Source organism: Chelonia mydas, chromosome 10 (assembly GCF_015237465.2).
Source record: "Chelonia mydas isolate rCheMyd1 chromosome 10, rCheMyd1.pri.v2, whole genome shotgun sequence".
Classification (NCBI taxonomy): Eukaryota; Metazoa; Chordata; order Testudines; family Cheloniidae; genus Chelonia; species Chelonia mydas.
Genome location: NC_051250.2, coordinates 43,819,053 through 43,940,128, shown reverse-complemented (window position 1 = coordinate 43,940,128; position 121,076 = coordinate 43,819,053). Strand labels below are relative to the sequence as shown.

The 121,076-nt window shown below is 50.4% G+C and overlaps 8 protein-coding genes, 2 long non-coding RNA genes and 2 other non-coding genes across 33 annotated transcripts; 5 read left to right on the top strand and 7 right to left on the bottom strand.

The window, feature by feature from the left end:
• Positions 1-5,261: 5,261 nt before the first annotated feature.
• Positions 5,262-22,157, bottom strand: PATL2 (PAT1 homolog 2). Of its 6 annotated transcripts, none has more exons than XM_037911376.2 (19): positions 21,941-22,157; positions 19,629-19,731; positions 18,885-19,291; positions 18,406-18,474; positions 17,039-17,104; positions 15,862-16,029; positions 15,323-15,409; positions 13,532-13,686; positions 12,852-12,932; positions 11,398-11,539; positions 10,370-10,490; positions 10,190-10,287; positions 9,728-9,772; positions 8,744-8,892; positions 8,049-8,208; positions 7,162-7,302; positions 6,841-6,938; positions 6,556-6,705; positions 5,262-5,682 (listed from the first exon to the last, which is right to left on the bottom strand). In XM_037911376.2, the coding sequence occupies exons 1-19, from the start codon at positions 21,962-21,964 to the stop codon at positions 5,643-5,645; spliced, it is 2,304 nt and encodes a 767-aa protein (XP_037767304.1). In that variant the 5' UTR covers positions 21,965-22,157; the 3' UTR covers positions 5,262-5,642. The 6 variants fall into 6 exon arrangements, with proteins under 6 accessions (XP_037767304.1, XP_043380520.1, XP_043380518.1 ...); XM_043524585.1 differs by having other exon boundaries at positions 15,862-15,948; positions 21,941-22,155; XM_043524583.1 differs by having other exon boundaries at positions 15,323-15,406; positions 21,941-22,081.
• On the top strand, positions 21,835-33,112 carry LOC114018657. 2 transcript variants are annotated; one of them, XR_006284612.1, is made up of 4 exons: positions 22,017-25,466; positions 25,940-28,759; positions 29,301-30,153; positions 31,519-33,112. It is a non-coding gene; the product is annotated as an uncharacterized LOC114018657 (long non-coding RNA). The 2 variants fall into 2 exon arrangements; XR_005227159.2 differs by lacking the exons at positions 29,301-30,153; positions 31,519-33,112 and having other exon boundaries at positions 21,835-25,466; positions 25,940-28,255.
• A 38-nt stretch (positions 33,113-33,150) lies between these two features.
• On the top strand, positions 33,151-40,031 carry B2M (beta-2-microglobulin). 3 transcript variants are annotated; one of them, XM_037910970.2, is made up of 4 exons: positions 33,151-33,578; positions 35,080-35,358; positions 36,773-36,807; positions 38,885-40,031. In XM_037910970.2, exons 1-3 carry the CDS (start codon positions 33,512-33,514, stop codon positions 36,784-36,786), a joined length of 360 nt encoding a protein of 119 aa, XP_037766898.1. In that variant the 5' UTR covers positions 33,151-33,511; the 3' UTR covers positions 36,787-36,807; positions 38,885-40,031. The 3 variants fall into 3 exon arrangements, 2 of the variants coding, with proteins under 2 accessions (XP_037766898.1, XP_043380524.1); XR_006284611.1 differs by having other exon boundaries at positions 33,418-33,578; positions 35,080-36,807; XM_043524589.1 differs by lacking the exon at positions 38,885-40,031 and having other exon boundaries at positions 33,418-33,578; positions 36,773-36,812.
• Positions 40,032-45,250: 5,219 nt separating this feature from the next.
• On the top strand, positions 45,251-60,413 carry TRIM69 (tripartite motif containing 69). The gene is made up of 6 exons (XM_037911371.2): positions 45,251-45,994; positions 50,702-50,797; positions 53,054-53,287; positions 54,261-54,283; positions 56,035-56,159; positions 58,063-60,413. Exons 1-6 carry the CDS (start codon positions 45,488-45,490, stop codon positions 58,602-58,604), a joined length of 1,527 nt encoding a protein of 508 aa, XP_037767299.1. The 5' UTR covers positions 45,251-45,487; the 3' UTR covers positions 58,605-60,413.
• Positions 52,466-61,317, bottom strand: LOC122462198. The gene is made up of 4 exons (XR_006284613.1): positions 61,051-61,317; positions 57,834-57,999; positions 54,237-54,323; positions 52,466-53,113 (listed from the first exon to the last, which is right to left on the bottom strand). It is a non-coding gene; the product is annotated as an uncharacterized LOC122462198 (long non-coding RNA).
• Positions 60,641-75,846, top strand: TERB2 (telomere repeat binding bouquet formation protein 2). 3 transcript variants are annotated; one of them, XR_006284610.1, is made up of 7 exons: positions 60,641-61,617; positions 66,474-66,555; positions 69,371-69,516; positions 71,100-71,161; positions 72,201-72,286; positions 73,267-73,822; positions 74,914-75,015. XR_006284610.1 is itself a non-coding variant. In XM_037911307.2 (7 exons), the coding sequence occupies exons 1-7, from the start codon at positions 61,554-61,556 to the stop codon at positions 75,057-75,059; spliced, it is 678 nt and encodes a 225-aa protein (XP_037767235.1). In that variant the 5' UTR covers positions 60,641-61,553; the 3' UTR covers positions 75,060-75,846. The 3 variants fall into 3 exon arrangements, 2 of the variants coding, with proteins under 2 accessions (XP_037767235.1, XP_043380523.1); XM_037911307.2 differs by having other exon boundaries at positions 73,267-73,358; positions 74,914-75,846; XM_043524588.1 differs by lacking the exons at positions 60,641-61,617; positions 66,474-66,555 and adding an exon at positions 68,310-68,410 and having other exon boundaries at positions 73,267-73,358; positions 74,914-75,846.
• A 5,935-nt stretch (positions 75,847-81,781) lies between these two features.
• On the top strand, positions 81,782-90,883 carry LOC114019018 (putative uncharacterized protein DDB_G0271982). 4 transcript variants are annotated; one of them, XM_043523850.1, is made up of 5 exons: positions 81,782-82,164; positions 85,628-85,651; positions 88,681-88,739; positions 88,794-89,043; positions 90,508-90,883. In XM_043523850.1, the coding sequence occupies exons 2-5, from the start codon at positions 85,628-85,630 to the stop codon at positions 90,655-90,657; spliced, it is 483 nt and encodes a 160-aa protein (XP_043379785.1). In that variant the 5' UTR covers positions 81,782-82,164; the 3' UTR covers positions 90,658-90,883. The 4 variants fall into 4 exon arrangements, with proteins under 4 accessions (XP_043379785.1, XP_043379784.1, XP_043379786.1 ...); XM_043523849.1 differs by having other exon boundaries at positions 81,783-82,164; positions 88,681-88,717; positions 88,751-89,043; XM_043523851.1 differs by having other exon boundaries at positions 81,783-82,164; positions 88,821-89,043.
• Positions 90,884-92,502: 1,619 nt separating this feature from the next.
• Positions 92,503-101,133, bottom strand: LOC119567209. Of its 5 annotated transcripts, none has more exons than XM_043523840.1 (13): positions 100,999-101,132; positions 100,419-100,625; positions 99,990-100,119; positions 99,158-99,286; positions 98,332-98,454; positions 97,240-97,369; positions 97,054-97,111; positions 96,433-96,612; positions 95,482-95,667; positions 95,067-95,209; positions 94,673-94,757; positions 93,996-94,196; positions 92,503-93,397 (listed from the first exon to the last, which is right to left on the bottom strand). In XM_043523840.1, the coding sequence occupies exons 1-13, from the start codon at positions 101,017-101,019 to the stop codon at positions 92,690-92,692; spliced, it is 2,301 nt and encodes a 766-aa protein (XP_043379775.1). In that variant the 5' UTR covers positions 101,020-101,132; the 3' UTR covers positions 92,503-92,689. The 5 variants fall into 5 exon arrangements, with proteins under 5 accessions (XP_043379775.1, XP_043379776.1, XP_037767068.2 ...); XM_043523842.1 differs by having other exon boundaries at positions 93,111-93,397; positions 93,991-94,196; XM_043523841.1 differs by lacking the exon at positions 95,482-95,667 and having other exon boundaries at positions 100,999-101,133.
• Positions 101,134-101,206: 73 nt separating this feature from the next.
• Positions 101,207-111,924, bottom strand: LOC122461959 (chromosome partition protein Smc-like). Of its 5 annotated transcripts, none has more exons than XM_043523846.1 (11): positions 109,297-111,921; positions 108,210-108,363; positions 107,553-107,627; positions 106,021-106,149; positions 105,716-105,808; positions 105,023-105,132; positions 103,926-104,014; positions 103,412-103,512; positions 103,061-103,204; positions 102,230-102,377; positions 101,207-101,464 (listed from the first exon to the last, which is right to left on the bottom strand). In XM_043523846.1, exons 2-11 carry the CDS (start codon positions 108,351-108,353, stop codon positions 101,295-101,297), a joined length of 1,203 nt encoding a protein of 400 aa, XP_043379781.1. In that variant the 5' UTR covers positions 108,354-108,363; positions 109,297-111,921; the 3' UTR covers positions 101,207-101,294. The 5 variants fall into 5 exon arrangements, with proteins under 5 accessions (XP_043379781.1, XP_043379780.1, XP_043379779.1 ...); XM_043523845.1 differs by having other exon boundaries at positions 108,210-109,440; positions 110,510-111,920; XM_043523844.1 differs by having other exon boundaries at positions 108,210-111,920.
• A 39-nt stretch (positions 111,925-111,963) lies between these two features.
• Positions 111,964-120,446, bottom strand: RPS17 (ribosomal protein S17). The gene is made up of 5 exons (XM_007056449.4): positions 120,301-120,446; positions 119,201-119,352; positions 117,028-117,133; positions 113,393-113,458; positions 111,964-112,090 (listed from the first exon to the last, which is right to left on the bottom strand). The coding sequence occupies exons 1-5, from the start codon at positions 120,301-120,303 to the stop codon at positions 112,010-112,012; spliced, it is 408 nt and encodes a 135-aa protein (XP_007056511.1). The 5' UTR covers positions 120,304-120,446; the 3' UTR covers positions 111,964-112,009.
• On the bottom strand, positions 116,247-116,381 carry LOC114018659. The gene has a single exon (XR_003563933.1). It is a non-coding gene; the product is annotated as a small nucleolar RNA SNORA71 (small nucleolar RNA).
• Positions 117,423-117,556, bottom strand: LOC114018660. Its single transcript, XR_003563934.1, has one exon. It is a non-coding gene; the product is annotated as a small nucleolar RNA SNORA71 (small nucleolar RNA).
• Positions 120,447-121,076: the final 630 nt, after the last annotated feature.

Sequence of the window (121,076 nt, the reverse complement as noted above, 5' to 3'; positions counted from 1 at the left end):
AGCAGGATGAAGTTCTTGAGCCTAGGAAGGGGTGTGCACCTGCTGCTGCTCAATTCCCTCCCCAGAGGATCTCTGAGCCAGCCACAGAGGTACTAGGGGCCAAGACCTCCAAAGCATCTGGTCCTCCACTGAGAGCTCCTTCTCCTTTTATAAGTCAGCCCCATGAGGGGCTGGTCTGGCAGGAGTCAGTGTTAAAACTGAGATAAGGAAACTGGGGCACAGACTAATGCTTGGTAAACCCCTCACATCCAAGTCATGGCTGAGTGAGGAATGGAGCCCAGGAGTACAGGCCCCCAGGGCCCCCACTGGGCATTGAGGTACACTCCCCTCTCCAAGCCACATACGACTTGAGTCCCTGCCCATTCTAGTAGCCGCCTAGTGCACGAGCAGAACTCCCTCACAGGAGGATTTTGGAGCTGGGGAGCTTCCATACTAAGCTGCAACCCATCACTTCCCCGGGAGGAGCAAAGCAGTGAGAGTCTTACACATTCCTCCAGCAGCAGCAGGGGAGCCCCATGACATGTCTGCCATGGCCTGCCTTGTCTCCCCACCACATTGCTACATACGACGTGAGCAAGGAGGGACACTTCCCCACTAGAGACATGCCTGAGCACTCAGCAACAGCTTCAAGACCTGACTCAGCTACCCTTCTTTGTGCACTCGGCATTGGCCTTTCCCTGCTAGGAGCAGCACCAAGCAGTTCCTTCCCTCTGTGCTGTCACAAATAGTATTTCTCATGTTCCTTTCCCTGTCATTCTCCGCTGAGAATGTGTTTTGCTGTGGTATCACCCCCTTCACTGCTGACTCTGGCAGTCCGGGCGCCTGGCAGGGGCCTCCATTGCAGGTACTTGCAGCAGCCCAGGCACAAGGAGGCAGGGTATTGTTTTCAGGTTCAGGGGGTCACCTCTGATTAGCCAGCAAAATTCCACCACCCTCCCCACTTCTCACATTCCCTCTTACGCCAGGTCTCTCCTTCAACCTCGGCTAGTGCAAGCTTCCTTTTGGCAACACCTGGAACTGGTGCAGTAACCTCCTTTGGATTCTTGCACTCTTGGCAGCCTTACCTCAGATGCCAGCAGTAGCATCCCCGGCTCAGCTGCTGCCTTGCACTGCACGCCTGGCACCAGTGTCCAATTCAGCCTGACCAGTGGTTAAGAAAGTAATAGGGCAATCACCTTGGAGATGGAGACTGTACCAGCGCTGAGTTGGACAGGCTTGGGAGCCATTCCACTCCCTTGGTAGAGGCCATCTAATTGTCACTTGTATTCCAGTGGCACCTAGAAGGCCCAGTCATGCCCCTTTGTTCAGGGTGCTGCACAGACATGTAGTGAGAGACAGTCCCTACCCCACAGAGCTCATTGTCTAAAACAGTAGTTCTCAACCCTTGGCCCAATCAGCACACAGCTGCGGTCCATGTGGCTCTCAGGGCCATACAGATGGTAGGTATGGATGTGGCCCACATAACACAGAGCTGCATATGCAGCCCACAATGGTAAAAGGTTGAGAACCACTGATCTAAAGAGACATGACGACAAAGTTGGGGGGTGAGGGGGAGAGACGGGGACTGGAACTAGAAAGGTAATATGACTTACCAAGATCACCCAGCCAGTCAGTGCAGAGACAGGATTACAACCCAGGTCTGAGTCTTGATCCAGTGGTCTAGTCCCAGGCTCCAGAATTTCAACTTTCATTATAAAATTAAGTTCATGGTTGTGAAGGAAACTTTCAATCTGTGACCCACGTATAACTTGGGTAGTGCCATCTACATACAAATGCACAAAGCCTTGGAAACAAGCAGGGAGAACTGGAGGTCCTGGTGATGTCAAGGAACTATGACGTGATTGGAATAACAGAGACTTGGTGGGATAACTCACATGACTGGAGTACAGTCATGGATGGTTATAAACTGTTCAGGAAGGACAGGCAGGGCAGAAAAGGTGGGGGAGTAGCACTGTATGTAAGGGAGCCGTATGACTGCTCAGAGCTCCGGTACGAAACTGTGGAAAAACCTGAGTGTCTCTGGATTAAGTTTAGAAGTGTGTGCAACAAGAGTGATGTAGTGGTGGGAGTCTGCTATAGACCACCGGACCAGGGGGATGAGGTGGATGAGGCTTTCTTCCGGCAACTCACGGAAGCTACTAGATCGCATGCCCTGATTCTCATGGGTGACTTTAATTTTCCTGATATCTGCTGGGAGAGCAATACAGCGGTGCATAGACAATCCAGGAAGTTTTTGGAAAGCGTAGGGGACAATTTCCTGGCGCAAGTGCTAGGGGAGCCAACTAGGGGGGGCGCTTTTCTTGACCTGCTGCTCACAAACCGGGTAGAATTAGTGGGGGAAGCAAAAGTGGATGGGAATCTGGGAGGCAGTGACCATGAGTTGGTTGAGTTCAGGATCCTGACGCAGGGAAGAAAGGTAAGCAGCAGGATACGGACCCTGGACTTCAGGAAAGCAGACTTCGACTCCCTCAGGGAACAGATGGCCAGGATCCCCTGGGGGACTAACATGAAGGGGAAGGGAGTCCAGGAGAGCTGGCTGTATTTCAAGGAATCCCTGTTGAGGTTACAGGGACAAACCATCCCGATGAGTAGAAAGAATAGTAAATATGGCAGGCGACCAGCTTGGCTTAATGGTGAAATCCTAGCGGATCTTAAACATAAAAAAGAAGCTTACAAGAAGTGGAAGGTTGGACATATGACCAGGGATGAGTATAAAAATATTGCTCGGGCATGTAGGAAAGATATCAGGAGGGCCAAATCGCACCTGGAGCTGCAGCTAGCAAGAGATGTCAAGAGTAACAAGAAGGGTTTCTTCAGGTATGTTGGCAACAAGAAGAAAGCCAAGGAAAGTGTGGGCCCCTTACTGAATGAGGGAGGCAACCTAGTGACAGAGGATGTGGAAAAAGCTAATGTACTCAATGCTTTTTTTGCCTCTGTTTTCACTAACAAGGTCAGCTCCCAGACTGCTGCGCTGGGCATCACAAAATGGGGAAGAGATGGCCAGCCCTCTGTGGAGATAGAGGTGGTTAGGGACTATTTAGAAAAGCTGGACGTGCACAAGTCCATGGGGCCGGACGAGTTGCATCCGAGAGTGCTGAAGGAATTGGCGGCTGTGATTGCAGAGCCCTTGGCCATTATCTTTGAAAACTCGTGGCGAACGGGGGAAGTCCCGGATGACTGGAAAAAGGCTAATGTAGTGCCAATCTTTAAAAAAGGGAAGAAGGAGGATCCTGGGAACTACAGGCCAGTCAGCCTCACCTCAGTCCCTGGAAAAATCATGGAGCAGGTCCTCAAAGAATCAATCCTGAAGCACTTACATGAGAGGAAAGTGATCAGGAACAGTCAGCATGGATTCACCAAGGGAAGGTCATGCCTGACTAATCTAATCGCCTTTTATGATGAGATTACTGGTTCTGTGGATGAAGGGAAAGCAGTGGATGTATTGTTTCTTGACTTTAGCAAAGCTTTTGACACGGTCTCCCACAGTATTCTTGTCAGCAAGTTAAGGAAGTATGGGCTGGATGAATGCACTATAAGGTGGGTAGAAAGCTGGCTAGATTGTCGGGCTCAACGGGTAGTGATCAATGGCTCCATGTCTAGTTGGCAGCCGGTGTCAAGTGGAGTGCCCCAGGGGTCGGTCCTGGGGCCGGTTTTGTTCAATATCTTCATAAATGATCTGGAGGATGGTGTGGATTGCACTCTCAGCAAATTTGCGGATGATACTAAACTGGGAGGAGTGGTAGATACGCTGGAGGGGAGGGATAGGATACAGAAGGACCTAGACAAATTGGAGGATTGGGCCAAAAGAAATCTGATGAGGTTCAATAAGGATAAGTGCAGGGTCCTGCACTTAGGATGGAAGAATCCAATGCATCGCTACAGACTAGGGACCTAATGGCTAGGCAGCAGTTCTGCGGAAAAGGACCTAGGGGTGACAGTGGACGAGAAGCTGGATATGAGTCAGCAGTGTGCCCTTGTTGCCAAGAAGGCCAATGGCATTTTGGGATGTATAAGTAGGGGCATAGCGAGCAGATCGAGGGACGTGATCGTTCCCCTCTATTCGACACTGGTGAGGCCTCATCTGGAGTACTGTGTCCAGTTTTGGGCCCCACACTACAAGAAGGATGTGGATAAATTGGAGAGAGTCCAGCGAAGGGCAACAAAAATGATTAGGGGTCTAGAGCACATGACTTATGAGGAGAGGCTGAGGGAGCTGGGATTGTTTAGTCTGCAGAAGAGAAGAATGAGGGGGGATTTGATAGCTGCTTTCAACTACCTGAAAGGGGGTTCCAAAGAGGATGGCTCTAGACTGTTCTCAATGGTAGCAGATGACAGAACGAGGAGTAATGGTCTCAAGTTGCAATGGGGGAGGTTTAGATTGGATATTAGGAAAAACTTTTTCACTAAGAGGGTGGTGAAACACTGGAATGCGTTACCTAGGGAGGTGGTAGAATCTCCTTCCTTAGAGGTTTTTAAGGTCAGGCTTGACAAAGCCCTGGCTGGGATGATTTAACTGGGAATTGGTCCTGCTTCGAGCAGGGGGTTGGACTAGATGACCTTCTGGGGTCCCTTCCAACCCTGATATTCTATGATTCTATGATTCTGTGATCTGCCTGAGTCTGCAGACAGCCTGCGACAGGAAGTTTGGGACACATCTGAACTGCTTCTAAACTCAGCTCCCTGGATAGCTGTCTCTGAAGCCTAATGATCACCTTTAAACTGCCAGCATCATTAACTAATTCCCAGTTGATCAGAGCATGCAGGTAGTGAGGAGGGACTATCCCATTAGGATGACAGGAAACCTGAGAGTGGCAGCTCATTGTTGTGTCCAGAGTAGATGGGGCATGGGAGCTTTCCACCACTGATTGTTCTCCAGGCTGACCCCAAACAGACCACTCAACATAAGCTGGCATTCTGTGCGCCTGCCTCGGTGCTGCATCTGAGAGGGAGGAGTTAGATCGGTCATTTGTGGAGCCTGGAGCTCGGGCAGCCAGTCTATCCACATGCCCCACTCCATGCCGACACACAACTGTTGCAGTTTGGCCCAGGAAGGTTCTCTGTGGGGGCTGCACACACCAGAGCTGTGCCCAAACAGAGAGGTGTGTGACGGAGCAGCTGCTGAGGAACCATGTGCCAGGAGCTTGGTGGGAGCATGTGGTCTCTTGGCTGCACTTCCATGCCCTGTGACTCCAACTCGTTCACAGAACCCTGGGGGCTTGCCCAAGCTGGAGACTTCACATACCGAGGCCAAGGGGTCTTGTTAATCGCCTTTATTTTAGCGAGTGCTGTACACAGTCAACCTCAATCGCCCGCCACCAGGTGCTCCCCGTGCCCACTGTACAGATCTGCCTTGTGCCCGCTGTGCTCCAGTGCTTGCCTCTGCGGGGCGAGGCCCAAATAAGTTACCCGGTGTCCCTTGTGCTGTGCCCCCAGACACCAGCGCTGGAGAGGGCTGTGATCAGACCCTGAGTCTTGCTCCTCCCGGTGCTGGGGCAAAAAACACGAAGTCCCCTTGTGCCGGGGATAGTGTCTGATTTGGAAACAAAGTCACAAGGTGATGCCCCCTGCTTGTGCGTCTCAGAAAAGATGGGCACTGCTGCCCAGGAAGCTGGTCTCATCCACTTTCCCGGGGCTGGGAGGTCTCAGCATGGCATGGCAGCCTCCGAGGGCAGAGGGGAGCACCTGCAGGGCAAGACCAGCCTATTAGGAATGGGCTAATGCACCAGCTGGGATATGGCCCCTGCAGGCCCCATGCTCTAATGCCCACTGTTCTGGGTTGGCAGCATTCAGCGGCTGCTCTCGCTTCATCCCCAGCTAATGTTACTGTCACAGACCACCTGCCACCGGGGAGTCATTTCCCCTTTCCCCGGCCCAGACCACGTCTGGTACAGGACAGAGCTATGCTGCTACAAGGGCCTCTTGCTTGGTACCATCAGCATGTGTTACAGGAACATGCCTGGCCCCTCTGCATGTGACGACTCCCTCGCAGCAGATGCCAGGCAGCCCCCACCAGGGAAGACAGACAACAAACCAGTCACTTGAAATGACTGGACCAAGGAGCTGCCCTGGTGTAGGAGGAGCCAGGATGTCCCAGGGCACCGGGATGGCTGTGTAATGCTGACAGCCTGGCCAAGCCACAAGCCACTCACAGGGCTCCAAAAGGCTCCTGGGCTGGGCCAATGCTTGCCCACCCCTCACATTCCTGCTACCACGCTGGGAGGTTACTGGGCAGCCTGAACGGGCAAAGCTCAGACAGCCACAATACCAGGCACCTTCCAGAGGATCCAGGCCCAAAAGGCCTGAAGGCCTACCTAGCAGTGTTACCCTTCATCTCTTTCCCACTTCGAAAGGGCTCTGCCTGGCTTGTGTTCCTGACAGGAGAGCTACATCCCTTCCTGCCTCAACAGCCCAGGGGAAGCCAGTGACTGCCCCAGGCAGCTCTGGCACGCCTTCTGTGGGCAGCCATGGGCACTGGTCAGCACGACAGCTACTACAGCCTGGCCACAGCCAGTGCCCCAGGAGCCCCACAGCGCAGCACAGGAGACCAGCACTCACTCCATCTTGGCCTCCAGGTGGTGGATGGTCTGCTTGTCCAGGTAGCGGCAGAACAAAGAGAGGAGGTTGCTGGGGAGGAAGAGAGGCTCCACCAGGGCGGTCTTGGGCACTTGGGACAGCTCCCTGGCAACCAGGAACACTGTGTCCGTCCTGGGGAGACAAACCCACCAGTGAGCGCCTGGCTGCTCCCCCCCGGTGCTAGTCAACACAGCATGCTGTGTGCTACCCAGAGACCCTTCCCCACAGGGAGCTGCCTGGGCCAAATCCCTCCCTGTGGCCCCTCACCACTTCTCGAAGTCCCCGCTGTGTGGCTCCAGTGGCATGTCGGAGGAGAGCAGCCTCTCGCCGTGACTCAGCAGGGCGTACAGGAGCGAGATCCCGAACTGCGGGGAAGCACAGGAGTGGCCATGGGTTAGAAACGGCAGCCACAGCCAGGCCAGGCCCAGCCCGAGGAGGGAGTGTGCCCTCCGCTGGGCCCAGCACCCACCCCAGAGTGCCTGGAGAGGGGTGCAGAATCTCATCCTCCAGGGCAGCGCTGAGCTCACTGGCTTCCCCTCCCAGAGGCCCTTCTGGACCCCGCTTCCTGCCCTACCCAGCCCCACACACCTGATTCTTAAAGGTCATGGTGAGCGGCAGCTCGGTGGAGCCGGCCAGCGGCCTGGTCAGCTCCTGCAGGACCTCAATGAGCTCGCTGAAGGTCATCCGGCCCACCATCTCGCTGAGGGGGCCATACAGGACAGGCAGGGACTAAACACCAGCATGGGGAGAGGGGAGACAGCAAGGTTAAAGCCAGCCCCCAGACCCAACACCATACAGGTGGGCTCAACCCCTACTCCCTACAGGGGACACTGGGGAGCGCTATCGAGTGCTCCCCGGGGCCAGGAGACCTGCCCCTCCCAACTGAAACAGGAAAGTGCATGTGGGCGGCTGCAGGTGTAAACAAAGTGCCCCCCTCCCAGCCCAGAAGCAGGGCCCACACACCACAGATCCTCCAGCCATAGGCCTGGGGCCAGGGCAGGATTGCACCCTACAGTCTATTCCCCGGACCAGTCGAACAAGGGACCCGCCAGCACCACAATCTGCAGACTAGGCCACAGCCTGGCCATGCCCAGCCAGGACTTTCCCTGCAGCCCTGGCTACATCCCCGCTTTCCCAGCTTCTCCCCATTGCCCTAGTTATAACCCTGTATCCCTCACCCATGCCAGGCACTTGGATCCCAGCCTTAGACACACTGCCCAGGCAGACCCTTCTGCCTCATGCCAACCCTCTCTCATTCCCCAGTTTCCTACAATGGTCGAGGCCTTCTCCTGAGCTCCCTCCAGTTCATCAGTACCTGGTGCCTGCAGAATGGCCCCTCTAGGATCTAGGGCCCAGTTTGGATTGCATGCGGAGGGCAAATTCCCTGCTCTGCCCCAGGGGAGTGATATGGGGGAGGGGGAGAAATGGTGCCCCAACCTGGGGCCAGCCTCTCCCTATCCACAGCAGGCCATTACCTCATCCAGCACGTCCTTCCTCATGAGGAAAGGCAGGTGGCGGGTGACAGTGACCAGGATCTTCTCCGCCTGCTCCCGTGCCAGGTGCGGCAGCAGCCGCGCGGTCAGTTTCTTCCCTTTCCGCACACATAGGACCTGCAGGAACTCGTCTTCCGCCTCCCTGTGGGAGATCCCTGAGCTGCCCAGACCCCACAGGACCCAGCACCCTCCCATCTACCCTTACTCCACTGGCAGCGGGAAGTGCTGCCAGGGAAGTGGGGACCTGGGGTTACAAGCAGAGGCCTGTGCCTCCAGCAGGGGAGTTTTAACAGGATCCTGCATGGCTTGGATGTGGGAAGGAAGTAGCCGCCAGGAGAAGGCAGCACAGGGCCCCAGTGTCTAGCAGGGGATCTGGCTCCCATCAGGTGGGTAGCTGGCTTAGCCCCAGAGTGTTTGATGTGGCACAGCTGGATGTGAAGCACTGAGTTTGCAAACAGGAATGTATCTGATTCCCAAACTCACCAGTGCCAGGTGACAGGGAACAGGGCGTTCCCATCTTGCCCAAGAGATCTGCTGTTCTAACAGCATCTCCTTGGCTGAGGGGCGTACTTCGCCATGGGGCTGGTACCTGCCACCCTCCCCAGATGGCCCCTCTGCCCCCTTCTCCAGGGCCAGCCGTGCAGAGACAGTGCACAAATGTGCACCAGCAAACTCACTCCTCACTGTCGCATGCCCTGATCTTCAGGGCCTGGTAGATGCGACCCACTTCATGGCTCTTCTTCTCATGGAAACGAGGGTGCTGCTCTTCAGGGAGCAGGCTCATCTTTCGCTGAGTCTCCTCCACTTCCAGCAGCTGCAGGAACATCTGGGGAAGCAGGAGAGAAGCTAGTAGGTGGGCAGGGGGGAAGGAATAATGAGATCCCATATGAGCCCCAGTAGATATGAAGGGGGAGGAATAATGAGATCCCATATGAGCCTCTCTGGATAGACAGTAGCCCTACACTCTATATTCCTCCCCCAGCACTTGGCCTGTGACAAGGAGCCTCGCTGTGAGACACAAGCAGCTAGGACATCTCAAGAGATCCCAGCCACAGCTCCTACGTACAACAGAGACTGCCCATCGGAGTTGGGGAGGGACCTGCGACCCTCAGGTAAGTCTCACCCCACCCTCACTGCAGGGATCCAGGACCTCCATCAGCCAGGGGTGCTCACTCAGCCACTTGGGTCTCCTGGACTAGCTCTAATACATAGCTTCTTATGGACTTGTGAACTCTGCAGGGGACTCAGAGAAGCCAGAGATCCACGGTCCACAGCTTCTAACATACTGACTATCTGACCTTCTTCAGAATAGCCCCGTGCCCTAGGCTCAAGGAGGCAGATGAATATGGCAGAGCAGGCATGTCTGCACCAAAGCCACACGCAAGCTGGGATCTTCCACAGAACATCCCCCGGCTTTGCCCTGAGATGCTGTCGGACTCGTCTCTCAAAACCCTCCCCACAAGCATCTCTGCCCTGAGATGCTGGACATGCCAAGTTCCAGGCCACACAGGGCTTGCAGAAGTTGGAGGGAGTCGATATCCAGCTTCTAATGAACCCGCCTTCCATCACTGCCATTCCCCTGCCCTTGTTCCCCCCAGCACATCAGCTGAGGGGAAACGTCTTGCCCTGAAGCCATGGCGGTGCCCAAGGCGCCCTCTCACCTTCTCGATTCTGTGCAGCGCCCGAAGTCGCTGGTTCCCCGCAGCCTTCAGATCCAGAGGGGAGAAGGGAAGACAACCAGTTACAGCCACTGCAAGACACAGCGGTCTCCAGGCCACAGTTCTCTGCTCAAGCTACTACCAGGCTTGATCAGATGTCATGGCAGCAGGACACTGAGCAACCCACATGGGGAGCACTTCAAAGGGCCCCTGTCAAGCTGCGTGAAGCCCAGGTGCTGACCCCACCTGACCCAGCTACTTGCCCCATCCCCAGTGCCGGGCTAATCTCACCAGTGACAGAGCCAGAGCCATGGGTGTTGGAGACTCACTAGCTAGAGCAGCTACAGAAGGGGGCAGGGGTCCCAATCTCCTCCAGGAAGCTTTAAGGCAGCTGAGAAAGCTCCCACTGAGTGGCTGCAGAGAGGGCCAGGGCAGGCTCGGGGAGCATGGCCGCCCCATACATACCTCCTCCTGCAGGGCGTGGTGCACAGCGTCGATGGCCCTGCGGGGGCTGTAACATGTGGACACAGCAACCTGGCCCAGCGAGCCTGCAATCCGCACCACTGAAAGAGAGGCAGACATGCTGAGAACCCACCCAAGGCCCCTTCTGCCTGCCTCAGGCAGTGCCCTTCCCCTCATCCTTACCAGAATCATAGATCTCCATCTTCTGGATGTACGGTGTGACCAGCTTAGGGGGCTCCTGCTTGTTGCGCCCTCCAAGTAGCTCCTCCTCGGCCTGCTTCCGCTCCAGCCTGTGGTAATAGGCCTGTGAAGGACAGGACGGCAAAACAGTTGTGAGAGAAGGCAGCAGGCCAGGCACAGGCCTGCTATGGGGCTGAGCGCGCTGCAGTAGCCGTGGCCACTGGCACCAGGGGACTAAGGGTCTATGCCCCTCCCCCCACAACTTTTTAACAAAAGAAACATGAGACCTGAATTCATGTCCCCTGCAGAATAACAGATTCTGCTGGGGTGGTGATGCAATTACACCTTTTGCCCACTAGGGGCTTCTGTGGCACCAGAAGAGGGCAGCTGGCTCACCACTGCAGCAGCCAGCCCCGGAGAGGGAGGGGGCACTTCGGTTTTACCCCCCGCCCCCTTCTCAAAGGTTATGATGCCCTTGCAAAAAGAAAAGGAGGACTTGTGGCACCTCAGAGCCGAAAATTTATTTGAGCATAAGCTTTTGTGAACTACAGCTCACTTCATCCGATGCATTGCAGTGGCCCAAAGCGGGGGAAGGGCTCCACCCAGTCCAACATCAGCCCTGGGGCTCCTCTGCTGGGGTGGGGAGCAGTTTAATTGGTCCATCTGCCACAAGTGGGTTTCTGCACCAGGAGGGGCCAATCTGACCAGTCTAATTCTCCTGCCTCCACTCTCAGTCCAGGGCTCCTGGCTGCCCCTCTGCATCCTCCTCACCAGGCCCCATGCTCCGGGAATGGCCAGCATCAGGACAGGGCACAAGCACCCTCCTCCACTCCAACAGCTGGGGCAGAGCTGTGCAATGGTGGATCCTGTGGGGCAGAACTGACCTGGCTGGGGAGCAGCCTGGGGATAGTGGGGTCTGCCCAGCTGAAGCTGTGGGGGAAACCCAAGCCCCACCCAGCCAGGGAGGTCTCTGCCCACTCTAGGGAGAGGAGGCATTGGATGGGCCCTGCCACCCCCACTCCACCACTCACCTGGTAATAGTAGTCATCCAGGTGAGGATTCTCACTCTGCAACTGCATCATCTGCACCTTGATCACCCAATCCTTCTCCTTGCGTGTCATGAGCCCAGAATAGGGATCTGTCTTCAGGGACCATGCCTTCCTGGGGGAGATGCTGCAGGGCAGGAGTCACCCCCCAGCATTACTCCCTGGGGACTCCGCCTGGGGAACACCTGCGGCAACCAGCTACTCCCATTGGGCAACCCCCCATCAATTAATGGGCTCATATCTGGCTTCTGCCTGGAGATGTGGGTGGTAGCAGGGGGACTACGCAGGCCCTGGGAAGGCCTAGCAAGAGAGGAACCAATATGTGGGGAGCCTAAGGGCCTCTGGGATGGGTGGGAGGGCACTGAGCACAAGGAGGTGAAAGGTCCTCTGGTTGAGATGATTCTGCTGGCTGCTCCCCCTCCAGCCCCTGTGCTGCTCACCTGGCACAGGCCAACCCCCTCTTGACCTCCCCCCAGGTGGGTCAGCTCCTTCATCCCGGAGCAGTGCCGGGGGGGGTAGGGGTGAGAAATCATGGGCAGAGCCCCCGCTCATATAGAGCTGGCCCTCTCTCCAGCTGCTTCTCACACCTGAGTCCCCCTGCCCACGCAGCACCCTCAGCAGATCTGCCTGGGCCTCAGCCCAACCTGGGGAAGGCCAGGCCACACCCCTCCAGTGGAAGTATTTCCAGCAATGTACATGGAGGGAGGAGCACGGGGAGACTGGGGCTGAGGAACCGATATGTGGGGAGCACCAGGGCCCCAGGGACTGAGAGTTACCCCAGCACCAGGGCAGGTCCCCAGCTGGGTGGAGGTCTGGAAGGCAGGGGGATCCAGAGCAGGCACTGCCAGATACCCCCCGACTGGTGCCACATTAGGGGCAAGGTGCCCCTTTACAGGCAGCAGGTGCACAGAGCCTGGGACAGATCACAGGGCCCCAGCTGCTCAGGCCACTGCTATGCTCTATGCCAACTGCAGACCATGGAGCACAGTGAGCCAACCTGGGGCTCCGTAATCCCCTATACACAAACCCCGGCCCAGATCACAGTGAGCCAGCCTGGGGCTCCATAAACCCCTACACATGACCAGGATCACAGCAGGGCACAGGCACAAACATTCAGAGGGAGACATCTCAAGCTTCCTCGCCCTGGGCATGGCACTCACAGCCTAGTGCCATCTCCTGGGGGGCTCAGCTGCCCCCCAGGTCCCTAGCTGAAAAAGCTCCAGGGGAAGCCCTGGAAAGGCACCGCAACCTCAAGAGAGCAGGGAGTAGCCTGGAGTGAAACATCTGGACCCCGTCAGCAAGTTGCACCCACACAGCTAAGAGCACCAGGGTGCCAGGCTCAGGTCTGTGCCAATCTCACCACGTGCCAGCTGTGCCTCCCAAACTCCTTACAGGAGCCCCCAGTCTCTCTTTCCTCCTTGCCCGCCCCCCCAGCTCACCTCTGCGCCTGCCCTCGCTGCTGCCGCTGATTCAGGATCCGCTGATGCTGAGGGTGCAGCTGGGTCATGTGACTGGGCACACTGCAATGAAAGGCAGGTGGCGGGGATGAGACCAGCAGCAGGAAGGGCTGATAGAGGATATGGTAATGAAGATGCCTGGGGGCAAAGGGGCGGGGAGCTGACACCAGGCCAGACTCAGGGCTGGCCACTGCCTTCCAGAGTTGGGGGCTCTGCATATGGAGCTGCAAGGGACCCTGCAAGATGGTGCCTTGTCTCTTCCCCCGACTGCCCTGTGGGTGACCTGGGCCCATTCCTGGAGGATCCAGGGGAATGTCCCAGCCAGCCTGCTGGCTAATTAAGGAGCAGCAGCACCAGTTCTATTCCTACCCCGCAGAATCCTTAGCCATAAGGTGCAAGGGCTGCAACATGGAACCTCAAATCTCTTTGGGGTTCACAGGCCACCATGCCTCCTTAGCCACGCTCTGGTAGGGGCCCTGGCGCCCAGCTCCAATTTCAGAGCATGCACCAGCTATATAATCCAACCTCAGTCACCAGACTTGGGCCCAAGCCCGGTTTGTGGAGTTCGCAGGGAAAGCCGCCCTCCCTGCCCCCACAATCAGTGTGGAGATCAGAAAGGCTGGAGCCCTGGGTCACAGGGATCCTGCCCCCTTCCATGGTACCTGAACTTCAGCTGGCAGCCGGCTGGCGGACTGAAGAAGAGAGGGGGCTCCAGAGAGGGAGACATGGGGCCAAAGTGCATAGCCAGGGGCTGCATTGGGGTGCTGATGTTGCGTGACATGGGCCTAAAGGGGGTCGGAGACACATACCCCGAGCTCTGAAAGAGGAGAGAAGGGTTAGGTTTCCAGAACCAGAGCATCCCCTTCCCCTAACTAAGAGACCCAGGAGCCCTTGAAGGCCCAGGATGGATGTGGGGCTCTTTCATTCATCTGGCACTAGGGAGAAGTGGAATGCCCCATGGCCAGAGATGCTGGCTCCTCCCTGCCCCCCCGCATGCTGTAGTGGAGCTGCCTCGTCCTCTTCACCCTGCTGCATGCTGATGAGAGCGGCACGGGCTGCATGGCAGCACGGAGCTCCTTCACCCCTCTCCCCCACAACTGCCAGGCATGGCCAGGAAGTGCCCAGTGCTGCATGGGAGGAGTTTTGTTGCAGGTCCATCTCCAGTCAGGAAGGATGGCATGTGGACAGCACCCCCTACTGACTGACTGACAGAGACATTGCCCTAGTTGCCCATCAGGTCTGAAAATTCCTGCTCCCAGCTGTTCCTCGAGGCCCCGGTGGGATCCTGTCCTCAGTCCCATTACACAGACCATAGCTGGGACTTCAGCATCATGCTGCCAAGCCAGCAGAGATGGTCAGGGGAGGAGTCGGGTGACCTATTAGTGGGCTCCAGGGATCCAGTCTGATCCCCTTCCACCCATACTCCAGGGGTAATTGTGCCCAATGTGGGGCCCAGTTCCAGGCCCTGAATGGCTCCTAAAGACATACTCTTCTTGCCCTGTGTCCTGCTGCTGGTTCAGCCTGTCCCTGCTTGCCCTGTCCATGCTGTTCTCTAATCTCCCTGTTGGTCTGCAGGGCCCGTCATCTCTCTAGGCTGAACGTACCCAGGGCTCTCACTTCTCACGCCTTTGCTTACCCCTGCAGCTCAGCTGTCAACCTCACCCCAGTCTGGCTTTTCCAAAGCATGATGGCTGGAACTGAAGGTGGGGCTTTGGCTGAGGCCTAGAGCGACCTCTCCACACGATACACCCCAGGCCACCCTCTAGCTCCTCCACTATGTATTGTGCTTGGTGCTGCCCACCTCATCCAACAGGGAGCAGCAGGACTGAGTGAGGCACAGGGGACAAGGGCTATGGCTCCAGAGAAACACCCTCAAGAGTGAGAATGTGTCAGGGGGTGGGGGCAGGATCCCAGAGGAGGAGACACTGAGGATGGCTACGCTGTTTAGAAAGAAGAGACGAGACGTCTGTAAGAGAACAGCTCTGCAGAGGACTATTTCCTTTCCCCATGAGACAACAGAAAAGGGCACTTGGAATTAAAAGGCAGAGCATTTGAGATGGATGAAGGAAGTGATTCTTTATGTAACCACCTGTGGAACTGCCTGCTGGAGGAGAATAGCTTATGAAGTTACTAAGAAGGACCAGACAGCTGCACCTGCAGTGACACTGACCAGGATGAAGTCACAAGGGCTGATCCTGCCATTTCAGGGCAGAAAGATTCCTTGGGCTAGGGCTTGCTCAGAAGAAACACCCTCCCTCCCCCCAGCATAGAGCTGTGCTAGCAACCAGGTCAATAGGCCTTGACACCTTCCCCAAACTCTCTGGCGCTGCCGCAGTGGGAGATGGGCTGATCAGCTCCAGCAGCTCCTGACGCATGTACAGGTGCAGATTGGAATGGCCAAAGCTTCCTGAGAGGTCCTGGGCTGGGAGGGAGGAAGCAGCTTGGGGTGCTACCTGATTGGGGGTGAAGAGAGGCGAGGCTCTGCGTGGCGGCGTGTACGGTCGAGAGGAGGCCATGGAGCGGGGCATCATGGGAGACTGCTGCAGGACAGGAGACAGGAATGTTACTGGAAGCAGGAGTCCGGTGGCACCTTAAAGACTAACAGATTTATTTGGGTATACCCAAATAAATCTGTTAGTCTTTAAGGTGCCACCGGACTCCTCGTTGTTTTTGTGGATACAGACTAACATGGCTACCCCTCTGATACTGGAAGCAGGGCTGTGGCAGGCTAACAGACTGGGCCAGCATCAGGCCCTGCCCTGCAGCTTGCCCTGCTGCATTCAGCATCAATGGTGTAAATAGCACATGCGAGACAGACACTGTTGGAGCAGCACTGCTGTGAGGATGGACCAGAGCACTGGCTGGCTCAGCATGGGGCAGAGCGACCCAGAAGTGTCACAGGGCGGAGAGAACCAACAGAGGAATAGCAGGGACACAGGAGCAGGGGAATGAAGGGCAGAAGGCAGAGGCAGAAGGTGGGAGGTCACTTTACCTGCCGCATAAAGCGCTGAGGGAAGGATTTCGGGGACATCATTCTGAAGTCTGGGCGCTTGAGTCCAGGGGAGCCCAGGTATCCCCTCTGCGCTGGGGAAACAAGGAAGTCCAGGTTCATATGCGACATGGGGGGGCCCCTGTCCAATGCCTGGAGAATGGCTTTGTCCTACAGGAGAGACAAAGAGAGAGCCTTTCCGCTGTACCCCAGGGTATACCGGGCCACTGCTGGAGGGAGAGTGACAACCCTGGCAGCCCCAAGGACTGATTTCAGCTAGCACTGCCTGCACCCAAACCAGGTGAGATGGGCCCTTGAGCCCCCCACAATCCCAGGGATCTGGGAGCGCTCACTAAAGGGATCAGCAGTGAGACAGGGCCGACATTCCCAGGGTCACCCCTAGGCCAGGCCCATGTGAGCCTGGGTGGGCGCATGGCTGGACAATCCCTGCTTCAGAAAGCAGTTGCATATACCTGCCTGTAGGCCAGAAAGCCAGCCAGCCAGCCCTGGGGTTTGGAGTCACAATGGAGCGGGACTACGGGCGAGCTCTGTGTATGGGCACGGGCAGCTCCAGCTGTGTAGCTGCTAGAGGGATTGTGGAGCTGATACGCTCCCCAGAGGGCTGGCTGGATTTCCTGTGCCCACAAGGAGCTCTGCAGCTGGGGATATGCCCACCCCACAGAGCTTCCAAATTCCACCACAGCATCAGCTTGGCTCTAGCAGGGCACAGGAGCTCTGCAGGGCCAGTCCCTTCTCCCACAAGACTTTGCACCAACCCCACCTCAGGGGGATGGGCCAGAGGAGCCTCTTCCATGCCTCCAAACTCCTTCGGGGCCACCAAAGCCCATTCTCCATCTGCCGCCAGGACTGGAACACTTCCATGTTCCTACAGCACCTTCAGCCTCAAAGAGCCCTCTGCCCACAGGCCATGCCAGCTCCCACCCACCCTTGGGACAGTCCCCCACCATATCCATCAGTCCCATGTACCAGCCCCTGCCTGAAACTCAGCAAGCCCTTTGGTTTGGGCTCTGGACCCACAGATGTTCGGGAGGTTGGGGAGGAGGAGGAGACCTCCATCCTAGGCAGCCTGATGGCTCCAGAGCATTGGATGGTACCATGCTCACAGTGCCCAGTGATGCCCTCTTCTGGATACAGGGAGAAGGCAAAGGGCGGTGCTCACCTCCAGCATGTGGCGCGACAGGATGCTGCTTGGGGACGAGGTCCATGCACATGAATCTCCAGCCATCTGAAAGGGACTGGGAGTTAGACTTGAGGGAAAGATCCACTGAGCAAAGGTGGAGGGAGCAGGAAGAAAAGAACAGCTCTAGTCCCAGCATCTACCAGCAGGAGGCGCAGCAGAGAACAGCTTAGAACAGGGATGTCAAACTCAAATCACCAGGAGGGCCACATTACTGACACCTTTACATATAAAGATACAAAAGCCCCCCTCCACCCCCACTCCACCTCTTCCCACCCCTTCCCCGCCCCCATTCCAACCCCTTCCCCAAAGTCCCCACCCCAACTCTGCCCCCTCCCTGCCCCTATTCCAACCCCTTCCCCAAATCACGGCTCCTGCCCTGCATCTTCTCCGACTGGTCCCCTGAGCGCACATAGGGTGACCAGACATCCCAATAAAATTGGGACTGTCACGATATTGAGCAGTTCATCCAGCGTCCCGACCAAAGTATGGTCGGGACGCCATTTGTCCTGATATTTTGTCTTGGGTACATCTTTTTTTTCCCCCCCCTTAAGCAGCAGTGACAGGCGGGGGGAGCGCTTTTTCAATTGTTACACTCACCCAGCACGTCCGGGTCTTCGACAGCACTTCGGCGGTGGGTACTTCTTTCTTCACTGGCAAGATTTGTTTCTCACCATCGAACATGGCGGGTGAGCGTAACAATTGAAAAGGCGCACCCCCTGCGGCAGTCCCGATATTTTGTATTTAGCATCTGGTCACCCTAAGCACACAGCTCCCCGTTCCTCCCCCACTCCCTCCTGGAAAGCGCTAAGCGCCAAACAGCTGTTTGGCAGCGGGAAGCGCCTGGAGGTAGGCAGAGGAGCGGGGACACGGCACACTGGCGGGGGAGGGGGCGGCAGGTGAGGGGAGCTTGGCAGCAGCAGAAAATAACTCGGGGTGGGGAAGGGCGGTGAGCTTGGCAGGCTGCAGCAAATAACTCCACAGGCCACATGTGGCCCGTGGGCCGGGTGTTTGAGACCCCTGGCTTATAAGCACTGTGGGTGAACCTACAGCTACTCCAGGCCTCGCCTCTTCCAGCAGGAGGTGCTGTAGGAGCTACAACTATCAGAGGAGCTCCCAGCCACTCACCCCAGTCTCTTCCAGCAGTGGGTGCTGCAGGTACAGGGACATCAACTGAAGCTACCCATTGCTCCAGTCCCAGCCCCCTCCCTAGAGGAGATGCTGTGAGGTGCAGGAGCACTGGTTGTGGGGGAGCCCCCAGCTCCTCCCATCCCCCCCCGCCAGCAGCACTCCAGGGAAGGGGACAGGCATGAACCAGGTCAGGCAGGGGGAGGTGACCTCACTCTTACCAAGTCATCGCCCTCGAACTCTCCCCAGGTGGAGCCGATCCTGCTGTCGAGAACTGCTGAGTCCAGGCTCTGCAGGGGACAGAAAAATTGCACTCGTTCCCTGGGATCTGGAGAATTCAGCTTCCCTGCCTCCCTCTGGACCTGGGGGAGAGGAAAGGGGACTTGCCCCCAGGGAGAGTGGGGAATCACTCACTGCCAGCATGGGGGGATCTGTCCTCAGTCCCAGAATGGCTGACCCTGGGATTAGTGAGAGGAAGGGGCAATGCACATGGCCATATCCCAGCAGACCCCCTCACCACCTCAGTTGGTATCTTCCCAGTTCGCAGGGGCTGCTGAAGTTAATGGGGAGACTCCTGCTGCGTATGGGAGGGAGGGACCCCCTGCCCAGAGAGCTGGGAGGAAACAGCACCACTCCCCAGACACTCATGGAGAAAGGACAAAACCCACATGCCCTTCTGGAGCCCCCCTGCCTGTCTCACCTCCAGCGTGGGCTTGCTGTGCACAGCTCTCATCACTGCTGGGTCTCCCAAATCATTCTGCTCCTCATTGTCCTCATCATGCTGCTGCTGCTCCTCTTCTTCCTCCTCCTCCTCCTCTTCCTCCTCATGTTCATCTATCCCTATCTCCTCCTCCATGTCAGCAAAGTCATCATGCCGAGCCCCAGGCTCTGCCTCACCTTCTTCCCCTGCCTCTTCCATCTCCTCCAGCATGGGCTGCTCCTCTTCTGCCCCCAGGCCAGGCTGCTCAGTGGCCTTGTACTCATCCTCATCCTCCACCGCTACCGCTGCCACCACCGCAGCCTCATTTTTGCCCACAAGACTCAGCTCGGGGCCTTTATCTGGAGGAGCCGGGGCTTTTGCCACTTCCTCTTCCATGGAGTCTCGATCTTTGGAGGAAAGAAAGGAGGGTTCCAGTCAGGGGCAGGGAGCTGGGGGATTGCACAGCAGCTCCACTGCCTGTGATGCTGCCCAGTCTGAACTGGGGGAGATGCTGCCCGGACCAACAGGGGGGAGCTAGATGCTGGGAAATTGACCTTTGAGCCTCTTGCTCCAGAGAGCAACTCCCCAGGTGTGGGATCTCTCCCATAAGTGATACTCCCAAGCCCCAGCCGTCAACACCTCCCAACAAGCCCAAGTCACACTCCAGCTGCCCAACCTTCGTGTTCCCCACTGCCCACTCTTTCCAAATTCTGCTCATCCTCTCCTGCTGCCTCCAAGCCCTACCTAACCCAAATGTCATTTCATTGTACAGGTCAATCTCCTCATCTTCCTCCGCCATTTCTTCCAGCAAAGGAGCATCTTCTGCCAGAAGGTAGTCTTCTAGGATCTAGGAGACAGAGCGAGATGGGGAGTAGGGCATTCCTTCCCCTTCTGGGAGCCAGCTAGTAAGGAAAGACAAACATCCTGACCTGCCCCAAGCCAGAGAGGGGGATGAGCACCCACCTCCTCCCCCAGCCAAAGAAGGGGTACTGAACTAATGCCACGGTATAGACAAAGATCTCCCTCTAGCCAAGCCCCAGATGGGGCATGTCCTGCTGGCTAACAGCAGGTATTTAGAGATCTCTGACAGCCCCTACTGCTAACCCCAGACCCCGGCACCTCCAAGGCACTAGCTGGAAGGGTGATGGCAACTTAGTCTACCAGTTTTTAATCTACCAGTTTTTAATCTCTCAGCTGCTCCACTGAAATCAATGGGATGTTTAGCCTGCTTCAGCAGCACTTAACTGAGAAGCTCCGAGCCTACAACTTATTTCAGCGACTCAGAGAATCCATGTGGACTTTAAGAGATTTCTGTGTGGGCACAGGATCCACCCACATGGTACAAGTTGGAGGACCAGGGTCTCAGCCGGTAAAGCACCTGTTGCACACAGCATGTCACTGAGTGGAAAAGCAATGCCAGAGCTGTTAGAAACAAGGCTATGTCTGTCCTTTTGCTGAACTGGCCATTGGTACATGCAGTTCCTCAGTTTGTACACACAACTGCTGTACTTGCACAAATTAGGAGCCCAGTGCTGCATCTGCACTACGTGAAAAGCTAGCTCTCAAAGTATCACTGGTAGGTTTAAGAGTTATTGCCCCACTGATATTAATGGGGGGAGTTCATGCTCCTCAAAGCTAACACTGTCTACCGACTCGGGGACAATTGTGCATTGGTCTTGCTCAAGTCCCATTTAGAAGGCTTGCTTGGCAACCATGAGGGCAAGAAGTTTTTCTTAAAATGAAAGTGGAGATTCTGCAGAACTTATATTGGTCAAGGGGCCGAGATGAATCCAACAAGGGGGTCAGACGCAGCCCCACTGATATTGGGCACAGAGCAGGTGGTGTGCAAATCTGATGCAGTGAACCAGGGAGCCAATAGAGGGAGTGATGTAGTTTGAGCAACAGCAGAACAAAGGATCTTCAGCAGCAGCATTTTTGCTAGACTCCAGGAAGCGGAAGAGGGAAGGCCAGAGAGGATGTTACTGTGATAAAGGCAAGAAGTGACCACTACAAAAAGAAGGGGTTTAGCTGTGAGGACAGCAGGGAAAGGGGGACATTAGACAGGAGACAGGCTCTAGCAAGAGGCTGGATATAGGGGAGAAGAGCCAAGAGGCTGCCCAAATCACAGGCCTGGGGGATGGGGAGAGGTGTGAAGCTGCCTGATAGGGGAACAGTAAGAAGCTCTGTCCTGATGAGGAGGAAGTAGCGGTGGGACATCCTAGAGGAGTGCCCAAGAGGCAACTAGAAAGAGGAGTTTGGACGAAGGAGGAGAGGGTGTGGATTTGAGAACCAGCCTCACAGAAGCAGTAGCTGAATCTGTAGGACATGAAAAGGAGCTGAGAGGACTCTGGCTCAGCACCATGAAGAAGCCCTTTGGCTTCATACCATTAGGCTCTAAACAGGGACAAGCAGCCTTAGTCTGGGAAAGGCTGAGAAGCAAAACCAAGGACCAGGCTATGAGCTAGGAAAAGCAAACTCCAGACTAGACATCAGGACAGACATCCCACGAGGGGACCAAGATACTGACCTGACCAGTCAGAGCAGGGCTGGAGCCACTGAGGGCCAAGTCACACCTGTCATCTGGGGCTACACAGCCATAGCCCAAGAAGCCCCATCCAGTGGCTGGGCATGGATGAGCACTTGACTCAGCACCGCATCAGGGGACCTGCCTAGGGCCAAGGGGAGCAGCTCTGCCCCAGCTGGGAGTTCCCCACCCACGAGCCTCGCTGCTCTCCTGCCTGGGGCACTTGCCAGGGCCAGCAGTTGCCCCGAGCCTGGTGGCTGGTAACAGCCCCCTTCCCTGCACAGCCAGGCGCCTGCGGGCCGAGGGGCAGAGCCAAGGGGCAGAGCAGCTGCAGCAGGCCAAGGGGTGACTGCCAGGCGGGCCAGGGGGCTACAGGTGGGGCTGGGGCGGGGCAGGGCAGCTGTCCAGGAGGGGATGTCCTGTCCTCGCACTACACAGAGGGAGCCCTCCCCTGCCCCAGACGCCCCCAAAGCAGGAGACTCTGGGCTCCTAGGGTGGGGGAAGAACCGGGGCGGCAGTAGAGAACACTTACAGCCAGCTCATTACTCTCTGCCATTGCACCGTCCCCACCCACCGCGATTTCCCTCTATGGGGCCGGGCTCCGGCCGCCTGGCGGCTTTTGAAGGGCAGAGGCAAGGGGAGCGAGGCTGCGCCACTGCGCATGCGCGGAGCGCTCTCAGCCTCACAAGATGGCGGCGTGCAGTCGAGTAGGCAGGAAGGTACACCTGTGTAAGTGTGAGGTCTGCGCTGCCTCACCTGTAGCCCCTCTCGGCGGTGTCACCGGCCAGGGGCTCCCATTCCCCCCCCGCGCCGGCTCTGTGTAGTGGTGCAGTCCGGGTTCCCCGAGGGGGGCGGGCACTCCAGCCTGTGCATTAGGCTCTGCCCTGGCTCCTCGCAGGTGGGCGGTGCACGTGCAGCCCCAGAGCTCCCGCGGACCCCTTCCCCGGCTTGGCTGCATGGAGAGCCAGGGTGGGGTCTGATGCAGTGCTGGCCCCAGCGGTACTTCTTCCGGGGGCTCCAGAGTTGCACTGGCCACAGTGCGTGGCTGGGCCCTGGGCCCCTGTAGTGGGGCACTTTGTCTGTTGACCCCAGGCTTTGGAAACGCCAGGTTCTAGGGGGTCTCTATCAGTGGGACTCTGGGTGCCCGCAGCACTGGGGTATGAGCAGCAGTCAGGGTTGGATCAGTGCCTAATTTGTGCCAGGGCTGAGCCCCAGCACCTCTGGGCTTGGCAGTTCATAGCCACAGCACCTCTGGGCTTGCTGCATCAGTTATGAATGTAAACAAATTGCTTGAGCGCTGCCACTGCTTTCATTACAAATTAAGCACTGGATTGGGGGCTTCTGCTGTCATGAGAGTGGCAGCGGCTGCACCCATGATCGCCTCCAGTTCAGCTGCAGTGAGGAAACTCACCCTCAGGGTGGGGTGCTTTCCAGCAGTCACTCTCCTGCCTTGCACACACAGCAGCTGGCAGGCTCAGGGCTGGCCACGTGATCCCAGGAACATGTTTCTGTTGGTGCTGGCTCAGATCCTTAAGCAACTGACTTCCATTGTCACTCAGCTAGTTACAATTCAGAACCCAACATCTCAGCACACACACACTGAGTTGGGGGGTCTCTTCTGTTGGTTCTAATCTGCTCACATGTAAAACCAAGGTTTAACTGGTGAAGCAGGATTCAACCAACCATATTGGTCCCTTGTGCCTCCCCCATCTAACTGCCTGTATTCACCTCTTGTCTTATATGTAGACTGTAGCTCTTTGGGGGCAGGGACTGTCTATTTGTTCTGTGTTTGTACCACACCTAGCACAATGGGGTCCTGGCCTGTGACTCAGACTCCTAGGCATTACCACAAAACAAAAAATTAAAAGTTCTCACCCAGATAACCATAGCCAATTTTGTAGAAAGAGATGATATTCCTAGAAATACCATTGGTAGAATAAAATACGCACACTGTGGATCTAAATCACAACATGAAAATACATTTTGTCATTTAATACCCCTGAGGCTGAGTAGTATTTGGCATCTTTGTCTGCCCCAAGCTATACTGATTATTAAACTTCTGCAGGAGATGGGACCAGTGGAGAATGACTCATGTAGAACTGGAGGAGGAAAGATGCAGCAGAACTCCTCCAATAGTACTGCAGCTTTTGTTATCTAAGCTTGAATCTGGCTTGTATTCACTGCTTCAGGTTTCAGCTCTTTATCTGCAGAGGGCAGTGTTAAGGAAGGACTCACCAGCTGGGCAGAGTTTAAACCAGTGACCAGTGTTTAAAAATAAGTCACCAGTTACCAAGTGTAATCACCATAGCATCTGAGATATTTTAATATATCAGAGATAACAGACTTGTCGGTAATGGTATGTCTACACTGCAATGTAAGATCAGACTCAGATTCAAACTCTACCCCCGTACCCTTCTGTCTATACACAAATCTCTTGGGCTCAGACTTGGACCAAGGGTCCTAGGACCCCACAGGGGTGGAGGATCCCAGCCCAAGACCAGCTAGGACCAGGGTTCAAGCCCTATCGTTGTGCAGCATGGACACAGCAATGCCGGAATCAAGCCCTGGGAGTCTGCCAATCCTATCCCACAGTCCTAAGGGCCAGTGTTCTTTGTCCCTTCTATCCCACCAGTCACCAAATGACTCCTACACAACAGAGGCAACCCCCTTTGTTCACCAACAGATCAGTGCTTAACTCTCCCATTTTATTCTGACTTCTGAGCTGCAGACACAGTGAACCTTCTTCTGCATTTGCAATGGCCACTGACCAGAAGTCCTTTGCTAAGCGCGCTGCTTTCTGGCCACAGAAGCACAGCCAGATTTTGGTAAATCTCTTGTGTCAGGTGAGCAAAACATTCAATTTTAGTAAGAGTACCAGGAAACTCAAGTAGACTAAGGAGGGGACTGTTATCCAACATGTGGTCAGCTGTTTAATCAGCAACACTGGTGCTTTATGGATAATACAGACTCTTGGGGTGTGTTTAAATATGTTTAAACATGTTTAAAATGTCATGTCATGTTTGGTAAATACAAGAAATTCCTTTGAAGCGTATTGACTCATTTGCAGACAGAATCCTTTCAGGGATTCCATATCTGGCAAATGCAGCTATGGTTCAAGCAACCATCACTTGATGCTGACAATTATTGTCTGGAATCCAGTCTTCCATTTTTTATTATTATTTAAGAAAAGGTGGTGAGACAGCTGAGTCTCTGGTGCATCTGATCTCCCTGAACTTTGTCAGTCGGGGATCTGATCTAGGAATGCAATGGAGACTGCAGAGGTTGGACTTGTGGATGGTCTCCCACTAGTGATGGAGGAAGAGGATGTTTGAGGGGTGCAATTTTGGGGCTTTATTTTCTGATTGGTAGTTTTTGGTTTGGGGTGTGAGAAGAAGCTGCTGTTCTTACAGTTTAATATATGGCAGAGCCGTTTCTTGTTTTGTATAGCAATCAGAATAAATACAAACATTAACAAGTAAATCAGATTGGTACCCATCAGTTTAGGATGATAAAGATTTTGTTGCAGACAAATCAGGGTGCATGGTCTGCCTTAGTCTCAACATTTCATGTGGTATCACTGGTGATTATGTTTATGAGATAGGTTGGAATGCATTACCCCGATCCTGCAATGAACTTTGCACAGGTAGACCTCTGCAACTACACAGAACCCCATTGGTGCAGAGCAGGGGTGCCGGAACAGGGGGGGCCAGGGGGCTATTCCCTCCCACTTTTTACTAGCTGTAAGGGAGAGTGATGGGGGGAGAGGGTGGAATGGTGCAAGGGTAAGGCTTAAGGGGGAAGAGGCAGCGTGAGGGCAGGAACTGGGGGCAGCGTGGGTGGGGTGGGGCCATGGTTCAAGTGCCGGTGCCGCCCCCCCCCACTCTTAGGGAAAGAAAGTCCCTGCCTGCAGCTTTCTGTACAGGCCACTGTTCCTGAAGATGCGTGCATCATGCACCTTTCCAGACCAGCCTGCATTGATGTCCATGAAATGCCCCTGGTAATCCACAAGCACCTACAACCCCATGGAGAAGTATCTCTTCCTATTGATGTATTCTGAGGTAAGGTGGTCTGGCGCTAAAATTGGAATGTGTGTGCCATCAGTTGCCTTGCCACAGTTAGGGAAACCCATCTCTGCAAAGCCATCCACTATTTTATGCACATTTCCTAGAGTCACGGTCCTCCGCAGCAGGATGCGATTTATTGCCCTGCACACTTGGAGTAATACAGCCCCAAGAGTGAATCATAGAATCATAGAATATCAGGGTTGGAAGGGACCTCAGGAGGTCATCTAGTCCAACCCCCTGCTCAAAGCAGGACAAATCCCTCATAGTTGCCCCAGATCCCTAAATGGCCCCCTCAAGGATTGAACTCACAACCCTGGGTTTAGCAGGCCAATGCTCAAACCATTTCCCCTCTCCAAATTGATTTGCAATGTCCTGTAGCAGTCTCGATTCTCCAGCTTCCACACAATGATTGCAGCCCGCTTCTCTACCGAAAGGGCAGCTCTCATTCTGATGTCCTTGCGCCGCAGGTCGGGGGCCAGCTCAGCACATAGCTCCAGGAAGGTTGCTTTATTCATCCTAAAGTTCTGTACCCACTGGTCTTCATCCCAAACCTGCATGACAACGCGATTCCACCAATCAGTGCTTGTTTCCCTAGCCCAAAAGTGACGGTCTACTGTATGCAGCTGCTCTGTGACTGCCAAAACACTGATAAGTTGCTGCTGTCCATATCACACTCAGGTGCCTGCGATTCATCCTCTGTCAGTAACTTTGCGAGTAACTCTGTTGCCATGCGTGATGTCCTCATGAGAGTTAACAGCGCATAGGAGAGAAATGTGGGATCCATCCTCTCTCACTGCAGATGCTGGTGCGCACTACAAAGACTTACAGTTGGAAAAACGGCGCGACGGGAAAGCCAGAACGTCGTGAAAGGAAGCCAGAAACCATTGGAGGGCTGGGACACAAAGTGGTGCATGACGGGGTATTTTGCACGTCCCAGGACGTGCCGCATTCCATTTCCGCCTTCCCACAACACCTAGCGACAGATGGTGTTGCCAAGCACTGTGGGATACATACTATGCTGTCGACAATGGTGCCCCGAATGTGGACACGATCTGTTGAAAGAAGGAGCAAATGTAGACTCACTTTGGCGACTTTACTTTTGTCAGTTTTTTTCATGTCAACATTAATTTCATTGACAAAACTTGCCAGTGTAGACAAGCCCTCACTTTAAGTGTGATGCAATAGGCAGATTTAGTTTCTGAGAGCTTTACGATATGACAGAGAGCAGCACCTCTCCTCCCCCGCTGCTGAGAAGGGGGGGCAGTGGGTGATTCTCAATGGCAGATTATCCCTGGACCCATTAAGCACCTCTTTCCCCCTCCCTTATTCACATCACCCTTGGCTTATAGGTTCCCAACCCTGGTGCTGAGAGGAGAGAGAACATCACACTTCTTCCCACTCCCTTGCCCCAGCTTTGCTGCCTTCTCAGCCACTTGCACACACTTCCTCCCTCTTTTGGCTCCTGGAAAAGGGGCAAGAAAGAGGACAATTTCCCACTCTTTTCTCCTTTGTCCCCAGCTGCATGTATTTTTTATGGGTTTTCCCCATGACCCTTATACCTCTGCAACTCTTCTTGGGTTTTCAGCATTCCTCAGGGCTTGTCTACACTCCAAGCGCTAAAGCGGCACAATTGTGCCCCTGCCATGCTTCAGTGCAGACACTATGCCGACGGGAGGGGCTCTCTCATTGGTGTAGGTAATCCACCTCCCTGAGAGGCAGTAGCTGGGTCAACAGAAGAATTCTTCCATCAACCTAGTGCTATCTACATGGGGACTTAGGTCAGCTTAACTACGTTGCTCCGGGGTGTGCATTTTTAACTCTCCTAGCCACATAACTGGGTCAACCTAATTTTCTAGTGTAGACCAGCCCTTAGTGGCAGAGTAAAACTGACAACTATAGCATCAGTTTCACAGCTGGTACCTTTGAGATACTGAGCAGTAATTGTGAAACTCACTAGAGTCTTGTAAATTTCATGGAGCTGCTAGAAGGCTGTGTGCTGTAGCAGAGAGAGAGACCCAGTCTACTGCTGGGGTGGAGGAATAGGAGAGGCGAGAGAAGCAGGAGATGTTCCATGACTACACCCCAACATCAGCAAGATCGGGATCCTGATTTTCCACTTCCTTGCACCTTGCATAGTAATTCACACCTGTCCAAAGTAGATGTAAAATACTACCAATCAGCAGGAAACATTTACACCTGTTTCCATGATCTCACAAGCTAGGCAGCTGGAAAGAATCAGGCACAGGGGCGTGGCTCTGTTACTGATCACAGCCTTCTAGGGAGTGTTACAGCTGCTGCCTATATAAATCTGAGCAGAGAGTGAAACTAAGCAGAGTCCTGACAATTTCAGGCTGTTGGTGCTAGTCCTGTTGGGATCCAGAAAGCGGGTGGATAGGCGGTCAGGCAGAAACCCACCCACTACTAAAGGATCTCCCCCAGACTAAGGGGAGGATCTACAGGTCTGGGATTCCAAATAATTGCAGGGGACAATTAATGAGATAATAGGAATGGGAGTGAGGTCACAGGGCTAAATGAAGGGAACCGGATGGGGACACCGAGCAGAGAACCCCAAACAGCGCCCACTGCTCCTCGAAGGTGTCAAGGGAGCCAGCAGATGCTGTTGGTGTTAGTTCCAGGCAGAGTAATTTTCCTACTCATCCTAGCAAACAGGTGAATGCACTTTCAAGCCTTGTGAGTGTATAGACTGTAGAACTGGAAATGGTCCCAGTGAATTTATTTCTGCAGATTTTCAAGTCTGTGAAATTAAAAGTAAGGTGAATGTTTCTATTTCTGGATCTTTGCTCCCACTGATCAGCTGGCTGGCAGAGTGGGGTAGTTCTTGTGTCATCACTGCCATAGCAACACACAAGTGTCCGCATCCTCTCCACTTGCCTTCAGCTACATCTGACCCACTGTGTGAATCAGTGGTACAGCTAGGAGTGGAAATTTGGGTAGTTCTCAGTGTATGGGGGATGGATAGTGACTGACTCATGCTAGGAGTGTGAACATTGTGGCTTGGGCTAGCCCCCCAAGTCCAGCCCCCTGGGTCTTAGGTAGGGAAGAAGCAGAGGAAACTAAACTGGCTGAAGCAGGTGTTTGCGTACACTTACAGCCTTCGGGGAGGAAACACAGGGTGTGAGATGCAGCCTGGGCCCCTTGTGGCAGAGGAACTGTGCCAACATCCACATGGGGATGCAGGGTCTGTGCTGGGAGGTTTGCATTTGGTGTGAGGGTGGCTCTCTGTGGCAGTGACCCCGCTCCTATTTTTGTGGGGAAGGACTCTCTAGGTATGCAGGGCAGGCAGGTACCACTCTGGGGGGAGTGTTGTGGGGTTGCTAGCAGTGTCTATCCTGGCCTGGTGCAGAGAAGAGGGACAGGGAGGTATTGGAGAGTGTGCCTGCCCACTTCCTGGATCCCAACAGGACTGTCCCAGGAGGCTGGGCCCAGCTCCCTACTCCATCCCATTGGTTCTTGCCACTCACCGATTCAGAGGAGCCCACCACAGCAATGCTGCAGACTAATCTGGCAGCACTGCCTTGCTCAGATTTGGGTGGGCCTAAGTGCTAATTGGATGGGCCATGGCTACACCCCTGGTGTGAATATATATTCACATGATTATAATGTTTCTGTATAAAAGTGACTGCTATAGCTTAACAGACCATGTTTACAAGAACTAAAAGGTCCATTAGATACAGATGTAATTATCGTAGATGATCATAATTCAGAAGAAGAATGGGAGGCATTTCATTGAATTTCAAATAAACAAGATTCCTTTTGCTTTCTAAAAATCACCTTTGCAGGAGGTTACAGTTCAGTTTCTTTTTACAGGAAACCCTTTCAGTCAGGGTTGTTTACTATGAGATCATCACTGGGAATCCCCATCTGAACAGCATTAAGCCTGTGGAACAAACGGGCAGGGCAGGGCTGGGCCCTTATTGCAGCCAGAGAAGACTATGTATGTGAATAATTCTGTTGAAGTCATTAGGACTGTTTACGTGCATGAAGTTCAACATGTGAATAAAGCCTGCAAGATCAGGGCCAAAGGCAGCAAATCCCAGCTGAAGACTGGCTGGCTGAGGGGATTGGTAACAGATATGGAGATTGGCACTTAAATCCTAAATGGAATGAGCTTGTTCCTGCTACTGTTAAGATCCATGAGAAGGCTCCCATTGATACCAATGGGGCAGGAGCAGCCCTTATGACCTCATTACAGAACAACCGTATCTCCTAGTGAAATATCATTACCTCTGGGCTGGAATGCTGCAGCTCTGTAACAACGCACAACAATGCAACACAAAGTAAGGAACAATCTTGAACTGATGCAATGAAAGTGACAGTGCATAACACACAGAATCACCCCCTAATAGCAACCACTTAATTCATATCTTGTTTTTCCCTATTGATATAACTCTGGCTAAGGTTTTTTGGGGTTTTTCACAGGCATATCCCATCAGCCTGTACGATGTTCTGTGACAAGCTGGGGTGGGAGTCACAAAGATATTTAGGTGCCTGTGAATCCAGCAATTGCTTCTTATTGATGCTACCCACTGCAAAGTTTGCTTGCTTATAGGAACTTTTTCCTACTATGTCTGTCTGCATCTGGTCCTTTAAGCTTGGCAGAGCCAAGCAGCTGTAGCTACTGTGCAGCTGGTTTCTGCTTGCTGCATTTCTCTTCCAGTTCGTGAGTTCCTGCTATGTTTTTCTTTTTTTATTGCTGAGGAGAATGACATGTTCTCAATCCCACTGAAATTATATGGGGCAGAATGTAAATGGCCTTGAATTTAATTGAGATGCTCTGGCTGACCCACTAACCTTTGTGATAAGTAATAGGGGGATCCTTAATAGTCCAAGTGAGCAGGATGTTGGTTTTATGTCTTTACTTGAAGTGGTATCTCCCATAGAACAGTTCCCCTAACACCAGATTAGGGCATTGGTTCACTGCTGAACAGCCCTTTTAGGGAACCAAAATAGCTTCTTGCCAACATTGTTCTGGTGCTGCCCATCAAACTCAAACCGTTAAGAAAGGGGTCTAGGCAGGGTAAACAAGGCACAACTGTGTCCTGTGGAACTCCTTGCCAGAGGATGTTGTGAAGGCCAAGATTATAACAGGGTTTGAAAAAGAACTAGATAAATTCATGGAGGACAGGTCCATCAATGGCTATTAGTCAGGAATAGGGAGGACAGGGATGGTATCCCTAGCCTCTGTTCACCCGAAACTGGGAATGGGCGACAGGAGCAGGTGATGGATCATTTGATAATTACGTGTTCTGTTCATTTCCTCTGGGCACCTGGCAATGGCCGCTGTCAGACGACAGGATACTGGGCTAGATGGACCTTTGGTCTGACTCAGTATGGCCGTTTTTATGTACTCTAATTGTGGGTGAAAAGGAGGCAGCTATGTTTTCACCAGGACCCAATTGGGAGTATGTGGCGCTTGTTATAGTTTTGCCAACCCAAAATGGTCAAAAATCATGAGTCAGTCAGCTGAAAACTAGACTGGCCTAAAAATCATAAGACTTTTAAAAAATAATAACAGTAGGTTGTGTGTGTTTGGTTTTTTTTATTTGGCTTCTGGTTTCTGAGCCTTTACGTTGCCTTGTGCAACATTTTCAAACTTACCTCCACAACCATGAGGGCTAGAAACTTGCTTTAAAAAATTAAAAAGTTGAGATTTTTGTATATTCAATGACTGGCACTTGAAACATCACTCCAAATATGATAAGACTTTCAATCAGTTCATAAGAGTTGGTAAAAGGGGTCTCTTTAGTGAAAGGAGGAGAAGTATAGAGAAGTAAGATGAAGGGCTGGCTTACCCTGAGAAATGCTGCCTTGTATTGAGTTGGCTGTAATGTTGATTGTTGCCAGGAAAAGGGAGGCTCTGTAATCTGAGACTCTTGCTGTTTGGGAACAAGCTATGCTGCTCTGGTAAAGGCAGATGGACCATGACCTCAAAAGGAACAGAATTTTTCTGCTAGAAACTAAAAATGGATGAGTAGGGAATTTTTATTATTCTGCCATGAACCTTACATCCCCCTTCACCAATTAGGAAAAAGAAGTGACTAAGCAGGGAAACCAGGAAATAACGGTCACTCCCTGAAACGGTCGATCTTGGCTAGTCTTGGAGGGACCAAAAATGTATTAAGGTAAAAGCAAATCCCAATAAATTTAAATAAAAAACAAGAACAAAAACAGGGGCCCAATTCTGCCCTTATTTGTAACCATGTGACCTTATGCCCTTGACGAGGGGCTTGCTTGGGTATAACTGAGGGCTGACTCTGGTTCTTTGTTACTCTATTTTCTAAGAATGCCTCTTTCTCTCTTTTTGTTTTGTTTGTTTTTCAGTTCTGTGCACAGGTAACATTCTGTGCTGCAGGGAATGACAAACCTCACACCACACACACACTCAAGCGACCAGTAAACCACACAGGAAGAAGCTAGCAGCTATCTCAGTGTCATGTGACACTTATTTAATTTTCATAAAAACCCCCATGTTAATAGGAACAATAATGATGAATCTTATTTTATATTTCCAGATACAAAGTAAGTTAAACTCGAGTTAAGTCTGTGGGCCTATCAGTAATATAACAGTAAAAATACTGTAGGGATGTTGGATGTGACACACTGACAATATCCTGGACAAATCTTCTGGAATTAAGATAAACTTTACTGAATGAAGTTAAAGCTTACGAATTAGATTTAAAACCTTTGGGGTCTATTGTATTAAAAATGCCGTTCTGGTGTGTTGTTGTGGCATTGTATGTACCTTCTCTAGTAGGAGGGAATATTGTCATTCCTATTACCAGCCCTTTGAAGACACTCCTAGAAAGGTGCACAGACACTAGTTCACACTGGATTCTTCAGGGACTACCAGACAAAGAATCAGAGGGGTAACCGTGTTAATCTGTATCCACAAAAACAACAAGGAGTCGGTGGCATCTTAAAGGCTAACAGATTTATTGGGGCATAGGTTTTCGTGGGTGATAACTCCACTTCTTCAGATGAAAGCTTATGCCCCAATAAATCTGTTAGCCTTTAAGGTGCCCCTGGACTCCTCATTGTTTCAGACAAAGAAAGGATTTTTGGATAAAAAACCTGGTTTTAAATTGGCTCAGGGCCTTCTTCCTGATCCAGAAAATGGACAGGCCCTTGGCTCACGGATGCTCTGGGGAAGAGCTGTGTGCTAGCTCTGTTGAACTTGTGACCACCAAAGGCACCACCGCTCCTTTATGGGGTTTTAAAGGAGGGCTCCAGCCAGAGCTTCAATCTCCCCATGTGTAAAAGCAGCTAAGGAGACTGACCACCTGTGCACAGCGCTGTGAGCACTATGATTAAGCAGAGCTAGGTAAGGTGGTGGGGGTGCAGGCTGAGGACATGGGGAGGAAAAGTTGTTTTTGCAGAAATCCCAGTTGCAGGTGCTGGAGAAGGGGGTAGTGGCAGGTGAGGGGACAGAGGTGTTGAGACTCTTTATCTTGAGCAAAAAGAAAAGGAGTACTTGTGGCACCTTAGTATTTTCCTCAAGTATTTTCCTCTGCATGCAGCCAATGAAGTGAGCTGTAGCTCATGAAAGCTTATGCTCAAATAAATTGGTTAGTCTCTAAGGTGCCACAAGTACTCCTTCTCTTTTTGCGAATACAGACAAACATGGCTGCTACTCTGAAACTTGTCTTGAGCAGGGTCTCAGCTGGGACAGAGGAGCTGTAAGGAACGCCCAGAGCCGAGCTCAGGCTATTACACAAAGGGCCCTGGCGAGAGTGGCCCGCGAGGCCCGCGCTAGTTGCTCCAGGACTGAAGGCTGAAAAGCGAAACCGAAAGGGAGCTGGAGCCCGCGGGAGCGGCTGCTGCGAGGAGCGTGCACGCGCTGGAAAGCCCCTCTCGGCTCGGCTAACCTGTCAGCGGCATGTCTGCCTGGTGACGAGTGATGCGGGAGGCCTCACCCCGCTGTGATTGGCCCGAGGCAGGCAGGGTATAAAGGCGCTGGCGGGCGGCGGAGGTGCCAGTCCGCTGAGGGTGAGCGCGGAGGAGCGTGTGTAGCTGGAGCCATGGCTCGGGGTCTCAGCGTGTTGGTGCTTGTGCTGCTCGGACTCGCCGGCCTGGAGGCGATCGAAAGTAAGACCCGCTCCGTGCCGGGACCGCTGGAGGGGCGCATTGAGACCTGTCCCGGGCCGCGCAGTGTCCGAGCCAAACGGGGGGGTCCAGCCCGGGGGCCGCCGGCAGCCTTAGCCGGGGACAGCTCCCCGGGGAGCCGGGACCCGCTCCGAACCGGAGCGCGAGTCTCGCCCCAGCTGCGCGGAGCGCGCCGAGCCCCGTGATGCTCGCGGGGCCACCCCCGACAGCCCGGCCCGGGAGCGGCTCCCCTGACTGGCGCCCAGCGCCCCGCGGCCGCCCGGCTGGGTTGTTGCGGGACCCGCTGGGTCGGGCGGCTCCGGCTGGCTGTGCGCCAGGGGCTTTCTGGGAAGGCGCCTGATGGCGCTGCGCGCCTGGCTTTCGCTTTCGATGGGGAGGGGGGCGCCTCTGCCGCGGTGGTGGGAGGGCGCTGGATGAGCCCCAGCAGCGAGGTTAGTTCCGCCGCGGGAGCCCCCAGGGCTGCGTTCCTGCTGGGGGTGCCCTGGTGCGGCTACAGCCTGTGCCTAGAGGAGTGCTGCTGGGGTGGGGACCCCACCTCCTTCCGTGACTCAGCAGGAGCCAGGTTCCACTGACCCTGGTTGCAATAGGGTGACTGGATAGCGAGTGTGAAAAATCGGGAAGGGGGTGTGGGGTAATAGGCACCAATATAAGACACAGGTCCAAATAGCGTGGCTGTCCCTATAAAATCAGGCTGTCTGGTCAGCCTAGCTGTCAGGGAGGTGCTGGTCCTACACTGGCAGAAAAGCTGCTATGGGCGTAGACTGTCTGTACTGGGGCTGTGCCAGCGTAGAGGTTCTTGTTGTGTCTATGCCACGGGGGTGGCTCGCGTGTTGGTTGGGCTAAGTGGTTTTTCACACCCTAATGGACATGGGTAGACTGATCTCTTGTAAGTGTAAACCAAGCTGTTTTGGGCCAGTAGAACCTCAGAGCTCTAGACTCCAGAGTTACAAACTGACCAGTCAACCACACACCTCATTTGGAACTGGAAGTACACAATCAAGCAGCAGAGATATGGGGAGGGGGGGAGGAAGCAAATACTGTATAGTACAGTACTGTTAAATGTAAAATACTAAAAAAATTAAGGGAAAGCCTAATTTTTTTTTTTTGACAAAGGAAGGAAACTATTTCTGTACTGCTTTCATTTACATTAAGATGGTTAAAAGCAGCATTTTTCTTTTGCATAAACAGTTTCAAAGCCAGTGTTCAGTTGTAAACTTTTGAAGGAACAATCATAACATTTCAGATTTGTGAACAGGCTCCATTCCCACAGTGCTCATAACTCTGAGGTGCTACTGTACTTACGTGCCTTGCGGTTTCTTAACAAAGAGCTTTTAAAGGCTCAAAATCTAGGAAGCTGGCATTGTGTCTTGGCTTGGCTCAGCTCTTTGAGTCATAAGTGTGCAGCTGGTGGAGTCTGGCTGGGGGGAGACAATTACAGCAGCTAGGATGTCACTCAGCTCTGTTCTTTTCTCAATCCCTTTAGCTGCCCCCAAAGTACATGTGTACTCCCGCCACCCAGCGGAGAATGGCAAGCAGAACGTCCTGATGTGCTTTGTGGAGGGGTTCCAGCCTCCAAACATTCAGGTCACCTTGCTGAAGAATGGTGAGAAGATGGATAACGTGGAAATGTCCGACCTTTCCTTCCGCGAAGACTGGAGTTTCCAGCGCCTGGTGCATGTCCCATTCACTCCTAATGGGAAAGATGCATATGTATGCAGAGTGGAGCATATCGCCCTTGACAGTCCCAAGAACATCAAATGGGGTGAGTATTTCACTACTTCCATCTTGTTCACTTCATCCCTCAGCAATTGTAGACTGGATTTGGATTCTGTTGCTACTGAGATCCTGCACTCTGCCAGAGAATGCAGCTTGTCTGCTTAGTCACAAGTCCAGTGTCTTTTTTTCTTTTAAGCGTAATATAATAGGGTGAGTTCCTGATTTCTTGTTTCTAGACACCTTTTGACCTTTTCCTAGGCTCCAGTGAAATAAATTGTCTCTAACTGCCAAAGGGAACATAGAATCATGGAATGTCAGGGTTGGAAGGGACCTCAGGAGGTCATCTAGTCCAACCCCCTGCTCAAAGCAGGACCAATCCCCAACTAAACTAAATCCCCATGTAAATTAATACACTGCATTGGAACATCTGATAGTAATGGAAAGAGGGAGAGACTAATTTCTGGAATATTGGACATGCTGTAGATCAGGCCAGGCTATATCTACGCTGCAGACCTACGGCACAGCTGTACCGCTACAGCCGTGCTACTGTAAGGTCTCCCATGTAGCCACTCTTTGCTGGCAGGAGAGAGCTCTCCTGCTGGCATAATTAAGCTACCCCCAACGAGCGGTGTTAGCTGTGTTGGCAGGAGAGGCTCTCCTGCTGACAATAGCACTGTGTGCACCAGCAGTTTTGTTGGTAAAACTTAAGTTGGTCCAGGGGTGTTCTTTTCACACCGCTCATCGACAAAAGTGCTGGCGTAGACATAGCCTCAGTTAGCAGAGCTCTGGGGAAGGTATGCACAACCCCTGCCTGCCCGCTCGGTACCTGGCTTGAATGTTATCATAGTGTCTTAATGGTATCTTAATCCCTTATGGGCATCTCGAAATAAAAATTACCTGAACAGATATGTCAGATGTAACTTTTATATAACTTGCCTGTTGAAAAAGGGTAAGTGAGAAGATAAAAAGATGTATTTTATTAAAAGAGCAGTTTTTGTCAGAGAAACCATTTTCAAGCCCAGCCTGGTCTCTTACTTTGCTCCGCAGGCTTTTCTCTGTCTTTTTTTTTTTTTTTTTATTTGATACATAATCACCAACAATAAAAGATCCAGGACTTTGAATTTGTCTGGCATCACAAGCATGACAGGGTGGAACGGAATCCAGTTGACTTCTGCTTGCTGGGAGGAGGAAACCCAATTAGTTTTGGTAAACTAAGCAAAGATGCTTAGAACAACTGGCAAGAGGATGAGGGGTGTGGGGTCCGTTTCTTTTCTGGCCCAGTCCATAGTCCCTTAGCATGAGCAGTGGTGGCTTATCACAGGGCATCTGTCTGGCTGCTAGAGTGATAGAACTCTCCTAGCTCTGCATTAGAATTGTTGTGATTGATGGGAGGGTTATTTGTGCAGCACAGCCATGTCTTGGAAGTGAAGTCTAACATCCTGTTGTCCTCTTTTTTGCAGACCCAGATAATTAACCTGCATCTTAGACACATATGGTAAGTTATGGATATTTCACTTCTTGCTGTCAAAGTGAATTTGGTGCTAGACTGATCCTTAGGTTGAAGCCCAGGGGAAGGAAGCAAAATGTCTGCCATGCTGAGGCAGAAAGCCAGGGAGAAGATGAACAGGCAGCTCTGTCTCTAGCTTATTAGTTGGTATGTGTGTCGCCTGGAATTGTTCCACTGGTAACAATATTGTCTCCTTATGGAGACTCCACTTGCTTGTCCAAGGATTAGAGAGCAGCCTTTTAACCAAAATATATTTTTGTAAAGCTTATGACTTCACTTGGCACCTGGAAAGAAGGATTCTTTATATGTCACAGGGTCTGCTAGTCACCAGACCGCATGGTATTTTCTCTTGATGGGTGGGAAGAGGTAGATTTGGCAGTCCTTGCTTATGATCTAGCTATATCTCCGAGGAGGGCTGGCTAATATTGCATTAAAGTTAGAGGGACAGTAGTCACTATAAGGCATCATTTGTGGCCGGGGGAGCAGGCACGAGGCAGTCTCTTGCCAGGCAGTGCTGGAGCAGCTTTGGGTTGGTGAATTATAACAAAGGGCTTAATGTGCAGCACCAGCAAATGCAGCACACCAAGTGTGAACAAGTAAGAGGTAAAGTTTCAGGTACAGTGCCTTAAACTATCTGAGAAGCTTGGGCATGTGATAGAACAACACTTGGGAGATGCAGCTGCTCTTAGAATCTATGACATCCGGAACCTGTTAGGGTTTATACTAGTTCAGGGGTCAGCAACCTTTCAGAAGTGGTGTGCTGAGTCTTCATTTATTCACTTTAATTTAAGGTTTTGCGTGCCAGAAATACTTTTTAATGTTTTTTAGAGGGTCTCTCTCTGTAAGTCTATATATTATATAACTAAACTATTGTCATATGTAAGGTAAACAAGGTTTTCAAAATGTTTAAGAAGCGTCATTTAAAATTAAATTAAAATGCTGATCTTACGCCACCGGCCCGCTCAGCCCGCTGCCGGCCTGGGGTTCCGTTCGCCTAGGCTGGCAGCAGGCTGAGCGGGGCCTGTGGGCAGCACCCCGGTTGGCAAGGGGCCGGCAGCCAGAATCCCAGACCAGCAGCAGCCCTACCCACATAGATCCCGGCCCTGCCCACATAGAGTAGGTACCTACCTTCTCCCTGGTTCTAGCGCACTCTCTTCCTCTCTCTGCACTGAGATGAGGGTGGGAGTATGCTGAGAACAGGGTTGGGGTGTAGGGTCTGGCCAGGAAATAGAATGAGGGAGGGGGCATAGGGTTGGAGCAGGAGGCTTAGGTGTGAAGTGCTTTACCTGGGCAGTTCCCATTTGGTGCGAGGGGTGCAGGTGGGAATGTGGGGCAAGGGGTGTAGGAGCTCCTGTTTGGTGCAGAGGGTGGAGGTGGGAATGTGGGGGGTGCAAGAGTCAGGGCAGGGGGTGTATGAGGAGGTTGCAGGAGTCAGGCCAGAGGGCTGGGGCGGCTGGGTATGTGTGGGGGTGCTTTAGTCAGGGCTGGGGTCATGGGGAGGTGTAGGGGTCAGGGCAGAGGGCTGGGGTGTGTGTGGTAGGGTCGTGGGGGTGCTCCCAGCCCCCTGCCCAGAGCAGCTCACAGCAGGGGGCTGGAGGGGATATGCCCTGATTCCACCCCCCTTCCCCAAGGCCCCCTGCCCACCTCTTCTCCCCCTCCCTCACAAGGGCCATCAGCGAATCTGCAGCAGGGAGGGAGAGGAAGGAGGAGGGGCAGGAACCCAGCACAGTGGGGGAAGAGGCAGGGGAGGGGGGACCTTGCCTGCCCTGCAGCAGCAGCTGGCAGGACCAAGCTTCTTCACCCTGCCCCTGTGGGGGGGCGGAGAAGAGCGGGGCTGGTGGCTGGGTCCCGGCAGGCCACAGCGTGCCATTATAAATCTGCTCCCGTGCCGTCTTTGGCACATGTGCAATAGGTTGCTGACCCCTGTATTAGTTGTTTGCAGCTGGGATCTCTGAGCCAGGTTCTCCATTTCAGATTGCTTATTTTTTATGGTAATATAAGCTTTATTAATAAAACACAATCTTTTTTTTTTCTTTTTTTTTTTTTTTTTTTTCCCCCTTTTCAGGTCTGAAGAACTTCTGCCTTGCAATCTGAAATCAGCTTAAACCCTAACCCATTTTCCTCTGTGCTCTTCACACCCCACACTCATTTTGTGTTGGAGCTGAATGTATAGCTTTAAACTAATGCTAAATAATTTGTTTGGGGGTGGGATGTTGGATGTGGGGGTGGTCTTTTGAAATTAAAATCTTGCTAGTGTGAAATGTTAGATTTGAGCCTGGGGCCCTCATCTGTGTATGGCAGTGTGACATTAGAGCTGGCCTCACACCAAAATTATCGATGCGCTGTCTGCTTAGGTGGAAAACTTGGGTAATCTGGTGGTGGACATGTTATAGAATCATTATAGATCTTATGCAAAGATAAGCCAAACTTGTATTGGTCAGTCTGGCAGGTGTGCTACTGCTATTTAAACTGGCACTTGTAAAGTAAATCCTAAACACGTCTCAGGGTCTTTTAAGACCCATGGATCCTTCTTCTAATCCAGCCATGCTGTGCTCATGGTATTGAGAGAGAGAATTTGCACTGCAAATTTGGAAGATTTTTGTCTTTCCAGTAGCTCCAGAACATAAGAGCTATAACAAGGTCCCAGTACAGCAGGGATGGGGACAGCATTGAGGGCTACCAGGGCCTGAGTGCAACACATGTTGCCAAGCCCTTTGGGGTGAGCAATAGTAGAGCTTTCAAGAACAGCTCTTGGCTACAGCATTTCTTACTATAAATGCCAATCAATTAAAATAGTCAGTTAAAGCAATAAATCCATGTGTGCAAGTCTGTTAAACATTTTTGGACAATCTATATAGATCTGTTTTACTAATTAAAAGGAGAGTGTAACACTTTGTATGGTTCTTAATTGTACAGAATGACGTTTTGTCTTAAATATATCTTTTAAAAAAAAAACCAAAACCCTGTGGAAGTTGTGATTTCTTAAGTTGGAGAGGACATTTCTTGCCTTGCATTGGGTTCATCAAGGCATGCGATATGTCTGTCAATGAATTAGTCTCCCTGCTGTAAGAGCAGCTGCTCAAATCTTTTGTTTTCCACTTTCTGATAAAAGTAAAAGGAGATTGTGTTCTTGATCCATATGATCATTGACTTCTCAGCTTTGTCTTCAAGTCCTGCACAGCTCTGCTCCCAACAATCCTTTGCTTTCTCCTGACACACTTCCCCTTCTCCCCCTCTTTTTGCCTCTGCTGCCCCTTGTGACAGACATGGCCAATTCACACCATTGAATTTAGTACATTTGGAGTCAATTGTATTCAATGCAAATGTTCTGTATTATTGTGGACCTGGATGATTAATGAACTATATTGAAAATTGTAGTAGACAAGAATGGTCTTTGAAGTCAATATGTGTGAAATGGAACTCCTAGGAGGTGAATGCAAATATCATCTAAAAGTTGGGCTTCAAAAAAAAACTAGCGCAAGATACACTCTGAGGAGGGGGCGCCATTGTCCACTGACTATCTGATCCTGAAGGCTGGCGATCAAAGACCCAAGTTGTGTAAAGAAACAGGGTGATCTGTGCCATCTGGGTTCTTATTCATAACAGCCTCAGCTCAGGAGGACTGACTCCAACCACAGCACCTGTGGGGGATGATCTCTGGTAAGTTTTATTAGCATGCATGTAGGTTCTTTTATTGTTTAGCATATTTTCTGTAGTGTGTTTACTTTAAGCAAGCATTTATTCTTAGAATCAGCTGTGTGGTAACTGGGCACTTTTGCTATTTTATCACCTCTGAAGAGAGAGCAAAAGCACAAATACCAATCTGTTATGCCCAACAAGCCAGACTGCTTAACTGTGTAGGCAAGGAACTGTGCAGTCTGGAAAAACCCTGGTTAGGAGGGGAAGAGGTACGGGTCTCTATCTACGAGCGGTGATGGCTTCTGGCTTCTTAGCCTAGACTGGGAGCCTGTGCTGGGCCATGGAGGGGAATACAGGTGCAGTTTCCAGTCCCTGTCCTTGCACAAACTCCTATAAGACATCCTCATGACCATGCTTCTGTTTGAGTCAATTGAATGATGATCCTTGTTTCAGAGTAGCAGCCGTGTTGGTCTGTATCATCGAAAAGAACAGGAGTACTTGTGGCACCTTAGACTAACAAATTTATTTGAGCATAAGCTTTCGTGGGCTACAGCCCACTTCATCAGATGAAGTACTCCTGTTCTTTTTGATGATCCTTGTATTTCTGGAACACCCAACTTCACTATAGGGTGGGGCAGAGCTATGGGAAGAAGACCAGCTCAGTGAAATTGAGACATTGTCAATAAGGGTGGTCTTCAGACAACTTTTCAGAAGGATTTTGAGTGAGTCCGTTCTTCAATGGTCCATCAGGAAAGAGAAGACTTGTTCTTTGAAGACAAATGAAACAAATACATGGTGACTTACTTAAGGAGGTCTGATTTTTGAGGCTGCCCGAAATACTGCCAGAACAATACAAATGCCCCACCAATAGCTCTGAGAAGGTGTAACATTCAAACAGACTAGCAGATACCTACTTTAAATAAAGCTGTTGCCAGGTGTCAGGAGGGAAAACCACCATGTAGTTCAGCTGCTTTGAATTTCTTGTAGGCTTTTCATTCCTGGCTCTTGGAGCCTTGCTAGGAGAATAATACAACTCACTTAACATTTAACTTAAAAAAAAAAAAAATCTGAAAATGACTAAAGCCTTCATGCATAAACTTATAGGTTACACTAAGGTCTGTACTGTTTTGTTCTTCAAAACAGTAAAGTAAGATTTAAGCAGGTGGGAAAGAAACAAATTGAAACTTGAGAAATTCATCAGTTTCTCCAGATTTTATTCAAGTGAACAATCCACTTTATGCAACTGTGTTTTTGCTTTAGGATAACTTAAAGAACACAGCATATATGCAAACTTATGCTTTCTCACAAGTGTAGCTGTGCTGTGTTATAGAAAGGCAGGCTGGTCCAGGCCTGGTGAGTCCATTCTACCATGGACGGAGAGCCAGGGTTCCTTTCTCCTACAAACAACTGTCAACACAAAAGCCAGGCTAGTATCCAGTTTTGTGGTGGTCCTCAGTGTTCAGGTATGTCAAGAAACAAGATTCTGGAAGGAATGGCACCAAAAACAGAGTTTCTAGCCCCACCAGAAGTTGTTTGGCTTGATGGAGAAATTACTGGATGAAATCCTATACCTGTTGTGATCATAATGGCCCCTGCTGGCCTTTTTTTCTGAAAAAGCCAATATTTTCTTTGTGTAACAAAGAGCAAGTGCCCAGTAGGGAACTAATATGGGGCAGGGACAGAGCCCAGGATGCAGGGTACCCTAGTGATTGCAGTGTGTTCCATGTGATCTGATGGCGTGACTCTAACAAGCTTGTTGAGGCAGAACAAGCATGCATGAAAGACATTATGGAATTCCATCCCTCTGCTTTGAAAGGATGTGACCACTTTTTCCCATTTAATCATGAAATTATTTTTAACAGGCAAGGAAGGCAGACATTGTGCAAAGTAATCTCCTCCCATTTAAGGTTTTGTACTTGAAGACAGCATTTGCTCAAAGAGGCTCTCTAATTATGGAAATTTTAACCTCAGGCTGGGTAAGAGAACTTTTTCTGAAAACACAGGAATAAAAAAAAGTCTGGTATATTCCAGTTGAGCTGATGCTCTGTAAGAGACAGGAATTATCTGTATTTTAAAACAAAGAAAAGTGTATCAAATTAAACTCCATTCTATTTTTCCAATCCCCTAAATTAGCAGGGAGCAAATGAGTATAAATGTATTAGGTTTCCAATCACTTTCCTGCATTCTTGCACATTAGCAGAGGGTGGCAATGTTTGGGAAGCAAACATGGGAGGGAAATGTTAGGTCTTTAACAATAAATTGTATCCTTTGAAAGTTTTAAGCAAAAAATCCACTAGAGTGTTTTTATTGAGGTGTGAGGCTTTGCAAAAGTTTGTTTTCACAGCAGCCACATTTGGGTCTAAATTGATCTGAAAGTTCACCTTTAATTACTGAATGGGCGAGTAACACTTCTATTATTATTATTAATTTATTTATTATGTAAGCATGAATATGTTAAAAGAAAAGGAGTACTTGTGGCACCTTAGAGCCTAACAAATTTATTTGAGCATAAGCTTTTGTGAGCTACAGCTCGCTTCATTGGATGCAGGTGGTAGAAAATACCATGGGGAGATTTTATATACACAGAGAACATGAAACAATGGGTGTTACCATATATACTGTAACACAGCTGCTACTCTGAAGTATGAATGTTATTACTACTGCCCATCTCTCTAGCTATAACCTTCCTCCCCAGGTTTCTGTGACCTCATAGACTCTCACCAAGCAGCTAATGTTCGCACAGTATTTTTAGATATTTAAGATTGTAGAAATACTGAGCATTATATTAATTACTGTCATTAGGAAAACACTATCTACTCATATGCTTCCCACTGACTAGCAGACTTCCCAATAGTTGTCCCAGGTTTAGCAGAACTGTCCTGTTTTGACACCCCCCAACCCTTTGTCCTGGTTGAAGTGGCTCCTGCCCTACAGGCCTTGGCTCCCTGCTCCAGGTATTGCACAGTGACCCTTGTCACACAGCCTCACAGTGATGGTCAGGTTTAGCCTGGCCTGCTGACTGTGTGTGTGCGTGCCCAAGCTAAATTTGAGTGAGTAGCTTTGTGACCTGGTACAGGGGGTCAGGGGTCCAGGTCAAACCTGAGCAGTGCTGTGCACTTGGGCCAGGTCATAATACCCAGGGTGAGGAGCTGAGCCCTGCCAACCCCACAGGATAGGAGCCCAGGAGTTGCTGCTGAGGGGTGAGTGGGGGGCAAGTTTTTCAGCAGAGCTGCTGACTTTTCAGACTGCCTGAGGCTTCCTCCAGCCTTTATGCCCTTCACACCCCTCCCCTTCAGCTCTGCCTGGTGCGCCACTGCGAGTGAGGTGCTATGCACACAGCCTGGCCTGGGAGAGAGCAGAGAGGAGCTGCCCTGAGTCTGCCTTCCCCTTCACTCTGGGACCACAGAGCCATGGTGCAGGCTGCCAGCAGACTCAGTGCTCTGCTCAAGGTGGCTCCGCAGCCTGGGGCTTGCAGATGGCTGGGGGTAGGCCCTGGGGAAGAAAGGATCATAGCAAAAGAGGAGCCCTCACGCTCTCTCTCCATAGTGCTGGAGGAAGAGGAAGTTCCTCCGGAGGACTGGGGTGAGAAGAAGGAGGAGATGGCTGAGGGGCTCACCCCCTGAGCCTACCCATGGCCGGGGGGAGGAGGAGCAGTGAGGGGGACGCACCCTTAAGGGGCCACGAAGCATGGAGAAGAAGTAGCCAAGGGCGATTTCTCCTTGTGAATCTTACCAGGGCCTGGGGTAGGAGCAGCGGAAGACCCAGCGCCTAGTACAGGATTCTCTCTCTATGTTGAAATTCTGCAGGGGATTTTCAGTGAGTCCTAAAGCGTTGGTACGTGTTGAAAAATCCTGAGTGGCTAATAGCAAAGTGTAACCTACTGGTTCCAGGTGTTTTTTTAGTTCTCCGTTCTGTCTGGTCCTAAGAAAGATAAAAGCCTACTAGTGCAAGCGACTAAAGGCAGTGCTTCCTTAGTTCGAATAGCTGTGACTCACATTTTGAGTACTGAAGATCCGGGATTCAGTCTCCATCGCTGACCAGTGTGGAGTGGGAGGAGTTATTACCATATTGGAGATTATTGGTTAGGACAGTTGAGCTACAAAACCAAGGGTTGCTGATTTAAGACTATAGATGGATAATTTAGATTGGCTTTGCTTTTAAAATGATTACCTCACTGTGAAGAAGCAGTGAAAAATATGTCTATGGACCTACATTTGCAAACGTGACTTTTGCATGCCTAGCTGGTATGAGATGGTGTCTGGAGTATATCTGGAAACTGGGGCTTCTCGGGTCTATGTGTGGAAGGTAGCTGTGTAGTGGTGAGTTGGGGTGTCAAGGACATACTTAGGGATAGTTGTTTCTGTTGCATATTTCTCTGGTATATGTAGGAGATATGAGGTGTGGGTGTTTGGGGCATATTTTAGGGCTGGGGAATATCTGGGGGTTCTGGAGTGTAGCTGGGACATTCATTTGTGTGCAGTAATACATCTGGTGAGCAAGGTTTTGTCGGTGCTGGGGCTAGATCTGTGAGGTCGGGGGTTGAGGAATGGTTGTGTGTATGTGGTGATATAGGGCGGGGCTATGTGTGCTTGTATAGGTTGTGTTACTTTGTATGGGTAGTTCCTCGCAGGGTGCGCATCTCTGGGTTGAGCGTTGTCTGCAACCGACCTGCAAAGTCTCGGGTGTTTAGTGGGAGACCAGGGAGTGAGCCTGAGGGCTGGCTCTCAGGTAAATTTGATTACTCCCTAAGTAGCTGCAAGGCTGGCCCAGTGTCAGGATGTACACTATGCTGATGCACCAACGTGGGCAGTTAACACTGTGTTTGTGGGTGGGTGCGGCCTTGGTCAAAGAGTCTCTCTCCAAGGCCCCTCTCAACAGGAGAGGTTTGCTGCAGATCCTCCTCATGCCTGGGTTACCCTTGCAGAGATCTGTGCCCTAGGCTAGGAGGGGGCATCTCATTCCAGTCATTTCCCTTCTGACAGGGTGGTCTTTGCTTGGTAATTGATCTAAGACATTTCCCTCCAGCACGATGTCATCTTCCTCCAGCACAAACGTCTCCTCTTCCTCATGCACTTCTGTAAGTGACAATGAAAGCAAAATAAACCTCTTACTTGGCACCAGCTCCTCCGACCTGCCCTCAGGGCCACAAGCTGAAGATTTCACCAAGGAGTTGACCTGCCCTCTGTGCTTGGAATGGTTTAAGGAGCCGGTGATTTTGCCTTGTGGCCACAACTTCTGCAGACCCTGTATTGAGGAAATCTGGGGCAGGGCGGAGGTCTGCCTGTGCCCAGAGTGCCAAGCACAGTCCCCGGACAGGCAGTACATAGGGAACATAGTGCTGGAAAAACTAGTGGAAAAGATCAAGGGCTTTCACGTAGGGAAATGCCAGCAGAAGTGCAGCAAACATGGCGAGCCTCTCAAGCTCTTCTCGAAGATGGATGGGAAACTGGCCTGCTTTCTCTGCAGAGATGCCCAGAAGCCTGAAGATCAAAGCTCCCAATTCCTACTCCTCCCAGATGCTGTGCAGCTCTATGTGGTAAGGCTCAGACAAAGGAAGGTGTGAAACATTCTCTGCTACTTTAGCACATTTTACAGAGAGACCTTTCCACTGAAGAGAATGTGGAACATTCAATACGTTACAGTGTTGCCAACTCCCACAATGTTATTGAAAATCTTGCCATATTAGATATTATTCTTAAAGTCCTGGCTCCTGGAATTCTATGATCGTGTGAGACTCTCAGCTTTCATTTCAAAGTAATAACAGGATCCTAGCCTTCATGGTTGTGAAGAAACACTTGAAAACATGACCCAAGTGAACCCCAAAGGCTCCGAAAACCAGGATGTGAATAAAAAGAACCCCACACTTATTATTTTTTTAAAAAGTAATTATTTTTAAGCCACTCTCTTGATTTTAGGGATCTGAGTCATGATTTTTGCATACTAAGCACTGTCCATGCTGCAATTAAAACATGAATATTCATGCAATATGTCACTAGCCAGAGGATTTTATCTTCATCACCAGGGCTTGAAGTGCTCACAACTCTGGAGGTGGGGTGATGGTTTAAGCCTCCTAGGTTATAGGGCAGCTAGAAATTCTGAGGGACAAAAGTGAGACCCAAGGGCTGCATTTACATTTCATAGCTGGAATTCACTGCCAGTGGTAGCAAAAGCGGAAGCTGTGGAGGATGCAGGTATTTTTACCATTATATCATCCAGCTGTACTAGGTGATAAAATTGCTTGAGCCCTGTGCATACTCTAATTTCCAGCAGTCGCACTGTCCCAGTGCTGAAGGATGACTATGAAATGTGTCAGTTATGAAGTGGAGTTAACATTCCACTGTGATGAACACTACTGCTCTTGGGGTAAATTCTGCCTCCTCTTTCCATGGCAGTGGCCCAGAACTAGCATGGTTGTCTGTGTAGGGGACAGAACAGGATTTGGAGAGCCCATGCAGGATAGGAAGATCCTTGCACACTACAAGACCTAGTTTCAAGTGGGGCTGCCACTGGACCCCACTGTAGCAAGAATTTGGGAGCAGGGTGATCTACTTATCAAAAGCTAATAACTGGGTGCTGCTCAGGCTTTTAAGTTGATTAGCTGATATCCTCAAAGGTTCTGAACCCACATTGTATACTGAAGGAAATGTGACTCAGTATCAGTTTTATTAATTGGATTCTCATGAAGTTCCTGAGAAAACATCTAAGCTACTATTGGTACTTTTTAAACTAAACTAAAAATCAAAATCAAATTCACACGTTAGTCTCAATATTGGATTGGAATTAAATAGTCAAATGAATGCTAAAAATAATCAATCCTTATCAATTCTAGAGAAGATTCTAAGAAGGTGGTTCTCTGTTTTGTTTTCAATCCCAACTAAAGAATTGCACCTAAATCAATCAAATCCAGGATTTAAAGCTCATCAAGAGCTTAATATGGAAGCCAATTACAGAGCTGCCTTCTTAGAATTCCTTTTTTATGTGATGGCTAACAAGGTCCTCTTCTTTTATAATACAGACTTTAACACAATGCTTTTGTACACATCCCAATGAGTAATTTTATGATCCAATATTTAGAGCTGTTTAAACCTGGGGAACTTTTCTTTCTGGTGCCTTCATTGTGTGAACTTTCTGAGGGTGCTCAGACACACATGCATGGTCATAACCACACTTTCCCACACCAAAATTAAAAAATATTAAGCAGCTGGGATGTCTTCCAGCTAATAAAAGTACAAAAAGGAAAAATAAGATAACAGGGTCTCATGAACTCTCAATTTTTGCAGTCTGGACTCTTGTAGAGTAAGAGCTGGACCTGCAGGCAAAGAGCCAGATGGTGATGTTTTGCTGATGCAACACTACACGTTAAAGGGCCTTATTTGGGTGTTGATCAAAGGCTGTTTGTTGATGTCATGGTTTCATGTCCCCAAGATGGCCAGTCTTGGAGATTCTGGAAGGTCAGCCTTGCCTCAAGTGGCTTGTTGACCCAAAAGGCAAAGCTTCTTGACCTTATCCTTGATCTTATAGTTTGAAAATTTTGCTTGCTCAGTCTTGCAAGGCCTCCCTCCAAGCTCTTTGGACAAATCAAGTTCTGGACCAACTTTGGAGCCATGCAACTTGCTCCAAGGAGCTTCTAATTGGGTAATTTCTTAGCAAGTGTCCACCTGGAAAAGTCCCACTTAGATTAGTCATTGAAAAAAAATGCAGTGTTTTGCATACCACAGAGATTGACATCTGTGACCCCTCAAAATTAGCAAAACTCTGTATGCGTGAGACCACTTTGGGGAAGCTGGCCTGATTGTAACCAGGTGGAAAGGCCTTGAGATGACATTGTGTCACCAGTTTACAGGAAAGTTCAAAATCAAAATCATATAAAAATAACTGATTGAAAAAAGAACCCTAGCAACAACCAATCACTCAACATTCACCCAGCAGCAAAGTTAAAGATAAGTTCTCAAACCTATGTCCAGTTTCATCACCTGCAGTTCCTTTAGAACTGATGAATGTACAGTAATTTTTTCTATTTTAGCACTGGGCTATAAGGCAAGCAGCTTATCTTTTGGCATCTTCATCTTGGTAGAGGGAAGTTACTTTAAAGCCTGTCAAGACAAAAGCCATTTAAAACATATAAACTGAATTTGTATAGGGTCTGTACTCTCAAGGTATTCCTTTCACACTTTCATGTGGTAGGAGCACAGATGCTGCTGATGCTAGTCTAGCCCTAAGGCTGGAGTATCAAACAGTGACTGGCTCCATTGAATGACCTGGGGGTTTCAGTCAGTCCCCAGCACAGAGCAGGCTGCTCAGAGTGTATACTGGTGGTAGGATTTGGGCCTTTGGCAGTTCACCGTTATCCAGTGTAACTGCAGACTCAAGAAAACAATACTGCAACTGATTACACGAGGCCCATTCAAAGGGGATCTTCCCAACCATAAGGGCTAAAACCTTCATTTAAAAACTCCTGAAAGCTAAAATTCTGCAGATCCTAATGGGTAAGATCTAGTCACGAGGGCAAGTTTTTTATTCACCATTCATCACACCCCGATTTAGCTTTCACTAATCTTTCTCACCACATGTTTTGATTTGTCCAGATGTTTGCACTGGAAGAGATATTTGCTCCTTTTCAAATTTGTCCAGCAGGGAGGTCACGAAAGCTCAGTGTGTGATGTCATGATAATTTCCATGACAACAGACTGTGACACCACAAACCCATAGTAAAAAGAAAAGGAGTACTTGTGGCACCTTAGAGACTAACCAATTTATTTGAGCATGAGCTTTCGTGAGCTACAGCTCACTTCATCGAAAGCTCATGCTCAAATAAATTGGTTAGTCTCTAAGGTGCCACAAGTACTCCTTTTCTTTTTGCGAATACAGACTAACACAGCTGTTACTCTGAAACACATAGTAATGACTGTTGCAGAATTCACTGTCAGGAGGAGATAGTGCAAGAGGGATGAAAAGCTCCTCTATAGATATATTTGCATTCAAAGCAAAGGGATCTGAGACAGATATTGGCTGAGGGACTGGATTTGTGTTTAATTATTCAAGCTTGCCCAGCCAAAAGTCTCTCTTTAAATTCTGTTTAGGACTCTAATTAACTATTGTGCAGTGATTAAGACGCTAAGGGAAGTTGCTGGTATCTCCCCAGTGTATTGAGCTCTCCTTAAAGGTGGGCTGTAGGAATCTCCTCTGCTTCCTACCTTTTGTATGGCCTCAGAAGTGGAGGGCTTGTGCTCTCTGGGATGGGGGAGAGGTGGAGCCCTAGGTGGGTCTCACTGATCTCAGAAGGCAGAATGCCTGCTGGCCTGTTCTTGGAGCAGTTCAGGGAGACATTCACAGTGGTATGGAGTAGATAGCATGCATGATGCTCTTAAAGGGGGAAGGGGAATGCTGCACTGATCCACAAGGACAGTAACCTGGGTTTGGCGGACAGTAACCTGGGTTTGGAGGGCTGAAGCAGCCATCAAAGAAACAACGTTTTAAAAGAGAAGTACCAAATATGATCAGCAATAGGCTATATATTCATGGGCTAGTGTCTGCCATTCTCTCTTCCCCCACAAGGGTTCCACTGCCCAGCAGCAGTTCTACCTGCAGAGAGGCTGTGGACTGAGGTCGCCTAACCCAGTGGCTCTCAACCTTTCCAGACTACTGCACCCCTTTCAGGAGTCTGATTTGTCTTGCATACCCCCAACTTACACCTAACTTAAAAATTACTTGCTTACAAAATCAGACATAAAAATACAAAAGTGTCACAGCACACTGCTACTGAAAAATGGCTTACTTTTTCATTTTTATCATATAATTATAAAATAAAACAATTGGAATATAAATATTGTACTTACATTTCAGTGTTCAGTACATAAAGCAGTATAAACAAAGTCATTGTCTGTATGAAATTTTAGTTTGTACTGACTTGGCTAGTGCTTTTTATTTAGCCTGTTTTAAAATTAGGCAAATATTTAGATGAGTTGATGTACCCCCTGGAAGACCTTTGCATACCCCCAGGGGTACATGTACCCCTGGTTGAGAACCACTGACCTATTTCCTGCAGTCTTTCCATAGATTACAGAGAATAATCTAAGTGCCTCTGGTACCCCTAATCTCAACTGATCTCCAACATAACAAGTGGAAAACTGCAAGAGAAAAATTAGGTCTCATTAGGTCCATCTCCCAGACATCCATTTAGCTTCAGCTAGTATAAATAACTACATACGTTACAGCATAATGCCTGTGTTTGTCATACCAACAGGAAAAGCTGATCTCCACCAGAACTCAGCTGGAGGCCACTGTGCAGGAATTAAAGACTCTGAAGAATGCCCAGCAAGAGAAGATCTCTTGTCACAAAGTGAGTAGCATTCATTCAAAAAGACCTGATTTTAATGCACTTCAGGTGGCATTCTTGATGAGAACAGCACTTAGGGGTTTCTTATTAGAATAAAGAGTCTAGCGTGAGTAGTCCGTTTACTACTAAGAACAAAATGATGTGCGGTAAATATGCAGATGTATATATTAAGCATCTTAATGCACATTGAAATGTGCCTGCATTAAAAAAATCCTTTGCTGCATGAGCATTCAAAAAAGCACTTGGAGAGAACTTCATTGGCTTTGCCCACTAAGTCCCTCAACAGCCCATCTTCCAGAATCCAATATGCATGTTCAGCTGTTTTGGGCATCACAGAAATGTAAGGCTGGAAGGGACCTCAAGAGGTCATTTCATCCATCCATTGCACAGAAATCCCAAAGGTCTGAATAAGTCTGATTAACATCTGAATGTTGGGGCCTTACTTGAACCAAACCTCTGCGTGTTTGAGGTTTCCCCATCACTGCTGAAGGCTCACACCTGACAATGCACCCAAGACATCTTCTATTACCTACAAAAACTGCATACTGTCTTAATTTCTTAGCAATGGAGCTAAATGGGAGTAGAGTTTGGATCATTAGCTTCCTGAATGTGTGGAGTAAAGAAACTGCTCCATCAGGTGTAACCAGGAGACAGTTATAAATATCTACCATTCTTCCCAGATCTGCTTATTTCTAGAGCTCTGCAAAGTGTACGCTATCAGTTCTAGAGCTGGGTGGGAAATGTTTTTCCTGTCCCACAAATATTTTCAAGACTTCAGAAATTGTTCCCATTCCAGAGCAGGATGAAACCAAGACTTCCCAAAGTGTAATATTGAGGGTCAGGGCATTGCCTAAGATGTGGGAGACCTAGCTTCTTGTCCCTGCTGTAAATCAGGCAGAGCAGGGGATTGAACCCAGGTCTTTCATATCCTAGCAAGTGTCCTAATCACCAGGCTGTTGGCTAGCCTGGGGTACAGATTCTCTATCTCTCTCGCTTTGCTCAGAAATTCCCTCCTGGGCCTCAGAAACCTTCCCAACAAAATTTTCACCAAAACTGACCCTTTTCCATGGATAGTTTCAGTTTTGATGAACATGCATTTTCTGGCAAAAAAACATTTCATCAAAAAATTCCTGACCAGCTCTAATGGGTTCAAAAAGGTTTGTGGAATATTTCTTTGGTTATTATTCGCAGTTCAAACTAACTCAAAGTGAACTCAGTCAGATTCACTGAGTTTCACCAGGTCTCACTGGAAAAACAAAGGTTTCAGAGTAACAGCCGTGTTAGTCTGTATTCGCAAACAGAAAAGGAGTACTTGTGGCACCTTAGAGACTAACCAATTTATTTGAGCATAAGCTTTCGTGAGCTACAGCTCACTTCATCGGATGCATACTGTGGAAACTGCAGAAGACATTATATACACTGAGACCATGAAACAATACCTCCTCCCACCCCACTCTCCTGCTGGTAATAGCTTATCTAAAGTGCAGGAGAGTGGGGCGGGAGGAGGTATTGTTTCATGGTCTCTGTGTATATAATGTCTTCTGCAGTTTCCACAGTATGCATCCAATGAGTGAGCTGTAGCTCACCAAAGCTTATGCTCAAATAAATTGGTTAGTCTCTAAGGTGCCACAAGTACTCCTTTTCTTTTTGGAAAAACACAGTTGCTCCTGAAACAACCTTACATTTATTGCAATATTAATGAGTTTCAAGACAGCAGCACAATCAGGAAGCACCTGTTGAAGATGGGCCAGACTTTCATAACATAAGGTTTGCTCAGTGCTGCCTGTTTTGCATCCTCTTTTGCTTCTTGAGGATAATGCTTTGACCACTAGTAACATTTGTGTTTTGCATTAACAGGGTAAATAATGTATGCGCTGTCCCAACGGGGTACCTCTAGGGGAAAAATCTTTGACAATAGTGCACTGGGCTTGCATACACTTAAAGTGGAAAGGACATGTGCAACACATCTCGAAGAACAAAAGTTATAGAACATGTTAGTAACTGTTTTGTATTTGTCCTGGCAGGAGTTCCATAGCAGACTTGACAGACCAAGGGTCTGTCTTTGTAAAGCAGATTCTACAATCCTCTAAGAAGCTATAAATGGTTCACAGGATACACTGGCAATTATAAAATATGAAACAAGTGATTTGTCACTTGTGCTTTATGAGCTGGTAGCAATTAGTTATCTGAGTAAATGTTTTTATCTGAAGCTGCTGAGTACAAGATATTTCCCATTAACAAACTGTGTGTGTTTTCCAGGAGAACAAATTTCATCTTCAGCACCACATCTCCTTAGAGTTTCTGAAGCTCCACCAGTTCCTGCATGGAAGGGAGAAAAGATTAATGAATGAGCTGCAAGAGGAGGGGAAAATCTTCCTCCAAGAAATGGAGGCGAATCTAAACAAGCTCCAGGAAAAGTGGCAGCGAGCCAAGGAGACAGTGTTACGCATTCAGTCCCTGCTCTACCAGCACAGTTCTATCGACTTCCTTACAGTGAGAAATCTGGTCTTAAACACTAACACAGAGTGAAGTGTAGACTGACAGAGTAATAATTTGGGGACCATGAAGTTCCTTCTGCAGAGCACATGGGAGGGAGAACTGGAGAAGGGTGATCCAAGTCACCATCATTGGTTTTTACCTCTTGATATTTCTAACCCCAGCTGATTCCTAATGAGACGCTTTAAAATATTTATTTAGAAACATTTGTCAGCTAATGCCTGGATTTTATTATGAAGGGAATGTGCATGAAAATAGGCTAATTGTTTTTGTTAAGAGTTCTGCTCTCCTGCTTACTCCTCACCTGAAAGCCTGATCCTCTGTGATAATCCTGATACCAAGACCTGCACTGGGACAGCCAATGGATTGTGATTTTGGTTGGGGAATAAGTAATAGGAGCAGATGAAACCTCAGGAAGAAAGGATTCTGATTGACTTGTCCTGTGTAATAAAAGCTGAGAAATTCAAAGGAGCTAAAGTGTGCCCAACTCCTATGGACTTTCCTTGGGATTTGGGTGCCAAACTCCCTTTAGCCCCTTTGACAATCCCAGCCAAAGAGCACAGGAAAGGAAATAGAAAAAGTAGAATATATTCATGGAACTGTTTCTAAGCAGGACATTTCCCATAATTCCCTCTAAGGGATTGGTTGCATCTCCAATATCAAAACCAGAACAAGCTGCGAAATACCAAATATCCTGAGAAGCATGTTTGCTGAAATCACCCCTCAGACCCTGGCCAGGAGGGAGAAATGGAACATGCTCTGGAGGAAGGATAGAAACAGTTTCAGAGGAAGAGGCTGTGGCAGGTCAGGGTCATCTTCTCCTTTGAGAGTTCAAAAAAAACTGTCAATTTCCTTTCCACCACAACATATAGCTGGCTGCTGGGGTTCTAAATACTATTAACATGTGCCATACAGAATGACACAGTTAATAAATAGCTCTTCTTACCTTTCTCTTTTTTTCCTTTGACAGGGCATAAAAACCTTCATGGAACAGTAAGTACATGTTTATAGGATTCTTCAGTCTCTGTTAGAGCTGGGCAAATAGTTCATAACAAATCATTTAGTTGACAAATTTTGCTTCTTTCTGTTTGCAAAACCATTTATGAACAAATTGTGAAATTCTCAAATTTAGCTGTTCATAATTATTCACAAATTTCTTCAGCAAATGATTGCTGGTCTGCAGATTGTTTGCAAACAGCACCATGTGAATAGTCAGAACATGGAATTTGTGTGGGGTTGGTGCCATACATAAATCACGTGGTATTATTCTCATTCCCAGATTGGATGATTTATGCTATTGATCAACAAAAGAGTGTAAACTCTGAATTGCATGATTGGGTGTGAAATTCCACTTTCTATTGCTGTTGATTAGTTTCACCACCTGAAATTCAGTTTTGGTGAATATTCAGGTTTCAGATTTGCTTATCCTGAGTATTTGTGCCTGTCACGATGTCTGATATGGGTCACAGCTGAGAGAGTCAGTCTCAGGTTAGACTGTCAAAGAACGGGGTAGACACTCCCTCACTGGCAGTATAACCTATAATTAGATTTAACTAAATCAGCAACAAATGTGTGTTTCTGGATCTATACTGGATCTATACTAGCTGGATCTACTGGGTCTATACTGGATCTATACTAGCTTACTATGGAGCCACAGACAGTCCCCTTAGACACTCCAACCTATACCACCACCCAGATGAACTGGATGTCTGTGATGAAAGGTTATTAAAACCCAAAATCACCATCTTTAGGTTCTTACAGCCACCTTAAAGAGACTGTCACTTACCCCCAGGTCAGTGGATGCTCAAGAGCTCACTGCAAAGACAATGCTGTGGGTCAATTTCTTGGTAAACTAACTAAAGTTTTATTAGCTAAGAAAAAGAAATGAGTTATTTAGAAGCTAAAGCAGGTAAAATGTGTTACCTGTGTGAATGTGTGAATTAGAGTTTGTAAGTCCAAAATGATAACAGGGATGTTCAATCTGCTAGTTTTCTATACGTCTCTCTGGGTGCCCAAATAGTTTTTGGGGATCTCCACCCTTTTGTTCAAAATTTCCTCTGTTAGAATTCACCAGTCCAGAGATAGGACCCTGGCCACCTCTTTCCTACCCTTTCTTCTCCCTTTTTATATCTTGACCCTTTTTGCTGGAAAAATCTTTGCTGTGTCATGGGGTCAGGCAGTTCAATTGTGTCTGTGCTTTGCCATCAGTCCTTCATACGAATTGCAAATTTTTGCTTGCACCTTCTGTGCAGGTGCCCATTTGAGGTGTCTTCAGGAATGACATGCAGAGGCTTTTGTTTACAGTTGCTGAAGAGCTAACGTGTGGGCATTTCTCAGACTCACAATATGTTTGAGTTGCAAACATACAGCAAAATTTCATAACTCCACACACAATGTCGATACACAGAGTACAACAAGATAATAATACTCAGCAGATTATAACTTTTTCCAATGATACCTCACAAGGCATACTTTGTACAAGATTTATCACAATTTTGTAATCATATGATCATATTAGATTAGACACAGTGGTTTAATTAATCACAGTGCCAGTACAGCTTGTTTGCTAGAATGTTCACAGAAAGGGGAATCAAAAGGACTTGAATCCAGTCAAAGAAACTTTCTTTAACATTTTACCAAAGATGCTGCAATGTTTTTTGCAGCATTAGTGCATCTGTAGCATCTGTATTTACCAGACACTGTAAACACAATCTAACAGGCAGTGTGCTTTGTGTCCTACACAGCTTGGAGCAAAAAGCAAGCACCTTATCTCTGGGTGCACTTGTCTGTCGTGAACTAAGCCTGGGACAGTTCAAGGGTCCGATTCAGTACACTGCATGGAAGGAAATGAAATCCATCCTCAGACCAGGTAATGAGATATTGCTTCATTATTCGCTACAGCCCATTTGACCCATTCCTGCTTTTTTTCAGTCCGGCTTTTATTTTTCCTTTTGTGTTGCTGTTCCATCCTGATTTTCAAAATGATAAATGAGCTATTACATGCAGTTTCCCCCTTAGTTTCTAGTCTGTTTCAATCTGTAGTTCACATGCAATAACAACATGCTGATATGCCTGGAGTCCCAGCACTAGAGGGAAAGGTTTACATCTAAACAAAAAAAATCATTTAAATTTAATTTTTGAAAATTATTAAAATATTTCTAGTACTGTTAGATTTTGTAAAACTCAGAGGCATGCTGGGAAGATAAATTCATTCACGTATGTGATCAAATACTATGATGAGAGCACCACAGAAATGCCCAGGAGAGAATTAATAGTTTTGGGATTTGGATGGTGTGCAATAAATAAGGCTTGGGGCCACACCCTGAATGAGGAGAATGAAAAACAAAAATGAAATAACTGTTCATTCACTCTGAAGTCCTGTGGAAGAAATAGCACATGATCATGTAATTAAAGACAGTATCATGATGCATACACACAAGGGAGCCAATTAAGGTTGAACAGAAACCTTAATTCTGATATTTCCTAACATTTGAGTGGTTGGTTTTACAACCTTAACATTTTTTTAACATTTTTTGAAGGGCGGAGGGATATGTAATATCTTCTGTACAAAAAAAGCACCATGAAGCAACGTTAAGGTTGCAAAGTCATAGTAAATTCAGGAAATTGCAAAACTTAACTCCACCCTCCTTTGTCTATGCTTTATGATTTTATTACAAGGCTGTATCCTGTGTCTCAAGTAATGCAATATAATATCATGCAAGTTTGTTATGAAATTATAATTGTACATTTCTGACATCCTGTTGTCAGCACATGCAAGACACAATCACACTACTTCTCAGATGATACAATATACCCACACACACTTTTCTACACTTTAGTTACATATGTGTAGCATATTGTAATATTTGTTAATGTATCTATGCTACTAGAAGTAACTCTATTTTACAGCTTTAACAGATGATCTGGCATATGTTTTCTGAGAGGCTCTGTAGATGGGACATGGCTCTTCCTGGATTCTAGTCCCAGCTGTGCTATAAATTTCTTTTATAACCTTGGGCCACCTCCCAGGTACTCACTTAACCCATTTGTAAAATAGGAGAGGTGGAGGAATGTGGTGATGGATGTTTGGGAACCCTTGTTATAGATGGCTTGAGAAATGGAGTGCCAATCAGTGGAAGATGTAGGATTAAAATGGCTGGCTTCCTTTCTCTCTAGGCTAAGAGGTATTTTGTGGGAGAGCAACGTTGTGATCTGATTAAAGAGTGAAAGCACTTAAAAGGACTATCTGATGTGTTTCAGAGTAGCAGCCGTGTTAGTCTGTATCCGCAAAAAGAAAAGGAGTACTTGTGGCACCTTAGAGACTAACCAATTTATTTGAGCATAAGCTTTCATGAGCTACAGCTCACTTCATCGGATGCATCCAAAGCTCACGAAAGCTTATGCTCAAATAAATTTGTTAGTCTCTAAGGTGCCACAAGTACTCCTTTTCTTTTTGTGAATACAGACTAACACGGCTGCTACTCTGAAATCTCCACCAAATAGATTTTCCCCGTAGTTTTTCCTTTGGTTTGGTTGCACCTACCTTGCTGGGTCGTTTTGGAATGATTTGGTGACGAACCGAGCTATGTGTAGAGCTCTTCTTCCTCTGTCTGCTCTGATTCTCCAGCTTGCTGATGAGAGGCCCCCAGGAAAGAGGAGAATTTCTAAGTTCTGGGACAGTTTTGGCAGCATTCCCAGAGCCCTGGTTACTCTGTAGAAAGTACCATGTTAAAATGCTTTCTCTGATAACCATGTTTTCTTTTTCTACCAAGGTCTTTCCTTGGTGATTCTGGACCCGAAGACAGCGCATCCAAACCTCATTCTCTCTGAAGATCTGCGCTGCGTGAGACATGATGACACAAAGCAGATGCTCCCAGATACCCCAGAGAGGTTTGATTCCAGTGTTGCTGTCCTGGGGTCTGAAGGATTCACTTCAGGAAAACATTATTGGGAAGTGGAGGTGGAGAACAAGACCAAGTGGACTTTGGGGGTGGTCAAAGAGTCCATCAACCGGAAAGGGAACAACACATTATCACCCAGGGATGGATACTGGCTTATAAGGCTCAGGAACAGGAATAAGTTTAAAGCTTTGGATATACCTGCGAGGGGTCTGACCCTGAGCACTAGCCTGTCTAGGATTGGGGTGTATCTGGACTATGAGGGGGGACAGGTGTCCTTTTATGATGCTAATAAGATGTCCCATATCTACACTTTCATGGACACTTTCACAGAAAAGCTTTACCCATACTTCTGTCCCTGCTTGAATGACTCCAGTGAGAACAGTGAACCCCTGAAAATCTTCTTCAACATGTAGGAGCAGATTTGCTGATGCCTCCCCCTGTGAATCAGGTTTCCCTAGACACCAGTAGATCTGAAACAAGGCTCATAGATTTAGTAACCTATGTTACTAAAAATGTGTTGAATATAGCAGGGTGTGTCCCTTCCAACACACCCAGTATCACAAATGCTGTTTGTAGCACTTGCCTCTGATGGTTTCTTAGGGTTTTCCAGGTTTAGGGGCAGGAGGCTGGGGAGTGGGGAGTGTTTCTGGTAGTGGCTTGGTGGGCGGTTGGGACTTCTGCCATGAGTGAGTCCTGATTCAGTCTCACTATATTTTGTTGATGGAAAACGTTCCTGAGGCCTGGCAAATACTCCCCACTTGACCAGTTTCACTGGCTGGGACAGGATCCATTGGGCTGGGATCCTGAAAGTGTGGAAGGTGAGTTGATCTAGTCCAGGCAGGACTGGGTAGGAAACCAGAAGGGAGCCAGATCCAAGAGTGCAATAGAGCCAGCTGCAGGGAAGGGTGGTATTTGGGCTGGGCTGTCTCCAGGGGGTTGCCTGAGGGCAATGGAGTTGGGGTATTGGGGGGAAGGAGCTGAGGATGAGTATACCTTTCTTCACTTGTTCTAAGGGTTAAGGAGATCCTCTTAGGCAAGGAAAGGGTCAACATTTCCCCTCTAAATAAAACAAGCTGAAATGGCCAAGGCTGGGAGAGAATGTGCATTGGGACTCCTTGAGTGTAAAAGTTGCTCTTTTAAACCAAATTTTATTCCATTCAGTCTCCTCTTGTCCACTACAAACCAGTATAGAACTCTGCATAGCAACCTATACAGATAGATTTGTTTTAAAATAATACAATTAGAAGGCGGCAGGAGCAGAACCTAATGCAAAGACCAGCAGTGAATTTCTGACAGCTGCACAGGCTATTGCTAAACACAAAAAGTAGCAAATGGAGACCAAGAACCGTACTGAAGTTTGAACAGCTAAGAGGTCACCGAAGTCCACTGGCATGAGCCAGTTTTTTAAAGGAATTTAAAAGGACATCTTTTTTCCCATGGAAACAATCTTAAGGGACAAGTGAGGAGCACAGAGGAAGTCAAACCATGGCATGACTAAAATACAGGGCAATGAGAAGTGGTTTGAGCATTGGCCTGCTAAACCCAGGGTTGTGAGTTCAATCCTTGAGGGAGCCATTTAGGGATCTGGGGTAAAAATTGGGGATTGGTCCTGCTTTGAGCAGGGGGTTGGACTAGATGACCTCCTGAGGTCCCTTCCAACCCTGATATTCTATGATTCTATGGTATAGAAAAAAAACAAGTTCACTTGAGGCCTGACCCTGTTCTCATTAAAGTCCATATCAAAACTCCCATAGAGCTCAGAGGGTGCAGATCATGGCCTAGGCAACTCAGAATTTTAGAGCCCTCTAAAGAAGTGTGGAAATATTGGAGAATATGTGAAAAGTGAAAATGTCCAGATTCCGGAGATCTATGAAGGAGCAGAAGTCCTTGATCTAACTAGAGCCACCTGTCAACACATTACAATCTTGTAGTCATTAACATTCAAGAAGCCCCTACATATAGAGCATTGCTTTAGGGTAGCAGTTTTATTAAATCTTAAGGACAAAGAAATAATCCTCACCCCTAAAATTGCAAGAGGAAGTTAAAGTGGACCCCTAAATTTCTGCCATGAATACTTGGTTTGATACAAGGACACATCTTGTAACAACAACAAAACAGGGCAACAAAAATGATTAGGGGTCTAGAGCACAGGACTTATGAGGAGAGGCTGAGGGAGCTGGGATTGTTTAGTCTGCAGAAGAGAAGAATGAGGGGGGATTTGATAGCTGCTTTCAACTACCTGAAAGGGGGTTCCAAAGAGGATGGCTCTAGACTGTTCTCAATGGTAGCAGATGACAGAACGAGGAGTAATGGTCTCAAGTTGCAATGGGGGAGGTTTAGATTGGATATTAGGAAAAACTTTTTCACTAAGAGGGTGGTGAAACACTGGAATGCGTTACCTAGGGAGGTGGTAGAATCTCCTTCCTTAGAGGTTTTTAAGGTCAGGCTTGACAAAGCCCTGGCTGGGATGATTTAACTGGGACTTGGTCCTGCTTCGAGCAGCGGGTTGGACTAGATGACCTTCTGGGGTCCCTTCCAACCCTGATATTCTATGATTCTATGATCTTTAGGAATGGAAAATACTCAGGGCCTGATTGTTCTCTGATTTACACCAGTGTGAGAGAAGAATCCAGCCCTTATTATTAGAGCTGGACACTACTTGTATTATATTATTTTTCAGATTTAAAGTTGAAAACTTATATTACTAACAGGTTTTTTTTCCTGGTTAATCGTTGTTGCTCATTGAAGTCATAACATCGATGGGGATGCTGGTTTCACAGACACATTCTTACACACTACATCCTAATAGACTCTAGAATTTATATTCATTTTTTTGTTAATGTTAAAAACATTTAGCACTTATTGCAATCATCTGAAAGCTGTGCACTAGTATTCTGAACTGAGTCTGGCCTGGCTGGACTTGTGAGTTTCCGCTAGGGGGGCATTCCTAAATAAATTTATAATTTACATTTTTCCGGTTGAGTTTATACCTACAGGATCTTGCTGTATAACTTTGCCTGAAAACCAAGTTGTCTGTTGTCTTTGTTCGACTGATCTCTTGACTATACTGTGTTGCAGTTACTAAACAGAAAAGTTTGCAAAAGAGAAATACAGGCACTGTGACGTGCGGGGTGACCGTGTCTGTTTAACGGCGCTGTGGTCAAGGCGCTTTACGGACTCTTCGCAGCCCCAGGCGGGGCGATGGGCGGGGCAATTGTTCAGGCCCCGCCCCCTACAGCCCGAGACAGGCGGTGGGCGGGGCAGTGCTCCGGGCTCCTCCTCCTCCTCGCTGTCCCCGCGCTGCCCGCCAAGCCGAGGGCTGGGAGCTCGCGCTGAGGCGCTGCCTGGGCCCGGGCGTCGGGATGTTTCGGGGCCGCAGCGCCTGGTTCTCGCAGAGCGTCAGCCGGGAGCTCCGCGATTTGTGGGGTGCGGGGGCCCCGAGCGGCCAGTGGCACGCCCCGCTGAGGGGCCCAGCCGGAGAGGGGGCAGTGGACTGGCACGCCCCGCGGAGGGGGTGCTGGCGGGGGAGGGGAAGTCAGTGGCACGCCCCGCTGAGGGGGTGCTGGCGGGGGAGGGGAAGTCAGTGGCACGCCCCGCTGAGGGGGTGCTGGCGGGGAAGGGGGAGTCAGTGGCACGCCCCGCTGAGGGGGTGCAGGCGGGTGGGCGGGGAAGTCAGTGGCACGCCCCACTGAGGGGGTGCTGGCGGGGGAGGGGGAGTCAGTGGCACGCCCCACTGAGGGGGTGCTGGCGGGGGAGGGGAAGTCAGTGGCGCGCCCTGCTGAGGGTGGAGACAGGCCCTGGGGAGAGGAGTCAGTGGCACGCCCCGCTGAGGGGGTGCTGGCGGGGGAGGGGAAGTCAGTGGCACGCCCCGCTGAGGGGGTGCAGGCTGGGGGGGGGGAAGTCAATGGCACGCCCCACTGAGGGTGGAGACAAGCCCTGGGGACGGGAGTCAGTGGCACGCCCCGCTGAGGGGATGCCGGCGGGGGAGAGGGAGTCAGTGGCACGCCCTGCTGAGGGTGGAGACAGGCCCTGGGGAGAGGAGTCAGTGGCACGCCCCGCTGAGGGTGACTTGAGGGGCTGGGCTGGCTCCCCGCACCCTGCTCTAGGGGGCTGTGCGGGCGGGAGTGCTCCAGGGGTGACTGGGTCTCTGAGCTGGGGGCACTGGGCAGGTGCCCGCTGCCAGAGCAGCCTCCCCTCCCCCAGCTGGGCTCCAGCCATTGCCAGGGCTGAATGGGCAGCGACGAGTGTCTGGCTGGGGTCACCCACCAAGTTGCTGCAGCGCCACATGATCGCTCTGCCCCCGGGGGGAGCCGCCCTCCTTCCCCAGGGCAGCCCGTTACCCGGCCCCTCTGTGTGGCTCGGGTGGAGTAAAGGGACGCTGAGGCCGGCCCCTGGCAAGAGGTCCCAGCTGACAGCCCAAGCCCCACATGGGGCAGCGGGTGGGAAGCATCACCCCCAGAGCTGCATCACAAGAGCTGTTCCCAGCTGCAGGCATGGCTCTGTGGGCACCGTCACAGCCTGTGTGAGGGTGTCTCATACTTAGCACATGGCCAGCTGGTGATAGCACTCGCTAGCGGCTGCGTGTCCCTGTGCGCCCAGTTGCTGCACCCCAGAACTTCTGTACGGTAGTGCTTTGAGACCATCAGAGCTCACTGGGGACCAGGCTGACCGGCTCCTGGCACAGCCCGCTACAATGGGTAGGAAAATCAGCTGTAATCATGGGTCACTTCAGTCTAACTGACACCTTCATGGACTCCAAGGGCAGAAGGGACCATTGTCATCATCTACTGTAACTTCCTGTGTAACACAGGCCAGAGAACCTCCCCAAAATAATTCCTTGAGCCACCTCTCTTAGAAAAACATCTACCACAGCCTTTGGTAAATTGTTCTAGTGGTTAATTACTCTCACTGTTAAAAATTTACACCTTATTTCCAGTCTAGACATGACCTGCTGCCAGTACTAAAACATCTTTGGCATTTCTGAATATTATAGATGGCAATATTCTAACTCAAGGTGTTGCATTCAACACAGGAGAGTTCTGTATTAGACTTTGTCTTGACAGATAAAATGGAACAGATCACAGAACTAAAAATTAATGGGGGTTTAGGTACACATGATCGTAACTTGATCATATTTATAATGTGAAAACAGAATAAAGTCCAAAGCACTAATACATACACACACACACACACACACACAAGGGCTGATTTCACAGGCTGAAAACAGTTATGAGCCAAATCAGCTGTGAGGAAGAATTTAATAGAAAAATATGAATAATAATTGGGAATTGTTTAAGAACACTTTATTAGATGCCCAAAAGGCCACAATCAAGGAAGAATGCCAAGTTGGTTAAAAAAGAGACCTGGTTTAGAGGGGAAGTGAAGACCGCTATAAAAAAATAAAGTATAACAAATGGAAGAAAGGGGAAGTTGACAGTAATAATTATAAATCAGAAGCTAGGAATTGTCGAAAATTGATAAGGGAAGCAAAGGGACACCAGGAGAACTCTATGACCAACAGAGTTAATGTAATTAAGAAAGAGTTTTTTAAGTGCACTAGGAACAAAAAGACTCCAAACAATGGTACTAGTCCAATACTAGATGGAAACAGTATAATTATCAATAATGATGCAGAAAAAGCAGAAGTGTTCAACAAATACCTGTTCTGTATTGGGGAAAAGACAGATAATGTCATATCATATGATTGCTCTTTTTCCATTCCATTAATATTGGAGGAGGATGTTAAATAACAGCTAAGGTTAGACATTTTAGAATTAGCAGGTCCAGTTAACTTGCATCCAAGACTTTTAACTGAGCTGGATGAGGAGCTCACTGGACCGTTAATGTTGATTTTCAGTAAGTCTTGAAAGACTTAAGTTCCAGAAGACTGGAAGACAGCTGATATGCCAATTTTAAAAGTGTAAATGGGATGACTTGGGGATAATTATAGGTCTGTGAGGCTGACGCTGAGGCTGGGCAATATAATGGAACGGCTGATACAGGCTTCACTTAATAAAGAATTAAAAGAGAGTAACATAATTAATACCAATCAACATATGTTTATGAAAAATAGAACCTATCAAACTGAGTTGTTTTTTTTATGAGAATACAAGGTTAGTTGAAAAAGGTGTTGATATATATACTTAGACTTCAGTAAAGCTTTTGACTTGGTAACACATGACATTTGATTAAAAAACTATAATAATATAAAATTAACGCGGCACAGATTAACTGCATTAAAAACTAGCTAAATGATAGGTCTCAAAATATAATGGTAAACAGGAAATCATCATTGAGTGGGTTTGTGTCTAGTGGGGTTCTGCGGTGATCTTTCTTGGCCCTATGCTATTTAACATTTTTATCAGTGACCAGGAAGAAAACACAAAATCCTCACTGATAAAGTTTGCAGATGAAACAATGTGAGGGAGTGGTAAAGAAGGAAGTGGACAGGTCACTGATATAGAGTGAGCTGGATCGCTTGGTAATCTGGGCACAGCCAAACAATATGCATTTTAATACAGCTCCATGTAAACGTATATTGTCACAGTTTCAGGATAACTGTGCCTATATTCCCCCCTATCTCCATAGTCCACTCCAGGAATGACCAGACAGGTCTCCAGTCATCACCTGTCTCTGGATAGAGACCCTTGTCCCACTCCTTTCTGACTGGGATTTTAAAGCTGCACAGCTGCCTTACACTGTTAGCTCCCCAGCAAGTCAGTCTGCCTAACAGCCAGCATCTGTTCAGTGGTTTCTCTCAGAGAGCGATGAACAGTGAGTTTATTGCCAGCATTTACAATTACCCCACAGCTCTTTCTAAGCAAGCATCTTTATTCTTAAGGTAAAAGCATTACAGAGAAAACATAAAATAAATGTGCGTGCTAAAAGCTTTTCACCCATCAGTCTTTTGGGGCCCTAGTAGGCCAAAGTCCCAGCCTGCAAGGGTGGCCCCCACTTCCCGGGCCAGAAGGTCCTGTCCGTTTGCTGGATCAGGTTTTTATACCAAAAGCCTCTTCTTTGTGTAAATCTCTGGAAAACACAGTTTGAAGCAGTATTTGCAAACACCCCTGGGGGTGATGCTTCTCTGGAGTTGTTTACAATTCCCAGGGTAATAACCTTCCACTGTTTTTATTTCCTCGATGAGCTGTGGTAACCCTTCTCCATGGACTAGAACACAATCATGCATAAACCATTCATAAATTGAATACAATGGTCCCCAAAGATACTACATGGGATTGCAATATCTGGCACATTCACATCTAGGAACAAAGAATGGAGGCCCTACTTACAGAATGGGGGATTTGATCTTGGGAAGAAGTGACTGTGAAAAAGATTGGGAGGTTGTGATGGATAATGATAATCAGCTGAACATAAATTTCCAGTGTGATGCTGTAGCCAAAATGCTAATGCAGTCCTTGGATGCATAAATTGGGGAATTTGCAGTAGTACAGAGGTTATTTTACCTCTTATTTGGCACTGTGAAATCACTGCTGGAATACTGTGTCCAGTTCAGGATTCCACAGTTCGAGAAGGATATTGATAAATCAGATTTCAGAGTAGCAGCCGTGTTAGTCTGTATTCGCAAAAAGAAAAGGAGTACTTGTGGCACCTTAGAGACTAACCAATTTATCTCACGAAAGCTTATGCTCAAATAAATTGGTTAGTCTCTAAGTTGCCACAAGTACTCCTTTTCTTTTTGATAAATCAGAGAGGATTCAGAGAAGAGCCAAGAGAATGATTAAAGGATTCGAACACGTGGTTTATAGTGATTGATAGACTCAAGGAGCTCAATCAATTAAGCTTAACAAAGATGGCTAAGGCATAACTTGATTATAGTGTAAGTACCTCCATGGGGAACAAATATTGAAAAGATATTAAATATTTAATAAATCAATCTAGCAGAGAAAGTTACTGTGATAAATGAAGGGGGGGAGGAAGCTCCCTTTTATGAACACCCAGCCAGTTAACTGTAAAATCTCTGTTAGTAGCTGTTCTCTACTTAACCTGTAAAGGGTTAAAAAGTCCATAGGTAAAAGGAAGGGAGTAGGCACTTGGCCTGTGTTATGCAGGAGGTCAGACTAGGTGATTATAATGATCCCTCTGGGCTTCAAATCTAAACATCTATGACTGGGGGTGAACTGTCAGGTAAAAAGCAGAAGTTCATATTTTGTTCCTTAGGACTGGAGACACTGACCCACAAATAAAGGTGTTTTGAACATACTGGGGTTAATAATCCTAAACCAAGAGTGCCATATGCGCTCAATGTGACCATTTTTCTGCAGTGGCTGAAGGAGGAGTGATTTCAACTCATCATGGTGCTGATTACCTGTTCAGCAGTGATGCTTCACACCTTGATACACAGAGGTACACTTTGTAGGTTTGACTCTTCTAGCTGTTTGGCTGTGTTCTTGTCTGTGGAGTGTTTTTAGATATGCCCTGACCCTAATCACCCCTCCCCTGCTTCTCTGAAAGTGCCTTCAGCTAACAAAATTCTCCTTCCTTTTTCAGTTTTTGTTATGAGAATTCTCTTACCATAGTTTTGGAAATATTGTGCATCCGTTAGAGCTCTATGTATATTATGTATTGTATACATCTAACCTCTGAGTTTTTCAGCTGCACAATTAATTATATACAAAACATAATGCAATACAAAATTAACAACATTAAGGATTGTGTTAAATAATCTCAATATTTCATGGCAGTAACTTAAACACAGATGGAATTTTTAAAAGTGCCCGACTCTATTCCCATTGAAGTACTTCAAAGGGGGCTGTGTTAGGCTAATGGGGGGGAGGGATAGCTCAGTGGTTTGAGAATTGGCCTGCTAAACCCAGCATTGTGAGTTCAATCCTTGAGGGGGCCATTTAGGGATGTGGGGCAAAAATTGGGGATTGGTCCTGCTTTGAGCAGGGGGTTGGACTAGATGACCTCTTGAGGTCCCTTCCAATCCTGATATTCTATGATAATGCTGAGCATTTCTGAAAATCACAACCACAATAAACTGTAGGTAAGATGTCTTGGACAAAATACATAGTCTCCTAGCAAACCACTTTGGCCTTCCCTATATGCAAAAGTTGTACAGCTTTAACTAGTTAAAGTGACACAACTTAAAGGTGCTTATACTGCCTAGCTTATTCCTGTAAGGTAAGGGGAATAAGCTATATCAGTATAACTGCATTCATAGTATGGGTTGTATTTGTATGGCTATTTTGGTTTAAAAATATATATCACACCCCTAATCAAAATACTTTATGCTGGTACAAAATGTGTGTGTAGACCTGGCCTTTGGTAGTAAAAATGTAAACACAAAAAAGGAAAGTAGTTTAGTTTTCCAAACCAGCATCAATTCTACAGTTAAATAATTTTTTTTCTGCTGTTATACTCTCCCAGCTGGTTTTGTGATAGTTAGCTAACAACGTCAAATCCCAGTGTTGCTGACTTCTTCACTGAGGCATAAGGAAGTAATCAAAACAAGAGACATGGAAAATTCAGTCTTTATAAGCAAGGTGGGAGGGGGAAAAAAAAAATCAATACTTGCCAAATGGAAAAACAGCCAAATCACTACGGAAAGAAATTTTACTTTCAGTCTGCTAAATTATTACAAACAAAGGAAAGGAAATATAGAAAACAAAAGAGGGCTTGACAGTGGGTTTTCTTAAAAGGAGAGCTGCAAAGCTTAAAATGAAGAAAAGACTGTAAAAGATCCACAATCAGGAGGTGAATATTTGTATAAATCAGTGGTTCTCATTGTGAGCTGCAGGTTGAGAACCACGGTGCCCCGCCCCAAACTCCCCAGTCCCCTATGCCCAGTGCTCCCCCTGCTGGCAGGAATGCTCCTGCAGGCTGCTAGACACTATCTTCCCCCCACAGCCAGCCCTACCCTCTGCCAGAGCAGAGTGGTGAATTTTGAATTTATTTTTTGGGCCGCAGGCAGGCCGTGGATTGAGAACTGCTGGTATAGATTAAATGTCAACTAAATACATTTTACAGATGACACACACAGGGAATTGTCAATGTTCTGTTAACTTTAGCCAGGTGCACCACATTCTCCTATTAATCAGGCTAACAGGGGAATTCAGCATGTTATTACCAATATTTTCCCTTTTCTGCTTAGTTTTTATGACATCACTGGCTTCAGTTCTGAAGTAACACCCCATTGTGTACTGTGATGAGACTACTACTGCCACAGAAGCCTTTGGAGCATGGTGCTGGCCAACAGGTCACCAAACATTAAGTGCAGGTTTTCGTCAATACTTTGTGGGTTTGAAACAGTGTAAAGATATTCACTTCTATTCAAAGGGCTTGAACCATTTCTTTAACTGTTTGCACAGCCATGTCATTTAGTATATAAAAAGACATATTTACCTGATCTATGGGGCTCTGCTTCCTTGCTTCAGTGTGTTGGTGAGGCTGATGTGGCCTCCTTTTCCTTACTAGCCACACACCATAAAGCAACTATATTATTTTCTTTATCAAACTCAAACTCACTTTAATTTCATAACTATCCCTACATCTTTGCAGGCATTTACCAGTCAAGTTATGAGTGAAGGATTTGTTTTTCCCACAACAGCTGATAACACTGTAACCCTCTGACAGAGCTATGCCAATTATTACCTGTCTGGCATAGTTATATGTAGTTCTGCTTGCATCAACTGTCACAGGGAAAATGCACAACCCTGAAGTCAAGACTTGACAGATAGTGAAAGAGAAAATGCTTTTCATATAATTTGTTTCAAAATAAAAATGTATCTGTAATATCAGTTTCCATGCACTGTATATTTAATTAATGATTTTGGATATAAAACATGCTCTATATTTTTTGTGAAAGCTTTATATTAACTTTTGAAATATTAATATTTACAACAATTGAAACAATTTAAAAGTAGGTCTATTGCATGACAGTGTTATTATTCTTATTTATTATTTGACTTATCATAGTGCATAGCAACCCCAGTTGCAGACTAGGATCCCATTGTGCTCAGCACCGTACACAAAGAGAACAAAAAGACAGTCTTTGTACTAAAGAGCTTACAATCCCTTTAAACTCATTAGTCACTGTAACTTTTACTGTGTCCAGCCTTGGTACACTCTAGGGTTAAATTGATCATTCAAATAATTATGATTTGGTTTTTTTCACATTTCTTTTTTTATAAAAGCTTTTTCTGTTTTTTCCTTCTAGAATACACCAGAGCCTAGATTATATAGAGGGTAAAGCTACAGTTTTTCATTCTTGTTATCTCTCTGCAAATGCAAGTGCCAGCTCTGAAATGAAACAGACAGTGGCTTTGGGTCACTTCATCCTTCCCCCGGCCTGTGTGCAAGAAGGTTAGGAAAAATATAGAGCATTTACCATACAGTTTACTCATTGTTTTAAAACCGAGACTGTTGGTGATGTTGAGCATACATGGTCAAATTACAGTGACCTCAGTCTGAGTGTACTGGGGGAGAAGGGGCATAGGGAGTGTCCCAGGACAGGAGGCGTCCACCATTCTGCAGTGCAGGTAGATCTGAATCTACTGCTGTTGGTGGTGCTTACCCCTCTACTAGGTGCAGGTCTAGGTTGGCAGTTTGAGTGAGATCTTGCCCATGGAGGAGCAGATGCTAGCCCTGTTGTACAGCTGTAGCAAATGCTGCTGCTCCATGAGCTGCCCCCAGTCAGGGCATATGCCATTACACAGGTATCGCTTTGCTAATATGTTTGGCCGTTTGTTACCTCGCAGATGAATGGATTGGAGTCATCTATGCTATGAGTTTGGGATCATGCAGTTTCTGGTATCTTGACAGTTGATGTGGGGCTGGGCAAAAAGCTCTGCCCTTCCTTTCTCCCCATTTCTCTCCCCTCTTCTCTCCCTTCCCCCCGGCAGCCTGCTACTCTCCACAAACCTGATTGGCTGGGGGGTTATGCCATTCCAATACCCCCTTTTTCTCTCCTCCCTGCTACTCTTCAGAAACCTGGCAGGCAGAGCAGAGTGCCACTCCAAAACAAGGACACAGAATTAACTCTGACCCCTGGGAGTCCAAAAGATTAAAAACAGGAAGAATAGGGATGGCATATTGTGTATCAAAATTAGGAATTAATATGTCTAAAAGAATATCCGATTGTGTAGCTGTCATGACAGCTGGACTAGTGGTGATAATGCTAGTGTTAAACTGGATCTGGAGTGTGCACCCAGCAGGGGCAGTCATTTTTTCGGACTCAATATCAAGCCTTATGGCCATAAGAAAGGATGCCTCCATATGTAGAAGTCATCTAATCAATTAACGGGAGAATATAAATCCCTAGGTATTTAGGAATTATAGCTGGTGACGGCTATGGACTAGCCAGTCAAGTCTGCTTTGTCATGAAAAAGAAAAAAAAGAGAGACCCCCTGGGAGGGTTTGAGTGAATGAGCAGATGGGGGACCAACCTGGGAAGATTCAGAGAGGAAACAGAGGAATAAGCCGGGAGCAGGAACCCTGAGCTATGGGAGAAAGGGAGCTGTTTGAAGTGGAACCAGCTGCTTGTAAAAGGGGAGTCTTATAAGTGCTCAGCCTGGATCTGACAGAACAAGCTGAGCCCATGTGACAGGACCCATTATTTTGAGCTCATACCACACACCAGCCTCAGAGAGCACGGACAGGGTGGACTCCAAAGGGGGGACAGATTGCATTGGCATGGGGCAGAGTCTCTGCATGTCTAGCCAGGAGTGGGAGGCCTGTTTTGCTGTTTGCTGTGGGGGGGGCGGGGGGGGGGGGGCAAAGGAGTCTGTGTAACCACTTCTAGAGATCCTTACCTAGGTACCAATCAGTGGTCATTACAGTTTAGTTTCACGCTTGGTTAAAGACCATCTCTGCTAGCTGACTGATTTTTGCTGGACAGATACCACTGTGTAATACTTTTGACATTAATTTATTTTTATTCACTACAGAAATTAGAAGAAAACTTGGTAGTTTTATATGGGAGCAGATGAATGATTCCCTGATGGAACGGGTAAGGTTGTACTAAATGCACATCGGGGTGAAATCCTGTCCCATTGAAATCAATGGCAAAACTTTGCCTGACTTCAGTGGAGGCAGGATTTCATCCTAGGGCTTCAAGTCAAACAGTGGATCAAATGTTTTTTTTTGATGACTGAATTGTGATAATCAAGATGTCTACTACTGCCTTTGGCCTACTGTATATCCCCCTTCTACTGCATCGTGTCCAGGGAGCAACCATTCAGAACTTGCAGAAAATGGAGTTGCAGAGGGATTCACTACCATCACCACAAAGCAATGTCCATATTCTTAACAATAATGGAAATGGATTGAGAAAAGCCAACAATGATATAAAGCACTCAGTCCACAGAAGCAGGTTACAAAGCTTTTGTGCTTTCTCTGGTTACTGCTGGCTGGGTTGGATGGCTTAATGGTAGTCCTTTGTACTATTATGCCAAAAATGTGGGTTCAGATCTCTTGCTCCCCAGGCAAATTACTGCTATGCAAGAATCTCCTCCTGCCAGAGGCTAAGATTTCTGGACAACATGATCAACACAAGCTGCCTTATATTGCAAAGTTTGATTTTAGTGTTAAAATCCTAAGTAGTAAAAGCTTAGCCCTGCTGAAGGACCTTTCACTGTCCTGTGTCCGCAGCTGAGATAAATGGGACTGGACTTGGTAACAGTCCCAAAGTAAATTCTAGATAGGAAGTAAGGGCTGTAGATGGCAGTTACAGTAAAGGAATCACACAGCGTGTGATTATTTCCCCCTTGAGATGAACCCCAGTCCACTTCTCAGGGCAAGGTTAGACTGTTTTGTTTCCACTTCAATTTTGGTGTTTGTGTGATTTTTAAAGTTTGTTTTGTGTGTGTGTGTGTGTGCACGTACACACTGGGGCATATTGCCCTCTTGTAAAATTTGCATTTGATAGTGCCTATCAGTGTCAGAAAATTGAAAATGATAGTTATCAGAGGAACTTTCCTTTGCTTCCTTATCAAGTCAGAAGGGGCTGTATGCACAATTTTAATCAAAGTGTATGTTGACATCTACAGCTTGATGAATTAACACCAGTTGAAATAAAGACTAGCATAAAAGAGGATGAGCAAAGAATAAAGGGCAAAAAAGACCTGGATGGAAGGTATGTTCTTTATTTCCATGTTAGGATTGCATATGTCCTGAAGTTTGGGCACATGAGCATATTACACAAGGGTGGTCGAACTTACTGATCGTCTGAGCTGCATACGATAATCTTCAGAATTTCGAGAGCTGGTTGCACCTGCTCAGGGCTTCTGCCCTGCGGCAGAGGGGTGGGGCATGGGGCTTCAGCCCTGTGGGAGGTGCCTGCCAGTGCTCAGGGTTTCAGCAAGAAGCTTCACCACCCCGCCACAAAGTAGAATCCCTGAGCTCCCCCTCCCAGTCTGGTAGGTGGAGAATGGGGAGGCATGGGGGGCTCTGTGAGCCACACTTTAGCTGTAAAAGAGCAGCATGTGGCTCGCAAGCTGCAGTTTGGCCACACCTGGTATAACATATCAATTGATCGATAACTCTGAATCCTAGTGATTACAGTGTAAATCTCAACCATAATTATTTTGCTGTTGATCATTTTAGCAGAAACATCCAACTAATGTATTTATCCCAAGATCCAAAACTGTAGTCCCCTTGTTCTCAACTGTGCCCTGCCTAGTTGCCAAAACCTTCAACTTCCTCTCCTGTCAACTTCTGCACCTTGGTTATATGTTCAATACAAAAATCTGCAGTGCAATAAAAATTGAAGATGGAAGGCCAGACTGAAATAAAATTAATGTGATATCAAAATAAATAAGATAATGGATTCTGTATCCATTGTATTATTTATTTCCATATTTAATTCAATAAAAACCTTCATTTGTGAATTTAGCAGAGGTTGCTGCAGAATTTCCATCTTGTCACACTGGACTTCTTCAGAAATGAGGAGATCTTGCTGTGGAATTTATGTCCTTAGCCTTGACTATAGATTGGCAGGGAAGGGAAAATTTGAAATTCCCACGAATAGCCGAATCCAGTAACACAGCCATTCCTGAAAGCAAGCTTTAAAAAGTAAATGAAAGAAGCAAAAATAACACTTTTTTTTCTCTACAGGAGTAAAGAAAAAAGAGTATCAAAAACACCAGTGGGAGGGAAACCTGCATACTGTCCACTTCAGGATTATCCAGTGAACAACATGGTGACAGGTAAAGATTAATATAGGTGAACTTTCCACCAAATGGAACAAATGCAAACGATGTTATGGGTGATACTGATGAGGACTGGCCTATTCTATGCTTGATTCTGTGTTCATGCTTGATTTCTTTATAATGCAGACAGAAAATCATGCAGTGTATCTTTTCTGTGCAAATTCTATACAATCAATATTCATGCAATTCTGCATCTATTTCTAGTGAGATGTCCTTCTCACCATGTGAACTTTCTAACAGTTGGGTTCAACAAAGGGTATAGTTTTCACTGAAATTGATTTGATATTTGTTTTTGATGAATCCAGGTTGTCCCCAATTTATCACTTTAATTTCTCTAGGTGTTTGCAAGTATCAAAAGTGATGGTGTATTAACATTTCTAGCAGTTTATCAGATGTTGCATCAAAGTTAAAATGACTGTCTAGTAACTCCCTGGATCCATCATTTCCCCTCCTAAAAACAGGTGCTGTATTTGCCATATTTTGACCCTTTGGGAGCTCACCTGTGCTTCTGATACTCCATCTAGTTTCATGAGCACTTTAGGATGTGTGTCACTAGATGCTAATGATAAGAAAAAGTTTACATTATCTAGGTATCCTTCTAGAGGATGTGTCATGGCTACCGCTTTTCTTAGTTGATCATTATGAGAGGTTCCCGAATCTGTAAGTGCAATATGGGGTTCTATTACAATATTTTTCATGTATTAATTATTTTCAGTATAATTCACCTACTGTGAAATTCATCCCTGTGCAGAGGGCCAACCTTATGGGCAACTTAAATTCTATTTTGAAGGCTTAAGCAGGACTAAAGTGATACATAGGCTTGGTCCTGTCTTTTCTGCACAGAAATGAATTTCTATCCTAGTAGACAAGTTCATTCCCTCACTACACTAAACCTATGTCTGCGTTGCCCAACAGTTTGGCCTATGGGGGTATGAATAGCAGTGCATACCAGTGCTGCACTGTAGCACTCCTGTGTGAATGCTGCAGTTGCAAACTAAAAGGTTCCTAACTTGCATTAACATAGTACTCTTCAAACAAGACTAATTAATGCACAGGAACCATTTAGTGTGCACTCAATGGGGTAGAGAGAAGGATTGTCCAAGGACATCACTCCCAGTATAAAGGTTCTTTCTCTCCAGTTTGCACCAGTGAAAAAGCCTTTCTTTAACTTGTGTGCATACTATAAATGATTTAATAACATTTGCAACCCTGTGCTTGCTTTCCCTGGGGAAATGATGGCAGAGTTTCAGGAGCTGCATGTATTTCTCAACAAAGTGCTCTTCTCTGAAATACATTATATAATATTTGATGTAATCTCACTGAAAATAGTAATAAAGTACCAGGCATTTCTGTGTTTGTGATATTGTGTCTGTGATTCTCCCCCACGCCATATCAACAGTGTTTTTAATTTTGTGGATATTCATTCCACACTTCAGAAAGTCCAATAAAAAAGACTGGCCCAGGTGCTGTAGTTTCTGTGGTGTTTATATATATATATATATATATATATATATATATATATATATATATATTTTTTTTTTCCACTTTGTAGGTTATGTCTCTTCTAGTGAGATGAAGAAATACCTTGGGGAACTAAATGACTTCATTCCTGGCACTTCAGGTTACTCGGTATATTGGATTAAAAATGAAATGGACATTTTCTCTGATGTGAAAAATAAATTGAAAAGGAAACTATAAATGACATTTAAATTGTTTGTATCAAAAACATAACTTGGCTTTGCTAAAACATTGCTAAATATACGTATGCCCGTTTAATAACATCCCATCTTTAGCGTTGTATATATCCGTGTTCTCTCTCTTTGTGTTGGTTGCTGGTTACCTTAAATAGCACTGTCATGGTACTTACAGGTTTTTTTAGTTCAGTGACTGGAGGACTGAATTCTGAGTTGAATTTCTTTGTATTATTTTTGGCCCAAGCTAACTTATTATATTGACTACAGCTGGGTGTGCCTTATAATTTTTTGGATATTCATTATATTTTAACAACTGGTTACATTTGCTGTAAACAGCTTCAACTACTTAAAATTTTTTTTCATATTAAAATTACATATAAGCTTTCATCAAATAATTGCAAGATGTTTGGAATTTTTAGGGTAACAGACTTTGATTTCAATATGACTTCTTGAGCAGAGATTTTATTCTCACATGGTTGCATGCAAAACACTCCTCAGGGTGATTCTGGCTGTTAGTAAAGCAGGTGTTAGTAAAAGTAAAGTAACAGTATAATTAGGCAGTCCAAAGAAGAATTTGAAGAGCAACTAGCAAAAGACTCAGAAACTAACAGCAATTTTTTTTAAGTACATCAGAAGCAGAAAGCCTGCCAACCAATCGGTGGAGTCGCTGGATGATTGAGATGCTAAAGGAGCACTCAAGGAAGACAAGGCCATTACAGAGAAGTTAAATGAAGTCTTTGCATTGGTCTGCAGAGGATGAAGGACATTCCTACACCTGAGCCATTCTTTTTAGGTGATTCATCTGAGGAACTGTCCCAGATTGAGGTGTCAGTAGAGGAGGTTTTGGAACAAATAGATAAATTAAATAGTAATAAGTTACTATCACTTAAATCAGCTTCTGTACCAGATGACTGGAGGATAGCTAACGTGATGCCAATTTTTAAAAATGGCTCCAGAGGCAATTCTGGTAAATACAGGCCAGTAAGCCTGACTTTGATACCAAACAAATTTGTTGAAACTTTAGTAAAGAACAGAATTAGCGACATATAGATGAACATTATTTGTTGGGGAAGAGTCAATATGGCTTTTGTAAAGGGAAATCGTGCCTCACCACTATATTAGAATTCTTGAAGGGGATCAACAAACGTGGACAAGGGTGATCCGGTGGATATTGTGTACTTGGACTTTCAGAAAGTCGTTGACAAGGTCCTTCACCAAAGGCTCTTAAGCAAAGTAAGGAGTCATGGAATAAGAGAGAAGGTTCTCTCATGGACCAGTAACTGGTTAAAAGATAAGAAACAAAGGGTAGAAATAAATGGTCAGTTTTCAGAATGGAGAGAGGTAAATAGTGGTGTCCCCTACGATCTGGAAAAAGGAGTAAATAGTGAGATGGCAAAATTTGCAGATGATATAAAATTACTAAAGATAGTTAAGTCCAAAGCAGACTGCAAAGAGTTACAAAGGGGTCTCACATAACTGGGTGACTGGACAACAAAATGACAGATGAAAGTCAGTGTTGATAAATGCAAAGTAATGCACATTGGAAAACATAATCCCAACTGGACATACAAAATGATGGGGTCAGGGTCTAAATTAGCTGTAACCACTCAAGAAAGAGATCTTGGAGTCACTGTAGACAGTTCTCTGAAAACATCCACTCAATGTGCAGGGGCAGTTAAAGAAACTAACAATGTTAGGAGCCACTAGGAAAGGGATAAATAATATGACAGTAACTATCGTAATGCCACTATATAAATCCATGGTACACCCACACCTTGAATACTCAAAAAATGATATATTAGGAAAGGTGCAGAGAAGGGCAACAACAATGATTAGGGACATGGAACAGCTTTCATATGAGTAGAGAGTAAAAACACTGGGACTGTTCAGCTAGGAAAAGAGGCAACTAAGGGGAATATGATAGATGGCTACAAAATCATGAATGGTGTGGAGAAGGTTAATAAGGAAGTGTTGTTTATCCCTTCACGGAGCACAAGAAGCAGGGGGTAATGCAATAAAATTAATTAGCAGCAGGTTTCAAACATAAGGAAGTACTTCACACCATGCACAATCAACCTGTGCAGTTCATTGCCAGGGGACGTTGTGAAAGCTAAAAGTATAACTGGGTTCAAGAAAGAATTAGATACGTTTCTGGAGGATAGGTCCATCAATGGCTATTGGCCAAGTTGGTCAGGGATGCCACCCCATGTTCTGGGTGTCTCTTAACTGCTGATTGCCATATTCTGGGACTGGATGACAGGATGGATCACTTGATGATTACCTGTTCTGTTCATTCCCTTTGTAGCATCTGGCATTGGCCACTGTCAGAAGACAGGATACTGAGCTAGATGGACCATTGGTCTGACCTAGTATGGCTGTTCCTATGTCCTGTCAAGGGGATAGTTCACTATCAGTGATTCTCCTTTCAGTAAGGGAGAGTTGCTGCTAAATACAATGGGCCAAATTTTGCCCTGTGACTTGCCAATCTCCACTGGGGTGTATGTGTGTAATTGAGGACAGAATTTGCCTCTCCTGTACTTAGTAAAAGGAGGGTGTTAAAATTATATAACGAACACAAACTGAATATGGGGAGCCCCTCACTTTCACTATCAAACCTTCAAAAATAACTCAGGCTAACCCTGGGTGCTGGTAACCATTATTTATTGTACTTTGGCTCCCTCTGGTGGAGATAACTAGCACTGAAGATGGCAGCAGACATTAAAACTGGACCTGTGTTTCGTAAATCTTACCACACCCTCAACATTTTTATCTTTTCTCTTCTCACCCTTTCAGGATTTAAATTTTATTTATTTATTCTGGGAATACCTCTTTCACTGAGACTGTACGTATGTGTTAAGCTTGGTAAACCCTAACTTTTATTAACAGAATATTAGCTTGTTGATCTACCACCTCTTGTGTAGGGTGAATCTCTGTTTTAGAGTTCAGAGAGGCTGGTTATCATGATTTAATTGTCTTGGGTGGAATTTTCAAAAATACCCATGTAATTTAGGAGCACAAATCTCACTGACTTTTATTGGTCACTTAGGTGCTTTTTGAAAATCCCACCCTAAATTTGGACCTTAGCTCCAAAAGAAATGAGAAAAATGAAGTTAAGTGGAGCCACTGTATTTTTACCATCTGGGTGGAGGTTCAGCAGCAGATGCCTTGGAGTTTGTTCAGTGTCATTTTTCTTGTGGTCTTCTATCTACTGTACTCTATGGCTTGGACATGTCATTCTGATCCCACTTATATCAGTTTTACACTGATCAAGTGCTGATCAGCCTTTGGATTAATAAAGGTACTTTCAGTTAAAGTGTTGACTCCTGAACCTTATTGGGGTAGACTGGACACCCCAGGGATACACTGGAAAATCCCAACAGTCGGACCTGGGATGTCAGGCAAGATGGACTTTGGGCTGACCCAGTATGGCTGCTCTTATGTGTATGCTCTTATCTGGACCTGCTGCACACTGATCTGCAGTTAACAAGTCTTGTACCAACTTTGTCACAAACCACCACAGTACATGCGTGGTGACATGGTGCAGTTAGAGAAAGGAACAAAAAATGAAGCGTTATCTTGTTTCAAGCTCTACAAAAGCAGCTGTGTGGCTGGTGTGACCGGAGAGCCCATAGCTCTGATCTGGCAAGACACATCTAGCTACTGCACAAGGAAGTAGAGCAACCAGAGTATCATCCAATAACTGGATTAGCCTTTGCCCTTAACTATGTCCCCCAGATTATTTATTAACCATTCAGCTGCACCCAGGTTTTCCCCTCCAGACACAGCAAATAAACTAGGGTGTCTAGGGCAGCACTGGAGGCCTTCTGGGCCCAATGAAGTTCCTCTGGGGTAACATCAGGTGTCCCTTTGGTAGGGATGAGATCCAGACAAGAGCTCCCAGGGCATGACTGGGACTCTATGGTGGGGGTCAGGAGACTGGTCATGGGTCTCTTTGGTGATATCAAGTGCCCCTGGTGTGAGGCAAAGGATGCCTAACTCCCTGTCTGGCTAGCTGTGTGTTGTCTGCCTCGCGCTCTGTGCCCATTTGCAGACAGAGCCAGGTGCCAGGCAAAAGATTGCAAAATGTTCAAGAGAGAAAAGCTACATGAAAAAAACAATCAGCAGGGGCTGGCTTGCTTGTGATTGACAGCAATGGAAGGGACTGGTATAGCTCGGGGAGGAAGGGAGATCCTTCAGCTAGAAGCCAAGCTGCCAGTGTGCATGTCTTCTGAAAGGAGGGTCCCAGCCAGCTTGGCTGTACAGTGCTGTGAGAAGGATTTTTGGGTGAGAACTATCATATCAACCAAGAAGGTAACTTGTTAAGCAAGTCTAGGCTCTAAGATGGGTGTTATGATTTTGTATTGGATGTAACCATCCATTTGTTGCCAGCACATCTACGTGCTATTATGTGAATCTCTGGGTTTTGTTAAATAACCGTATCCTTGATTTCACTATAAATAAATGGAAGTGCTGTGAGTTAAATGGAGCTGGGAGCTGAGCTGGAACTGCTAAACCGGGGGCTCACTGCTTCTTTGGAAGCTACTGCTGGTGAATGCGGCAAGTGTCCAGTGGCTCAGGGGTGGGACGTTCCCAAGAAGGCTTGGGGGTTGGGGTGTGCCTATCATTAACCTGCAGAGTGACAGCTGGGTCTGTGAGGCCAAGATGTCAGGGCTTGTGTTAGCTGTGGCCAGCGGGGTTGGCAGGCACAGACAAGGCTCATGCTAAGGACAAGTGGTAGCAAGGTTCCTGCCACCCTAGCTACCCCGGGAAATGTCACAGGGATGCCACCTTCCTCCTGTCCCTGTTCGTCTGCACCTCCTCACTGGGTGCTCCAATGTGGTCCTCCTTCCATTCCACCTCCTTCTCCTTGTTGGACAATCCTGTGTGGTCCCTCCCCCGCTCGCTGGGCGATCCTGCTCAGTCCCTGTCCCCTCCCCTGGTGATCCCACGTGGTCCATGTCCCCTCCCCATTCACCAGGTGATCCCATGCAGTCCCTGTCCCCTGTCCCCTCTCCGGGCAATCCTGTGTGGTCCCCATCCCCCGTGCCCGTCTCTGTCTCTCTCTCCATGCAGGTCACTCATCCATCGCTTTATGCCCCCAGCATAAGAATTCTTTGCCCAGCATCACAGACTGAGGAGGGACAAGGTTGTTTCCCAGCTCCAGGGCCTCAATAGCCCAGGTAAGAGCTACTTCTGGCTTTAGTGCTCTTGCATCACTGGAGCTGGGTGGGTGATAGGAAAGTTCCCCTGTCTGCCGGGCTGGCTCATGAGTCATGGCTGGGGCTGTTTTCCCTGCGGTATTTTTGAATGCTAGTAAATATAGGGGTTTGGGTTGGGCCCTAGGGAAGGTTTGGGCCAGTTCCTTGGGGTAGAAGCCAACATTCATTGTGTGTTACAGTAGCACGTACAGGCGCCCCAGACAATGTGTGAGGAGAGAGAGAGCTTGAGGACAAGACCAAGGAAAGAGGAGAAGATGTGATGGCTGCACATCAGATCCCTGAAGCTGGTGAGTGGGATCCATTGTCATCCCTTGTAGCAAATGGGCTACACAGATCCCTATCTGAGTTTGCCCCCAGGTATATAGACTCACAGGGGAGTGAAGGGGGGGGCAATATATGATGAGTCAGGTTCACAGACACGTGCCGGCTGCTCCAATGATACAAAGCAGCCATAACTCCACTCAGCGTGCCAGCTAACCCTGATGTCCCCCAGGGGAACTTTATTGAGCCCAGATGGCCTCTGGTGCTGCCCCTGACGTACTAGTTTATTTGCTGTTTCTGGGTGTAACAGTGCTGCCTTTGGCGGGACACTACTGAGAGTATCAGTTCAGGACAAATTGCTTAGAGCAGGGTAGTCACAACCCAAGGCTGGGGTTCCTCCTCTTCTAAGGCACACCAAACCAGCCAAACAGAGAGGACTTCGGTTTTACCCCACTGGCTAACCAAAAGTCATACAAACAACTCCTTTAGATACTCCAGTTCCCTTGTATCACCACCAGCAACCACTCCTTATGGGGCCAAAAGGTTATGAAAACCAATACCCCAGTAAAAGAAAAATGGTTCTCCCGATCCCAAAGGACCAAGCCACAGACCCGGGTCAATATACAAGTCAGATCTTATCCACAAATCACTCTGTTGCCAGTCCTTTAGGATCTAAAAATCTAAAGGTTTATTCATACAAAGAAAGAAATAAAGATGAGAGCTAGAATTGGTTAAATGGAATCAATTACATACAGTAATGGCACAGTTCTTGGTTGAGGTTTGTAGCAGTAATGGAATAAACTGCAGGTTCAAATCAAATCTCTGGAGTACATCCACAGCTTGGATGAGTCATTCAGGCCTTTGTTCAGAGCTTCAGTTTGTAGCAAAGTTCCTCCAGAGGTGAGAAGCAGGATTGAAGACAAAATGGAGGGGTTTCCAGAGCCTTTTATATCCTCTGCCATGTGGAAGGAAACCCCTTTGTTCTTACTGTGGAAAAGCACAGCAGCAAGATGGAATTTGGAGTCACATGGTCAAGTCACATGTCCATGCATCACTCAGTTTGCAGGGGGCAGCCGTTGCTCACATGCTACCTTGAACATCCCAGGAAGGCTCCTCAGATGTGGATTGGAGTCTCCCGAGGTCCATTGTCAGTTAAGTGTTTCTTGATGGGGCACTTAGTCAGAATAGTCCTTTCTCAAGAAGCTGACCAAATGCTTCACTGATGCTACTTAGAATCAAACACACTGAGATACAAGTACATAGCCAATATTCATAACTTCAAATACAAAAATGATACACACATACAGACAGAATAATCATAACCAGCAAATTACAACCTTTCTATAGACACCTTCTTGACCTCCTTTATACAAGATTTGGACCTTGGTTGCAACAATGATCTATATGGTCACAGTTCATGTCAACGTCACATGGGGGAAAAACCTGGATGCAGCTGAATGATTAATAAATAATCTGGGGCAGGTAGTTACAGGAAAAGGCTAGTCTAGTTATTGGGTGGTGTTCTGTTTGCTCTAACCACTTCCTTGTGCAGCAGCTAGAAGCGTCTAATCAGATCAGCGCGACAGGCTCTCGGGTCAGAGCCCCCACTCAGTTGCAGGTTGAAACAAGGTAACACTTTACTTTTTCTGTTCAGTTCCTTTTTCTAACAGCGCAGTGTCTCCACGCGCGTACCTTGGCGGTTCTGTGGCAGGACTGGTACCAGACTTGTTAACTGCAGATCAGCGCGGGAAGTCCGGATGTCTTAAACCTTTTCCCATTAGCAACTATCTGTCTTTGGCTCATGCTGCTGCCCCTCTGCAGTGCTTGTATGTGTGTTTGTGTGGGGTCTCTTCTGTCCTTGCACAGTCCCGGTCTGCACTGATTTGAAGCCAGATGCACTAACGTGATCACTGAGTAAATGTCCTACTGCAGCCAATGAGCTTTATGTCGCCCAGTTTCTTCGGTGACTGTGGAGCTATTGCTCTAGGAGCAGCGTTCAAAAAATCTTCTGCTCATAGCAAGTAGGAATTGCAGCTGAGGAAGTGGGGAGGAAGGAGCAGATGGCTGACAGAGCAGGCAGAGCGGGGAATGCCAGGGGGACTGGGAGTCCTGGGGTCAGGAGGAGCAGGAAACGGGCGAAAGTAAAAGCGGGGGAGAAGCAGCAGCTATGGAGGAAGATGAAGCTGCGAATGTTTTGTTGAAGGGGAGGGCAGGACAGAGAGTGAGGAGTTTGTTTGCACACAGCTAGGGTTACCAAAAAGAGGACACTGCGGGGCGGCGGGAGAGTTGGAGGGGGGAAGGGCGTGAAGAGGGGTGTTGGAGGGGGATATAGGTGGGGATGCTGGAGGAGGTATTTGTGGGGTGCTGGAGGGGTTGCATGTACTGGGAGGGGTACCTGGGAGGTGCAGGAGGGTTGTGTATTCTTTGGGAGGTGCTGGAGAGGATATCTGGGGGCTGCTGGAGAGAGGGTACAGTTGGAGAAGTTGAAGGAGCTGGGGGTACCTGCGGGGGGGTATTCACTGGAGGTGGGGGCAGTGTCATTAGGGTGACCAGAGTCCAGACAGCAAATGTGAAAAATCGGGATGGGGGTAGGGGGTAATAGGAGCCTATATAAGACAAAGACCCATAAATCGGGACTGTCCCTATAAAATCAGGACATCTGGTCACCCTAAGTGTCACTCCCTGTCATGGTGGCAGGGGGGCTGGCGCAAGCTCAGGACGCAGCAACAGCCGGAAGTCAGCGCCTCCCTGCAGGACTCCCTTCCCCGGTCTGGGAGCCAGGGCCTGGGTGGGTGGGATCCAGTAGGTGTGGCTACAGGGGAATGCAGGTAGGGACCAGTGGACCAATCGGGGCTCTTTCTGAGCTGCAACCTCTGCTCTGCAAAAATCCCAGACATTGCCTGTTATTTCAAAAATCTGCCCAGACAGAGGGTAGAGAATCTTAAAAGAGGCAATGTCTGGGAAAACCTGGACTTATGGTAACCCTACTCACAGCATGTGCAGGGTGAGGGGGAGTGTGCTGTAGCCCTTATAATATTGCTAGGTTGGTATTGCCAGTGATATCTTAGACCAGAGTGACCTGTGCCAAAGGTTTGCACTCCCTAATGACCACAGTATCAGAATTAGCAGGGTGCGAATCACCCTGAGGCATGTCATTAGGTTTGGAGACTCTAGGAACGCCCAAGGAACGACAGCAATGACCACAATAATAGTCACAAGTTCTCAATCGACATTTAATTAATAATTGCATTGAACAGATGAACAAAGCCCCAACTCCTGAAATGTACACAAAGAAAGTGACAGACCATAAGTCATCTAGCACCAGTATTTTCATACTCACATCCCCAAGGGTGCTGTAGAGTTGGATTGATCTCTCAACAGATGGTCATCTGTGGAGGGTCTGCAGATGGGTTTTTCTTCCCTGTTCATGCTGGGGAATCCCTTCTATCCTTTGTTACACTCACATCTATAACCCTTATGCATATACATGAAGGTTCCAACCCCTTTCCTCTTATCTTCCACACCCCATGAAATTTGGGGTACCCTGCTTTTCAAAGATTATCCTCTTAATTCCCCTTATTTTCATGAGTATTTATGTCAACAAGGCCCCATGGTAACCTGTGGTTGCTGCAGAACATCTGGTGAGGTTACATTTGGGCATCTTGTAGTGGAGCATTGTGTCATATTTTCCCAAACATCACCTATTGGTACATATTTTACAGTAATCTTGTAACTTTATTGGTACAGGGTTACTGCTGGGGCACCTTATCATGTCAACCCTTCTTAGGTCTAAGGTGGCTAAACTAAAAATCTTATGGGCCTCAACCTGCAGGCCTAGCATTATAGCCTAACTGCTTACATACTCATCACTCACAAATATATCAGCCTTACACCCCTATCCTATTTTTTCCTACACTTGTACCTACAACTGAAATCTATCCATCGCACATGGGCAGCAGATATAGTAGGCCAGGGGAAGCTTAGCCTCCCCAGTGGCACAGCCATTGACCTGCTGCCTTTGAGAGCATGGACCTCTGGGCCGTGCTGGCCCCACCTGTGCTCTGCCCCGAGGCCCCCTCCTGCTTTCCCCCTGTGGCCACGCTTGCACTCCAACTTTCCCGTCCCTGCTCAACCCCTCCCCCAAGGTACCCTCTGCTCACTGAATCCCTCCCCTCTTCCATAGGGTGAAGAAGAGGAGGGACGCAGCGGGCAGTGAGGGTCTCTGGGGAGGGCAGTAGAGCAACTCAGCGAGTGGCAGGCAGGTGGGGGGGGGCCTTTGGAGGAGGGAGGGTGGAGGAGAGGAGGGATGTGGTGAGTGGCAGGCAGCGGGGAACTCAGGGCCGGGGGCGTGGAGGAAGGGAGGGATTCAGCAGGCAGTGGGGACCTCAGCGGAGAAGGGAAGAGATGTGGTGGGGCAGAACGACTCAGCGAGCGGCAGCCAGGCAGGCCTGTGGGAGAAGAGGGGTGGTGAGGAGGAGGGACGTGGCAGGCGTCGGAGACCTCTGGGGAGTGGGGTGGAGGAGGTGAGGGCCTCGGGGGGGCAGTAGGGGTCTCGGGGGAGGGAGGGGTGGAACGACTCAGCGACCAGCAGGTGAGGGGGCTGAGCGGGGGTGGAGCGTGGGCGGGGCCTTGGGGGAGGAGGCCGAGTGGAGGCAGGGTCTTGGGGTGGAGCAGGGGACAGGGTCACGGTCCAGGTGCCAGGGGAGCATCTGGCATTTGGCCAGCTTCCCCAAATGCTGGAGCCATGTGCTGCCCATGCCATCACACACTGAGTAAATATGAATTAACCACAACAATAAATCTTGTGCTGCCTCTCGGGGTGGGGGGGAGAGGGGGGGTTGACTCCCGTTGGGTCAGGGAGGGGCTCAGATGCTGGGGGAGTGGGAGCCAGAGCAGACGTCGCCTAGCATTCAGGACAGAGCCAGCTCAAGTGTAGGTGGTTGGTTACAAAGCCACCTTCCAGCCAGGAGCCACAGCGTCCTTGCCCTTCTATCCCCCCCCGCAGTGCCATATGTCCCCTGTTCTGTCTCACCCTCCCCTCCCAGTTTCGTCCATGACTGAGGGTAGCTGATCTCTGGTTTTGTTTTCACAGATGGGCGGCATTTTTTCAACGGAGGTGAGTGCAGCATGGTTTCTTGGGCCCCCCACAGGCTGCAGTCCAGAGCCAGCACCGGCTCCGCTTCACAGGCTCTACTGTCACGCCAGCCACGTGAGGGCAGGGATGGCTTCTGGTTAAGGCAGTGCCTGGCATGCAGGAGAACAGGGATTGGAGTCATGGAGTCTCTCTGGCCTCAAGCTGTAAAATGGGGTAACAAGTCCGCCTTTGTTTGTTGGCTAATTAGATTGTAAATTCCCCAGGGCAGAGACTAGCGCTCACCATGTTGTGTATGGAGAACAGCTAGCACCACGGGGCCTGATCTTAGCTGGAGCCTGTAGGTGCTACTGTAACACACACAATATTTAGCCCACATGTGCTAGAAACCCCCCACACCCCTCTCCCACGCACATACAGAGGATGTATTACTGAGTAGTTACCAGCTTACTGCATCCCTCGTCCTCAGGGAAAGGAAACAAGCATCAAAGGTTCAGTCACTGGAGAGTAACTGCCTAAGGGACCAAGGAGCACAAACCCCAGGGCCTTTCCCCAGGCGCTTCAGGCTAGATTCACAAAAGGGACTTGGACTCAGCGCTGTGACATCTAACTGCTGGGCCCAAGTTAGGCGCTCAGGCTCCCCAGACAACACACAAGGAGAGTTAGGCACCTAAGACAGGGATTCTCAGACAGTGAGTGGGGGGGGCTGCCCAGGAGTGACATGCAGTGGAAAGGGGTGAGGCTGCAGGGCCAGATCCGTAGGGTACTTAGGTGCCTGACTGACAGGCTGGAGGGAGGCCCCTCCCTCTGCCCAGGATTCTCCACCACGACCCCTCTCTGCAGTTAGAAACCGAAGCCAGGTCAGCCCTTTCTCAGAAAGAACCAGAGAGGGGCACACCCCCATTACAGCCCATGGGCTGGTGGTTAGGGCACTCACATGGTTCAAGTCCTCACTTCAAATCAGTCAGAGCAGGGATTCAAATCTGGCCTGCCCACATGCCAGGTGAGTGCCCCAGCTACTGGGTAGACGGACATACATTCAGCCAAGCCAGCCTCCAAAATTCCCAGTCTGTTCGACACCAGCTCCCTTTTGTGAGGCGCCCGAACCAGTAAGTGTGCAGAGTAGGCCTATGGGATCGGGCCTTGCAGGCCAGATAGGCAGGGGAACATCTGCTTTGAGAATCCCACTGGTGAGCCAGAGCTCTGGGTAGCAGGGCAGTGTCAGGATGTAGGGGCCTCTGCACATGCCCCAGGCAACTCAGGTGGCAGCTGAATGGGGGTGCTGTGAATGTCAGAGCGCCTGGCTGTTGGAGGTAGGTGCCTAAGTCCCTTTGTGAATCCAGCGGCTAGGCCACAGGGCTCCTGGGAATCTCACCCACCAGCTCTTCCTACCCGTTCAGAGGGAATGACCAGAAGCCTCACACACTGTCTAACCCCCTTTCAGCACATCACGGACATGCTCCTAGGAGCACTAGAAACGTTGGGCTGGAAGGGACGTGGTGAGGTCATCTGGCCCAGCCCCCTGCATTCAGGCAGGCCCAAGTCAACCTAGAACATCTCTGACAGGGGTTTGTCTGACCTGGTCTTAGAAACTGCCAGTGATGGGGATTCCACAACCTCCCTTGGAAGCCTGTTCCGATATTTATCTATCCTTAGCGTTACAAACCTTTTCCCTAATATCTAATATAAATCTCCCTTGCTGCAGATTAAGCCCATTACTTCTCGTCCTACCTTCTCGTCCTACCTTCAGTGGACATGGAGAGCAATTGATCATCATCGTCGTTATAGCTGCCTTAGCATATTTGATGACTTATCAGGTTTTTCCCCACAATCTTCTCTCAAGACTAAACATACCTGGGTTTTTTTTTAACCTTTCGTGATAGGTCTGGTTTTCTAAGCCTTTAAGCATTTTTCTGTTGATTCCTTTGGATGACCACAAATTTGGCCACATCTTTCTTAAAGTGTGGCGCTTAGAACTGGACAAAATACCCCAGCTGAGGCTTCACCAGTACTGAGTAGAATGGGACAATTACCTCCCATGTCTTACATATGACATTGCTGTCAAAACACCCCAGAATTATATTAGTCTTTTCCACAACTGCATCACAATATTGGCTCATATTCAATTTGTGATCCACTATAATCCCCAGATCCTGTCCAGCAGTACTGCTGCCTAGCCAGTTATTTCCAATTTTGTAGTTGTGAATTTGATTTTTCCTTCCTAAGTGTAGTACTTTCAACTTGTCTGTATTGAATTTCGTCTAGTTGATTTCAGATCAATGCTCCAATTTGTCCAGGTCCTTTTGAATTCTAACCTTGTTCTACAAAGTACTTCCGCCCCATGCTACTATGGTGTCTTCCCATAAATGCCAGAAGCATAATCTCCACTTTGTTATATTGACTAGTACTGGACCCAGGACAGAATATCCTGAGCGACCCTACTAGACACATCCTCCTCTTTGACAGCGAACCATTGATAACTATGCTTTGAGGGAAGTTTGTCAATCAGTTGTGCACCCACTTTACAGTAGGTAATTTCATCTAGACCACATTGCCCCACTGAGAGCACTCAGGACATAAATAGGTTTTGCCACATGGATGGTTCCTTGCTCATTTGCAGGATAGGTGTTAGCCAGGCAGGAGCCATGCTGAAAGGTGGCCAGCCTTCCATGGCATCACACAGGCACCGAATAGCTCTAAGGCAGAAGCATCTACAGGAGTCACAAGGACAAACATTTACACAGAGCCCAAGAAACACTCCCTGAACAAACCAAAGCACACCCTGGTTCCCCAGCTGGTGTAAATCAGTGTCGCTCCACTGTACTATGCAAATTTCCACCAAAATGTGGGCCCAATTTGCCCGGCCTAGAACCTTGCACAGTCACTTGTGCAAGGTGCATGTGAAGCACAACCATTCTGAGCAGGTAGTGTTTTATACCCATTTTGCACAAGTGTATGATATAGGGTGCAAGGCAGTTAGGCACCAGGCCTTCGATGTCTGATACATGAGCGAGCTGAAAGCAAGTATAACCCAGGTGGTTTATTACACGAAGGTGAGGCTGAAAAAGCTGGAGAACGAGGAGGCAGAGAAGAAGAGACAGCACGAGAAGGAAGAGAAGCAACGAGAGCACGAGAAGGAAGAGAAGCAGCGAGAGCGCGAGGAGGCAGAGAAGCAGCGAGAGCGCGAGGAGGCAGAGAAGCAGCGAGAGCGCGAGGAGGCAGAGAAGAAGAGAAAGCATGAGGACCGGGAAAGAGAGCGACAGCACAAGGAACGCATGCATCAGAGAGAGCTTAAAGACAAGGCCGAGGAAAGAGAGGCCCGGCGCCAGATGCAAGAGAGAGAGTATGAGGAGCAAGAGAAGAAGAGGAAGCATGAGAAGATCATCACAGAGCTGCAGAACAGACACCTGGAGTTGGTGAGTAGCAGCCCCAATAGAATTCCATCGTCATCCCTTGTAGCAAATGGGGTTACGCAGATCCCTACCTGAGTTTGCCCCCAGGTGTGGGGTCTGGAGACCCTTATAGACTGAGGGGAGTGAAGGGGGCAATATATGTGAGTCAGGTTCACAGGCATGATCCAATGACACAAAGCCATAATTCTGCTCAGCTGGCCAGCTAAACTGTGTTTAGAAGCACTTTGTGACACCAGAGTGGTACAGCCCAGCTGGGGTGTGTCTGATAGACACGCTATGAAATTACAGCCAAAGGAAGCAAGCCAAGTGGAAGGTCATCCATTTAAAGAGGGGCCTTTGCACTTTGATACCATTGCACAGGCACATTTACCAGCCTGGCTGGGATAACCATTCGGTGCCAGCTCCCGCCCTGGGTCTGCAGGGCCCCCATGATAAAATGTCAGTGGGATGGGCCCAAAGAGGAATAAGGTACATCCAGAACCTGTGCAAAAATAGCCAAACCATTGTAGACATTTCCTTCCATGTCCCGGCCAAAGAGATTAAATAACATTGAACCAAGACCAGATCCCAGCGGGACCCCCACTGGAAACACCTCCTAGGATGATGGCTCCTGAGTGACAAGTACTGTCTGAGGTCTACCCGTTAGCCAGTTTTTCAGCCATTTACTGTATTTACTGATACAATGGTTTTGTGAAATGCTGATTTTTTAATCAGAATGTCATGCAGTGCTAAGTCAAACGTCCAAAGTCCATGTATACGATGTCAACACAGTGACCGTTATCAAACTTGTGATCTCATTTACAATGGATTAGCAGCTGTGTTTGACAAGAACTGTTTCCCATAAACGATGGTGATTGGCAATAGTTACATCGCCATCCTTTAATCATTACTCGTCCCGCAACAAGCTTCCCATGACCTTGCCTGGGAGCAATGTCAGGTCAAGTGGGCTATAGTTACCTGTATCGTCCCATTTAACCGTTTAAAATATGGCAGAACATTAGCTTTTTTCCAGCCCTCCAGATCTTTGTGTGGTCCAAGGTCCAGGTGCTGCTCTGGACTAGGATGGCCACTCTTGGCCAAACTCCCTGGTGATGGGCACAGTAACAGCCTAGATACACAGAGGCACAGTAGTGGGGGTGGGGGCAAGAGGGGATGATACTTCACAGTATGACGTGCCTCTTCAGAAGACCTCATTGCACCTTTCAACTCTAGATACACAGAGGCACAGTAGTGGGGGTGGGGGCAAGAGGGGATGATACTTCACAGTATGACGTGCCTCCTCAGAAGACCTCATTGCACCTTTCAACTCTAGAGGGTGCAAGTGGCCAAATGTACATCTCCTGCTCCCTCTCTGCAGCAAGCCCCATAGCCCCAACTAAAATGGCTGCTGCCCCAGCCCTAGTGCCCATCTCAGATCCCCCAGACCAGCCAGTGATCTCTCTCTCTCTCGATCTGTCTTCCTCACAGCGCATTCTCCGCCTAACTGGTCTCTCATCCAGTAAGAATTTCCCACAACGCATTCTTCAAGATGCTCTCTCATCCACCACACGCCCCACTATGCCTGATACTCTTGAGAATGCTGATGACAGCAGTGACGATGAGGACAATGACTTGTAGTGAACTGTTCTTAATCCTTCTGAATGGAGGAACCGTGATTCCCAGCTGTGATGCCCAGTGTATTGTCGCCTAACCTGCCCAGCACAAAGCATGTAGTCCATTTGTCCTCTCACCTTCCCCTTTGCACTAATGGAATGCTTTTCCCACCCAGGGGTTTATTTCTGACTTTCCCTCTTGCTTTTTTGAGTCCTATTTATTGGCAGTGCTAATAAAGACACAAGCAACAGAATGTTGCGAATCCTTCTTATGGGCCCAACCCTGCTCCCCTGGACATCAATGACACAACTCAGATGTTGGGAGCAGGAACAGGCCCATTATGCATATTCCGGCCAGATGTTAGCCCCTCCACACTCGAGACTCATAGCATTTAAGGCCAGAAGACCCCATTGGCATAATTGAGTCTGGCCTCCCTCAGAAGCCAAGCAGGGAATCTCACCCAGTGATTCCTGCATTGAGGTGATACCGTCTGGTTGAGCTCGAGTAGATCTTTTAGAAACACACCCGGCCTTCATTTAAAGCCTGGCAGGATGTCCCTGGTAAGTGGTTCCAATGGCTAACTGCCCTCGTGTTTAAACGTTCGCACCTCACTGCCAGTCTGAATTTGTTTAGCTTCAGATTCCAGACACTGGCTCTTGTTCTGCCTTTGCTAGATCAGTGAGCCTTCGCCAAGCAGAAATCTTCTTCTCTAGGTACCTGTAAGGCCGTGATCAAGTCACCTCTTTATCTCCTCTTGGAAAACTAAGTAGATTGAGCATCTGAAGTCTAAGGCAGCGTTTGCAACTATTGACTCATTCTTTTAAGTCTTTGGTGACCCCTTTCCAATTTTTCAACCTCCTGTTTGAGGTCTGGACACCAGCGTTGACCAAGGTACCCAGCCTTGGTCTCTCCAATGCGGCATGCAGAGGTCATGCTAACTCCCCACTCCTAGAAGCCATCCATCCATTGTGAGCCCAGTTCTACTATCCCCCAACCTATGACTTTGCCAAAACTTAACTAACCCAGCTGAGTGTCCATATGCATAAGTGCCCTGTGTCAAGGGCGTCAGAGCCTTCCCAGAACTGGGGAGCCGGGAGCCCTTGCCCTGCTCCTCTTCTTCCCCAGAGGCTCCGCCCCATGCCAAGCTGGAAGCCAGAGCAGTGCCAGGGAGCCCAGTCCCCCTACCCTGGGTGGGCTGAAAGCAGCCCCCTGGCCATGTCCCCGTCCCCCAGACCTCCATCCATGGCAGGTAGAGGGACCCAGGCTCCCCATAGCTACCTGGCTGTATGGCTATCCCTGACCCAGCTCTGGCTGGGGGCGCAGGGCCTCATAGCCGCAGCCCAGCCATGGAAAGAGCCGCGTGGGCAGCTATGGGGAGCTGTGATAGACCCTCCATCTGCTTGCGGTATAGGAAGCTTAGGAGGTGGGGACATGGGCCCGGGACTGCTGTCAACCCCGCAGGCAGGTGGAAACTCCATGTGGCTCCCACAACTACCCGGGCTCTCCGACCAGGCTCCACGCTGGCCTGGCTGGGGGTGGAGGCCTAAGGGGGAAGGGGTCCAAAAAGTGGGAGAGCTATGGACCCCCTAACCCTCCCAGTTCTGGTGCCACTTTCCTGCGTCACAGTAATGGGGCTAGCTGTTCCTCTGTCCCCTGCTGGCTTCACTGAGTGCAGCCCTCTGGTGCCAGGGCTCTGTCGCTATCTCTCCGGGGAGGGAATCAATTGAGTCTTCCATTCTTAGACCAGCCCCTGGGCTACAGCACCCAGCAGAGCACCTGTGCTCACCCAGCAGGTCCGCCTGAGTCCGGCCCCTGCGGTTCTGCCCTTTGGGCGTTGCTGAGCAGCGGTGCAGTAAGCAGCCAGCCTGGTGAACCAAAGGCGGGTTTATTTGGACTGTAGGAACAAAGCACGCCGAGAACAAGCATTGTAAAACAACCGACTAAGCCCACGGCTCACCACCCCCAAGGTAGCTGCGGCCGGTCTAGCTTCTTCAGACATGCCCAGTGGGTGCCTGTGTCCCCTAAAACCCCCTGCCCCCTCCAGAACGAGTCCCTTTTAAACCCTACTCCAGGTTTTGGATCTCTTGGGGCCTTTTCGGGCCCTGGCCTTGCTGCTCAGCACCCTTAAGCCCTGAGGAGTGGCTGTGCTGGAACCATTCTTTCCCTTCCTGCATGTTTTTCCCGCAACAGGCCCTGAGAGCTTGTTTGTCCCCAAACTAACCCAATTAGCCAGACAGGAATCCCCAGTATCCAGCTCAGGCTGCAGTGTTGTGAACAGCTCCAGCTCGGTGCATACACTACCCCGCAGGCCAGCGCCAAAGCACAGGGTGTCCTCGCCAGGTACTGGCCAGAGCGCAGCCGCCAACACAGAGAAGTGTGCTTCTGCGGGGGGGATTGGGGCCTGGCAGGGAAAGGAGGGCTGTGATTGCGCACATGTAGGTTCAGTGTCCTTTTTTTTTTTTGGGGGGGTGGGGGTGGGGGTGGGGGGCGCGGCTGTCTGGCCATTCTGGACTGTGATTGGCTGGGATCCTTCCCCAGCCAGCTGATTTCCAATAGATGGTTTCTCCAGCTGTGTCCTGGAGTCCGGAATGTGCCCACGGGATCGCGAGCCGATCTGGAGCCACAGCTGGGCGCTTACGGCCTCTCCAAGTGGCTGGTACCTATCAGGGCCACGCCGCGTCGGACAGGAAAGAAACTCCTCAGCGAGGCTGCGAAGGACCTGGCTCTGGAACTGGCTGGGCCTAGGCCAGGCTGGCTCCTCCTGCTGCAAGGCATGGGGAGAACAGGACGAGCATTGGGAGCAGCACAAGGCCCTGGAGCTGGGGGCATGGACACCAGGGTCCTAGCTTACAGGATATGCAGGGACCCAGCCTGGGCCAAGCAGGATGCTGCCAGTTTTAGCTGTGGCCTGAGTGTTAGTGATGCACTTTGGTCACTCAGTGCTAGTGGGACAGGGCGGGGGGCTCTGCTTACACCCCAGCAGAAGCCGGACCCTCCAGCGACGCCCACTGGGGCATCGAGCCAAATCTGTGACCGGCCAAGCAGCCCAGCCCCCGGGTGCGGGTTGGCATCCAGAGCAAGCTGGCCATTGGCCCTGAGTCACATGCAGAGGCCTCCCCGGCTACCTGGGGGCACATTTCCAACTCAGCTCTGGGGGTGCAGTCAGGACAATACACTCAGCTCTTGGCGATGGGAGAGGGCACCACAGAGGGGAGGGACAACCCCAGGCTCCTCGGGGGCGGGGAAGAGACAGCATGGTTGCCTGATACCCCTCAGGCAGGAGACATTGCGGAGGAGTGGTGGTTCTGGGGCCCTTGACGGGTACGTGGGGGGGGTGTGGTTCTTTCATTTGCCTACCTCACCTGGCGCTCCTGCAGCAGGTAGCCATTGAGGTCCATCTCCAGTAGCCGTGGGGTGATCACCAGTGGGCTTGGCAGTGCCAGGTCCTGCTCTGGCCAGATCCCGCTGCCCCCCAGTGCTGGGAAGCTCCACAGCTTGTGGGGCCCTTCCTCCCTTGGGGTGCGCAGCCGGAGACCCCGCATGGCCAGGGGGCTGCTCACTTCCTGCAGTCAGACACAGGCACCTCATTGCTGCGTCAGGGCAGATAGCTTCCCACCTCTCCCTTTGCCAGACTGTGGCAGGGGGACCCACTGAGGAACGACTGGGGCAGAGAAGGCCAGAGGGCAGACAGGGGAGCTGTAGCCTCTTGAGTCTGCCAGTTCCATCCTGTGTGGGCAACAGGGCCTCTCCCTCTGGGTTCTGTGTCTCTGCCCCATGACCGAGACCAAGCCTGGATCTGGGGGAGCAACACTGAACCCCTACACTTACCCCAGGGATGAATGTGGCCCAGACAGGCCAGTGGCAATGCAGGCAGCACCCTCCTGCCAGGGGCAAGGGTTTGGGGTCCCTCTGATGTGCCCAGGTTGCACTGGGCCCTCAGGGCGAGGTGCCTCTCTGGGGTAGCCCACCTGGTAGCCCTAGGCCCTCCAGACATCGCCCAGCCTAGTCCTGGGGGGGTCATAGCTGGCCAGGACCCTACCTGTCCCATCAGCGCTGGCACCAGCATCTTGGGAGTGGGTTGGGGCCGAGTGTCGCTCCTTCCAGGAGGGGTTAGTGCGGTCGGCCTGGAGCAGATGGGATAAAGCCCCGGGGAGGCTGTCAGGAGGGGAGGGTAATGGGGGCTGGGAGATGATCCAGGAGCCCAGACCCACCCACCTCCTAGGGGGCTGTAATGGGGAGGGGTGAAGGGGGAGGGATCTCAAGGGAGGCTGGAACAAGAGGGGCCCCGGGAGGTTGGTTTGGAAGTGGGAGCTGCCCAGAGGAGGACGGTGGGCGGGACGAGGGCCCACAGCTGCCCTGCTCCCTGCTGCCAGAGCCAGCAATGCCAATGGACAGGGAGATCCACCCCCCACCTGGGTGTGAGCGGGCATTACCGGCCAGCCCACGGCAGCACGGGCTGGATCAGGAACAGCCCCGAACGCTCCTCCACACGCCCCAGCGTCTCGCTGAGCAGTTCTGCCAGCTGCAGCCGCCTCGCCCAGCTGCAGCGCTGCTCGCCCCGCCAGCGCTGGAGTCTCTGCCAGGGACACGGAGGAAACCGAAGTGGGGTCAATGCAGAGAGCAGGGAGTGCCAGCGCCCCAACCACCCAGCATGCCCCCAGCACATGCAGACACACACTGCCAGGACCCCCACACTCCAAAGGGACCCCGAGCACCCCGCTCAGCCACACCCTGCTAGCGGCCTCTGGCCACAGACCCACTGATCCACCCGCTCAGAGCAAAGCGCCTCTGGGCTCCAGCCAGGGAGCGAAGGAAACAGGGCTGCAGAGCCGTCCTAGCCAGCCCTACCTGCTGCCTCAGCCCTCGGAGTCGCCCCAGCACACTGTGTGCCTTCACGCAGCCACAACTGCCCTGAAGTTGCTCCAGGGTTTCTTCTGCCTCCTTCATGCAGACATGGGCCAGGTAACCCCTCACCAGGCCCTCGAACCTCTGGCGGCGGAGCCATCGGAAGCCCCCCATCAGCAGGCTGGCGTCCTGCCGGGGAAGATGGCCCCTGAGCACAGCACCACTGCAGCCCGGCATGGTCCTGTTCTTGCTACATTGGGGTTCCCGGGGACCCCATTACACCCTCCATATTGTCTGCAGTAGACCCCAGTAGTCAGCTCAGATGCTGTTCTAGGCAGCCCACCCAGGAATCATGGCAGAGCCCTCATGGGCTAAATGTAGCTTGGCCTTCCCTGGATCCGGGTGAGGCACAGGGCTCTCTTAGCTCATTTCCTGCTTGAAGGCAGCAGGATTCTAGTGGTCAGAGCACAGGGCAGGGCGTGGAAACTGCCATGGACTCCTGGGGTGGCCTCACAGTTTCCTCATCTGTCTCCCTGGAGGCGTGAGGATGTGGAAGGTATTTGGAGACACTCCGATGAAAGGGCGAGACACATTCTAGACTTGGCCTCTCTGAGCTAATGGGCCCCACTCACTCATCTGCCGTTCGGTGGAAGGCCATTGACCCAGGGCAGGGAGCGCGGGGGGAGCCAGCTAGAGAGATTATCACATGAGTTGTTTGACATTCCTCCTCCCCGCATTTAGATGGTGGGTGACTCCGGCCACCCCAGCTCCCAGATGAAGGGAAAATGCCCCTCCCGTTGCCAACGGTTAGAGGCCGTGAGTGAGAGCGGCTCAGTGCCAGTGCAGGAAGCAGAGGGATGCCAGGGGAGGTGTCTGCTGGTAGCTTCCATTGCCAGCAGGTGATTCCTGCCATTCCTCCAGGCTCGGCTGGTGTCTGAGAGCAGGCTCACCTACCTGGTACAGGCCCCATGGCACCTGGCCTCTGCATACGCCTTGGTTCAGCACCCGTCTGTTGTGCAGCTCGTCCTGCTGAGTAAACAGGACCCTGGGGGCTCTCCTCTTGGTCCCGGCGCTGCCAGGCTTGGACCTGGGACTCAGCCCCACTCCTGCGCTCACCAGCCGGCCTTGGGTTAGCTAGACAAGAACGGCAGGAGATGGTTAGCAGTAGCAACCCCCAGGCCTAGCTCCCCCGGCAGTGTGAGCACAGCTCCACTCCAGCCAATGGTGAATCACCACACGGGGGCGCTCTTCCCTCCACCAGTGCTGAGCCATGCCCCAGGACAAGCACTGGAGTGCCCATCCTGAGCACAAGAGCTGGCCAGTGAGTGGCCAGACCAACAGACACTGGGTGCGAGAGCAGGGTGCCAGCCATCGCTAGCTGTCTGGCTGCCTCTGTGGCTGGGCACGCAGAGACCTGGGGGTGGGATGCTGGCTGTTCATGCCCCCACTGTTCATTGCAGCTTGGGAGGCACCACGCCACCTTGGCTCCCTGCACTGACTTGTGCCAGGGGCAGCTCAGCCAGTCCAGGGGATTTGGGCCTGTACTGCCCACCCCGGCCTCCCAAGCTCCCTTACCGGGACAGCATGGGAACTGTGCCTTCCTCCTACAGGGCGCTGGTCCAGAGCCAACGGGCTGAAACGAAGGGGAGAAAGAGCTGGGTAAGCAGCGAGGCACCTGGTCCCACAGAGCACTGGGGAGCTGAACTGTGTGCCCGGCAGCAGGGAGCTCGGGAACTGGGACGACGCTCCCCAACCACTTACCCTGCTCCACCCAGGGCAACGCCTTTTCCCAGAGCTGGTGCCGCAGCTCTCCCTTGATCTGACGTCACGTCCTGCGGCTGGAGCAGCATCTTGTCATTATTGCATATACCTTCAAGCAAGCTGTAAAAAACTGGAAGCCACAGAAGCTGATCTTGCCTGTTGCTCTCCCTCCACTGTCCCCAGCACCCCCGACAGATAAACCCCTTCTTCCGACACTGGCACACTGCGATAACACTGGTCACCATGGCAGTAACACAGCACAATGCACATTGTGCTAGGAGCTGTATGGAGTCGGTGCCGGACTGTCTAGTCTGCTGGGTTTCTACAACCCCAGTGCAATGGGGCCCTAGGTATCACTATACCAGGATCATTAACAAACTAACAGTGTCTTGGTGCTACTCCCTAGTGGTCAGTAGAGTTGAGGTCGGGCAGGTCACCCAGGGGAGTGAATCCTAAAGCAAGATGCTTGCATGAGAGAGCCCAGGGCTGGAGGGATCTCAGACCAGTCAGGGCTTTACTGATCTGATGATCATTGCACCCAGCAGTGACCAGACACCCGAGCACCTGCGCTAGGAGCTGATGTCAGCCCAGCAGCTCGTGAAGGGGACAGCTCAGTTCTGCAGTGGCTGGAGGTTCCACAGGCACCGGCTGGGGTGCCAATGCGGGCAGTGAAGCTGGAACTCCAGCCAGACTTTCCAGTTTCTGGGTGTCACAAAACTGAGATATCCTAGGGTATCTGATAGATCTGGATCACTGGCCGTGTACTCGCTGCTTTTACAACCTGGACCTAGCACAACTGCCCAGCTGCTGTACAAGCAGGCCACTCCTGCAAGCCTGGGCAGGAGCACCGGGGGGCTGCAGGGAGCAATGCCAGGAGGGTGCCAGCGATTTCAAACCCAGAGGGCTGCTTGGGAGAGCTGGGAGCAATCAGGGCCGCCCAAGATCACATTGGCAGGAACGTGACCCAGGAAAGGAACAGAAGCAGCTCAGCTTCACAGTCAGCTGCTCTGGAGACCGCACCCAGCGCTGTAAAGCCCCCTGGGCAGCCTTGCCATGCCTGGCTGGGAGTCTCAGGCCCGGCGAGTCCCGTACCTAGGGTAGCGTTCCCAAGCAGTGTGCAGATTTCAGCTCCGGCTGCGTCCTCCGGGGCTGCTGGGAGCGCTGTCATCAGCGTACCACACGGGCCGTCCAGGAGCCGAGCCAGCGCATGGAGCTCTGCAATCCAAGCACTAACGGGTCAGCCGCTCAAGCACGATCATTGCGCGGCACCTTCCAGCCGAGGGCACCAGCACATGGGTCAGCAGCGGGGACCGAGCTCGGACCTGCTGGATCCAAAACCACAGCCCCTACTGCCTGAGCTGAAGGGCAGGGCCAGGAGCACCAAGGCCCAGCTCACCCACACGGTCCGCCCACCAGAGACGGAGGCAGCGGGCTACGGGAGCACCCAAAGTGCTTCCTGTACATGCACCAGCTCAGCCTCGCCACCCCTGGGCCACAGAGGGGGGCAGTGACTCGGCTGGGGTCTACAGGCAGCACATGGCACAGCCAGGGCTGGAACCCAGGAGTCCTGATGCCCATTGCCCTGCTGTAACCATGACTCTGCTCCCGGCGTTACCATCAGTGGATTTACCAATTGCTCGCCCACTACGCTGTCTAGGTAGCCTATAGCTGGCCACGGCCCTACCCCAGGCTGGGAGGGTAAATACATTGAATAGGGATGGGACCAGATACGGACCTTAGCTAGTCCCAGGCAGGACTAGCCTGCTGGGGTGGCAGGGCCCCAGGAACAGGCTGCTCCTGCTAACTCTAGGGCCTCTGCCCTCCGGTTAATGAGTGCGCTGCCTGCCTATGCGCCATGGCTTGCTACGGACACACCAGGGGCTGCTGCTGCCTTTCCCCCCGTTCCTGGTGGCTTCACCTTTAGCGATAAGTCCTGCCTTCAAGGTCTCTATGAAGGCCACCACGCAGCTGTCGGCTCCACGGTGTCCCGCTGCAGGCGCTGGGGCTGCCCCGCCGTGGGACTGGGACAGGGCATCTGGGGAAGCACCTGGGTCAGGTGGAGACAGGGTCAGTCCTGGCCATGGAAGGGCAGGCACCATTCTGGGCAGCAGAGCACAGCGGGGCTCCTCTCTGGGCATACCCGCATGACTGCTTGTGGGGGGAGGGGTTAGGGTCCCTAGTGGGCTGGGCACAACCCCGGCTCCCCACGGCTGCATGGCTCTTCAGGGTGCCAAGCAGAGGCTGTGATCGAGGGGGCATTGCCTGGGCATGGCAGAGCCAATCCTTGTGCTGTAGACAACACCCCCTGGCCCTGTAAATGCCACCCAGGCACTTGGGGAGCAGGGCCTAGAACCCCCACCCATCTGCTCCCCAAAGTCAGGCCTCTGCTGTCTGATCTCAAGGAGGTCGGCTCCCTTCGCTGCTGGCAGTAGCAATCCCTTCACCCACCACAGGGGCCTCGCTTCTACAAGGCAACATGCCCAGAGACACACAGTATGGGATGCCAAGGAGGCATGCCCACCCTACAATACACAGGCAGTGCTGGCTTCCCAAGGCAAGCCATGGGGATGACGGGCCCGATCCTGCAGTCTCAGGCAGACCCCCCGCAACATCACCTGAGGGCACTGCCCCCCAGCATGCCTGTGCCAGGCTGTCCTTGTCCCTCTCTAGCATCACCCTGAGGGCCTGCCTGGCCTGGGCACAGAGGAGGCACATGCTGGTGAAGGCTGTCTGCAATATGTCCCACCCACCTGCTCTGGGGGCGCCCCCATGTCTGGTGGGCCCTGGGGAAGGAGCGGCTCCTCCAGCAGGGGTGGGGGGCAGAGTCAGCTCAGGGAAACCTCTGGCCTCCAAAGCCAACTGCGATCCAGCTGCAAACATCTGGAAATCAGACCAAGAATCCCCAAAGTCACCATGGCAGCAGCAGCGCCCACCTTGGGGCACCGGAAAAGGCAGTGATGTTGCCAGGCTCCCGGCCACCCCCGTGCTCTGTCCAGCCCCATTCAAAACGCTGCTGAAAATCCCTTTCCAGCCCATCGCTCTGCCCCCCGCCCACGCTGCTCCAGTCCGCTCCACGCTGCTCCTCTGCTCAGCTCACACCAAGTCTCTGCCCTGCCCCCTCCACTCTGCCAGGCTCAGCTGCTGCGCCACCCCCCACCATGCCTGCGACGTCACCTCACCTGTGGGGCTGTCTCCACTCGCTCAGCCGGCTGCACAGGCTGCGTCTGCTGCACCATCTCCACCGGCTGCATTGGCAGGTTCTGCAGCACTGTCTCCAACTGCTGAGCGGTCTCCCCTCGCTGCGCTGGCTGCCCCCGCTGGGACGTCTCTGCTGGGCACGTCGTCTCCGCTGGGTGCCATGTCTGCTGCAATAATCTCTGCCCCTCCTAGAGCACAGGACAGACAACCCCGCCCCAGCACTCGTGCAGGTCCCAGGCCACCCCAGCCTGCCCTTCCACACACAGGGCAGGTGCGGATTTTGGCTATGCGGTCCCCCCGGCGAGGGACAATCCCGGCAATGCGTGCCTGCTGGAGCACGCCCGGCTGGGAGGCCATGCCCAGGCCTGTCACACACCCGGCATCCAAGCAATGAACCCCCTGGACCCACAGATCCTGGAGAGCCCCATGGAGCTTGGACACTCCCTCACATGACAGGCAGCGACTCGGGAGAATCTGAAATCTCCTCTCTTCCCCGAGGAGATCTTGTGCCCCCTGAACCAGCCCCCACCCCCCACCATGCCAGGCCCTGCAAACACCCACCTCCTCCCACTCAGCTGCCATGGTCCTGCAGTGCCTCTCCCAGTGCTCTGTGTCCTCATGGCTTTGCAGTCGGGCTGCAGCTAACTTTGCCTCCAGGGCGGCCAGGAACTGGAAGCCACAAGCCAGCACTCAGACTGAGACCCAGCTGCAGGACGAGCTCCCTGGCCCCTCCCTTGCCCGGTTCTCCCCCTCCCCACCGTGCCCCTGCCCATCTCCATTCTGAGGAGGTGCCAGCCCCCGACCAGGTGCCGGTTCGCTCTCATGGCAGTGCAGGCCCAGGCCCAATCCTCAGGAAATCAGGAGTGAGAAGGAAAAGAAAGAGCCATCCTGAGTGGTCCCCGAAGGCTGACCTCCTCTCCCCTCCCCCCCGACAGCAGGACACCCACCTCACATGTAGCCGAGGCCTCGGGGGTCTGCACCTCTCCATTCCCGGCTGCAGCACCCCGCCTGGGGCTCCTCTCACCCCCTGCAGAGACGGGCACGAAATAAAGGTAATTAGGTGCCTAACTCCCATTGGTTTCAATACCTTTGAGTCACACAGCCTTGGCAGATGATGCACAAAGGGCATCTTCCTGCAGTGCCAGCCCCTCCCAGCAAGGAGCAGCTGTGAAATCACCCGTTTTCCTTCCCCACCATGAGCTCGCCCCGCTGACCCCAGCTGCGGGTGCCAGTCCACAGGCTGGGCCAACACAGGCCTGGCATGCTGGGCTCCCCAGGGACTCTGCCAGCAGGAACAGCACAGGGCAGCGGGATGTGGGGCCTGGGCATCTCCTGGAGCCCTGTCCCCTCTGCCCTGGGGACATGACCTTGGACCCCTCCAGCCAGAGGAAAGGCTGCCCATCCTGGCGCTGACGGAGCCCAGGGCACGCAGGGCAGGGCTGGGCACACTCAGTCACCCCCAACCCTTTTGCAGTGAGTCTCTGGCCCTGATCCCTGCACTGATCTCACCACTTCTCTGGTATTGTCCCCTAGGCCTTTGCACATCCTCCACCCCACCCAAACCTGCACCCAGATCCTGCCACACGGCTTGGCAGCCAGTCCCCTGGGGAATGGAGCCTGGGGGAGAAGGCAGCTGCTGTTGGGGTCCCCTGGCATTTCCGGCCCCTCATTCAGGGATCCAGCCCAGAGCCGCCCTTCCAAGGAGTGGGACTCCAGGGGCTGCAACCCCACCTGCCTCCCCTCCCCACAAGGTGAGCTGGGGCTGGGCTGAGCAGCCCTGGGTAGCAGGTACCTGCAGGATGTGTGGCTGAATCCTCTTCAGCATCTTCCTCTTCCTTTCCAGCTTCCCTGGGCCCTCTGGCTGGCCCAGCCAGTGCCCCTGGCCCCAGGACAGCTGAGTGTGCCAAGGGACCACCAATGGGCTGCGGCTGATCCGAGTGCTGAGCAGGGAGAGAAGGGGGTGGGGAGAGAAGTGGGGACGGGGGAGTGACAGAGGGAGACAGGCAGGGGGACCAGAGACCTGGATCTGCTGGAACAGGGGGGTAAGTAACTCACAAGGGGATGAGGTTGCTTGGAGCAGGGAGCTAATACTCACGGGGGAGCAACACACCGGGGGTGCAGAGGAGCAGAAGCTCCGAGCTGATGGGGGGAGGACACTAGAACCCATGGCCCGAACTCGCGACCCCCCCACTACAGCCTGCATGGGGGGCGGCTCAGCCACCCCATCCAGGGTGGATCCTCAGTTGCGGGGAGAGTCTGCTGTGCAGCCAGGTCGAGGGCATCGAGCATTTTCGGGGTGACGGGGACTCACCTCTGGGATCGGGAACCCCCCTTCAGGTCACACCATGGACTCTGCCAGCCCTTCCCCGAGCTCCCTTCCTGCTGGTGGCCCCTCCTGGGCAGCCCCCGCGCCAGAGGGGAGCAGCCCCTCTGAGCATGCAGCAGGGCTGGATGGGGCGCAGTCGCTGCACTGGGACAGGAGGAATGGGGTTATTCCTGGCACTGAGTCCCTCCCTCCCCCATCCCCTGGGCCAGCGTGCAGTGCCGGGGAGTCCCCCTGCAAGCACAGCTGGGCACAGAGTCTGTGGGGTCAGCTCCTCTCCTGGGCCCGCTGGGCCCTCACCTGGGTGGCCACGTCCCTCCGCGGCCACGCCTTCTCCTGCAGGAACCCGTCCAGCTCTGCGATGTGCAAGTCCCGGCTCCTCAGCTCGGCTTCCAGGCAGGCCCGCTGAGCCCCACTCTCCTGCTCCAGGCTTTGCAAGCGTCTCTGCACGGGCAGGGAGGGCAGGGCTGGTTAGCAGGGCACCCGGGCCCAAGGGACAGTGCGGCAGGAGCAGCACCAGGGAGAAGAAGGTCCCTCTCCCCACCCCAGGATTTGGGAGCTGCTACGGGTGGTGGGCCAGGGCAGTGCCAGAAGCCGACTCTCCATCCCTTCCCCATGCAGGGCCTAGGGGCACCCCTCCCCGCTGCCCACCTGGGTGCTCTCCAGCTGGGCTCGGGAGAGCCGGCTCTCCTTTGCCTTCATCTCGCTCAGCTGCTGCAGGTCCTTCAGCTGTCGTTCCTTGGTCTCCACGTCTGGAAGAGACCGACAGCCGCCGGGTGTGAGAGGGCACTTCTGTCAGGCCCTCGGGTGGCAGTACAGGGCAGTGTCCCCAGGGGACCCCGAGCAGGGACTGCCTGCTGCCAGCAAAGACCCCAGGCCAGGGGTCAGCCAGAGCCCCACTGCAGAGCCTGGCAGGTGGGAGGGCCAGGAGAGCTGAACGCTGGGACTCACAGGGCACCCTGGGCTCCGATGCTGGCATCACCCGCATAGTGGCTGGCCTGGAGACTGCTGCTCACGCGCCTGCCAGAGGCCTTGCTGCAGGGCCTGCGTGTGGCCAGCCATGGTGCGTGGTGGAGAACTGCAGCCACGGGATGCAATGCTGGGGAGCCCAGAGCACCCCAGGCCTTTATACCCGTGTCACAGGGGGTGGGACACAGCCCCTCACCTGCTTGAGCCTGCAGGAGCCTGTGTTTGATCTGGACCACCTCTTCCTTAGCCTTGTCTAAAGCCTTCTCCACTTGCTTCCTGTGGCTCCTGAAGGACAAATCCCATCTTGCCCGATCATTGCCAGCGCCCCAGGCCAGCCCCTGCCCAGCCCCACCCTGCCCAGTTGCAGTCGGGGGAACCTCCAGGGTAGAGTACCTAGGAACACGTGTGCAGGGCAGAGAGCCTGTTTCAAGGGGGTTCAGCACAGAGCCCAGCTCTTCAGCCTGGCTGTTCTGGCCTGTCCTGCCTTGGCAGAGGGGTGTCAAGTACACAGCCTCTCTCTGGGACCAGCTGGTTGTTGGCACAAATCCCACAGTCCCCTGCCCTGCGGCTACAGCTTCTGTGCCTTTTGGGGTCAAACATAGCCTGCCTCGAAGGGGAGCTGCTCCGTTGAATGGGACCCACTCAGCAGGGGGCTGGTCTCCTGCGAGTTGTCTGGGCTAGTTGTTCAGAGCCTGCTGGCCTCAGCTAACAGGCCTGGGGGTTTAGCTGTTAGATCCAGGAGGCCCAGACTCCCTCCTGCTGGCCTGGGGCACAGCGTGACATAGGGTGATCTGACCTTTCTACGGTCTTTGATTTCTTTCTCTCTCCCTAGGAAATACAGTTCTGTCAGCCAGACACAGTTGCTGTGTGTGGGGGAGACCCGAGCATGATGGACTGGCCCCTTTGCCCAGCACCCCTCTCTGTGACTGGCCTCAGGGAAATGGAGAACCCCGGACTCTGACAAAAGATTGACAGGGTCCTACTGGTCGTGTTAGGGGTTAAATGGGGCTGGACCCCCAGCTAGACTGATCCGCGTTAGGCTGCGTGCACATGGCCATCACCTAGCCAAGTTGCATAGCGACCATCCCGCTCAGCTGCTGAGGGAAGGTCATCAGTGTAATGAGCCTGGAGGTCTCAGCCTGCAGCAGGCTGTCTCCTCTACCCACTCCAAGAGCATGGCTGATAGCAGGTGCCAGGAGCAGCACACCAAAAGGGAGATCTGCCGGCGCAGGGTCCGGAAGGACGTAGCAGCAGGCAGGGCTGTAGTGGACACATTTGCCTGCCCAGCGGTACCTTTTCGGGCTGTGGGTGGCCAGGGCGCTGGTCATGTAGCTGACAATGTCCTTGCTCAGATCCGCCAGGCGGGACATGGCTGCCTCGGCCGAACTCAGAGCCGCTGTCACCTGGCAGCAGAGATGGGCAGCCCCTGAGACAGCCTCTTGCAGGGGTGGGGATGGGAGAGGGGCCTAGGGACAGTGCCCACAAGTGACTGCGGGCTGCCAAGTGCCCTGGGTGAAATGGGCTGGGGGGGCGGGGGGGCGCAGCCTAGTGCCCACATCCGATGGTCTGCTCCCAGCTGGCACTAACCGGCGACATGATGGGAGAAGCCCCTGGAGTCTGCCCCTCCCTCCACCTTTGACTCAGCTCCTCCTGGTCGGGTGCTGCTTGGTTAATCTCTCCCAGCACCCCGGGGGCATCCCTAGCCCAGAGCAACTGGCCCGCAGGAGTCTGGGCTTGTGGGCAGGCCCTAAGCAAACCGGTGGAACGACACTTCCAAGAGCCTATAAAAAGCAGCAGGAATGTGAGTGGGCAGGTGGCTCACACTGCCAGCAGCCAGTGGGCTGCTCATTGACATGGGGTTGTCCAGCAGGTGGGTGGCTATGTGGGGCTGGACAGGGTGCCCCGTGGGCTCTGGGGTCATGGCACTGCTGTGCCAGTCACTCAGCCCCAGGGATGGCAAAGTGGCTGCAGCCTGCTGGGCATTACCGTGCCAGCCACGTCGTCCATGTGCACGGGGAAGTCGTCGGGCAGGCTGTGGCTCTCCTCCGCCAGCCCGAGCTCCGCAGAGCAGCTGAAGAACTGCAAGGGAGAGAAGCGCGGGTCAGAGTCCAGCCTGCATCCCAGGCCAGAGGGGACAGCTGCTTGCCAAGGCCCAACTGGCGAGGCCCCAGCTGTGCCCATTTCAACCTGGAGCCTGCATCTCTGCACAGAGGCATTGCCACGGGTATGATGTTTGCCTCTAGGCCCCCCAGATTCTCCCCAGACCCCTGCACACCACGGACCCCTCTGACCTCTTGCAGCTGGCTCAGGAGGCTGTTGCGCTGCCCACAGGACTCCTGGTACCCCACGATGAAGACAGTCACTTGCTGCTGGTACCTCCTCTTCTTCACAGGGTCCCCCAAGACGGCTGCCAGCTGCTCCTGGGCATCCGGGAGAGAAACTCTGGGCTCATGCAGCCTGGAACAGCGCGCCCCTTCCCATGCTCAGGGTGTATGACGAATACACACCCCTGGCTCTCCCTTAAGGCTGTTCGGAGCCAACTGGGCCTGTCCTGCCTCACTCAGATCTCCAGAGCTCAGCCTTGGATAAGGTGGACTGTGGCCCAGATTCCTCTTTCTGCCCTCTCCCCAGACCCAGACTAGACCAGGGTGCAAGCCTTTGGCTTCCCTTGCTTGCCAAAGCAAGTCATTAAGTCCCATGTAATGTCCAGGCGGGTGTCTGGCATCGCTGCCGCTCAAGCATGGGAGTGTTACAAATATAATGATCCCGGGTTCTTATAGCACCTCCCATCAGCTCTCAAAGCCCTTGACACCCTCTGTAATTATGTCCATTGTACAAAGGGGAAACTGAGGCACAGCAAGGGACTATGACTTGCCCAATGTCATCTAGCAGGTCAGGGCAGAGCCAGGCCTAGAACCCAGGTCTCCTGAAACCCAGTGCAGTGCTCTTTCCACTAGACCACACTGCCTCCTGCAGGAATGCTGGGCAAAGAGCTAAAAACCCACCCAAACCAGTGGCTTGCACTCCCCACAATTCACGGGGGTCTCATTCACTAACATGATCCAGCCTAATTTGCACTTCACCAGGGCCTAGCACTCACAACACTCCTGACAGGGTGGGGATTTTCCTAGTTAAACACTTTCACTTGGCCAATCAAGTGAAAGGGGGAGGGATGGCTCAGTGGTGTGAGCATTGGCCTGCTAAACCCAGGTTGTGAGTTCAATCCTTGAGGGGGCCATTTAGGGACCTGGGACAAAAATTGGGGATTGGTCCCCTTTAAGCAGGGGGTTGGACTAGATGACCTCCTGAGGTCCCTTCCAACCCTGATATCCTATGATCAGGATGTACAAACAATCCCACGTGACAGTTTGCTGCAAATCCCCCTGCCCACGAGGTGCCCGAAGAGGGGCTCTGTGGCAGCACTCAGGGCGCAAGCCAAGGGCCACAAAGCCTGGCTCCGCTTCTGTACAGTGGGCACCAGCCACGCTGGCACCTTCTATAGCTGCCAGCCCTGGGGTTGCATCACCCCCAGCTGTGTGGCAGGAGCTGGGAGGGAGGAGACAACACTGGAGCCTCCTGTGCATGGGGCTGGGGGGAGGGCTCCTTAGGGTTGCAATCAGCCTCCAATCTGATTCGTTACTGCGCTGCCCTTAGCCCCCTCATTTCAGCCCTGCCTCCCCTCCCCTGACAGGAACTACCCCATGCAGGGGCAGGGACCTGTCTGTGCAGCAGCCCAGCCCTGGCGGCTGTTTCACCCTCGCCCTGTGGGGCAGGGGGCTGTGGAACAGGCCTGGGGAGAGGCACTGTGCCCTGTTGAACCTACCACATCCTCCACAATCTCCGTGGCTGCTTGCTGGGCAGAGGAGACCTGCTCATTGCGCTCATAGGCCTGCATCATCTGACAGGAAGTGAAAAGGTTAATCAGGAAAGGCCTGGGGGCACTGCCGGGTATGACACACATGCCACTTGCTGCCCCCCCAGACAGGGCCAAGGCCCATTGCTAGAGTTGGGGAGAGCATCCCAGCTTGAGCAGGCAGGGAAACGTGCCAGGAAGGCAGCTGCAAGCCCCTCACCTATGGGGATGAGCAGAGCTGGTAAGGAGAGCAGGAGCATCTCTGCTGAACAGGGGGGCAAGAGAGGAAAGCAGCAGAGGAGAGGGAAGGGAGCAGAAGGTGATGTGTAGGGAGCAAGGCCTGCCTGCCCTTTTTCTCTGCTGTAGAGATGGGGGAGGCAGCTCAGCCCTCTCTGAGCTACTGGTTCAGGCTCTCTGCAGACTCAGACATCCCTGCAGCAACTTCCTTTCACAACCATGTGGGCTACAAACTTCTCCCTTCAGCGGCAGTGCCCCCTCCACCCCTGCTACGGCTGGAAGCTGTGCCACGCTCGGGCCAGGGCGCCAGCAGGGAACAGCACGGGATCCCCAGTCGGGGGTAGCTTGCAGCTAGACAGGGATGGATGTATGGAAATGCCGTTTGCTCACAAGGTCAATCCGCGCCCGGATCTTTTCCAGCTCCTCCCTGGTTTCCTCAGCCTGCCGCGCTGCCTTGGAGTACGTGGTGGCTTGGATCACAGCCGGGGCAGGCCCGGCCCAGCTGTGGAGGCTGCTGTCCCAGCTGATCTCCATGGCCGCCAGCCTGGGCAGGAGGAGGCAGAGGTGATGAAGTGGGAGTCTCTGCCCCCAGCCTATGTAATTTGTTTCCTTGGCTTTGGGGTTTCTCTCAGCCCAGCTCTCAGATGATCCACAGATTTTCCTTTTCTCCCCCTTTCCACACATGGCCCCTCCTATACACACAGCTCAGTCCAGGAGGCTGGTTACGGGGCTGAGTCCCTCACTGACCCACCACTAGCTGCTCCATAAGCCGGCTCCTAAACCTTGGGGTGGGATGGGGAGTGCTGCGCCGTGTGGCATGCAGAGCGCTGGATTTGCTATTTACACCAGTCACCCCCTCTCTCACCCTTCTTGTTAACACAGCACCAAGGGGCAGAGATTGACGTGCTCACAGCCAGGCAGTTCACAACCATGTAGCTCTGGCCCGTGCTCACACGCTGGGAACAGACACACCCTGATCTCGCTTTAGTGGGCTGCGGGAGCAACATGCTCAGCGCTCCCACTCCTCACACACCATGGCAGTCACACCGCCTCTGGGCGTTTCCCTTCCTACCGCTCACAGCTGGACAAGGCAACGAGAGAGGCTGGGCCATTCCAGTGACAGCCCCCCTGCCCCAGGATAGACTGGGGACTCCCCAGAACACAGTGGGGCTCTGTATAATGCACAGGCATTAAGGTGTGAAGGGATCATGATGATGATCTAATCTAGCCTCCTGCACAGCACAGGCAAGGCAATCTCACCGAGATTCCTGCAGTGAGGCCATAGCTCCTAGAGAAAGCCATCGTTACTGGAGAGGCTGGGCATTAGATAGCTATGGCCTGTCAGCATAACCTAGCCTGTGCCAGAGGATTACAGACCTCACGAGGTTAGTGAGCCTCGCAGGCATGCAGGAGCTGGAGAGAAAACTTAAGAGGCAACGCACTGAGTGGAAAAGTCCTATGCTTGGAAGTCACTCACCTGCCTGGAGCTCCAGCATCGGCTGCTATTGAGTGAGTGAGTCGCACCGTGGGGATATTTTCCAGCCTGATGCTCACAATGGTTACTATAAACAGGTGTTTAGTAACTGCGTCCCCAGGGGAGAGTGCACACACCCCACAGCTTCTACGGAAGGAGGAAATGGAAAATCACCCACACCCAGGCCTTAGCCTCTGCTACTTACCTGGCCGCATCACTAGTGATCAGGTTGGCAAGGATGGAGGTTTTCACCATGGAATCCAAACCTCCTTTAACTGCAGTTTACTTGGCAATACCCTAAACTGACAGCAGTTCAGCTACCACCAGGCAGCTCTGCGAAGGGGCATGGTTCAGGTTTGGGTAATCGGCCAACAGCTGGGACGCTGCTCACTCTATAAGTCAGTCTAGCAGAGAAAGGTCTGACACCATCCAGGGGGTGGAAGCTGATGCTAGACAAATTCAGACTGGAAATAAGTGTAAATGTTTAACAGCGAGGGGAATTAACCATCGGAACAAATTTACCAGCAGTCACAGTGGATTCTCCAGCACTGGCTATTTTTAGATGGAGTGGATTTTTCTTTTAAGTTATGCTCTAATGCAACTAGCAATTAATTCTGCAAAGGCTTGTGGCCTGTCTTATACAGGTCAGACTAGATGGTCATAATGGTACCTTCTGGCTTTGGACCCCATGAATTAGCCAGGTTACTAGTCACACCTGAGATTACTAGAGACATTATAGATACTGTGTCCTTTTTGCTATTGATACGATTTGTTTCCACTCTGCACGTCTCTTGGACAATGGATCTAGTCAGTTTCCCATGTCAGATCTCAGGTGCTCCTATTTTGCATTTTTAGCATGTCTCCTACCTAAGAAGCTAAGAGCTTTGTGGTGACTCAGAGCACACCCCTCTGAGGACATCATCTTCACACGCCCACCTCAGGCACAGGGGAGGCCCACATTTCAGAAGTGACCCGACTGAAGACTTCTGTTTTTACTTCTTGACTGTCCAGAGCAGAAATACAACAACCAGCCAGAGAATCCAGAGCAGCTCATTTCCCCTGCTCCTCTCCAGCCCTGAGGACCCCTCTGTGGCCCTGCCACCATGGACATGGTCCGTCTAGCTGGGGCTATTGGAAGGGGACAGAGCATGCAGTGACTGGCCATGGAAGGTGGTTTATTTGGAGTGGAAAGTAGTGCTCACATACTGGGACTCACCAGCTTATTTCAGAGAAATTGACAGCACACACAATGAGCTGAATCTGGGACTTTTCAAACCCCATACAGCCACGGATGTGCTGGTACAGCCCAGGCCAGGAAACATCTCGATAAGGAGGCTGCAAGGAAGATTTAGTATGGAGGGCATCAGGGACAAAAACCCCCAGCAGAACCTCTCCAATTCACAGTAACCCCAGCGACCGCACTTCTGCATTCTGAAAACAAGGGTGTAACTGAACAAATCATCACAGAAAGCACTGTGTCCAAGTAGTGGCACCCCTCTCCTGGGCTTCCCCCTGCCTCGCTGCAAGCTCTTCTGAGACCCACAGAAGGTAAAGAGCCCCCGTGCTGCAGTGTCAGGGCTCAGAGCACACACTACCTGGTGTCCCTAGTTTGCTAATCCACCTTGGTTGACTGGAACTGGGGACAGAGTACTACTTAATGCATGCAGGGTGCTACCTCTACACCTGCCCCAGAGTGCAGGAAAGGTGTGTGTAGAGCACCCCCTCCGCAATGGTGGGTAGGTCAATCAGAAAGTACTAAGCATGCCAGCACCAGCACAAGGCATGTCTGGACCTCCTGTGAACACACTGTGATGCCTCCCATCCGGTAATGCATCACACAGCATGTGCCTCAGCATGGATGGCACTGCATGAGGCAGTACTTGCAGCTCATGTGCTGGGGAGACCGCTGACCTAGAGGAGACAAAGCCCATGGAACCAGAGAGCAACACCAGGACCTAAGGTGCCAGTGTGGTATTGGGGGGGGTGGGGGGGTGGTCTGCTGGGCTGAAACTCTCACCGCCACCCTGGTGATACACGGTAAGGGAGAGCTGGCAAGCTCACAGTCTCACCAGCTGGGCAGGAATTAGGGCTTGTCCACACAGGACAGTCTTTACCAGTTACTGGTATGATTGAACCAGTGTATTTAACCAACTTAGACATACCAGGGTAACTCTCTGGTGCTGGAATATGAGTGTGTCCATGTGGGGGTTACATGGGGAGAACTAGCAGTTTACATACACTGTCACTTACACCAATATTACCTTCCCTGTGCAGACAGCCCTCACGCCACTCCTCAGCACCTTCATCCTGGTGAGTAACACAGCGTTCAGGACCAACTGCTGTCCTTCAGAAGGGTCCAGCAGCCACTCCCCAGGGGGACAGGGCATAGCTACCATCCTCCCAGGAGACCAGAACTACTCTGCTAGGCTTGGAGGACAGTGCACTGTGTTTATCGCCCTCTGGTGGCTAGATACTGCATTCACAAACACAGTGACTATGGGTGCCCTGCAGAGGAAGATCATCCCCATACTCCAAAACAGTAGTGAAAGCCCCCACCCCTAGTCACTGTTCATGGGCCTCCTGCTCCTGTGACACTCCCTCCCGCAGTAAGGGCCAGTCAAGCCCCTCCCCTCCCCAGACACCCCAGCACTAGTGGAGAGAGGAGACAGGTTTGGTTTCCCACGTTTATTGGAAAAGTGACAGCACAGCAATGGATTCAGATAGCTCCTCTTGGTGTTTTGAAGTTCATTCCCACAGTGGGCTGCGTGACCTGCAGATTGGACAGACTGCCAAAGTCCTGGAAGACATATGGAACAAACCAGGTCACACTCAGCATGCCAGCCTGCCCCTTCCTCTTTGCTGGGAGACGTCCCAGATCAAAGTAAAGCAGGCTCTGCCTCGCCTCTCCCTCCCAACACACAAACGCATCTACCCCGAATCCCAGTGAGAACAGAGGGTGAGTCCTTCAGCCTGTCCACAGACAGGAGACAGTGCTGCAGGGACAGGGAGGGGGGAGTGTGTCACACAACACAGCAGTGAGCCCCAATGGGCTTGCAAATTTGACACATGGAGGGTGGGGACACTTAGGGACCAGCCTGACTGAGCATTCACTGGACTGGGATGGGAGATGCACCCAATCGTGAAAGTTACACAATTAACATGCTGGCAGCTGGGCTGGAAAATGGACATCACAGGCTTACCCAGGCGTTGAGTTACTTCTGTAGTGGTTGTGTTCTAATCAGGGGCAGGAGGCCTTGAGCACAGCTCTGGTATCAGAGCACATGTCCCAGTGGTGAAGGGGAGATGCAAAACAAAAACAGGCTTCTAGGCCCTTGTACAGCTAAGAGCAACTCCGAGCGTGAAGGAGCACTGCATGCAGGAGAGCTTGGGGAAAACCACCCCAGACACTGAGTCCTGGAGGCTGATACAGAAGAGACTGAGGGTGGGTGGGGAGGGAAGAGAACGCGTCATCACCACTAGTGAGGTCCACGGCAAGTTCCTCTTCAGGTAGCCTGCCCTTCCCCCTTTCATGCTGCCGGTGCTAGGATTTCTAGCAGGGTTGTAGCCCTTGATCATGCTCAGGAGCTCTGGCTCTTTCATATTTCAATTCAGAAGCCCCAGCCCCACCCCAGTATAACTAATATATCACATCCAGCGGTCCCAGAGCTTGGACAGAGGTGGGTGAGCACTGTTACCCGCTTTACAGAGAGAGACACACACACAGAGGTTGTCAGGTGCTGACTGCGGGTTTCTGGGTCCCTGAGATGTAGGCGAAGAACTGCCTAGCTGTATTGCAGTTGAAAGCCATGCTAGCAGGGTCAGCATAGTATTGCTGGCAGGCTTCTAGCATCTTTTCCAGCCACTGCTGGGAGGGATTTTTTTCTGGCCAGTTCATAATAATCACACTACAGAGGCCAGTCAGTCCATGGCCCAGCTCTAACAGAGTAACAGTGCTTGAAATCTGCTCATAACAAAGTCCTCCAAACAGCTGTTGCTACGAGGCTCTCCCTGGTGCCTGGACAAGGCCTTCAGTCTGCACCGAGCTATGATGGTTAAGAGCGAAGGCACAAGCCAATCTCCCTGAAGAGCTCACACTCACCAGCAGCTTCAGCATTTCCTTAGTATCTGGGTCAACTTCAATGATCTCCTGGTCAAGGGCAGAGACCTGCAGAGGGAAAGAAACACGGATGCACTTAGTTAAATATCACTCACACACACAGAGCTCTGGCAGTCCAGCATTACTCAGACCCCACTCAGAGATGGTCAGAAGCTGGAGTGGGTGCCTACAGACAAAGCTTGCGAGTCCCCAACCTGTCCAGTACAGTCCAAGCTCACATAGTGCTGACCCCTTGAGTCCAGTTGCTAAACTCACATCACCAAATGGGAATGAAGGGTTTGAGGAGCCCTGAGCTAAGACAAATGCTTCTCATTCACAGACAGGGACAAAGCCTCCACCACAGCTCACTGCCCTCACCTTCCACTCCTGGGGAAGCTCCACTTGCCCCATAAATACTGTGGGGAGAGCTGCAAAGTGCACCAAGAATCCTGCCATACAATGCTGCAAGGGAGCAGAGTAGGAGCTCTCAGCAGGGACAGTCTCTTCTGCCTTCAGCTGTTTTCCCTAAAGCATATGGGACCGTCGCAACTCCAGCTGTGCCTAGGATACTGTCCTCACAATTGGTTAAATTTACTGTTTTAGTTCAGAAAGACAGCACCCGTTTTAGTCACGTTTCTCAATTGTTACCAGAATTTCATGATACTGTTGAGCAGTCTCATTTAAAGTACTCCTCTGAGCTGAGAGAGACAATCCTCTGAGTTGAGAGAGACAAGTGCCATGTTTCATTACCACCCTTGTGACAGCACCACAAACTCAGACAATGATGAGCCCAGGCTATATTTCAACCACTGCCACCAGGCTATGCTCTGCCCTTCACAGTTTGCCATTTGAAGTCAATGGGACTGACGTGCCTAAGTCACTGGAGGGTGCGATTTTTTCCAAAAGCCCCCAGGTGCCTAGACGTGAATGAGCTCAGTAGCCAAGCTTTTGGCCTGCGTGCATAACAGGTATCGGAAGCTTTTCAGTGTATCAACAGTCTAAACTTCTCACTGTTAACACTGAAGTGAGTCTGTTCTGAAGTGACAACAGGGTGAATCCCTCTAACTGCCCTGTTCAGTACACACCCCCTGAAGCTCTGATACTGGCCACTGCTGGGTACTGGAAGTTACGTTCTTACATAAGAGAAACGTTAAATAAAAATACAGTTTCAGCCCCCAATGCTGCAGACACTTATGTACATGTTTGACCTTCCATGAATGGCCCCACTGAGGTTAGTGAGTTAAATTACAGACCAAGGCTTTCATTTTCAGTATTTGGTTTTTTTGCCTGTGGCAGTTTTGGGAAATCCCAGTAAGTTACACCATCAGTAGTGTCACTTCAAAAGACCACCACAGCATGGACGTTTTATAACTAACCACATTTTAAATTAAATTGGCAATAAATAGTAGAAATTTCCAAGTCTGAACCGGATTTAAATCTCTCCCTCCAGAGCTCACCCACCTTGGATCCGTTGCAAACATCGCTTACGCTACAAGCTTTACATGTCCTGTTGTAACTGTTTGATCTTGCCCTTGTGGCAGGATCACAACATATATGAACCTTGATCATCTCCAAGTTCTAACAGCACCCCTACGGCCTAAGGAAGCAGGAGACATAGTACAGTGAGCCAAGAAGACTCTTTTGCTCCAGAGTTTGAGCATTTATCACTGACTATCCAAAACCCCTAATGCAAGAGTCAGCCAACGATTTGCCATGAGTTCCTGTACGTGCTTATTTAAGGGCTCTCGGTAAACAGCTATTTTTCATCTGCCATGAAATGACACTTGCAGGCATTTGTCTGATAAATGGAGCAAGAGATCTGCCTACTTTTACTGTAGCTTTTGCAAGAGGTTCTGCCAGAAGCCTATTTTAGAGTTTCACAGTGACTCACAACCAATCTCTCTTGCCTGCAACATGAGTACAAAGGAGTTATATCCCCGTTCAGTGACACTATGGGAAGACAGCTACATCAGGGCTCTCCTCGTTCAGCTGATACCAGCAAGTCCTGCCCTTGAAGCGCAGACACTAACAGGTCACTAGCTGCATTATTCTAGCAGTCGGACATTTTGTGCACAGAGAATCAAAGGAAGGTGGGGGCGTGATCTCTCCCTCATCTTCCTCCTGCAGGGTACGTACACCTTCCTCTGGGGCTGGCCACTGCCAGAGACAGGGCACTATGAGAGATGGAGCTGGGGTTCAGTATGGCTATCCCTATGTTCCTAGCATGCCAAGTTCTCAGAGCTGGCTAGAACTTTTGTGAGAGGGCAAACACCTCACAGGTAGACATGAGGGGGATGGGATTGACAGTGACAGCAGGGGACTGGACTCAGTGACCCTGAGGCCCCTTCCAGTCCTATAACTGGGACACATGGGTGGTAGCTGTGAGGGAGCCAGCCTAACACACACTATCAGGAGGGAGGCAAGAGCAGGCACAGTCCTCCTGCATTTACATCGGGTGCTACCCAGCCAGTACATCATGGACTGGATCATATCAGCAGTGATTCCCCACTTCCAGGGAAAGATGAGATCTGCAAGCCAGGTATCAAGAAGGGAATAACCCCAGCCCACTCAGTGACATCAAAAGCTCCCATTACACTCACTGGCGGCACACTTGTTTTTCATAAGACTTCTAGTGACAACTGAACTCTACACTCAATCTGCCACAGAACCAAACCTGTGGTCACAATGGAGTGCCAATCTTTGGGTGAACTGCACACTGAAGACAGGGCCTGAAGCTGGCTTGTTGCTGTTTGTCACTTCATAGTCCATGGTGCTGCAAAAATAATTCTGCTGGAAGCCAATTTGAGGTCACCTACCACACCCACCACATTGGACTGGAGATGAGGGTAAGAGGTAGTGTCTGAAAGTTACAGGGTTTGGTAGGGATAGGAACGAGCCCCCCAAACACGGGAAAAAACTTTCACAAGCTCCTCTCCCTGCACTATCAATGACCAGGTCACAGGCAAGACCAGAGTCACTTTCGAATGCAGGTTCAGGATGAGAGCCCTTTAAACCCAGCTGGGGAGCGGAAGGGGGTGGGGGAGATGCTAGTTAGGCCATCAGATTTCTGGGTGAACTGAACTGAAGCAATGACAAGTGAGCGACAACTTTCTCTTCCGCTGCCCGTCCAAGTGAGAGTTCAGGAAAGCCCGGTCCCATTCTGGACCCTCCACAGATAAGTGCAGGAGGCTGTAGTTCACTTGAATTTCAATGAGATTCAAAACAACATACATCGCAGCTTTCACACCACTTTACACCAAGGGAATTATTTCTCCACATTTCACAGATCCGAAAATGGAGGCAGAGATTATTTGCTCCACAACACAAATCAGCAGTACAGCTGAGATTAGAGAGCAGGAGCTCCTGGCTCCCTATGTCCCTGGGGATTTTTCACAACAAGTCATCAGTCTGTCACTCTGGATTCTTCTCATAAATCCCAGCTCTGTGCAGCTAACTCAGGCTATCCGGTCATGGTCCCATTTCTCAGGAAAGGAGAGATCTCATGGTTGCTGGTGTGATAAGTAGAATGGAAGCCCCTTTGTTAGCCATGCAGAAGCTGGATACCTGCATGGCAGGATGAGCCACTCTGCCTGGCAAAAGAGGCCTGAGGTGCACCCAAGTATGGCCAGAAATCTTACCTCAGGGACATAGTTATCCCTCCTCTCTCTCTCCTCTTCCTGCAGTTTGATGGAGATACCTCTGACAGGCCCCCTCTGAATACGCTTCATCAGATGGGTGACATACCTGCAGGGAGAATCCAGAAACTAGTCAATTGTCAGTGTGAGATATATAAGAAAATGTGGTGCCAACAGCTTTAACCCACCCAGAGGAAGCCCTAGCTTTACATCTCTGCTCTCCGTAATATTGGAAGAGGTGGGTCACTAGAGACCTTGTATCTGTCTCATAGTTAAACCCCCACAGCTGCTCATATCTACCCAGCCATTTCACAGCCAGAGACCATATTAACTTTGCAGCAGAAGGCCTTCCTGTCCTGCCTCTTGGGAGAGGAAGGGAACAAGGAGACCAGCAGCAATGTCTGAAAGTTACAGGGTTTGGTAGGAATGAGGATGAGCCCTCCAAACACGGGAAAAGCTTTCACAAGTTCCTCTCCCTGCACTATCAATGACCAGGTCACAGACAAGACCAGAGTCACTTTCGAATGCAGGTTTCAAAGCAAGTAAGCCAAACACACAATTTCTCCTAGTTCAGTGACTGAAGCCTTGGGAGGCTGGTTATAAACAACCCAACTTAGACACTAGGGTATTTCCTTCAAGCTCTAATTCAATAGAGCTGCAAATGCACACACGAGGCTGGCAGAGGCAAGTCAAACAGCAACAGGCCTCCAGGACCCACCTGATTTCAGTATACCTCTCTTCCAGGGGTACGCAAGAGGATAACTCGACACTTCTGACTTTGCCTGCTGGAGAACTGCAGCTCTGTTAATCAGCAAGCCTCTCTCTACCTCCCCCCATAAAAAGTCAGGTGGCACAGGGATCCTGAGCCTGCAGCAATGCAAGTGGCGAACACTAATCGCAGCATGACGTAAAAACTCACCCACTCCCATACTGGATTTGCCCCAAGGAAAACAAATACAGCAAGCTCTGACCAAAAACGCAGTGAAATAGAGTTCATAAGAGATTAAAATGTTGAAGTACATCTTAGCACTTCCAGAACACCAAGTAATTCAGGCCCAGATCCCCTGAGGTATTTAGACTGTTTAAATCAATGACAGTTAGGTACCTAAATACCTCTGAGGATCTAGGCCTCAGTGTCTAGGGAAGTCTGACCAGGTAACCTGACAGCTGCCTGCTAGAGGAGCCCAGGAAAAACAATGGACAAGCGGAGAAAAAGATTTCCATGCAACTCTGTGTATTTGTTAGCTGAGATACACAGAGCTTGAGCCAAGACTTGTTAAAATCTTTTAAAACAAAACAGTAATGAAACAGCTATGCTAAAAGGAACTGACACTCAGAAGTGCTACTAGAGTAGAGAAATAAAGAGATTTTAGTCTATCAGAAACAGAGTTTGAACTTAAGGAAGATTCTATGAGCACACTTCCATTAAGCAGGGATTGAGTTGTAATTAGTAAGCATAGGTAAGCATCAATTTCTCCTGTCACCCAAAAGCCAACGGAAAAGTTATCCAGAAGTTAAATGTTTTTAAGATGCTGGGTAAGGAGTAAAGAGCATGTGTTACTTAATCTACCATATAGATTAAGTAAGGCAGTACTCCATGATGCTTAAACATTCTAGAGATTGTATTTCTAAAGATATGATTGATCTAGTGATATTACAAACAATTTTCAGATCCCTGCCAGTGTAAAAATTTAAGTTGACTTAACCAGGTGGACATTACCCTTCAAAATTCACAAAAATCTACAAAAACCAACGAGGAGTCCAGTGGCACCTTAACAGATTGGCACATGATATTTATGCCTGTATCTGTAATTTTCACTCCATGCATCTGAAAAAGTGGGTTTTACACCCACCAAAGCTTATACTCAAATAAATCTGTTAGTCTTTAAGGGCTGTCACCGGACTCCTCGTTGTTTTTGTGGATACAGACTAACACGGCTACCCCTCTGATATATTAAAAATCAATGCCTTCCTAGCTCACTAGGGATGTTTCAACACTCCAAAAGCCTTAATACACGGCTCCAGTGTCACAGCAAGATGCATTTACTGAGGTTATCAAAACGTACTTAGATTAATACCTTTGTAACAGAATGAGTTTTTTCTCACCACCCCAGAGCTAGGATGTGTAAAGCTACACCCTCATACAAGAGGACAGCAAATCCCAGGGCTGCCTTACCCAGCTATCTTGTTGCGCAGTTTCTTGCTAGGGATGATGGCAATCTCTTCACACACCCGTTTGTTCGTGTGGAAGTCATTCCCTAGCCGGGTGTAGTACTTTTCAATGATGACCCGGGCTGCCTTTTTCACGGTCTTTGTTCGCACACGTCCCTAGATTTGAAGAAGAACAAGTCACCACAGTGTGAAATAGCAAAATCTACCCATCTATTTCTGCTTCCAGCTCAAAGTGTTCCTGGTGAGCTCCTAAAGAGCCACTAATGTGGCATTAATCCCGTACCCTGTAAGGGGGGGACGGACGGGACGGATGACTTTCCTTCAGAAAACTAAACCCATAAGCCTGACACATGGAGTTCATTACATCCAAGCCTGTAGACAGGAGGCTGACATGACCCTTAGCCTAGCCTAATACACAGAAAACTGCAGTGATGTGTCTAAGTACCCAGAAGACAAGGAACCCCAGGCCTCAGGAGCAGTGGCTTCTCTATTCACCCTCAAGCCCCCAACCTTCTTGTGCAGGCAGTAATGCTGAGGAGTATTTTTAGAGGCCCTGCCCCCATACCCATGGGGGGTAAAACTACCTCATTACGGGGAGCCAATACTTCTCCGTAAACTACTGCTCGCAAGGTCCCAGCCCGCGGTGAGACCCAGGGAGGCAGACAGGCCTACACCAGGGATCCTCACACCGCAGCAGGCCTGCTCCTAAGTCACTGGGCTCAAACTCCGCGCAGCGCCCCGAGATACCACGGCTCGCTCCTCCCCCCAACCCCTCCGACGGGACCCCAGCAGGGCCCGGCCCCAACATGGGCGAGCGCGGATCCCGCACCGCTGCAGCCGGGCTGGGTGAGCCCAAAGCCCCGGGCCTCCGGGATCGCCGAGCCCAGGCACCGCCTGCCCCCCTCACAGCTCCCCGGGCCCGGGCCCGGCCCGCAGCGGCCCCGTGCGGCTCCCCAGCCGGCCCGCCCGAGGCTCCCCGCCCTGCCCCACGGGCCTCGCCCTGTCCCCCGGGGGCGGCAGCAGCCCCCCAGCGCGGCCCCAGCCCCGGCCCGGGGCAGATGGCGCCGGATTAAGGAGCGAGAACGAGCCAGGCCCGGTACCCACCATATTGGCAGCGGCCGGTGAAGAGGGCAAAGGATGCCGGGAAAAGAGCTATAACGCGAGCGCGGCTAGAAGGGCGCTGTGAGTCCGGGAAGAGCGCGGGCCGGCTGCCCACAGCGCCACCCGGCGGCTAGGTGGATGCACACCAGAGACTGTGAGCAGGCCACGGCGCCACCGCGTGGCCAGGTGGCGGAAGTGTCGCCGCCCTAAGCCCAGAAGTAACGCCTGGGCGTGCTGCAGGCAGAGTTAGGGGCTCTGCCCAGCTGTGAACAGCGACCCCCAGCGCCAGCTGAGCTGGGGACAGGTTTGTAACCATAGTAACTGTCCCCCAGGGAGGGCTGGCAGAGCTGTCCTGCCCCTGCAGCCGGATTATGGCTTGGCGGCACAGTAGCACCAGCACGCTCGCCCCATGGAAAAGCCAGCGCCCCCCACTCCAGTACCCGTGTTGTGATCGGAGTTTGTCTTTAAGAACCAGCGCTGGAGCCTCAGCATTCACTTTAGCCCATTACTGTGCACATGGGTGCAGAGAACAGCTAGAGAACAGGGCCCCTAGTGGGTCAGATGCCTGTGAAAAGCCCCCTGGTCATTACTCCCTATGAGCAGGAGTTGCTGGGGCCTGGCTCAGGTGGTGTGTGGCTGTCACAAAGACATTCCTAGACATTGCCCCTGCAGGCACCACTTTTTGGTCAGAGCGGCCTGGCGTCACCCCGGCACAACCACGCCCCGGCCTTCCTGCACCAGGCACCATGGGGTGGGGCGGGGCGTGTGTGAATTGGGAT

Coding starts and splice junctions, on each gene's coding strand:
- PATL2 (XM_037911376.2), bottom strand. CDS start 21,964: ATGGCAGAGAGTAATGAGCTGGCT. Junction 13,687..15,322: donor CTCTCTTCACCCCCAATCAG/GTAGCACCCCAA, acceptor CTCCTCTTTCAG/AGCTCGGGGTATGTGTCTCC. Junction 10,491..11,397: donor TGGATGACTACTATTACCAG/GTGAGTGGTGGA, acceptor TGTCCTTCACAG/GCCTATTACCACAGGCTGGA.
- B2M (XM_037910970.2), top strand. CDS start 33,512: ATGGCTCGGGGTCTCAGCGTGTTGGTGCTTGTGCTGCTCGGACTCGCC. Junction 33,579..35,079: donor CGGCCTGGAGGCGATCGAAA/GTAAGACCCGCT, acceptor CAATCCCTTTAG/CTGCCCCCAAAGTACATGTG.
- TRIM69 (XM_037911371.2), top strand. CDS start 45,488: ATGTCATCTTCCTCCAGCACAAACGTCTCCTCTTCCTCATGCACTTCT. Junction 50,798..53,053: donor AGAAGATCTCTTGTCACAAA/GTGAGTAGCATT, acceptor TGTGTTTTCCAG/GAGAACAAATTTCATCTTCA. Junction 53,288..54,260: donor GTTCTATCGACTTCCTTACA/GTGAGAAATCTG, acceptor TTCCTTTGACAG/GGCATAAAAACCTTCATGGA.
- TERB2 (XM_037911307.2), top strand. CDS start 61,554: ATGTTTCGGGGCCGCAGCGCCTGGTTCTCGCAGAGCGTCAGCCGGGAG. Junction 69,517..71,099: donor CCCGGCCTGTGTGCAAGAAG/GTTAGGAAAAAT, acceptor TATTCACTACAG/AAATTAGAAGAAAACTTGGT. Junction 73,359..74,913: donor AGTGAACAACATGGTGACAG/GTAAAGATTAAT, acceptor TCCACTTTGTAG/GTTATGTCTCTTCTAGTGAG.
- LOC114019018 (XM_037911549.2), top strand. CDS start 85,628: ATGGGCGGCATTTTTTCAACGGAG. Junction 85,652..88,680: donor GCGGCATTTTTTCAACGGAG/GTGAGTGCAGCA, acceptor TATTACACGAAG/GTGAGGCTGAAAAAGCTGGA. Junction 89,044..90,507: donor AGAACAGACACCTGGAGTTG/GTGAGTAGCAGC, acceptor TCTTCCTCACAG/CGCATTCTCCGCCTAACTGG.
- LOC119567209 (XM_043523840.1), bottom strand. CDS start 101,019: ATGGCAGCTGAGTGGGAGGAG. Junction 97,112..97,239: donor GTTGCCCTGGGTGGAGCAGG/GTAAGTGGTTGG, acceptor CCTTCGTTTCAG/CCCGTTGGCTCTGGACCAGC. Junction 96,613..97,053: donor ACAGTTCCCATGCTGTCCCG/GTAAGGGAGCTT, acceptor GTTCTTGTCTAG/CTAACCCAAGGCCGGCTGGT.
- LOC122461959 (XM_043523844.1), bottom strand. CDS start 108,503: ATGTGTGGAAAGGGGGAGAAAAGGAAAATCTGTGGATCATCTGAGAGC. Junction 103,513..103,925: donor GCTCCTGCAGGCTCAAGCAG/GTGAGGGGCTGT, acceptor GGTCTCTTCCAG/ACGTGGAGACCAAGGAACGA. Junction 101,465..102,229: donor TTCAGCCACACATCCTGCAG/GTACCTGCTACC, acceptor CCGTCTCTGCAG/GGGGTGAGAGGAGCCCCAGG.
- RPS17 (XM_007056449.4), bottom strand. Junction 117,134..119,200: donor CTGCGCAACAAGATAGCTGG/GTAAGGCAGCCC, acceptor TTCTCCCTGCAG/GTATGTCACCCATCTGATGA. Junction 112,091..113,392: donor AGGAAATGCTGAAGCTGCTG/GTGAGTGTGAGC, acceptor TATGTCTTCCAG/GACTTTGGCAGTCTGTCCAA.